Source organism: Filicampus tigris, chromosome 17 (genome assembly GCF_054856515.1).
Source record: "Filicampus tigris isolate MCC_2025a chromosome 17, RoL_Ftig_1.0, whole genome shotgun sequence".
Lineage (NCBI taxonomy): Eukaryota > Metazoa > Chordata > Actinopteri > Syngnathiformes > Syngnathidae > Filicampus > Filicampus tigris.
In genome coordinates this window covers 975,001-1,085,000 of record NC_141233.1, presented here as the reverse complement: position 1 = coordinate 1,085,000, position 110,000 = coordinate 975,001, and the positions used below count along the sequence as shown (strand labels likewise).

Genomic DNA, 110,000 nt, shown 5'->3' with positions numbered 1-110,000 from the left:
TCTCCCTTTGCACAAACTTGACACGATCTTGAACTGTCTCTTCACCAAAATTTCTGCACTTTGCAAGAACATGTCCCTTTCCTTCGCAGAAGATGCATAATGGATTGCTGCTTTGCGTTGTGGTTGTGGACAATGTCTTTGCTCGAACTGTTTAGCCTCGCGGGTGCCTTTGGTCCCACCTTCGATGCTCTTGAGTGCTTGAGCTGAAGATATCGGATCACAAGCAAGATCTGCTTCCTTTGACACAAAATCAACAAGCACTTTAAATGGTGGGTACTCAACATTAGCTTGCCTAGCCTCCATCACTTTGCGGTTCCAACCAGACACCAACCAATCTGGCAGTTTCAATAGAATTTTTGGGCTCTCGATGCAATCGTTGAGCACCTGCAATGACATTATGTGTGGAATTGCGGCTTCACAGCTCTTGAGGAAGTCTGCAAATTCTCTCAGTTCATAGCCATCTTTAGTTTATTTTGGGCCATGAATGCAATTTGTCATGAAATGCCTTCCCAATTATGAATGGGTCCCCGTAACGTTTTCCAACAGCTGCCATGCTGCGTCGTATGCCGCTTCGGTACCAAGAAGAAAATATCCTTCGACCGCTGTCTTTGCTGCGCCATCAAGGTACTTCCTCAAATAGTACAGTTTTTCATTCTTTGGAATGTTTTTCCTGTCAATTAGTGTCTCAAAGGATAATCGCCAGTCTTAGAATTTCAAAGGATCTCCTTTAAATAGCACAGGCTCAGGTGTTGGAAGACGATTGGCACTTATAGATTCTACCAAAGTATTGACCAAGTCTTAGCTGTTTTGCGCATAGTGGTGTTGATATTAAACCTGGAAAACTACAATCTTGACTTGTAACTGACAAGGGTTGAGGAATGAATGGTGGACTTGAAGCATGGCGGACTTGTGTTGTGACTGGTAGGGATTGCGGAATGAATGGGGGACTTAAAGCGCTGAGAACATGAGGTTCTCCTGTTTCCACATTATTTGTCAAGTTGATTGTGTCTCTGTTTTCTTCAACTTGGTCATAGACCTTCACTCGAGCTACTGCAGCATTCAGCCGTTTCACTTCAAGACGTTCGAGCCTTCTATGTTTTTCTTGCATTACTTGTTGTCTTGCTAGATTCTCAGTCTCTAGTCTCTGAAGTTCTATCATTTTTTCTCCTGTTCATCTAATACTGCCAAGACTTCTTTGGATGCTGCAGCTTCAGCTGCGGCAACATTTCTTCTGACTCAGCAGTCGCTGGAGCAAGTAGAACCATGTTTAGATTGCTGGGATGATGATTTTACGAAAGAGACTGTTGAGTCCAAGAGGGATCGAACATCAGGCCAATCCTCTTCATTTACTGTGTCGCCTTTAAGTCACATTTATGTCTTTTGGATAATGGCTCCAGAAAATGACATACACATGTCGATTTTTCGTCGCAGGTCTGGTTCAGGAGTTTGTATTTGACGCAAATCTTCATAAGTGGCCTTCAAATTAGAACAGGTGCTTTCCATGTTCTTGATTACATCGTGCAACTCATCTATGGACGCTTCATCACTCAATATTTCCTTACTTATTCTTGCATTTGACTTCCAATTTTCATAGTTGATTCTGTAACGGCATTGTATGTTCTTTAAATTTTCTTCTTGCAGTTGCTTTCCCTTCTCAGTTAGAGTTCGGGTTCTTCCACTTCTACGTAGCATCTCTGCTTCTTCAGGCTCAGGACTTGTAACTTTGAGCTGAGCATGTGATTCAGCATTTTTACTACTAATTTCTGTACTTTGTAAATAACTTGGCCACTCAAGTTATGTGTTAAATTGTGTGTAGATGTGTTTCGGCCTCTAGAATGTGTTAATGTATGACACTTTTAAACCCTTAATAGAAACCTGATTAAGTTACCGTACTTGTTTGCACCTAAGACATCAGATGTCAAACATCGTTAAGGTGACCCTTTAACTTACTTAATGGCCTCCTAAACTTGGTTATCTTTCTGTTATCCTTTACACTTCACCTTTACAAAATTCCAATCACAACAATTTCCTACTTTTCTTAAAACTTTCTAGAAAATTGTACACTTATTTGATCATGTGTTAAGTTGAACTGAGAAGCCTTATTGAAACTTTAAACGTTATAGCATGTAATGAGCAACAGCACACATACAAATACAGTATATCCCCAAACATATAGAATCACAATAAGCAAGGTTAATAGAGCTGAGTCCAGTTGCAACCTTCAAGTTGAGCCACTTCTCACATCGCTTTTAACTAATGGTCAAGCACTTCCTGGCTTTAGCTTGAAAATTTGCGCATTTGACACAGTCTAATTACCGGCGATTGTAGATGTTATGCCGACAGGGCGTCCGGGGCTTGCTTGATACGCTGTATTTTCGTTACGCCTTTTTTTTCGCGGAGGTCTCCTTCCTCCTCCTCACCCGTGTTGAGCAGGCGAGTTCTCACTGTAGCTCTCTCCACAACAAAAGTGACACAGGCGGTTCTTGGGAACGCGCGTTTATTGCTTTCGCATCCTCTGCCGTGGTCATGACTTGCACATTCCTTGTACACGCCATCACACGACTTGCACACGCAGTAAGAACTACATTTATAAACAATAAAACAGTACAAATGAGACGCACAGCGTCCACAAGGTAAACGAAAAGTACAACAAATGAATACCTCGGCCGCTTGCCGTGAAAAGAGGTGAATGTCCGGTAATCGACAAAGGAATTTCCTTTGTCCTTGTTAGTGTTCCTTTGACGTCATCTCAACTTTGGAGCACAAATGGTAGCATTAGCATTAACAGGTGGACATGCAGTTAATGTCCCTCACTCCAAACTTGCAGGAGTAGCAACACAAGAAATAAAGGTTACAGACATGAACACAATATGACATCATCAACAGGAGTAACATATTAACATGTTCTCTTTTTGTTACATCTAAGTAATACATTGTTTATATTTACATAAAATTAAGTATTCACAACAAAAATCATTGAATTTCTGACTACTGACAAACTATGAATTATTCAGAGCTGGGCACTTGACTCTTTTTTGCCCGTCCGGCTGCGACTCTCCACCCTTGACCTGGGTACCCTTCCGGCCGCGACCCCCCGGCCGTATTTGTAGACATTGTGGGCACCCGCCCCGTTCCGACACAACAACCCAGCTGCGTGTACTTACTTCCATTGCGAGCCATGGGGTTGGTTTCGTCGTATTGTATAATTATTTGGGTCCAACAGACAAGTCTGCAAGCAACAAGTTACCTATTTTCCTCACTCCCCTCCTTCACACTTCCCTGCCTTCAAAATAAAAGCCAGCAAACCACTACACAGCATACTTGCTACGGCGTTTTGTCACCAATCATAGCTCAGCTTCAGAAAACGGGTGAGCCGTGATTGGTCGTTATCTGAGCCCTGAGGGTCTGTGATGTCATTTTCAGTGGACAGAAGTGACAAAATGGCCAGGTGGATTTTGCTGCTTAACTATTTCCATCCATCCATCTATCCATCCATTATCTCCCGCTTGTCCGAAGTCGGGTCACGGAGGCAACAGCTTCAGCAGGGAAGCCCAGACTTCCCTCTCCCCAACAACATCTTCCAGCTCTTCCGGAAGGATCCCAAGGCGTTCCCAGGCAAGCCGGGAGACATAGTCTCTCCAGCGTGTTCTGGGTCGTCCTCAGGGTCTCCTGCCGGTGGGACATGCCCTCACCAGGGAGGTGTCCAGGAGGCATCCTAATCAGATGCCCGAGCCACCTCAACTGGCTCCTCTCAACGCGGAGGAGCAGCGGCTCGACTCTGAGTCCCTCCCGGATGGCCGAACTTCTCACCCTATCTCTAAGGGAGAGCCCGGACACCCTGCGAAGGAAACCCATTTCGGCCGCTTGTATCCGAGATCTTGTTCTTTCGGTCATGACCCACAGCTCATGACCATAGGTGAGAGTAGGAACGTAGATCGACCGGTAAATTGAGAGCTTCGCCTTTCGGCTGAGCTCCTTCTTCACCACGACAGACTGATACAGGGTCCGCATCACAGCAGACGCTCCACCGATCCGCCTGTCAATCTCCCGTTCCATCTTACCCTCACTCGTGAACAAGACTCCAAGATACTTGAACTCCTCCACTTGGGGCAGAACTATTTCATATTAATCATATTGCCTTGTTTCAACTAGTGGGCCTGCATAGAACATGTTCTTGAAAAAATATGTTTGGGTTGACTTCCACTTAAAGTACCCTCCCTGCTCCGTTGTTTGCCACTCACAGTGTGTGTTTGCTGTGATATGGAAGAAGACTCTTCTTCAATGGCAAAGTTGTTGTCCTCCTTCCCTTTTCCTCTCGGCTTACGAATGTTTCTGGTGTTGCAAACGGTGTTTGCAACCCAAGGTTCCACTGTATTTAATATAAACGACCTATTAAAGGAATCAACAATAAAGTACAATAAATAGAAATTCCATTCAAACTGTCTGATAGTACAAACAGTTTTCAAGGCATGTACAATGTTGTTGTGTACATTTTCATTCATGGTTGACGCTTGAACTCACGTTACCACTGTCACCAGGTTTTAAGTGGAGTGCGCTAACCTGACTAAGAGGCCAGGCTGCTAACCCACTCAGCCAGTTACGTCAGTAACTGACGTTACTCTTAAACTATTGAAGAGTGAGGTTTAACATACTTTTTCACAATGTGAGCAGGCACCTGTTACAATGACCAATGTTAACAGTAATAGTCGCCTCATTAGCACATCATCTCCACTGCCCTTTTCAAGACATGACTAATCAACCAATGTTTAATCCTAGAGTGTCAATCCTGGAAAATGAGGCACGATGAACTAATTAATAGAAAGGCAGCTGTTGTTGTTACTGTTCATTTGTCCATAATTGCCAACAACTGGGCTGAAGTGTGGAGCAGAACTTCATTGGCAGCAAAATAGATTTGATATGAAAGTCTTAAAAAAGATAAAAAGTCTTAAAGTTTAGGAGCAAGACACAATTATTTAGGGGCATTCTTGAGCCTTTCATACATCACGTAGTCTCTAAAGGCACGTTTTCCACCATCATGTCGTCTATGCTTTGTGTGCTCTGTAACATAGCATGTACATTCATTTTTGTTTGTTTGTATTTTTCTGTATTAGGACCATCTCCATCACAGAAAAAGACTTCATTCCACAAGATTGTTAGGAAGCACAAATACTTAGAGAAACCAGGTGCAGTAGAAACTTGTGATCTAGAATCTTGATAGCGGGGATATAAACATCAAGAAACTGACCAAATTTTAGTAGTATGTTCTTGATACATTTTCAAATGGTTAGTTAACATAAAATATTTTAAATATGACTAACAACAATCGTATATGTGACCTAATTAACAACATTAAAACACAGTGGTACAAATCTGATTACTTTGTGTAGGGTTAAATTTGTATAATGTTCTAATGAGACCATTTTCAACCGCAGTGGGACAGAGGGATTCCACCATGTTGTTTTCTGTTTCAAAAGCCAAATCATGTGCCACCATTTGCCCGGATGTGCAAGGCACCGCTAGTGTGGATATACTAGTTGGTAGCCAGAAGAGGAAGGCTAGGAAGACTAAGATCACACACTTGGTACGCACAGCTGATGGCAGTTCATCTCTGCTTGAGGGTGAGTATTATTGTCAGTCCTCTTACGCACATAGATTTACTGTACTGTATTGACTGTGTAATCTAACAAAGAATGCAGCTTCATAAAAACTAACACAGTTTTAACTGTGATGTGCGCAATAACTTTGTCTGCTGTGGACAAAATGATACTATAATCACAGAGCTGGTCATCGTCTACCCGTCTATACTGTCTGGGCAGTATTTCCATCCGACCCACGTGGTCCCAGTCCGTCCCTCGTCGGCGACAGCCAATCAGTGTCGAGAACATAATTTTCACGTCAGACGCAGGCGTCGCACAAGGATGACATGCCGCCAAATAAAGAAAACACATCAAATAAATACAACACATACGCACAGCGTGATGATCGGTGAAATAAAAACAAAATGGGGCACGTCATTGCATCTGTGGGACCGAAAGGTATACAATACAGTTTTATTTTGTATTTATTTGGCTGTGCGTCAGGAGTGGGGAACCAAAATGTGACGTGATACCGGTAAAGTCCGTTCTCGACGCCGTCTGGCTCACTCGGACCGATCGAGCGGGTCTGAAATATAGACAAGAACTCATAGACTGACTAAAGCATAGACAAATGCCCAGCTGTGTATAATCCTTTGGTAGTTAGACGCCATCGTGTGGATAGTAGCTCCAGCTGTATGGAATACAGTATTGTATTGAATACGCTGTCACTGTATGATACGGCACAAGTCTCCGGCGTTAGTGGCTAGCAGCTGTTATCATTAGCAACAAGTGCCCGGCTGGTGGTTCCAACAGCCCATCCTTGGCCTACTTTTTTTTTTTTTTTTTTTTTTTTTTTTTTTTTTCAATATTGTGGACCTAGATTACTTTGTAATATACTGTTCATGGTTAAAGGAAGGTGCCTTAATTGCACTTCAATGTGTTTTTCATTATAAAAAAAATAAAAATACAACTTTGCCTTCATTTATTTTATAAGAACACTTTTGCTCATTAAATAATTTTAAGAAAACATTCAACACAAAATGTCTGGAAGGATACCTTATTTTATACACTGTACCAAGTATAAAAGAATGTATCCTGTATTTCGTTAAGTTGAGTTCTTAAATCCTAAACGGCCATATTAGACAACAGTGAAAACTAATGCCATATTTACGTATGATATCACCAAGCATGTAGATGCTTAACAATAGAGGGCCAAGTACTGATCCCTGCGGGATTCCACATTTAACATTACAAAGCTCACAAGTCGCATTGCCATGAATTACACGGTGTGTCCTCTCTGAGAGGTTGGAACTAGGCTTGTCAAAAATATCGATACTTCGGTACTTGACATTAAACATTTTGAACGGATACAATACTAGCTTGCTGTGGCATCGATATTACCGATACCAAACCACTGACTTCGATACCAACAGCGCTTTGCCAACGTGTGCTCCTAATGGTCTGCTGCTCCCGCACACACTGCCGAAGCCTGCCCCGTGCGCCCCTCCCTCCCTGCTCTGCCGAGTGCAGACTGCTCGTCGACTCCCTAGTTAGCCGCGTGGAAAAGTTACGAAGTACGACCAATTTAAAAAAAAACAAACAAACAAAAAAACTGCATGCCGTGCGCGCAGCCCAGGGCTTCTGCCGCCGAAGCTGCGTTGCAATAGCACGGAAGCTCGCCCCCTCTCGAGCTGCCGTGGTCCTCTCGGTCAGCCCCCCCCCAGCAGCCGCCGCGGTGGCAGCGGTCGCTCTTTGCGGGGTCGCTGATCCTCCCAGGGCCGTGGCCCGGCTCGCTCATTCGGCCGACGTCTCGCCATGGAACTGACGCGATGCAGTTTATGACCCAGAAGTCAGAATCGGCGAAGTACGTCTAATGGCAACATTGAGCCAACAAGTTCAACACACAATTGCACCCATCCAGCTAATATTTAGCGTATAGCATACGCAGCTGCAGCCTTTATATAAACACTTAACATACATATGCATCATATGTTTACATAGACTGCAGAGATTAGATAGCCTTTCCTTGCTTGCCCATAAAATTCAGCGTTGTGTTTGTCATATATATTTTCTTTCTTAAAGCAAGACAAGGTTAGCCAATCAATTGGTGTTCAGTAGCATGTTTTCAGTGACAGTTGCATTATTGTATTGTCTTGAACTTCTCAAAAATAAAGTTCTTGTGGAAAATAATACAGAGATAATAATGCAAAAAAAATGTATTAAAATAAATACTGGTTGAAAACAGCCCTTTGAGTAATCCATGGTAAAGTTCACAAATACTAAAAAGTTTATGAAATTGAAGAACAGAGAAGTTCATGTGAATTGTCCAAAAATAATTCCTTCCATTTTTTTTTTTTGTTAAGAATCGGAATTGCGAATCATTAGGAACCAGTATCGAAACAAAACATCGGAACCGGAATCATCCAAATTCAAACTATGCCCAACCGTACCTGCTACTGTTCTGGATAGCCAATAACTGAAAGTATTTTAAATTATTTAATTTAATTTTTTAAATTATTACTATTGTTGTTTTTATCTGTGACTTGTTGGCTTGCCTTAATAGATAAACATGTGGGTCTAGATACTCAGACAACTTACAGATTTTGTTGTCAATTTATGTTACTGTAAGTGATGGGTGTTATTCTTTTTCACTACCTCAAACAACTTGAAAATGATGTGCCATTGGTGATGCACAGTCTGGTTATTTTTTTGCACTACCTCTTAAAAAAACTATAGTATTAATGATCATTTAAGTTTTGGGCGATAAAAAAAGTTTTACAATAAAAACAATTTTTTAAAAAAGCCTGTGCTTTAATTTGTTCCGTGTGGTATCGAAATGGTTTCGAGTATCGATACTGAACTGGGTATCGCGACAAGCCTAGTTGGAACTAAACCAAGAAATTCTGAGCCTGAAATACCAACTCACATTTCAAGGCGTTCTAGTAGTATGTTATGATGGATGGTGTCAAAAGCAGCACTAAGATCGTGTAATAGTAGTATTGATGAGGTGTCGGATTCCATAGCCAGGAGAAAATCATTAGTCACTTTAGTAAACTTCAGTAGAATGGTCAGCTCTAAATTCTGACTGAAGAAGTTCAAATCCATTTTTAGCGACCATGTAATTACTAAGCTGTTGCGCCACGACTTTTGCAAGATTTGCTGCAATAAATTGGACATTTGAAACCGGCCTACAATTATTGAGACTCTCTGGGTCGAGGTATGGTCATTTGAATTTGAATGATTTCGGTTCCGATTCCTTGTTTCGATTCCGTGTCCAAACTATTGCCATTCATCTTTTACCGGCTTGTAGGACAGACTAAAATAACATTTGACATGGGCCGTGTCATTTGCCTGCCTGTACTTACTGTCTACACTGAGTGGCAAGGCCGGTGAACAGAAACAATTTCATCTAATTTCTCACTTCCCTGTTGTTAATGAATCACTCATCATTTGATAAGGGCACCGGCCATGCCAACATCTTTAAAAAACATTGTTTTGCTTTCTTACCTAGATGGGTTTTTTTCCCACATATACAGTATATATAAAAATAAATATATTATAGCTTCACATGTATTTACCTACATTGATAAATTGTCTACAAATGTATTTCTATTAACTCATTCACTGCCATTGCCGAATTTACTTGTCTTTTTACAGTCCAGCCATTCAACCCCAGGAACTTGTTTTTGTTTTTTGAATTTTTTTTCAATCATTAGGTTAAGAGAAAATGTCGGGCAGTGAATGAGTTAATTTTTCAGTTTTCTATCACCTTTACTATGAATTTCTCACAGGGTTATTATTAACCAGTATTAATATCAAATTTATGAACTTGATTTTGTTATTCTTCAACTCAACTCAACTTGATTATATAGGTATGTCACAAGAGCTACAGCTGTAACAAATTATGTATTTTTTTTTTTTTACTTTCACTAGAGAGCTTTATTTTTTTTAAAACTTAATGAAAATAAATTCACACATGAGTGTAAATGAGTATACACTACACAGAGCTCCCACTGATGGGCTAATCTGCTCTGTAAACAGACAAAAGCAGAGAGATTTGGTAACCCAGTTCAGATTAGCATCAGGTACAATGTGTGTTGTGCAATGTGCAGATTGTGGACACACGCTCGCTTAGTATAGAAAATACTGCACAGTGCACATACTGTATGCTAATGTCAACTGGTTATTTGCATTTGAGTTGACCCATTGTTTAGTTGTTAGATGCGTCAATTTTGGCAATAGGCATATTGTTTAACTCGCCGGCCTATGACGCTGAAGTTCAGCGCGCTGTAAGATTTGGTTCAAAGCGGGAGGGAGCACCCCGCTCGTGACACAGTGCACCCCGTTAACTTATATACGTCATGCAACCTTCTTTGCACAATATCATCTTATTGTAAGTGTTGCACTGAGGCGATTCTTCATTTGGTTTAACGAAGTTAAGACACTCGAGCGTACCCGGCGCTTTGTTGGTCTCAGCAAGTTGTTCTTCCCGTTGGCAGACAAGGCACTGTAACGGGGAACCGGAAATTTAAAATGAACGATTCAGAGAGAATAGTCCCGGCTCCAATCAGTTCTTGAGACTTGACGCACAACCCATAGTGTGTCTGACTGACACAATTGCCTCATGCATCACTAGCCAAACTGGCTGGTAAGTTTTTAGCAACAACTGCCAAAATGTTAATGTTGGGTGTTAATTTAGAACCTTGATCGTGCTTAATGCTTCCACGATTGAATAATTGTGATTATCCTTTTGGCCAGAATTGTGCAGCCCTAGTAGGTTTTTCTAGCAGCCCTATAGTATTAGTAGTATTATTTAGATCAAGGCATTCTACGGCAGATGCCAAGAAAAACATTTTAAGAGCTGTTGCCATGGCGATGCGCTGTATACAATGAAACGTGTGCTCTAAACCTGGGTGAAATCTCATGAAACTCTGTTCATATATTAAACCTGCCACGGAAATATTTTAGCGATTTGTTGTGCTATTTTCAAAAAAATGAATCTATAGCGTCCCCTACAAATTTTTAACTAATCATTCTCTGTTGTATGATCTGTGAAAATAGGGAACATATGTAACAACCTGCAAAAAGTATTTTGGAGCCATATGCTAAACCGGAAGTCTGCCACTTTGACTTTATTTTGGAATTGGGCACCATTTTTGGTCTTTTATAGAGGTAATTTTTTAACAAACTCCTCCTAAATATTTTATCCGAGCATCTCCAAACTTCGGGAGTTTCACCTAATTATGTTTAAGATAAAAAGTTATTAAAAACTTATTTCGTCGCACGCCATTTGCAAAGAAAAATGTTGTTTTTGAGGGTCTAAACATAGAGGAAAACTCATGAAACTGTACACACATCAGGCCTGGCAAAAACATTTATATTTTAGAAGGTTATTGTTCAATTTCTTTAAATGGCTCAGTAGTGCCCCCGTTAAATTTTTAACAAAGCCCTGGTAGAAATTTTCATCCAGATCTACGAACATGGAAAGGGAAATGTAACTGCCCAAGACCTTTAAAAAAAAGTATTTAGAGTCATACCCTAAACCTAACAGTAAGCCCGCCATTTTGATTCTACTTTGAAATTTAATGCCAAAACAACACTTGGAAGAGGCCAGATCCTGATCTGAGGATATTTCATGCATTTCTTTTGACTGTTTTCTATGCTATTCAGGTGAAGACTTTACTGTCACAGCTGATATTCGCATACAATGAATGAAGAACCTCAGTGTTTTCTTGGAATTGTTCTATTTTTGCCTTGTCTTGCAGAGGACAAAATTAGCGATCTGACCCTGGTGCAGGAGAATATTCTATTACCCCAACTCACTTTATGCAATGAAAAAGGGTGCCGCAGTGATTCCAGACCAGTCGAGGGGAGCACTGGAACGGAGGAGCTACCTGCTTTCTTCAGTTTAGCTGCTCTTGCTGAAGTTGCGGCCATGGAAAACATTCACAGGTAGGGAGGATCAGCTCAATTTCAATCGCCGGTTTGTTCAAACCCCAAAGATTGGTGTCGCACAGCACTTGATTAAATCTAATGTGTGATGATTGTATTTGTTTGTTTTAAATACAAAAATACTCTGGCCTTTTGAATCACTCATGCTCAACAAAATAAAACAGACCTGTGTTTCAAAGCATTATTTGATGGTTGTCAAATAAATGCAATTAAAAAGAAATGTATAAGTAATGTACTACATTTTGTAAAAATAATACCAATAATCAGAAGCTCAACACATTGACTGCCAGCTGTTTTCAGAGCAGCCAACCCCATATTTCCAGCCATTTTATATACCGGAATTCTTTTCTTCTTCTTTTTCCTTTTTCTATTCTTTAAGGCTGTATCCCACTGAATGACGAAGGTTTGCAAGTGTTTTAAACATGTTCAAAAATTCTTGGCGACAAGAAAAACTGTTTGCAACTCTTAAAACTGTTGGTGAACGTCTTTGCGACCTTGATCGGTTACGAATAAAAAATCAACATTCCTTAGGTTCGCAAACACTTGCAAACCTCGGTGGGAAATAGACTTTAGTAATCAGCAGTAGATCATAGGTTGGTTCCACAAATTCTGTAGAAAATTAGCTTTTTGTAAAAAGACATCAAGCAGAACAAAACTGTGACTCTACTCTTTTATATATACATATCGTCACTGTCGGGCGGAATTCTCGCAGTGTCAAAATTGTTTGCTTTGCACAACAACAACGACAAGGGTTTAAAAGTGCCTTAATCCACCAAGATTGTACCTTTGACTAAAACGCACCATGGGATTCTAGTTAACCCATTAAGGACGGGAGCGCATAACCGCGTTTCTACCACGACAGCCGGGAGCGTTGTTGCGTCTTTCTACCCTTAAAGCCTGGAGAGCGTATACGTCATTATCTTTTTTTTTTTTTTATCCAATTTTCGGTCTTTTAACCAATGAAATGCATTTGAATCTACACGTGACTGTATCGCAAGCGCGCAGAGGATGTTCCGGAAATCTTTCGAGTCATAATGGCGGACTCCGCGGTCGCGGGAGCTCTTAAATGAGTAACGGCAGTAATATAGATGACGCGCTTGTGGACTTTAAACCAGTAGAACCAGTCGAACGTGATATATGGTTAAAATATATGTTTGTAGACAATGAAAATATCAACATCTTTGTAACAAAATAGAGCAGGGGTGCCCACACTTTTTCAGCCTGACAGCTGCTTATGACATGACAGAGTCAAAATGATTTACCACCTACTAAAAATGCAAAACACATTATTTATAAATATATTGAGAGTTTTTTATGCTGGTGTACCTTGCATGACTGCATCAACCTATATATCACAATACAACAAAAAATGTTTTGTAATTACCTTACTCTGATGACTTGCACTGAATAGAATCAGCCAGGGACGCATAGTCCGGACAGTAGCTGCTGATAGCCAGGCTCAAGCAGATTTGCAACAACAACAATCCGCCCATTTGCTCCATTCGGCACGTATAAAACAAGTCAACTTTTTGCACACTATGCTTAAGCTATCAATATTGCTGTCTTGGTAAAGTTCAAGAACTGGGATAAAAAAAAAAAAAAACACCACCGAGTGAATAGGATGCTGTGTAGCTGTGTGACGTACTATGCCTGATGCTAATTGGCTGAGGCAAAATGGCAAAAAAGTTTACTTGTTTTATATGCGCCGAATGGAGCGAATGGGCGGATTTCCGGTCCTTCGCTCTGTGCCCCACCGCTCCAAACGTATCACCAACCGCGCGAACTACATTGACTCCAATTGAAACGCGCCGCCAGAAACGCTCCCAATGCAGTTGGTGTGAACGTAGCAATACAGTTGTGAGGATTTTCATTTTTTTTGTTTTTTCTCTATGCTAGACTCTTTCTATGGTCATTGCACGTACAATTGTTTAATCTACCATCGAGAGTTTTGTATTATATTGTATTATGTGAATAAAAAAAAAAAAAAAAAACAGTAGTGATGATGGGCTGGCGATCTACCCACAATGCCTTTGTGTATATATATATATATATATACATATATATGTATACATGTATATATATATGTATGTATATATGTATGTATATGTGTATGTATATGTATATATGTATGTATATGTGTATGTATATGTATATGTATATATATATGTATGTATATATATGTATGTATATATGTATGTATATATATTTATATGTATATATATATGTATGTATGTATATATATGTATGTATATATGTATGTATATATATTTATATGTATATATATATGTATGTATGTATGTATATGTATGTATGTGTATATATATGTATGTATATATATATGTATATATGTATGTATATATATATGTATATATGTATGTATGTATGTATATGTATATGTATATATATATATATGTGTATATGTGTATATATGTATATATGTGTATATGTGTATATATATGTATATATGTGTATATGTGTATATATATATATGTGTATATGTATATATGTGTATATATATGTGTATATATGTGTATATATATATGTGTATATATATGTGTATATATATATATATATATGTGTGTATATATATGTATATATGTGTATATATGTATATATATGTATATATGTGTATATATATGTATATATATATATGTATGTGTATATGTATATATGTGTATATAAGATAAGAATGTCTTTATTGATCCCGCAGTGGGGAAATTTTCATTGTTACAGCAGCAAAGATATAGGTCACACAGGGACGGCGGCATAATGTGGCCATTAATGTATAACATTGACGGCAAACATTTAGGATCAAACCTATGTAAATATACGCAGTAACATGTGTATATACACATGTATATACACACCAACCTACATCTACATAAAAAGTATGAGGAACACTCATTTCGGCCTGTACATAGTACAGAGGAAAAAATACTCTAAGTAAGTGACAGTGCTGCAGTGCTGTAGTGAAATGTAAGGGACAGCATTGGATAAAAATAAAACTAGACTAACAGTAGTGGGGAATGTTGAGTATTGCACGGTATTACAGTAGTGGGGAATATTGGGTATTGCACGATATGAGCTCAGGTGCAGGACTGCACAATTGCACTAATGTCCGCCAGTTTGTAGAGACTACACAATGTTCTTGTTAAAGAGTCTGACAGCAGCAGGCAAGAAGGAACGGCGGAATCTCTCCTTTGCACAGCGAGGGTGTAACAGTCTGTCACTGAAGGTGCTGTGGAGTGCTGTTAGGGTGCCCTGGAGGGGGTGGTCCGGGTTGTCCAGCATTGATGACAGCTTGGCCAACATCCTCCTGTCCCCCACCGAGTCCACAGAGTCCAGGGACCAGCCCAGGACAGAGCCGGCCCTCCTGACCAGTTTGTCCAGCCGCTTCTTGTCCCGGGCCGAGACGCTGCCTGCCCAGGTGACCGCTCCCTGGAAGATGACCGATGCAACCACCGAGTCATGAAAGTTCCTGAGGAGTGTCCCTTGAACCCCAAAAGACCTCAGTCTCCTGAGTAGGAAGAGTCTGCTCTGACTCTTCCTATAGAGGGCGTCTGTGTTGTCGCACCAGTACAGTTTATTGTTCAGGTGAACACCCAGGAACTTGTAAGTTGAGACTCTCTCAACATCTGTTCCCCGGATATTCACTGGTGCAGGTGAAGAGTGCTGGCGCCTACCGAAATCCACCACCATTTCTTTGGATTTCCCCGCATTGATCAGGAGGCGGTTCTGCTGGCACCAGTCCACAAAACCCTGAGTAAGTTCTCTGTACTCCCGATCATCTCCGCCTGTGATGAGGCCGACAATCGCAGAGTCGTCAGAGAACTTCTGCAGGTGACAGGTAGGGGTGTTCTAGTTGAAGTCCGAGGTGTAGAGGGTGAACAGGAAGGGAGCCAAGACAGTTCCCTGTGGCGCCCCCGTGCTGCAGAGGAGCACGTCAGACACACAGTCCTGTGTCCTCACATACTGTGGCCGGTTTGTGAGGTAGTCCTGGATCCATGTGGTGAGGTGGTGGGCCACCCCCGCCCGCTCCAGCTTGTCTCCCAGTAGGGTGGGCTGGATGGTGTTGAAAGCACTGGAGAAATCAAAGAACATGATCCTCACAGTGCTCCCCGCCTTCTCCAGGTGGGAGAGTGAAGTGTGGAGGAGGTAGATGATGGCATCATCCACACTGATGCCAGGCTGATATGCAAACTGGAGTGGGTCCATTGAGGAGCTCACCAGAGGGCTCAGGTGGACAAGGACTAGTCTCTCCAGGGTCTTCATCAGGTGAGACATCAGCGCCACTGGTCTGAAGCTGTTGAGCTCCTTCGGGTGGGGGGTCTTTGGCACCGGGACCAGGCAGGATGTTTTCCATAGCTGGGGGACCCTGCCCAGCTTCAGGCTCAGGTTGAACATGTGCTGGACAATTCCACACAGCTGGTCTGCGCAGGATTTGAGGAGCTGGGGGCTGATGCCATCTGGACCCGCTGCCTTCCTCGCCTTCATTTTCTTCAGCTGGTTCCTCACCTGAGATGTTGTGAAGGCCAAGCCTGGGCAGGAGGGAGTGGTGGCTATCTGGTGTAGCTGGGAGCTGGAGACTGTGGAGAAAAGGGGGGAGGGGGTGACACGCCCAGCAGGAGGAGTAGGTGGAGGCTCCAGCAGGAGAGACTGAGTGGAGGCAGGCATCTGATCGAACCTATTGAAAAAGAGATTCAGCTCATTTGCCCACTGCAGGTCCCCCCCAGTCCGGGTCTTGGGTTGTCCGTGGCCTGAGATGGTCTTCAGGCCCCTCCAGACTCCCCTGGCGTTATTCTGCAGCAGCTGCTCCTCCATCCTCTTCCTGTAGGACCTTTTCCCCTCTCTGATCCTCCTCCTCAGCTGGCGATGCACAGTCCTCCTCTCCTCTATGTTGCCTGACGCAAAAGCCCTCCTCTTCTCCTTCAGGAGAGCTTTTATGTCTGGTGTGATCCAGGGTTTGTTGTTGGAGAAACACCTTACTGTCCTGGTGGGTATGGTGTTCTCCATGCAGAAATTTATATAGTCTGTAACAGTGTCCGTTAGACTACTAATGTCTTCCCCGTGAGCATCGCTGAATACTTCCCACACAGTTGTGCTGAAGCAGTCCTTTAAGGCCTCCTCGGCCTCTCCAGACCATCTCTGAACCGTGCGGGTCACAGCTGGCTGCCTGCGGACCAGAGGTTTGTACACAGACTGGAGACACCAGGTTGTGATCAGCTTTGCCCAGCGGGGTGAGGGGCAGTGATGTGTATGCCTCCTTGGTGTTGGCATAGAGAAGGTCCAGTGTTTTATTGTCTCTGGTGTGGCAGGTGACATACTGTGTGAATGAAGGCAGAGAGGAGGAAGGGGAGGCATGATTGAAGTCACCAGAGATGAGTACCAGGGCATTTGGGTGCTGTGTTTGTAGCCTGCTCACTGCTGCAGTCAAGACATCACAGGCTGTGTCGCTGCTGGCAGCTGGTGGGACGTAGACGGTCACCGCGATCACATGACTAAACTCTCGCAGGATGTAGAATGGCCTCATGCCAACAGCTAGCAGCTCAATATCCCTGCTGCAAAGCTGCTCCTTAATCGTAATGTGCCCAGGATTACACCATCTATCGTTCACAAACACAGCCAGCCCTCCTCCTTTCCTCTTTCCACTCTCCAGCGTCCTGTCCGCGCGTATGATTTGGAAGCCGTCCAATTCTACGACCGCGTTCGGCGTTAGCGCTGTTAGCCACGACTCCGTGAATAGCATCAGGCTAGCCTCCCGGAAGTCCCTCTCGTGCCGGGTAAGCGCCGCTAGCTCATCCATCTTGTTGGGGAGCGATCTAACATTCCCCATGATAACAGACGGGAGGACGGGATGGTATCGTCTCCTCCTTTCCCGGCGTTTAACCCCCGCACGAGATCCCCGTCTCTTCCTCCACAGCTCACGGGGGATATCGGGTCTCGCCCCGGGAGCCGGCGCATGGTTAGCACGGAGTGCTACCAGCTGATTCCGGCTGTAAACAATGGGGGCTCGGCTCCGAGCCAAGTCGCCGGACACGATCGCGCAAAAAATAGCCATCAGCAGCAGCAAGAATACCGCAGTTTGGGTGTCCATTGCTACGCAAGTTACGACTATCAACTATATGAAAAAGGTATGAGGTAGAGTAATATTAAAGAACAAAAACACAAGAAAAGGCTCACCGATGAGCCGGAGCTACTGTAGCGGGCTGCCACTCGCGCGGCGCCGGAAACGGAAAATATATTTATATATATATGTGTATATGTATATGTGTGTATATATATACATGTATAATATATGTATAATATATGTGTATATATATGTATAATATACGTGTATATATATATGTATAATATACGTGTATATATATATGTATAATATATGTGTATATATATATGTATAATATACGTGTATATATATGTATAATATATGTGTATATATGTATAATATACGTATATGTGTATGTATATGTATATGTGTATGTACATGTATATGTGTATGTATATATGTATATGTGTGTATATATATATATATATATGTATATGTATATGTACATATACATATGTATATGTATATGTATATATGTGTATTTATATATGTATTAGGGTGTAACGGTACACTCGGGTGTATTAATACGTTTCGGTATGGCATGTTCGGTTCGGTCCACTTGCGTTCGGTTTGGTCCACTTATTAGCGCGACCTTACGCACGGACGCTGACTGTTACGTGCGGGAGACAAGAGTGGTTGCACAAAACAGAGCCAGAGCTCGAAGGTCCCCGTGTACACTGCAGTCTCCTGTTTGGGAACATTCTGGCTTTCCTGTTCCCCATCGCCGATGGGCAAAGGTGCGTGGATAAGTCCGAAAGTTGTGTGCCGACATTTCTACATGAGATGGGCGGCTATGTTGCGGCTAGCACATCTAAAATGCATGGCATCATCCGACTGTGAATGTTTCTCAAACGAGTGAGCAAAAACGTTCAACTTAAACAGCGAGATTTATCATATTGTAGCATCTTCCAGGAACATGTCGTCAGATGTAGTTTAATAATCACGTTTTTATTAATCCAAGTACAACTGCTCGCACTCTTCTTTCTCCGCTGCCCCATTCGCTTGCCAAACGGTGCATTCATGAACATCCGAAACGTCACAACTCAGCAACACACAAATCCGACCACAACACAGATAACCCAATTCGTTAAAATATGCTGTTGAACATTCAAAGATTTCAATGCCTAAAAAGTGTATACAATTTCATAAAAACTTTAAATGTACTGTATTTTTTCATTATAAAAAGAGTTTTAATATACTTAGCAATAATTGTAACTGTTATTGTATGTATTTTTTCGCGTATATAAGTGTATACGTGTAGTATAATGACAACTTGTGTTTAACTTGAATACTTAGGTGTGTCATAGGCTATTGCTGCTGAGTGTTTAAAGATTTCATTGTCTTAATAATTTACAAAATTAAGAGATCTTTATTGTTAGTGTATTTTTTATTCTAGTGTAATTTCTTAGAATATTACCCGAATGGTTCGCTATTACTTATTTTTTCTAAAAAATGTACCATTTACTTGTCATCTTTTAAAAAAAAAAAATTTTTTTTGTACCGAAAATATACAGACTCAAAGTTTCCAAAAAACCGAACCAAACCGAAATGTGATTTAGCGTAGTTACACCCATGTGTGTATATATATATATATATATATATATATATATATATATATATATATATATATATATATATATATATATATATATATATATATATATATATGTATATATATGTATGTGTGTATATATATGTATGTGTATATATATATGTATGTGTATATATATATATAGATATATACATATATACATATATATATGTATATATATATGTATGTATATATACACATATACACACGCACACACACACATACACACATTAACAGAGCTGGGCATTCGTGAGCCCCTTACACACTGAATATCGAAGATGGCTTTTTATTTAACTGTTTGATACCCTGTGTGATTTACCAATTTGGGATGGTGTTAAATTTTGACCAATGAATGCAGTTTGAAAACATCTACTTTAAGTTTACTTTGTTTCGTTTCAGAGGCCAGAAAGACATGGCTGAGAGTTTGAAGAGAGAGCTCGCCCAGACTCCTGTCCTCATCTCTTGTGCTGATCAGTGAAAGTTTGCTGAAATGTATTTTATTTTTTTATGACAAGCGCTCTATAGAGGAAAACCCTGTCCTTACCTTGCTTGTCCTCCTTGCTCTCCACTATTTTTGTGGACCTGAACGCCTTCCTTTGGAGAAAATGCCTTTTCTGAAATTAACTTAACCCTTTAGATACTCTGTCCCTCAATCTGTTGCTAACATTGAGGTTGTCAGGGTTTTATTTTACATTGGCCTTTATCAGGGTCATATACTAAGCTTGCAATTTAAAACAAAACACAATGGGGGTGTGGCGGGATATGTAATTAAAAAAAAAAACATTATAAACAAAGTTGGTGTCACCTTTTTAACTTACCACTACACCTATAAGACCTTGTCCTCTGATAATGGGATGCCACCATCACTTTTCACTTTTAGTAGCTTTAACCTAAAATCCTGTTTACCAGGGTAAATGGTCACAAAGGGTATACAGTATGTTCCTTAGCTTTGGCCTATAATACATACATGATGTACGTTAAATATGAAGAAACCGTGGTTGAATATTTGAAATGGTACATTGTATATATGTCCTATAGTATGTCTACCAACTATACTATGCATACAAATATTGTATGTTGATGCTAAAAAAAGAAAAAACAAGAGTAAACCTGCACATACCCCTGTATTTGAACTAGAGTAAACTATAGTTGAAGATGTTTTCCCCTCCTTAATCTGTGGCTCATTGTCCCTGTCATTGAGACAGCAGGCCATCAAAATGAATTTGTTGTGAAAGTTATACTATAGTTCACACCCAATATGTTACTGCAAAGTCATTCACCAGTTGCTTGATCAGTGCATTGCAGTCTTTCATTTGGTCTTAAAATTTTGAATGCTAAAATGTAGATTTTTTTTTTCAATACTTAATATTACATTTTATATAGCACTTGGAGAGGCACTTGTGTGAATTGGAATAAGCATCATTGTTGTCATTAATCTTGAAAGTGTGTTAGAATGCCTATCAAACATTGTCTTCTGCTGTCTCAGTATCTTCTGTGTCTTTAATTGCCGCCTGCAGCCAAACACAAACACCAACAGTACTAGACCAGTACCTTTAACCTAAAGTCGATTCTTCTTTCAGGAATATTATAATAGTTACAGGAAAACGCATAGACCAGTTGCATCAAATGTTCAAATAAGTTCTAGCATATAGTACATTTATACTCAACTGTCATAGATGAAAAATGTTTTGTATGATGTCCATATTTATTACTGTCTTTTTGTCTGTTACTTATTGTCTTGTTTTATGTCCCTTCCATGATTTTTTTCATTACATTTTGCCCTGACATATAGGGCATATACATTGTATCATCTACATATAAATGAGACAAGTCAAGTAATGCAACTCAATGTTATGTTGTCAAGACTTGTTACAACCTTAGAGATTTCACTAGTTTATAGATTTCCTCACTTGCCTTTTTGTTCCTATGTTGAGAATATTTAATTGATCACATTTTTATTCAGGCACCTGCACAAGTTCAACGCTTCTTTTTACTATGTATTTGCATTTATAACAACTATAACGAATACATTATAATTATCTGTTGATTATTTGTCCCAAGGTCAACTATACTTGATTAAGATACAAAAGGTCAAACTCGGTGATGATAAATGTATGTCTACTTCTTTGCTTAACTGTCAGGCACAGAAACTACCACAGCTCTAGAAAATCCTGAAATCTTTGACTCTTGAGTATTTCAACTCCTTTTGCAAATGGGTGTCATTCTTTTGGATGTTTGACGAACTGAAAATGTCTTGGAGAAATTGTGATTCTTGGGTATTTTCTCCTAAATCAGGCTATTCAGGCTAATTCTACAAGGTAATATTTTTTTTCAAGTCAGCCCGAGACTAATGAGCATGTGCCCGAGCTGCAGTCCATAACGTCTTGGATTCATTCTACGAACAAGGTTCCCCATGGGTTACATGTAATTTGTTTGTTTTCGCTATTTTGACAAATGAAGCTATTCAATTTTATTCTGTATTTTTGCAAATATGGATGTTACGTTTGTAATGCATTTGAACAGTAAACTCATTTGTCATCAGTAGTTCTTTGCACAGGTAAACAAAATGTCTTCCGCAAAAATAGACAATACTTGCATGAAGTAAGTGCATTTATCGACAAATTTCCAAAGAAGAGGGATGGAATATTACTTTTTTTTTTTTTTGTATAACAAGCCAAGCAGTTGCATTGTTGTTTTTCTTCCCCTAAAATCATCAGGTCTGCGCAACTGTCCAATTTGAATGGGATTTTAAAAAATTGGGTGGGGGGACCACTGAATGCTTATTCTAATGGAATATTTGCACATGACGACTCAAACCAAAATTACTAATTGTTTTTGAAGAAGGTCTATACTTTTACCTACCCTGTAGCAAATATGCACACTGTACTTGAGAAAAATAAGTTGACTTCCAGAAAATAGCCATAAACTGACTAAACTACCTAACAAGGTTCTATAAAATTTCTTATATTAAGGATATGAATTTCTAGATCCCCTTTTGTGCTAATACTGTCGTTTTGAATGTAATGATTTTATACCTGTATTTTTCTAATTCAGTATTGATTGTACTGTAAACTATGAAGGTATACAATTTGGTGGTGCATAGTTTGACAATAGATATTGCGGTGAGAAAGCTGCAGAGCTAAGCAACGATGAAAGTCCACCAAATTCATTGTATCATGTAAATTTATTCGAGTTTTTCCCATTTTGATGTTTTCCTTGCAGTACACATTAAGTTGGTCCAGGTTGGTTCATATGACAGGGACTTGGCTGCAATTAGAATAAGTATATCCTTGAGTTTAAATGTATTTATTGTTGTTTTTGTAAGGTTTAGCAAAATAAACACATTGGATCTGTGGTAGAATATGCATTACAAATCTAGTGTATGGTCACATACATATATACACTCACTATAAATACTGTAGATTGTGACTTCATTTTCCTTTATATATAGGTAAGTGTGTGTATTTTATATATGTATATGTATATACATATATATATATATATACGTGTATATATACGTATATATATACATATATATATATATATACATACATATATATACATATACATATGTATATACATATACACACACACACACACACCAGATCTTTACATTTTCACCTTTACCTTGAAAATATGTTGTTTCCTCTACTTCATTGGTTGTCATCCTGACTAAAATAGTTCTTAAGATCTGCTGACAAAGCCTTACCAGCCCTCCTTGGTGAGGATTCTCTCAGCCCATCGTCTCGTAGTACGCCATCTTACAACTCACATCATAACACTGCTGATGCAATTAGTAGTCTTTTTACATTTTCTGCTGGGGAAAAAAATATTTGCTTGCTGAACACTTAATAAAATGGTATTACACCTGCGCAAAGAGTTTCTTGTTTTTCTCAATATGAATACATAACATGTTATACCATACATAAGCTTGGAGAGTAGTGAAATACATTCTAAATAGTATTCTAAATAATAATAATAATAATGAACTAATGAAAAACACTAAGTTTACAGGTACACTTCTTAAAAGTTTTGATTCTTTTGCAGGATTACATTTTTATGCGGGGAGAGAATCCCTGGCAGTTGATTAGAGTCCTCTCTCCTGGCAATTAGCCAGATTGATACGTGACTCACTCAACAACAAAAAGAGAGGTCTATTCGGAAAATAAAATTATCATGCTATTTATTATTTTAACGGCCTGGTTGTTGTTTTTTGTCTCTTCAATGTCCTTATAAAACATTCAATTTCTATCAAAGTGTTGTTCATTACCTGTTTCCTATTTGCTTTCACTGTCCTATATTTAATGTCTCTGTACTCCAAATGGGGTGACTCATGATGATCCTTCTCAGATATCAACTTCTGAAACAGCTCCCATAACCTTCTGGTGTATATACACTCAAAATATAAATGTTCTAAAGTCTCAATATCAGAGTTACTGCTACTAATACTACTACTACTACTACTACTAATAATAACTTAAACACATTAAATCTCTGGTTGAGGATAGATATAATTTAACATCCTAAAAGGTGATTTGATTCTCTACCTTTGAGTGAGTTACGAATTTCGTTATAAATTTAAATTACCGGTAATTTCTTGAGTGGACTCAGTCATTAGAACTTCTTTTCAAAAATATACTAGACGGGAGGGCACTTCTTAAAAATCTATTAGTACGTAATATCCATCCGTCCATCCATTATCTATACGGCTTGCCGCTTAATCCTCACGAGGGTCGCGGGGGTGCTGGAACCTATCCCAGCTGTCTTCGGGCAGCAGGCGGGGTACACCCTGAACTGGTTAAGAATAAGAAGCCCTTTATTGATCCCACAGTGGGGAAATTTTCAGTGTTACAGCAGCAAAGATATAGGTCACACAGGGACGGCGGCATAATGTAGCCATTAATATATAACATTAACGGCAAACATTCAGGCTCACCCTATGTAAATATATGCAGTAACTATGTGTATATACACATGTACACACCACCATACATCTACATAAAAAGTATGAGGAACACTCATTTTAGCCTGTACATAGTACAGAGGAAAAATAATCTTAAGTAAGTGACAGTGTTGCAGTGAAATGTAAGGAACAGCATTGGATAAAAATAAAACTAGACTAACAGTAGTGGGGAATATTGAGTATTGCACGATATAAGCTCAGGTGCAGGACTGCACAATTGCACAAATGTCCGCCAGTTTGTAGAGACTACACAATGTTCTTGTTAAAGAGTCTGACAGCAGCAGGCAGGAAGGAGCGGCGGAATCTCTCCTTTGCACAGCGAGGGTGTAACAGTCTATCACTGAAGGAGCTGTGGAGTGCTGTTCGGGTGCTCTGGAGGGGGTGGGCCGGGTTGTCCAGCATTGATGACAGCTTGGCCATCATCCTCCTGTCCCCCACTGAGTCCTCCAGCCAGCCAATTGCAGGGCACACAGAGACAAACAAACATACACACTCACAATCATACCTAGGGGCAATTTAGAGTGATCAATTAACCTACCATGCATGTTTTTGGAATGTGGGATGAAACTCAAGTACCAGGAGAAAACCCACTGCAGGCACGGGGAGGACATGCAAACTTCACACAGGAAGACCGGAGCCAGAATCGAACCCACGACCTCTCAACTGTGAGGCAGACATGCTAACCAGTCGACCACCATGCCCGCTAGTACGTAATATGTATTATATTTCTTTTTTTTAGTTATTTTATTTTATTTTTTTACAAAACTTTGCTGCTTATTGTGCAGGCATATGGGTACTTAGTCTTAGTGTGGTAGCCGTAGTTAGTGATCAAAGATCATAACTTCACCCCGCATAATACACCAATTTGGAACAACAGATACATCACTAGTAAGGACAAATCGTTGTTTGACAAGGTTTGGTTGGAAAGGGGGATTTTGTCAGTGCTGCATTTAGCTGATAGTGTGGCGGAGCCATTGGTGGGACTGTGCACACCCAGGCCCACCCAGATTGACAGACTGCCTACCCGGTGAGATTCATGAAAAAAAACCCCAATACTTTTGAATTTGTGTTTCGTTGTTTTTTTATTTTATTGAACATTAAGATCGACTGGTTAGCACGTCCGTCTCACAGTTCAGAGGTAGTGGGTTCGATCCCGGCTCCGGCCTCCCTGTGTGGAGTTTGCATGTTCACCCCGTGCCTGCGTGGGTTTTCTCCAGGTACTCCGGTTTCCTCCCACATTCCAAAAACATGTATGGCAGGTTAATTGAACACTCTAAATTGACCCAAGGTGTGATTGTGAGTGCGAATGTTTGTTTGTCTCTGTGTGCCCTGCGATTGGCTGGCAACCAATTCAGGGTGCCCCCTGCCTCCTGCCCGAAGACAGCTGGGATAGGCTCCAGCACTCCCCGCGACCCTAGTGAGGATAAACGGTATAGATAATGGATGGATTTCATATCACTCATGTCCAATAGAAATTATCTTACAATTATTTCCTAAAAATGCCATTTACCAGTTAAGAACTAAATATTTGAAATTACAAACCATTCCCAAAGACAAGCATTTTAAAGTTATGAATGGGGTCTATCTAGGGCTGTTCGATTTTGCCTAATAAGAAAATCACAATTATTTTCTCTCAAACCCGATTTTATGATTACAATTTCTTTGTAAAATAAAAATAATTAAGTATTTTGAATGTCTTTTATTTAAACTTAATTTTTCTTTCTTTGAACTCAAAATACCAGTCAATTTAACTTAATACACACAGAACGATCCATTAGGATTAACAGAATTTTACTTGGTTCAGTTCTATTCCAGGTAATTTCCATGTTTCAATCCTGGGCTCCTAGCTCACCATCGACCTGGCCAATTGAGCATACGCTCCACTTCACTTCCTCACTCACTCGGCTGTCGGCTCAGATAGTCGGCTCCTGCAGCAAACAATCCCCCACATGTGTCACTTTCTCCTCGGCCAGTGGACAATCGCTTCCGCATTTAAGCATTAATAAGCAATTGGATTAAACGCGCTACTCACGTGAGCGCATGACAAACACAGAAGTAACCACCGGAAAACAGATATCTTAATACGAAGAGAAGAGTAACAGAAAGTACAAATCCGAAGAGAATATACAAACAGAACGCACAGAAAGTACAACTGGGCTACACTTATACACCAAAAATAACAAAACCGAACGTGCCGATTTGAACGTTTTTAACATCGGTTTATCCAGAAAATTCGGTTACGGTTCAAAATCGTTTAATCGAGCAGCCCTAGGTGTACCCATCCAATGACTTTGTTCAACAACAATTTGGCATTGAAACAAGTAACTGTGTTATTTGTAGTGAAGTGGAAACGACTACATTTGTTTTTTAATTGTATGTGGTCACAGCCATTATGGATTGATATACATGACTGGCTTCAACCGAACGTTTTTCAATTGAGAGAATTTTCTCTAGAAGATGTTTCCTTTGGTGTTGTTTAAAAGATACAAATAATGACTATTTAGTCAACACTATTCTTATGCTTGGATTTTTTTCACCACAAATGTAAAATTTTAAAGGTGAAATCAAATTTCTTCTATTTTCACGACGAGTTTGTTTCTTTTTTGAAGACCCTGTGTAATCATAACCGCTTGCAAAAAAAAAAAAACACCTGTTCGTCATCAAAAGAAAATGGCAACACGAAAAATAGCTGTAACAAGTCAGTTGTCACATGAGCACAAGCCGGAAAGAATATAAGATGCTTTTGCAGTCTTTAAGGGACATAGGTAAACTTAGTAGGATACAGTTGTTTATTTTTGTTTTTATTTTATCCCTTCCCAGTTAGGATTAGCTAATTTGGGAGTCACACTCCATATCAGTTGGTGGCGGTAATGAAATTGTTTGCCTAACCACCATGACAAAACAAAAAAAGAACATTTGTCAGATACGTACTTCATACTAGGCCCAATCCCAATACCCACAATTGCACCCTTGTGCCCCTCAATTTTGCGTGTTCCCGTCGAGGCAGCGAGTGTGTAGGGTGTCCCAAATCTCAGAAGTGCTCCGTCGCCCCGCCCCTTTTAGCGCCCTTGTTCCAAACTTCAGCTGCGCCCGTATCCACGGCCCCTCAGCCGAAGCATATTACCCACAATTCATCAACTAAAATAGCGTGACATTGACTACATTCGGTGGAATTCCTGTAACAATATTTTTTATTAAGTGCAAACATTGAATTATTGCAATTTCTGCACGTCTGTCAATCGATGTGTTAAAGTTACCTACGTCTTTTGTCCTAGTGCAGCTGCCGTTCTGGCGACCTTCCGGGCATGCGCCGCATATTGTACAGAGCCCAAATAAATACAAATAATGTAGCCATAGCGCCCATCGACTGGAAGACGGAGCCCGAGTTTTACTTAACTACTAGTTGACATAAGTTGTAATATAATTTTAAACAGCAAATTACCAAAACAACCCGTGTCGCCATGCTCGCTGATGCAGCAGCCTAGTCCATCACGTCACAGGCAGTGTCCCAATTCTTAAATCTGTGTACACTTGTAGAATTGCGCTCTCGAACAGTACGTCCATTTCGACTAAGTGTACACTTTGAAGAGGACCGTAGGGTGCAAGTGTGGGTATTGGGATTCGGGCCATAGTAGTAAAAATTAGAGTTGCAGTCACTGAACTGCACGCACAACTGTTAGATTCATATTCATACTCGCATTGAAACAATTCTAATCCAAACATTTTTGGTTCACACTCACAAAAAACAATTCTAAATCAAACAATGTGCAACAAACTCCATATTGACCACAGTACCGGTTTAACTCACGTGAACGAGCTGTCACGTGATGTACTGTTCTGGAGAGCGTTAGCGCGACCACTAACACGATGGCCGCATTCTTACAGTGGAGAAAGTTTGTATTTTTTGACAAAGACACAGTTAAGGATCCTTTGGATGATGGGAAAACCTTTATTCTTCCAAATGGAATATCGGCCTGCGACTCTGGACGTGGTCACATTGTTCTTGGAGATATCCTTCAGTAATTAGCCCGCTCTGCGTCTAGCTAAACTGCGTCTAGCCGCTAAACGCAGTTTAATCGTAAAGCGGCAGCAAAAATTAAGAGTTGTCATGCATGTTCCACGATGCATATTGTTATCGCTATCTAAGCAAGGTGACAAGCGGCTATCCGATGACAAAATCTGACGAACTGCTTGACTTGTTTGGGCTTTCCATTTCTACACAGAAAATCGTTAAGCAGCTCATCACCCTAACTCATACCTTTCAATTTGTACACTTTCCGTGTAATTTGCACAGGTGGAAACACCTCTTCAATCATGTAGATCGTTGATCTCCGTTCACGTGACAGCAGCCGTTCGAAAATAATGTGTAATGTTTAAGATTATGTACAGATATGTAAGGGCAAATTACAACTTTCGTCAGATTCTTTGACTGGTATTCTAACCTAAATTTACTTAATAATACACATATTTTGTTGTAAATGGGCTGTTACTTGTATAGCGCTTTTCTACCTTTGATACTCAAAGTCTACATATAGTGCACTTGTACAGTTGTTTTGCATTCAAAATGCATACTCACTGGATGTATTATAAGTCGTCAACATGATTTATATATCACTGTGAGGTTATTTTGGACTACTGTAGTTGTATAGCTGCTGCTGTGGCACAATTATATATACTTATATTATTACTTGGCACCAACTGATCAGGCAACCTTAAATCTGTCTCTCATTTTCTTCCTGCTTAAATTTAGGGGTTTCGAACTCTGGTCCTCGAGTGCCGCTTTCCTGCATGTTTTAGATGTTTACCTCCTCCAACACACCTGATTCAAATATCAGGATCATTATCAGGCTCTTGCAGAGCTTGCTGTTGAGCTGATCAAGGGCCGGCGTTTGAGACCGATGGATTAGATGTCGATTGCTCCTTATTTGGTGAATATTGCTGCTGTGACAATATAATTTCCCTCATAGTGAATAAAGTATCCATTAGAGGGGCGGTTGCGGGGGAACACTCCCCACACAAATTCGATACGATTCTCGATAAATGGGGTATGATACGATTCAAAATGTAATGATTTGATTCAGTTGGATTTAGAAGCTCTCCAAATCCCAAACTACGCGGGTAACTTGAAAGAAACAGTAAATCATCTGCAATGTCAAACCAATTTATGTACATCCCTTATAAGACTATTCGATATTATTCTCAAAACATGGGATGTGATACAATTCAAGGGTGCAGTGATTTTAAAATGATGCGATTCAATTCATCAAAACAGAATTTCTGATTTGAACCGTTTTGTTTAACCCCTGGTATCCATCATCTATTAGGATTGCATGAGAATACACAAAATTCATGGTTCGGTTCGATACTGTAGTAAAGAGGGAAAAATAAAATCATGCCGATTTTAACTTTAATCTACATTCTTTTTGACAAAAGACACAACCGAGGTTTGACTTATATGGCCTTCTCAAACTACACAACTTTAGTTTCCGTTATGACAATCGCGCTGTCAGACTAACAGATTGATAACATTGTTGTGTGTCTTAGACCGGGCGAGATGTCACACTACAAGTCTGTCACCGACTAGACCCCGCCCAATCATTGTGTGCTGACATCAAAATTCAGTCCATTGCCGCAGGTCTGTCGGGGAGGCGGGACGAGCAGCTGTCAAAGTCATGTCAAAACGGAGGAATTATGTGCATTTGCGTTTGTTCTCTGCTCAGAAAAAATGAAAAAGAAAAAGAGGGACTATGGATCCCGTTCCTGTATGGTGGGTAGAGGGCAATATGGACTTTCTATTCTCCTAGAACTTGAGGTAACAAATTTGTTTAATGACGTCACATTTGCTAATCATATACTAGCTTTGCAGTTTGCAAACGTAGCACAGGTTGAAATGCTACATATACTTTCCAATAGTTCCACTTTTGTTCACGTCACTTTTTAAATACTGTACACCACATTGTGATTTACCCGTTTGTGCGCCACGTCCAGTTGGCTGTCACTATCTTCCTATTGGTCAATGCCAAAGAACCAATCGAAGGACGACGTAGGACATGTCATATGCGGAAAGACGAACAAAAATTCGGATATGCCAAACTTTCGTCGTCGTGTTCGTGAAGCATCCCAGATGCCAGTCCAGCAATTGTCGACTATGTCGCGTACACGGGCTACCATGCGTCAAGACAACTCAAAAATGGGCTACGAGACACTACGTTTGCCTGCGACACGACACGTATGTCGGCTCGAAAGCGGGCCACATTCGTGCAGTCTGACGTCGACATTAATCTCCTCCTTGCTCAACACTCCGGCCCGGCTCTTCATCCTCAGCTCACATGGCAATGTTCCGTCCTTCTGCTAATATTCTGCGTTTGTGGAATATGAGTTAAGCAACAAAATCTAGTCATTTCACGGGGTGGCCATTTTGTCACTCCTGTCGACTGAAAATGACATCACAGTTGCTCAGGGCTCAGATAACGACTAATCATAGCTCAGGCCTTGTCTACACGTAGGCGGGGTTTTTGCAAACGGCGGATATTAGCCTGCCGTTAGCCCTATCATCCACACGTCCCCGGAGTTTTTTCATTGAAAAAGCAAAACTCCAGCCACAATGGAGATTTGCTGATATCTCCGGATCCGTGTTTGGCTGTGGACAGTCAGACCCGGAGATTTACGTCATCACTATGCGACAACAATGCTCTGATGTCACTTGCACGACTTGTGTTTTCGTGCGAGTCAACATGGATTCCCGCAACGCTGCGTTGGTTATAGCCATTCTCGAGGCACGTTTTGCTTACTTATTTGTCCGCAACCAACCGCTGTTTCTCTGTGAAAGGTCTAAAAGTAATTCTGACCTCTTGTCGGTCCTCCCGAACGCGTTTGGCACTGTGTTTTTGGTTTCGCAGAAGTGACGTCAAAGGACAGAAGTTCCTTCTGAATGGACAGTATTTGGCTAACTACTGCCGCCTAGAGGCTTGGCATGCATTTGAAAATGCACTTCCGCGGTTTCGTGTGGATGCGTTTTTTCTATGTGTATTCCAACGCAGGCGGGGGGAGGATATACGGTTGTTGAAAAACCCCGGCTACGTGTAGACAAGGCCTCAGTTTCAGAAAATAGGTGAGTTGTATTTGGTCGTTAGCAGCAACTGAGCAACTGTGATGTCATTTTCAGTCGTCAGAAGTAGAGATAGACCGATATGCTTTTTTTCAGGCCCGATACCGATTATTAGTAGTCAAGGGGGCCGATAACCGATATTTGGAGTTGAGATTCATTTTCAGTAAAGAGGAAAATATTGGCATCAAAATCGAAAGAAAAATGTATTCTTAACTTTGTTGCAACGTCTTTAAGCATGTTTATTGAACAATGTTTCAGGTTTGCATGATGTTGTTTTTTAAAAATTTTTTATTATTACAATAATTTTTGGACAATATACATCTGTTATAAAATTGTAACAAAAAGTTCATTGAACACCCAGGGTTATCAGCATGTCTTAAAAAGGATGAATGAAAACTTAAACAACAGTTCCATGTCGTTTTCTACAGTAAATGAAAATTTCAAAATGACAGAAATGGTCAACTTTCACATATCTTTGTTTTTAATTCCCACAGTTTTAAATTGATTTATTATCGGCCAGCGGAGCTTTAAAAAAGGCAGATGGCGATATTCGTCAGAAAGCCAAATATCTGTGCCTATAATCGGTCTATCCCTAGTCAGAAGTGACAAAATGGCCGCCGCCTGAGATGGCTAAAAACGGGTGGATTAACTTTTATTCCACAAACCCAGTATTACTCAGAATGCCTTGTTTCAACTAGTGGGCCTGCATAAAACATATTCTTGAAAAAATGTTTGGGTTAACTTTCCCTTTGACAAGCTAATTGCATGCACTGCAATTGTTTCTTATTTCCTTATCCATATTACATATGGATGGCAACATCTGGCTTTTGATGCGGCTCTTGCAGCTGACAACCTTTCAGGCTTATAAATTACGAGTAACACATATCTACCAACTGAAACAACACAGTATTCTTGTAACAGTGGGACAGGACGAACATGGAATAAACCCTCTTGTAAGTCAAATGAGGCCTTTTACTCTGAATGTTTGGGCCAGAGATGGACAACCACTAAATTTAATTGTTTCTCAGGTAAAGGTCTGGAACTTAGACAAAAGAGACAGTGGCAGTCCCCTCTGCACAAGAATTTTCCCTGCAATTCCAGGCAACAAACCAACAGAAGTTTCTTGCCTCAGTGTACATGAGAACCTCAACTATATGGCCATTGGTACGTGGCTCAAAAATGTTTTCTGCTTTCTGGTGTTTGACTGTATATGTCACTCACTGTTGTGTCTCTTGACAGGCTTCACAGATGGCAGTGCGGTTCTTACCAAAGGTGACATAACTCGAGATCGTCACAGTAAAAGCCTGACTCTGCATGAGGGAACTATCCCAGTCACGGGCCTTGCCTTCCGTCAAGTTGCTAAAGTCACACATCTGTATGTTGCCACTCTTGAGAAAGTCCATGTAAGTCTGAGAATTACCAGAATATAACAATATAGGCTTTTGTTGTGCTATTATTTATCAACTTTAAATGGACAGTGTGTCAAATGTTTAGATTTTTTCAATGTTCATTCATTGTAAAAAAAAAACTATTACTACTATCAATTTCAATAATATGCCTAAAAAAAATCCTACCACATCATCAAAGTACATTTAAAAAAATATAATTGTGGGTCTAGTAATCGTATATATTACATAGGGCAGTGGTTCTCAAACGGGGGTACTAGGACCCCTGGAGGTACTTGAAGGCACTTCAGGGGGTACTTGAGATTATAAAATATGTTTTAAAGTGAAAATCAACCCAAATTATTTTTTTTCAAGAATATGTTCCCAGCAGGCTCACTAGTTGAAACACGGCATTCTGATTAATATTGCGTTTGTGGAATATGTGTTAAGCAGCAAAATCCACCCGTTTTTAGCCATTTTGTCATTTCTGTCGACTGAAAATGACCTTACAACTAACCAGGGCTCAGGTAACGACCAATCACAGATCGCCTGTTTTCTAAAGCTTAGCCCAGAGATGGCTGAAAATGGATGGATTAACTCTTATTCCACAAATGCAATATTTATCAGAATGCTTTGTTTCATCTAGTGGGCTTCCATAGAACATATTCTTGAAAAAAAAAATTGGTTTGGGTTGACTTACCCTTTAAAGTTTCTTTTGGAGAACAGATTCTTACTGTGATCACAAAAGAGGACACTAATTATTCTTGTGCACAAATCTTAATTAAGTTATCACAAAAGAGGACACTAATTATTCTTGTGCACAAATCTTAATTAAGTTAGTTCTCTGTTTGTATCTTTTCATTTCTAAATAGTTTTAGAGATATGACTCCAAATGGAGTTCAAAAGTTTAATAAATCAGACAATGATGGCACAGCATGCTGTTTTAAGTCTTTTTGCTTTGTCAACCAAAACTTATTGCGATAATTCAAGGGGACTCGGCTGAAAATCGTTGAGAACCACTGACATAGGGCATGCCTACCCTACAGGAAGCTGCCATGTTTCGCCACCGTATTTCTGCTACGGATACCCGAAGGAGACAAATCATCCGATCACAAATTTGCTGGATCACTGACTACATCATGGGTAACAAATGCAATGCACTTACTTCGTCACTTGAGGGAATACTAGAAGTTGTTTGGGATAACATTTTGCTTGCACCTATGCTGAAGAAATTGTTGGTAGGCTTGCAAAGTGTGTTCTCTCTACGGCACCGTAGTGCACGTGCTTCAAAAGGCACCAGTTTGGAGCTTAGGTTATTGCATTCTATTAGGTCACCATAAGATGGCACTAAATTCTACACACTGTCCCATTAAAAACGCTGTTGATGGCAATATTCTAATGTGGGAGTAATCTCTAAATCAATGGCTTTCTCTCCCTCCTTTAGTGCTACACCCTGACTGTCAAAGAGTATCCAAAAGTAGAGCTGGATACCCATGGGTGTGCTCTCCGCTGCTCATCACTCACAGATCCTTCGCAGGATTCGCAGTTTATTGTGGCTGGTGATGAATGTGTGTATCTGTACCAGCCTGATGAACGTGGGCCCTGCTTTGCCTTTGATGGAACCAAGCTTTTGGCCCGCTGGCATCGTGGATATCTATTCTTAATTATTAGGAATACAAAGTAAGGACACTAAACATTAATACACGGTCACCCATCAAGTACTAATACAAATGGTAAAAAGAAGAAGAATTAGTGCCATGATTAATGCTGAGCTTCCTGAAATGATTTGCTTTGTCCTCATAAGCTCTTAAACTCATTCACTGCCATTGACAAATTTACCTTTGTCTGTCTTTTCATAGTCCATCTGTTCAATCCCAGGAATTTATTTATATTTTTTTCAAACGTTATTTTTTTTCATCCATCCATCCATCCATTACCTCCCGCTTATCCGAAGTCGGGTCGCGGAGGCAGCAGCTTCAGCAGGGAAGCCCGGACTTCCCTCTCCTCAGCAACATCTTCCAGCTCTTCCGGAGGGATCCCAAGGCATTCTCAGGCAAGCCGGGAGACATAGTCTCTCCAGCGTGTTCTGGGTCGTCCTCGGGGTCTCCTGCCGGTGGGACATGCCCGGTAACATATTCATCATGCAAAAAGCAGAGATGCAATACTGAGGCCACCAAACCGGACCCCCTCGACACCTCGGCTGCGCCTAGAAATTCTCTCCATAAAAGTCCAACCCTCACTGGTAACGAATCCGACTTACTGCCGGCAATGTGGACCAAACTCTGACATCGGTGTTACAGGGGATGGACATCCCTTATCAGGGGGCTTGGTACTCCGTACTCTCGAAGCACCCCCCACAGAACTCCCCGAGGGACACGGTCGAACGCCTTCTCCAAGTCCACAAAACACATGTAGACCGGTCGGGCGAACTCCCATGCACCCTCGAGGACCCTGCTGAGGGTGTAGAGCTGGTCCACTGTTCCATGGCCGGGGCGAAAACCACATTGCTCCTCCTGAATCCGAGATTCGACCTTCCGACGGACCCTCCTCTCCAGCACCCCTGAATAGACCTTGCCGGGGAGGCTGAGGAGTGTGATCCCTCTGTAATTGGAGCACACCAACCCGGTCTGCCAATCCAGAGGCACTGTCCCCGATGTCCACGCGATGTTGTAGAGACGTGTCAACCATGACAGCCCCTCAACATCCAGAGCCTTTATGAACTCCGGGCGTATCTCATCCACCCCAGGGGCTTTGCCACCGAGGAGCTTTTTGACTACCTCGGTTACTTCAACCCCAGAGATAGGAGAGCCCACCTCAGAGTCTCCAGGCTCTGCTTTCTCAGTGGAAGGCGTGTCGGTGGAATTGAGGAGGTCTTCGAAGTATTCTCCCCACCGACCCACAACGTCCCGAGTTTAGATCAGCAGCACCCCATCTCCACTATAAACAGTGTTAATGGTGCACTGCTTCCCTCTCCTGAGACGTCGGATAGTGGACCAGAATTTCCTCGAATCCGTCCGGAAGTCATTTTCCATGACCTCCCCGAACTCCTCCCACACCTGAGTTTTTGCCTCAGCAACCGCCAGAGCTGCATTCCGCTTGGCCAGCCGGTACCTGTCAGCTGCCTCCGGAGTCCCGCAGGCCAAAAAGGCCCGATAGGACTCCTTCTTCAGCTGGACAGCATCCCTTACCGCTGGTGTCCACCAGCGGGTTCGGGGATTGCCGCCACGACAGGCACCGACCACCTTGCGGCCACAGCTCAGATCGGCCGCCTCAACAATGGAGGCACGAAACATGGTCCACTCGGACTCGATGTCCCCCGCCTCCCCCGGGACGTGGGAAAAGTTCTGCCGGAGGTGGGAGTTGAAACTCCTTCTGACAGGGGATTCTGCCAGACGTTCCCAGAAAACCTTCACAATACGTTTGGGTCTGCCAGGTTGGACCGGCATCTTCCCCCACCACCGGAGCCAACTCACCACCAGATGGTGATCACTTGACAGCTCCGCCCCTCTCTTCACCCGAGTGTCCAAAACATGCGGCCGCAAATCCGATGATACGACTACAAAGTCGATTATCAAACTGCGGCCTAGGGTATCCTGGTGCCAAGTGCACATATGGACACCCTTATGTTTGAACATGGTGTTCGTTATGGACAATCCGTGATGAGCACTGAAGTCCAGTAACCGAACACCGCTCGGGTTCAGATCAGGGGGGCCGTTCCTCCCAATCACACCTCTCCAGGTCTCACTGTCATTGCCCACGTAAGCTTTGAAGTCCCCCAGCAGAACGATGGAGTCCCCAGGTGGAGCGCCCTCCAGCACACCCTCCAAGGACTCCAAAAAGGATGGGTATTCTGCACTGATGTTTGGTGCATAAGCACCGGGGTAAACCCCAATGTACAGGCGCCAAGCCGGGGGGCAATAAGTATGCCCACACCTGCTCGGCGCCTCTCACCCTGGACAATTCCAGAGTGGAAGAGTGTCCAACCCCTCTCGAGAGGACTGGTACCAGAACCCAAGCTGTGCTATTTTTTTTCATAGGTCTGAAAATGTCTGGCAGTGAATGAGTTCAACTCTCATTAACATTTCAAATTTTTTGAAACTAACAATTTCGGGCTTAAAGCGGAAGTCAACCAAAAAATGTTTTTTTTCAAGAATATGTTCCCAGCAGGCCCACTAGTTGAAACAAGAAATTCTGATAAATATTGCGTTTGTGGAATATAAGTTAAGCAGCAAAATGCACTCGTTTTTAGCCATCGCTGGGGGCGGCCATTTTGTCATCTGTCAACTGTAAATGACATCACAACTGCTCACAACGACCAATCACGGCTGACCTGTTTTCTGAATCTGAGCCGTGATTGGTCGTTGTGAGCAGTTGTGATGTCATTTTCAGTCGACAGAAGACAAAATGGCCGCCCCAACGATGGCTAAAAACAAGTGGATTAACACTTATTCCACAAAGGCATTATTTATCAGAATGCCCTGTTTCAACTAGTGGGCTTGCATAGAACAAATTCTTGAAAAATATGTTTGGGTTGACTTCTTCTTTAAAGTTTTTCTAAAATGCATTATTATGTGACCTTATTCTCATATCACATTTTTTTCACAATTTTGATTCTTCCTGACCTACAAGGTGTATTTTAAATGTTTCTTATTAGTTTAAGGTTTCCTTCCATTTTGGACAGTACAACTGGCATCTGTTCAATGTTTTTCCAGTTTTATTAAATACCATCTTTTTTTACTTCCATGAAGGTAAAAATGTTTAAAAAACGTTAATGCCTACACAGGACAAGGTTTGGTAGCTCTCCGTCAGATAAACAGCTTCTGACCATCTACGACTTGGACAACAAGTTCATTGCCTATAGTGCCTTATTTGATGATGTCATTGATGTGGTGGCTGAGTGGGGCTCCTTCTACGTCCTCACCAGAGATGGTAAAATGCACATTCTTCAGGAGAAGGACACACAGACCAAGCTGGAAGTAAGTCTAAATACCTCAGGGTACATACTTTAAAGCTAGTCAAGCGTCTTCATGTTAATAGCAGTGATGGAGGAGGAGAAGTTTCATTGAAGGATTGTGTCAACGTTCTCATTTAGTCTTTGTCATACTACTGATTTTTGAGTGTCTTAACATCTTTTTCTTGTTTTTATAGATGCTGTTTAAGAAGAACTTATTTGTGATGGCCATAAATTTGGCTAAAAGCCAGCATCTAGACAGTGACGGATTGTCAGAGATCTTCAGACAGTATGGCGACCACCTCTACCTGAAGGGAGACCATGATGGTGCCATTCAGCAGTACATTCGGTAATTAGCTTACACTTAGCGAGCTTGACCCAAGAAAAAGCTTTTCTCATTTCCAGAGGAAATAAAAACAAATCCTATTGGTGGAAATGCCACATTTGTGTACCCCGTTCTATGGAATGCATTAACGTCATAACTGTTAATATTAGGGATGTAACGAGTCATTCAAACCCCGACCAATCACGGCTCACCTGTTTTCTGAAGCTGAGCTTTCATTGGTGATTACCTGAGCCCTAGGTAGCTGTGATGTCATTCTCAGTTAACAGAAATGACAAAATGGCCGCCCCCTGAGATTGCTAAAAATGGGTGGATTTTACGGCTTAACTTATATTCAACAAACACAATATTAATCAGAATGCCGTGTTTGAACTAGTGGGCCTGCTGGGAACATATTCTTGACAAAAATATGTTTGGGTTGATTTCCACTTCACCTTCATTGCAACTCACTTTTGCATTTCGACGGAGATGCTAGCTTGTGCATTTAATATTAGCGTTATGCGACGGAGATGCTAGCACAGAGATGCTAGCTTGTGCATTCAATAATTGCGTTACACGACAGAGATGCTAGCTTGTGCATTTAATATTTGCGTTACGCGACGGGATGGGGTCCGGGTTGCCACGGCCAGGTACCAGTCCGCGGCTCGGTGGTTGGGGACCCCTGACTTACAGTATTGTGTTGCGTTGACATTCCGGCAGTTTATTGGTAACAACTGTTTTTGAAGCTGATGCATTTTAAGTGTATCTTAAAATGTGTGTGGCTCTTAATTACATGGGTGTACTTAAAATACATTCACACACAAACGACAGCACAAATCTCAGACAATTTTTATATTTTATTTCTGCAGTATGTCTGCAATATTATAAGCAGTGACATCTGGTAATTAATTATAAAGGGAAGAAAATCTGACTCTTGAAGTGGGTTAGGTTAGCATTTGAGCATCCTGTTGGACCACACTTTCTGAGCACCACCCATATATGTTTGAAATTGACCCGCTGAAAATGTTTCAAAAACAATAAAATATAGTCTGCGGTATGCACAATGTGAATTTAGCGATAAAAACTATTGATTATTAGGGATGTAATGACTCACCCAAGCCCGATTCGATTCGATTTTCAGTTCCCTATATTCGATTTGATTTTTTTAAAAATTGCTACCCTGCTTGTCTCTGTGCACTAGTGTGGTTCTGCAGCTATCCACAAACGCAATACGCAATGATCTTTGCCTCAAAAGCATAATTTGATCTACACATTCAAAATGTGCTATGTGTCCGGAATAAAAAAAAGTTTCGAGAGATCATTTTCTAGATAAATTCAAGCAACTCGATTTTCGATTAATCGACTCTATTAATCTGGGAAAGTCGATTTTAAGTCGATTTTCGATTAGCAAAATGTGACATTTTCATTGTTTCACTTGAAAGTTAGACATTAAACAACATTTTTTAAATGTTTCCCACAGCACGATTGGAAAACTAGAGCCATCTTATGTTATTCGGAAATTTCTGGATGCACAGAGGATCCATAACCTGACGTCTTATCTACAAGCATTGCACAGGCAGTCACTGGCCAATGCAGACCACACCACACTGCTGCTCAACTGTTATACAAAACTGAAGGACAGTTTGAAGCTGGAAGAGTTTATTAAGGTGACTAGGAGTGATGTGAGAAATAAATAAAAGTCTCCATCTGCAATGTTATTGTTGTATTGTTCCATTACAGAAAAATGACTTCAGTTTTCGTCTATTTGTATTCCCGTGTGCTGTACAGAGCAGTGAAAGCGAGGTTCACTTTGATGTTGAGATCGCCATTAAGGTTCTTCGACAGGCCGGCTACCACAGTCACGCTGTTTTTTTGGCAGAAAAACACATGCACCATGAGTGGTATTTAAAGATTCAACTGGAAGATCTCAAGGTAAATTACGAAAAAATGGAGTAAAATGCAGGCAACTGTGAAGATATGCTGTATGTGTTAAGATTTTTGTCTGTTGACCTGATATCACTGGTACACCAGCTAACAGTGCATGATGATGCTGCTCGTCTGATGACAGGGACACGCATTTTCCGCCTGTTCATTTTACTTGACCTGCGTGCCAGTGCATTTTAGAAATAACTGCAGGAAACTAGAGATAGACAGATATGTTTTTTTCAGGGCCGATACCGATACTGATTATTAGTAATAGGGATGGACCGATTATCGGCACCGATATTTGGCTTTTTGACGAATATGGGCATCGTCCTTTTTTAAAACTCTGCTCCCCGATAACGATAAGTCCATTTAAAACTGTGGAAATCAAAACAAAGAGAATGTGAAAGTTTAACATTTTGAAATTCTCATTTACTGTAAAAAACTACATAGAGCTATTGTTTAAGTTTTCTTTATCATTTTTAAGACATGCTGACAATCCTGGGTGCTCCTTGAACTTGTTAGAATTTTATAACAGAGATGTATACTGTCAAAAATTTCTTGTAATATTGATTTTTTTTTAAAATGAAAATTACGCAAACCTGAAACATTGTTCATTAAACATGCTTAAAGACATTGCAACAAAGTTAAGAGTAATTTTTTTTTTTGATTTTGATGCCACTATTTCCCTTTTTACTGAAAATGAATATCGGCTCCAAATATCGGTTATCGGCCTCCTTGACTACTAATAATCGGTATCGGGCCTGAAAAAAAGCATATCGGTCAATCTCCAATTAGTAGTCAAGGAGGCCGATAACCGATATTTGGAGCCGATATTCATTTTCAGTAAAAAGGAAAATATTGGCATAAAAAAATAAAACAAATTACAATTCTTAACTTTGTTGAAATGCCTTTATGCATGTTTGTTGAACATTTGTTCAGATTTGCATTATGTTGATGGTTTTTATTAATATACATTTTTGACACTATGCATCTTTGTTGTAAAATTCTAACAAAGTTCAGGGAGCTCCCAGGGTCATCAGCATGTCTTCAAAAGTGACATGAAAACTTAAACAATTGCTCACTGTAGTTTTCCACAGTAAATAAACTTCCCCAAAATTTCAAAATGACAGAAATGTTAACATTGTACTTATCTTTGTTTTGATTTCAAACAATACCAAAAGGTGCAAGAGTGTTCCCAGGGTCAGTTAGAATCTCTAATAAACTTAACTGAAATTTCAAACCAATAGTCCCTTGAAGTTAACACAGTTTGAAGTTGATTCATTATCGGCCGTCAGATTTTAAAAAAAAAAGGCCGATAACGATATTCATCAAAATACCGAATATCGGCGCCAATTAATCGGTCTATTCCTACAGGAAACCAAGACTAAACATGATGTTTGAAAGGCAACAGGTAGATACTTGGGTTCATTGTGTCTTCTTTCATCTCATGAAAGAGAATTTTATTATTCTGCCTCTCAATATGCATCCCTGGCATAGATAGATGAACATAGACTACGTTTACATGCAGTTAATAACCCTTTTAAAACCAGAATATTGGCAGTATTCAGGTTTTTAAAAGCCGTGTAAACGAGTGCAATTAACCCGAACGTATATATGTCTGTCCCTATATACGTATACGCAGAGCTGGTCATTCCGTCTATGTGACGGACCGGTCCGTATATCACGATAAAAAATGGCCTATATCGTGATAGATTTTTTTCCATATCGTCCAGCACTAGGCTATAATCCGGCAATGTCTCCAGTGCGCACCGATTACAGTATGTCCACCCCTGTATATACAGTATACGTGTATGTGTGGTTATGTACATGTGTAATTTTCTCACGTACATATTGTTTTCTCCCAAAATCCAGAACTATGAGGAAGGGTTGCGCTACATCGGACGCCTACCTTTTGAACAAGCTGAAAGCAACATGAAGCGTTATGGCAAGACATTAATGCATCATATTCCTGAAGGTACAACATTGCTTCTGAAGGGCTTATGCACCAACTATCACCCAAGTGGGGACACTGCTGAAATTGACAGCCACTTGGAAAGGAACCCGTTCAACAAGGTGGGTGGGCAGTGTCCATGTTCTTCAGATTATTGGGTAATTAAGGGTACAAAATAACACTCTACGACCATTTTAGTGAGTTTAAAGTTATCTTACCGTAACTTTCTTGTAATGCTACATGTGTGAATGTTAGCTAAATGTTACCATCGTAGCTTGGTGGAAATGATGTGTACTAAGCGCACAATTTTATTGTTTTGATTTATATGGACACATTTATTAGCGTTACGCGACGGAGACAACTTGGCTTCCTCCTTTTGGGGGGCTTAATGTAATGTAAGCATACCGTTCAGCCTGTTGTTGCCTCTATTCTATTTATATTTTAAATTGTTCGTGTTAAATTTTAAATGACATGTCTGTTCTTGGTGTTGGATTTTATCAAATAAATTTCCTCCAAAAATGCGATATATACTCTAGCGCGATTTGTATATGTTTTTTTCTTTATTATGCATGTTATGGCTGGTGCGACTTGTACTCCGGAGCAACTTATAGTCTGGAAAATACGGTAATAGGGATGCAGGATAATGTCGACAATTTAAAATAAGACTGTGTCCAACTGCTTAACAAAGCGTGACCAACTATATCAGGGGTGCCCACACTTTTTCAGCCTGAGAACTATTAATGACATGACCGAGTCAAAATGATCTACCACCTACTAAAAATGCAAAACACGTTATTTATAAATATATTGAGAATACTTTTTATATGTACCGTATATGCCGGTGTACCTTGCATAACTGCATAAACCTATATAGCACAATACAACAAAAAAATAATGTTTTGTAATTTCCTTACTCTGATGACTTGCACTGAATGGAATCAGGCAGTTACGCATAGTCCGGACAGTAGCTTTTGATAGCCAGCCTCAAGCAGATTTGCAGCAACAACCATCCGCCCATTCGCTCCATTCGGCGCGTATAAAACAAGTCTACATTTTTGCACACTATGCTAATGCTAACAATATTGCTGGCCGCCGAGTGAACAATACGCTGTGTGGCTGTATGACTTAGTATACCCGTTGCTGATTGGCTGCCGCGAGGCGAAATGGCAAAAAAGTTGACTTGTTTTATACAGCCAAATAGAGCGAATGGGCGGGTTTCCGGTGCTTCCCTCCGCACCCCACCGCTCCAAACGCATCATTCGCGCCGCCCCGCACGCAACCGCGCCCGCCCGCGCAAACTACATTGACTCCAATTCAAACGCGCCGTCAGAAATGCTCCCAACGCAGTTGGTGTGAACGTAGCATGAACATAGCAATACGTAGTAGTGAGGACGGATGATAGGCTGGCGATCTACCCACAAATGCCTTTACGATCGACCAGTCGATCGCGATCGATGTAATAGGCGCACCCCTGAACTATATTATTATTATGTAGGCACTGATACACCTCAGAGCTTTTGAGAGTGCTCACTGCCTTAATATGAGGCTGCAAGCTGCCGAGATGAATAAAGGTGACTCCGACTGGCGAAGACGATAAGCTCAGATATTAACGTCTTTCAAGGGACACTTGATATGGGCTCAACAATGGCACTCATATAATAGGTCTGTATGTAAAAATGATGACTGCACTAAAAGTCACAATTCAACAGGATCACAGAGCACAAAATGGGAAAAATATTGAAAATTTGATGACAGAGGCAGGTATAAAATCCCCGCTGCTCCTGGCTGCCTGACCGGTGGTTTGCGAACGTGGCCAAAGGCGGACACGAAGCTTCTTGGCTGCCTGGACAGAGGATCTCCACGACAATCAATCCCAAATATTGTGCAGCTCACGTTTATATTTTCACAGGTTGAAATGGGCAAAATGTGCATATGAATTTTGGTGGCAATTAATCACAGTTTCAGACACTAGATGACAACAGAACATGACAAACATGCCGGGAAACAACACGTATTACAATGCTTGCCACCCTGCTATGCTGTGCTAATCTGCGGCTTTAGTCATCACAAAAAAGCCCATAAATCACTACAGTGGTACCTCTACTTACGAACGTCACTTCATACGAAATTTTCAAGTTACGAAACGCCTCAACAGGGAAATATCGGCTCTTGTTACGAAAGAAATTTCAGGATACGAAAGGTAAAAATACAGTATGGGCTGCTAGTCGCAGATCCAGAGTTTCCTGAACGCAAGATACTCATAGCTGTTCTGCCATTGGCTAGCCTAGCATCTTTCTGGCATCCCATTGGCAAACAGGGACCTCTACTGTATGTGTCTGTGTGTAGATAGATGTATATGTGATAGATATGTCTGTGCAGCGTCCTCGTCATACGCCCCTCAGGCCATGAGGTGTTCCAATAGTTTGTCGTGAATTAGAAACGAGGAAAAGAAAAAAAAAGGAGAAAATCGTTTTTATTGTCCATACAAACAAAGCAAGAGATAATAGAAAAGTATGTAAAAGGGATGCATTTGGTTGATCTCGCCAAAGAATATGACCGTAATGTATCTACAGTCGCCACGTTATTAAATCAGTCCTTTACAAAACAACAGGCTAAAACCACTTCTGAGAGAGAACATGAACCAAAGAGGGCAAAAAGCGATGAGGACAGCAATTAAAAGGTAAACGACCATCATTTTTATTCTTTACTCTATTCTTTGTTTTTTACATTATGCACAACTCTCTCATTGCACTTTATTGTGCAATAATCTAATTGTAACATGTATTTGTTACATGTTTTGATGCATTTTTATGCTTTATAAAACATTTATGTCTGAATATTGGGGGGCTTGGAACGAATTAGGGCATTTACATGGAAAACGTGTCTACTTACAAAATTTTCTACTTAAGAAATTTATTCCAGAACCAATTAATTTCGTAAGTAGAGGTGCCACTGTACAGATTCTTTTTGGGGGGTGATTTTTAGAGCTGACATATTTTTTTCATAAAGAAGTGCCAAGGTTGAGCCTGATCAAGTGTCCCAATGGTATCAAAGTATCAAAAACAAGGCCCGGGGGCCAGATCTGGCCCGCGACATCATTTTATGTGGCCGTGAAGGCAAATATGCGTCGACTTCATGACTCTTGCAAATAATCTTCACTTTTTACACTACATATGAGATATTGCAAGCATTTGTTACCAATCCCTCCACAAAATAAATAGAAAAATATTTGACCAAACTATTTACTGGCTTTTGATTTCAAAACCAGTTAGCGATCAATTTGTTGTATTGAAGGATCTAAATCTATATGAATGGCTTTATATATTATATTAATTTTTTATATTAATTTCCCCACTGTGGGATCAATAAAGGCATTCTTATCTTAGCCAACAGGTTAACCAAAAACCAAAATGGGAATCACACATCGCATAATCAGTTCAAAGTCTCAGTCAGCGGGACCAGCTTGAGAAGATCAGCCCCATAGGCAGAGCCAGCCAGGGAGGAGACCAGCCCACATTAAGTCAAACTCAAACCAAGTCAAATTTATTTCTCTAGCCCTTAATCACAGGAAAGTCTCAAAGGGCTTCACATGCCGACAGGATATACAAGACATTCCCTGATCTTAACCCCCAGGAGGGCAAGGAAAAACTAAAAAAAACTCCATCTGGGGAAAAGTGAGAAACCTTGGGAAGGGACCACAGATGGGGGAATACCCCTTCCAGGATGATCAGGCTGCAATGGATGCCGAGTGGGCAACATTTAACACACATTATGGTACTATACAGTGTTTGTTAAAATAATGTGAACGTTAATCAAATGAAGTGCTGCAGGAAGATGACATCGATGAAGTGAGCAGGGGCCCAATGGTCATCAATGTAGAAATCTCCAAAGCAGCGCCAGCGAGGATGTGGTCAGCCTACAATCTTGCAGCGGTCAGTTGCTGTGGGATCGAAACAGCAACCTCAAATTCGGTCATCATCACCTAATTCACAAGCCTGGGGAAAAGGGGGCAGAGAAAAGAACAGAAGCGTCAGTAAAGAGGCCAAAACAAACAGTTCAACTAAATGCAGACGTGCACAAATAGTCGTGTTTTAAACATTTCTACTGAGGTAGAGCCTCTAATATCCGCGGGTAGGGCATTCCAAAGCACTGGTGCCCGAATAGCAAACGCTTTAGAACCTGCAGACTTCTTTTTGGCTCTCGGGATCACTAAAAGCCCGGCATTTTGTGACCGAAGGTTTCGGACATTATGTTTAGATTTTGAAGCCGGTATAAATGTGAGGGCTGAATGTTAGGCCGCGCCCCTTTTCTGCCCTAGCCCGTCTCGGGTGAGAGCATTCGTTAGGATGGAAAAGTGCCCAGATCTGAATATTGTATGATTCCTGAACTTCAGAGATGGTAAAGAAAACTGACAAGAAAATTCAATCGACTTGTGTGACTCTTTATTTACATGGGATACCTTCTTGAAAGATAAAACGAACACGCATTGAGTAAGTAGTTGTTTTGTAAGTTGCTAATTGGGCTTATGGACTCCAGACCTACAAAACATTCCAACAGTGTATATGTGTTAATATAACGTAATCATACATTTCTATGGACGGTTCACAGTTGTAACGGCCCTCCGAGGCACAATAAACTATGATGTGGCCCGCCACAAAAATGAGTTTGACACTCCTGAAGACTGGGAATGCATAACCACATTTCTACCACTAGAGCCCGGAGCACTGTTGCGTCTTTCTACCTTTAAAGCCTATCATGTCAATGTCCAGCCCAAACAAGCGTCCCTTTAATCATAGGTATGGGAAAACAGCAGAACCATTTGCACGTCATTGGTAACTTTTGAATCTTTATTCATTCATATTATTCACTCGAGTAACACTGGCCAAGAAAGTTCAATGCTTTTAGGGTATTTCGATGTCGCTGAATCCAGAAATGACATTGTTTTTTTCCAAATTGCCTCTAGTTTTTGAGAGACTCCATATTTTTGTTGAACAAGAGTGTGAAAAATTTTTACATTGGTATTCTGTTTTTGCTCCAACTTTGCGGCTGTATCTCTCTTTTCAAGCATGTCCATACAGCATTCTTTCATTTTTGATGCAATATCATGAAAATCAAGAAAAGATTCTTAAGTTTAGACAATACTAGCAATAAGCAACAAGCTTGTTTCACTTTTATTCGAGAATAAACGATAGGGATGGACCGATTATCGTCCGGGCCCATTATCGGCATCGATATATAGCTTTTTGCAAATACCGACATCGGCCTTTTTTAAAAATCTGCTGGCCGATAATAAATTAATTTAAAACTGTGGAAATCAAAACAAATATATGTGAAAGTTTAACATTTCTGCCATTAGGGATAGACCGATTATCGGCCGGGCCAATTATCGGCACCGATATTTGGCTTTTTGACGAATATCGGCATCTGCCTTTTTTTAAACTGCTGGCCGATAATAAATTAATTTAAAACTGTGGAAATCAAAACAAAGATATGTGAAAGTTTAGCATTTCTGCCATTTTGAAATTTTGATTTACTGTACTGTACTGTAAGTTTTCCTTTATCCTTTTTAAGACATGCTGACAATCCTGGGTGCTCCTTGAACTTTTTGTTAGAATTTTATAACAGAGATGTATACTGTCAAAACGTCCTTGTAATTTAAAAAAAATGAAAATTACGCAAACGTGAAACATTGTTCATTAAACATCCTTAAAGACAATGCAACAAAGTTAAGAGTAATTTTTTATTTCGATTTTGATGCCAATATTTCCCTTTTTACTGAAAATGAGTATCGGCTCCAAATATCGGTTATCGGCCTCCTTGACTACTAATAATCGGTATCGGCCCTGAAAAAAGCATATCAGTCTAGCTCTAATAAACGATGAGCATTTTTTATATCTCCAAATGAATTGCCAGCAAATCGGGGGGAACCAAATACAGAGAAAAAAAAAATCTTTTAAAGGGCGATTTTGGGGCGCCGTATTATACTGGGGTGCATGTTCACAGGATTTTACGTTACTACTTTTATTATTTTATTTCTTGTCTTATTTTTTCCCCCCTTTCATTAACTGAGGGATACCAACAATTTTGCCCACTTGTGTATTTTAATTTCAGGCCAACTCTGAGGAATTCATTCCAGTTTTTGCAAACAACCCCCGGGAACTCAAAGCCTACCTAGAACACATGATTGAGGTGGATCCAAAATCTTCTCAAGGTGTTTATGACACATTGCTTGAGCTGCGACTGCAAGACTGGGCACATGAACAGGACACTGAGGTCAGATCAATACAACCAAAGATGAACAATTTTTGTTTTAGGTATCCCTTTTATGCACATATACAGTACACATGTACTGTATATGTACACATGTACACATATACAGTACACATGTACTGTATATGTTGTCAGGGTTTGTTGTGGAGAAATGCGTTTTATTGATTTTAAAAATATATTTGAGTTGGAATGCAGTTGATAATGATCTTGTTTTGATTTTTGTTAACATTATTGTTTGCAGAGAAAAAAGATCTTGCAGGGTGAAGCCTTGTCACTCCTCAGGAGTGACAATACTGTGTTTGATAAAGCCCTGGTCCTCTGTCAGATGCACAATTTTAAAGAGGGGGTCCTTTACCTGTATGAGAAGGGCAAACTGTAAGTAAACGTCTGCACACACAGTACATGCATGCAATTCATGTTGCAAAACTGCCATAACAAATGTTACCTCTAAGTATCAAACCAGCATCATACATGTCCAAACCCTGAGATCAGAACAAGTTACATGATGTCAGTACTTAGGAAAAATTCAAACCACCTATATATATCAAGACAGAGCATATCAAAGGATAGAGATTTGTACCACAAATTAACCGAGCCCTGGTTTGTAATAATTGGTTCCAGATTTAGCATTTAATGTCACTGTTTCTGTAGAAAATGCAGGCATGAAAATCACTCACCTTTCAGCGAAATTCACCGTTTTGAAACCGAAATAGGTGACCTACGTGAATCGTGGAGATCGGATGAAGAAAGGGATTTGGGGGCTGGGCGGTATAGGGGTGGCCATCGAATCTCAAGAATCAATTGCAACCAGGACTAACATTCCGATTAGCCCAAAATTGTTTGCATTTTCGTTTGCAAAATCGTTTGCCCAAAAAGGGGCGTGGCTTATGTTATGTTTTCGGCCTCAGCGGTCTGCGTCACGCGAGGATGCGTGGTAATATTGCTCGCTTTGTCATTTCTGTTGTCTAAAACGGTGACCGATTGTCACCAAAATGCAAATGCACATTACTACCCTTGTCCACTTCAAACTGTGAAAGTATAAAAGTGTTCTGCCCAATAGTTTGGATTTATTGACTAAATTGATTAAAACGTGATCTCATCATGATCACCTCCACAAAATAAAAAATACCGTGGCGATTGCTCCTCCACTTTCACAAGCTGAAGCGGACAAGAGCATGAATGCGCACACGAACTCCGACTGGTTATATTTCGGACATTTAGCGACGCTAAACTCGTGTCTCAGGAGGGAGAGAGATGCGGCTTGCAGCAGCAGCAGGCAGATTGGAGCCCCCCGCTTCCCTCCCCAGTTAAAGGTAGGATTGGGACAGCGGAAGTTTAGCAACAACTAGCTTCAGGCCGTTAAAACAAAAGGCGTTAGCGCAACAACATTAGCTCCTTACTGTCCGCCCAGCGTGTGGAGGTGAAGATGAGCCTGTGTCTTCATGTCGCCTCGCAAGCAGTCGTGTTGCTGCTTTTTGCTTGCAGCCCCCTTCTGCCCAAGTGAAGCGGCTTGAGAATGACAAAAGCCCTCATCGAACAGCGAACGAAAAGTTCCAGCGAGGCTAACTGCACAGCCGAGAGCGTGGCCGCATTGGAACGTGCCATTTCGGCTGTTACCTTCCAAATTGGACGGCGCGTTGTAAACCGAAAATCTGGGGCACTCCTCATCCAAATTCATGTGCACGTCTCATTTCCACTTCAGTCTCTGTAAATATCCTGACTGGTGTTTAATGCCTCGCCCGTCCTAACCGTGATCAGCAAAGAAGCAGTGTGCGCTAGTTCCAGCCTATGTAGCTCTGCTGACTTCCACATTTCCCCATATAAATCAGCCACGGAGAGGTTAATCCTTTTGATATGTTGAAGTGGGCATTAGTAGGGATGTCCACATAAATTTTGGTGCCAATGATCGTCGTTTTTGGACGTTGTAAGCAATGAAAGTACAATGCTTTCCAATGGAGAATTTGGAATCGGTCCCTCGCGTGACTCTGGCCGAACAAGGATAGAGCGGTAGGGGGCGCGGCCATTCTGCTCATTAACAAGGGGCGTTATTCATAGTCACTTATTTCCTAATGTCTCCCAAATTTATTGATAAAATAGAAAATGACAACTTTTTTCATTTTCCTGATCAAAAAATATATAAAATGAACTTGTTAGTGAAAACGTGGCCATCCCGGCCCCACCGTCCCTTTAATGTTGTGAAACTAAATGAAGAATCGCCCCAGTGCAACACTTAAAATAAGATTATATTGTGCAACGGCAGTCACATGACGTGTGTAAAATGTCTATTGCCATCATTGACGTATCTAAGATTCAGATTCAGTTTGATTGTCATTACAACAAGTGCAACAAAAAGTAAAGTGCAGGCCATTGAGTGCAAAGGCGAATATAAAAATATATAAAAGTATTGTAATAAAAATTTGAAAAAGGATCAAGTTCAAAATTAAAATAAATTGGCACGTTACGGAACGCAAATTGAGCAGATTCTGCAAATGAGTTGATTGCATATTGTGAGCTTCCTGCAGGATAAATATGTATATTGAATACTGGAGTTTGTTGCATTAGTACATTTCACGTGTTGCACTCCTTTTCGCCTTTGACCCAAAGCTGTGGCTAGGTATGCAAAGAACATAATTCAGCTGGGTACAATGGGCATGAAGATGCTTAAGTCCCCAAATCATCCAAGCACATAACCTTGATGAGAGATAAGCAACAAACGTACTCCATCGCTGGCGTTTTTCAATCTGCCTGTTGTCAGCTCTGTGGTGCTGTCGTGTGAGTGGCCTTCTCAATATACTGCATTCTTACATCCTCCACACATTCCACATGTCCACGTTGGAGAAGTACATGAACACAAATTCCCTTTTTTTTTCCCGATGTGGCTGTGTTATAGGTATTAAGTAAAATAAAAATAAAAGGTCTTAAGGAAGTCTTAAAATGTCTTCCATTTAAGTTGGAAGATACCCGTAGGAAGCCTGATCTCCACATGACCATCGTCTGCTTTTTTTCCTTACAGGTACCAACAGATTATGCACTACCACATGCAGAATGAGGTGTATGATAAAGTGGTTGAAGCTTGTAAACGTTATGGGGACCAGGAAGGTTGCTTGTGGGAACAAGCCTTGGGCTACTTTGCCAGAAAAGAAGAAGACTGCAAGGCCTACATCAGTGAGGTCTTGGGTCACATTGACCAAAATAATCTGATGCCTCCTTTGCTTGGTAATTTTCAAAATGTTATGATTTTTTTCCCCATTGGAAAAAAAGAAATGTAGAGCTTTATATCTGTGTGGTTGTAGTAGTGCAGACACTGGCACACAACTCGACAGCAACGCTATCCGTTATCAAAGACTACCTGATCAAAAAGTTGCAGAGGGAGAGCCAACAGATTGAGGATGACGAACGTAAAATATGCCAATATCGTGAAGAAACTGCTCATCTACGCTCTGAGATCCAGGAGCTAAAGACAAGGTGGGTTTATGGAAGTTTATTTTAGCTTTAGTTCTCACCTCACTTTACGGTGGTAACCCAAAGATCGTCCAAAATCAGTTCCGCGACACTGGTCAAACGTTGATTTAGTGGGATTTCAAAACAAATGTTCCTTTTCAAATCAATTATACCTGAAATAGTTTTCTGTAAAATCGAAACTGTTGTTCATGAAAACTGTGTCATCTCTGGTGTCGCATTCACATTATTTGTAACTATTGCATGCAACACGACTAACATGCAACATAACAGGTTGTGTCCTCTGTTAGCAGTGCCATTCTGGCCGCTTATCTAAGATGAGCGATCAAGGACGAAAGGCCTTAAGGCCTTTTCACATAGCACTTAGCATGGCGCAACACGCCGTCTATCAACCTATTGGTTGTATATGCGAGTGGGAATGAGCTGCCATGCTATTGTGACGGAAGTTTGGCTGCAGGATGGGCTGCGCGCCGTGCGCACACGTTTTTTAACGCTCCTACTTCATTTGTGCTTCTTCCGCGTGGCCAACTAGGAATCGAAACTTGGCGCCGAACATTCTAAAATTTGAACGGTTCCGGTAGATCACGAATGATTGTCCCGATGCCACTCGATTCCGATTTATTGGTGCCCAACTCTACCGGGGTAGCATCATTCATGCGCAGTGTGAAAAGGCCTTTCGTCAGGGAGGTGAAAAAGAACCCGACAGTCACACTGTCAGACCTTCAAGTGTTCGTCAGTAGGAGAAACTTCCAGAACAATTTCTGTGGAAATCCACTAATCAATCCTTTATGGTAGTGTGGCCACTCTTCAGTTAACCCATTAAGGCCTAAAGAGCCTGGCTCAACATCTCCCCAAAACCTAAGGACGACTAGGCGACTATAGAATCACCCACTTAACCCTGAGACTCTACCAGAAATTCAACACCTACAAAATAATTTATATCTCAGCTAGGGATGTAACTATTCACTCAAGCCCCGATTCGATTTTCGATTCACAATTTCCTATTCGATTCGAACTTTTAAAAATTGCTACCATGCTTGTCTCTGTGCACTAGTGTGATTCTGCAGCCATCCACAAACGCAATGCGCAATGATGTTTGGCGCAAGCACATAATTTGAGCTACACATTCAAAATGTGCTATGCATCTGGAATGGAAAAACGTTTCAAGACATCATTTTCTAGATGAATGTAATCAACTATTTTAATCGATTCGATTAATCGGGGCGAATCGATTTAAATTCGTTTTTCAATTGTTACATCCCTAATCTCAGCCCCTGTATCAGATAGAGACACATAATTCCGAAATCATTTGAGAGTTTAGACGTGGCTTTCACGCAGGCTTGAGTTTATTTTTACATGTTCAATTGAAACAGTAAATAATAATAAAGTGTCAGTGTAAGAGAAGTACTATCTTTAACTTTGTTTAATTTTAATTCTGTTCCAAAGACGTCAATATCGTCATTGCCTACAAACATATATCTTAACCATATATCACGTACAACTGGTTCCACTGGTTCAAAGTCCACAAGCGCGTCGTCTATATCACTGCCGGTGCTTATTCCAGAGCTCCCGAGATTGTCTGCACGTCCGCCATTATGCTCAATAAAATTCTGCGACATCCTCCGAGGGGTCACGACACCGTCACGTGTATATTCTGATGCATTTCATCGGCTAAGAGACCAAGAATTGGATTAAGAAAAGATAATGACGTAAATGCTTTCCTGGTTTTAAGGGTAGAAAGACGCAACAGCGCTCCCGGCTTGAGTGGTAGAAACCCAGTTATGCGCTCTTAGCCTTAAATTCTTAAAGGGGAAGTCAACCCAAACATATTTATTTCAAGAGTTGGTTCTATGCAAGCCCACTAGGTGAAACAGGGCCTTCTGATAAATATTACGTTTGTGGAATAATTGTCAATCCACCCATTTTTTAGCAAACGGCTGAAATGGTGCACGTGTGGTGCCCAATATGCCTATTCGTTTTACTCGTTTGCTAGCTTGTGCATTTAATATTAGCGTTACGCGATGGAGCCAGGTTAGGTTCCGGTAGGGGGTGGGGGGTGGGGGGGGGGCGGTTTACCCGGAGGCGGGGGCGTTGTTCAATCTAACGTAAGCATATCGTTCAGCCTGTTGTTGCCTCTATTCAATTTTTTATTTTAAATAATTCTTCATTTAAATTTTAAATGACGTGTCTGTTCTTGGTGTTGGATTTTATCAAATAAATTTCCCCCAAAAATGCGACTTATACTCTAGTGCGACTTATATATTTTTTTACTTCTTTATTATGCATTTTATGGCTGGTGGGACTTGTACTCTGGAGAGACTTGTAGTCCGGAAAATACGGTAGTCCAAATCAATCCACACAATCGACATTAACTTGGCAAAGTCAATAAATAAACTCTGTGTTGTATTTTGGAGGTCTGTAAATATTGGTAGCTACAAATTTTGCGCAATGTGAGAATTTGGACTGAAGAACAACATATTCAAAAGAGTCAAACTTCCCATGGGATATTTTCTTACATTGGAGGTTGTTACTGAACAAAATGGCTACCGCTCCTCCTTTCTTAGGCATTCTGGCTTCACTCAAGACACTGAAGTTTGGAGGGGTTGACTCAATAAGAACTGCTGTACTTTTTATCTTGTCCTAACCAAGTTTCAGTTAAAAACATATCAACCTTGTGCTTGGTAATAAAATCAGACTGGGGCGATGGTTTATATTTCAACAGGGCAACAACACCTAAAAACGCAGCTAATATATAAAAAGAGTGGCGTCAGGAATCAGGATCTGTCAATGTCCTTCAGTGGCCCAGCTCGAGTAAAGCTGGTTTTAACATCTCTGGAGAGATCTGAAAATGTATTTGCACCGACTCTCCATCCATTCATCTATCAGTACTGAGCAATGGCTATTGATACTTATATAAAAGGTGATGTCCTCATTTTTTTTCAATCCTCAATGAATTTGCCGAAAACACAAACACGTTGCCATGAGAAGATACTGTGTATAGAATTTTAAAGAAATAATGAATTTAATTCTACAATAAAACTAACAGACCAATACATGGAATAGTGGAGGGCTGGATGCATTTACCTTTACGTTTTAGTACGTATGAAGCGCAAGTAATAGTTCTAGTGTGGTGTGGTAGGCACAACAATCATAGTTATAATTCTGCAAGTCTTCCTAGCAACCTGTGCATGATACCCATAAAAGTCAGAAACTTACTAACTGTAACTCAAAATCAATATCTACTCACAGTGCTAAAATCTTCCAGAAGACCAAGTGTAACATGTGCAACAGTCCCCTGGAGCTGCCGTCCGTTCATTTCCTGTGCAGCCACTCCTTTCACCAACACTGCTTCGAAAGTTATGCTGACAACGAGGCTGAGTGCCCAACGTGTGCTCCAGAAAACCGCAAAGTAATGGACATGTTACGTGCCCAGGACCAGAAGCGTGACCTGCATGACCGCTTCAATAGACAGGTAGTCACACCACTGCAATAGACTTCAGATAATTTTTTTTTTTTTTTAAAGTGGCGATACCTACATTATACACAAAGTGAGACTATATACTCTCTCTCTCTCTCTCTCTCTCTCTCTCTCTCTCTCTCTGTCTCTATCTATATATCTCCTCTCTCTCTGTCTCTATCTATTCTATCTATCCATCTATATCGCTATATATATATATATATATATATATATATATATATATATATATATATATATATATATATATATATATATATATATATATATATATATATATATATATATATTAGATAGACCAATATGCTTTTTTCAGGGCCGATTATTAGTAGTCAAGGAGGCCGATAACCAATATTTGGAGCCGATACTCATTTTCAGTAAAAAGGGAAATATTGGCATCAAAATCTAAAGAAAAAATTACTCTTAACTTTGTTGTCACCTCTTTAAGCATGTTTATTGAACAATGTTTCAGGTTTGCATAAATACTTTTTCAAATTCGAACTACATTGTGTGTTGGGGTGTGTGTGTGGGGGCGGGGGGGTTGCGTGTGTGTCGGGGTGTGTGGGTGTGTGTTTTTAAGTGCTTTTAACTGTGTGCTACTACCTGAATGTTATGGGGAAATTGTGAGCTCTTAAGCTTTTTCCTTTGGGTTTTCAGTTACAGAGCTCTCATGATGGATTCTCTGTCGTGGCTGACTACTTTGGCCGAGGAGTTTTTAACAAACTCACTCTTCTTACGGACCCACCTGGCAACAAACCTGTTGGGAATCTTGAAGTAAATTTGCAAAGAGACCTTCTCATCCGCACCAAGAGGAACTGCTAAAAAAAAAAAAAAAGCATACCTATTTGTGATTTGAATCATGTCTGTGGTTAACTGTATTAGGTTTCATCTGCAATATTTCTCAACCATGTCTTGCTAGAACACAATTTTGTATCAAGCCCTTCTACTTCTGTTTAGTAGTTGATACTGATGTCCTTCGTCTGGTTTGTGATTCAATAAATACATGAGCTTAACTATGGAGTCTGTCAGAATTAGATGGAATATAAGGAAAAAAACAGGGTCGTGGTTTTGGACTGGTTTCCCAGTTCTGACAAGATTTACCACTGATCTCGAAGTTTAGCCTCATCTCGTTTTATGGCTGACAAAAGGACAATAACACACATCAGTGTTAAAGTTTAAAATGCTCCTTGTTTCCTCAATCCCACTGTGTCCAGGGATGGAATTTTCCAAAACCAAACTGGTCATTGTGGTCAAATATTGTAAACCAAATCAATACATAAGGGTTTTGGTTGAAATGCCATGTCTGATTCTGGCAAATTACCAAAATCCACGTTCTCTATTTAAAACAATTGACTCTGAACTGAAGCCCCGTCAACCGACTTGCACGGAATCGTCCCCTGAAATGTGCGATAAATTCTTGCAGTTTTTCATTGACAAGGTTGCTACAGCTAGGGCTCTTGTTTCAAACGCTACATTTGACCCCTCTGTCCAAGCTCCTTGTTCAGCAGTGTTCGATTCCTTTGAGCCAGTTTCTTTGACATTTTTGGAGGAAGTAGTTTGCCATATGAAACCATCGGGCTCCCCTTATGACTTCATTCCTCCACACTTCTTTAAGAAGATTGTCCCATCAATTGGAAAATTGGTTTTGGCCATTATAAACAGCAGCCTGTCTTCTGGTGTGCCCCCCCCCAACATTTTAAGCATGCTGTAGTGCAACCCCTGCTGAAAAAAATGGCCTTGATCAAGCTGTGTTATCAAATTTTAGAGCCATTTCCAAGCTGCCTTTTATGTCTAAAATTCTGGAAAAAGTGGTGCACTCACAGCTAAGATCTTACTTGGATAATACAATAAAATACGATTTTATTGATAGAGAGCATTTCATAACAGCTAACACAATGTCATGGAAGTGTTCCAGTCAGGCTTCAAGAAGATGCATAGCACAGACTCAGCCCTGCTACGTGTTTTCAATGACATCCTCCTGGCAAATGACACTGGAGACCACATATGTCTCATTTTGTTGGATTTCGATACGGTAGACCACAGTATTCTTTTGACTCGCTTGCAACACCAAGTAGGCATTAGTGGATGCGCTCTAGAGTGGTTTAGATCCTATTTTGCTGGCAGGACTTGTTTGTACTATGTTAGCCTAGGTTCCTCTGAGTCCCGCTTTGCCCCCCATCGTATGGTGTTCCACAGGGTTCTATTTTGGGGCCATTGCTGTTCTCATTGTATTGTGCCCCTGGGTTCCATCCTTAGAAAACACAGTATTTCCTTCCACTGCTACGCGGACGACTGTCAAATTTATATCCCGCTAAGCAAAAAAAGAGGCTATCTCCTTAAGACCACTTTTGTCCTGCCTAGAGGACATCAAAGGCTGGATGTCTCTGAATTTCAACAAAAAGAAAACAGAAGTTATGGTGTTCGGTCCCAGTGGCTCGTCTCCACCCCACCCTGATGACCCGGGCCCCCTGGCTTCATATCTAAAGCCAACAGTCTTAAACTTGGGTTTCAAAATAGACATTGATCTTACATTGGACCAGCAAATCGCCGCAGAAGTCGAGCTTCTTTCACCTTAGACAGCTGGCTAAGGTAAAGCCCCTCCTTTTTCACCGGCACTTAGAAACAGTCATCCATGCCTTTGTTACATCTCGGCTAGATTATTGCAATGCACTTTATTTTGGAGTCAGCCAGTCCTCCCTCAAACGTCTCCAGTTGGTCCAAAATGCTGCTGCCTGCCTACTCACTGGAGCTCGGAAGATCGAGCACATAACACCAATTCTGGCCTCCCTTCACTGGCTCCCAGTGCATTTCAGGGTCCAATTTAAGATTCTCCTATTTGTCTTTGAATCATTAAATAGCCTCGCCCCAGCATACCTCTCCGAGCTCCTCCACTCCTACGCACATTCCTGCAGCCTCAGGTCTGCAGACCAGGCGCTGCTCGAGGTGCCGAGGACCAAGCGGAGCCTCAGAGGGGATCGAGCCTTTTCTGTTACTGGTCCTTCCCTCTGGAATGACCTCCCATTGGTTGGTCCCATTTTTAAAACCCTGTTGAAGACACATTTCTTTTCTCTGGCCTTTCATCAGACCTGAAATTTTCGGCTCTTTTCCGGTGTCGATTGTATGTAGTGTTTTATGTCAATTTATTGGCTTTATTTATTTATATGTTTATTCATATTTTATATATTATTTATATCTATATTTATTAATACATGTATCACAGACTTTTATTGTTTTTATTGTAAACCAATAAGGCACATCTAGAAATTTGAACAGTTGAAACGGCAAATAAGAACAAAATATTAAAAAATACAATTAAACAAGATAAATAAAAAATGTGAGGGTCTCAATCAAGAAGAGCAAAAAGGTCCATCAAAGAAAATAGTCTCTGGGTATTTTTTGTAAAGTATGAGATAAATCCTCCAACTGTTGATGTGAGGCTTCGCTTTGAAGAAATTACACCTATGGTCTTCGGGCAGTAGGCGGGGGACACCCTGAATTGGTTGCCAGCCAATCGCAGGGCGCACAGAGACAAACATCCGCACTCACAATCACACCTAGGGGCAATTTAGAGTGTCCAATCAACTTACCATGTATGTTTTTGGAATGTGGGAGGAAACCGTAGTACGCGGAGGAAACCCACGCAGGCACGGGGAGAACATGCAAACTCCACACAGGGAGGCCGGAGCCGGGATCGAACCCACGACCTCTGAACTGTGAGGCGGACGTGCTAACCAGTCGACCACCGTGCCGCCCTTCGGAGCACGTAAACCTGCGAATTCAAACACATCCTCAATCACTGGTACAGCGATGAGTCTGTATATCCAGGCTAGGAACATCGGGCCTTGGACTCCCAGTTCAAGATGGCGGTTAGATGTGCACATTGTCAATCAGCCAAGGCTCTATCGAGGATACACGGACTTGCTAGGATGCCGTTAACCTGTGTTCATGATATTGCTGCTGCTGCTGCTGCTGCTTTTTGGCATCAGTTATATTAAAATGCAATTGAAAGTGATTGTTACAATATTTGTTTTGTTTGGTCAAAGTTTTAATTTAAGATTTTTTTTTAATTACGGGTCGCTGTCTAAACATTGAGGAGCGAGAAATTGAGATGTATAACCTTGATATAGTGAGAAAGCGAGGAACGTCATTAAAAGAAATTAGATTTTTTTTCTTAATTATAGAACTTTATTTTGAAATACAACTTATACAAAAAAACAACAGCCAGGGGGAGACAAACAAGGTAACCAAGATAACATTGTGTAAACATTATAAAGAGCACATACATACAGAGTCTTCTGTCCTTTTATATTTGTGGATTGTTCAATAGTTTTAATATATTGTTTGACTTCATTTACAAACAAATGAATGAAATGAAAATTTGGTTTCTGATTATTATATTCACGTTTAGTATATGCCATTTATACAACAGTATGTTAAGATTAATAATGTAAAATATTTCTTTTTTCACAGATGGGTAATCATTGAAGCCAAACAATATATTTTCAAAACAAAGAGAAAGACTTGGTTCTAAAATAGTGAAAATAGAATTATAAATATCTTTCCTAAATTTAACAGAAAATGGGCAATCCCAAAATAAATGAAACACATCCTTAGGAGATTCATCACAGAAAGAGCAACTAGTGTCAATGTCTCTTTTAAATCGCTGTAAGAAAACCTTGCATGGATAACATCTGTGAAGAGAAATTAGATGGCGTGTTCATTTTGTCTTGAACAACCTTTTTTGAATACAAAACAGCAAACAATATCAATCAATCAATCACATTTTATTTATATAGCACTTTTCATACATAAAAATGCAACTCAAAAGTGTAAAACATCCAAAGCAAAACATAAAAAAATAAAATAAAAAAAAATATATAAAAAATCCGTTCACGCCCTCCCTCCCAACAAACCCAAGACAGATATCCATTAGTACATCAGCACTCATTCACACCCACCCACACAAAGTGCACAACCTGATAAAATGTGTTAAAAAGACATGACAAGGCACAGAGAAACCATATGAGGAAAGGGTACCCAAGGGGAGCTCTCCGCGCCGAGGGGAATGACAGCCCACGGCCACAGGGGCGCCACCACCATAGAGACCCCAGCCCGGATTATACAGGCGGACCCCACACAAAGTGTAGAGGCCGCCGGCCACCCAGACCCAAGGAGTCCCTGCGATGACAGCCCCCGCGGGAAGGGCAACCACCCCTCCCTCAACGCGGAGGCCCCCCCCATGAGGAAACACTGGAGCTAAAAGCTGACAACGGCAGAGAGCAACAAAACTAAAAGACAGAACATTAGTGTAGTCCAAGAACTAAAATCAGTAAGATAAGATAAACATAATCTTCAATCAAAAGAAAAGACAAATTATTTAAAAGTTGTTAAAAGCCAAATTAAAAGGTGTGTCTTGAGCTTCCTCTTAAAAATATCAACAGTCTCTGCAGACCTGACGTCCTCTGGCAGGCTATTCCAAAGGTGAGGACCAAAATGGCTGAATGCAGCCTCGCCATGCATTTTGGTCCTCACCCTTGGAATAAATAAAAGGCCGGCGCCAGAGGACTCCAGGATCCGCGAGGGTTGGTATGATGAAAGCAAATCAGATAAATAAGATGGCCCAAGACCATTAACACATTTATAAACTAATAAAAGTACCTTAAAATCGATCCTGAAACACACGGGGAGCCAATGCAGCAATTTCAAAACTGGCGTAATGTGCTCCCGCCCTCTGGTTCTCGTCAGCACCCGAGCGGCTGAATTCTGCAGTAGTTGCAATGGTGAAATGCTCTTTTTCGGGAGGCCAGAGAGCAGGGCATTACAGTAATCTAAACGACAGGAAATAAAAGCATGCTTCAGCACTTCCGTGTTAGCCTGAGAGAGATTGGGCGGACTCTGGCGATATTCTTAAGGGGATAAAAACCAATCTTGGTTACATTTTTAATATGAGGAATAAAACTGAGCTTAGAGTCAAAAATGACGCCAAGGTTCTTCACACAATGTGAGGGATTAAAAACTTGTAGTGTTGGTAAAAGCTTCACTTTCTGACCTTCAGGACCGATAACTAAAACTTCAGTTTTGTCCTGATTGAGCTGTAGGAAATTATCTGCCATCCATGACTTGATATCTAAGATACAATTTAAAAGGTTATCAATGGGTCCTGTGTCATCAGGAGACATGGCAATATACAGCTGTGTGTCATCAGCATAGCTGTGAAAGCTGATGCCGTGTCCCCTGATGACATCCCGAAGGGGAAGCATATAAAGATTAAAAAGTAGGGGGCCTAAAATCGAACCTTGGGGAACCCCACATTTAATTTCATGGGTTTTGGAGGAACAAGTATCCATACTTACAAAGAAATATCGATCTGTGAGATAGGAATAAAACCAGTTTAAAACAGTACCGGAGATGCCCACTAGATTTTTAAGTCTATTTAATAAAATTTGGTGATCTACTGTAACAAAAGCAGCGCTTAGATCCAGTAGCACCAAGACTGTGAGTTTTCTCACGTCCGCAGTGCACCTAATATCATTTAAAATCCTTAAAAGAGCAGTCTCCACACTGTGGTTCATCCTAACACCAGATTGATATTCCTCCAAAATATCATTTGCATTTAAAAAATGATTCAACTGGATGAAAACTAGTTTTTCTAAAATCTTACTTAAGAACGGTAAGTTGGATACAGGTCTGTAATTATTAAAAACGCTCGGGTCAGAATTGCTCTTCTTCAGAAGGGGCTTCACCACCACCGTTTTAAAGGCAGCGGGGAAGATGCCCGTCTGAAGAGAGCAATTGACTATATTTAAAATTTGTTCCTCAAAAAATCCATAAAATGGGTTAAAAAGAAATGTGGGAATTGGATCCAAAAGGCAGGTTGTTGGGTTTACCTGGGAGAAAACTCGACCAAGTGTCCTTGTATCAACCAGGGCAAAACTTTCCAGTGTTTCCTCATGTAAATATGATTGTCCATATATAACAATGTCCCATATTCAGTTCCAAAACAGAATGAAACAGATTCAAAGATATATTATATTGGAAAATGGTCTGGACAAACTGGTCAGGACTCTGTCCTGGGCTGCTCCCTGGACTCTGTGGACTCGGTGGGGGACAGGAGGATGTTGGCCAAGCTATCATCAATGCTGGACAACCCGGACCACCCCCTCCAGGGCACCCTAACAGCACTCCACAGCTCCTTCAGTGACAAACTGTTACACCCTTGCTGTGCAAAGGAGAGATTCCACCGCTCCTTCTTGCCTGTTGCTGTCAGACTCTTTAACAAGAACATTGTGTAATTTCTACAAACTGGCGGACATTAGTGCAATTGTGCAGTCCTGCACCTGAGCTCATATCGTGCAATACCCAACATTCCCCACTACTGTAATACCGTGCAATACTCAACATTCCCCACTACTGTTAGTCTAGTTTCATTTTTATCCAATGCTGTTCCTTACATTTCACTACAGCACTGCAGCACTGTCACTTACTTAGAGTATTTTTCCTCTGTACTATGTACAGGCTAAAATGAGTGGTCGTCATACTTTTTATGTAGATGTATGTTGGTGTGTATATACATGTGTATATACACATGTTACTGCGTATATTTACATAGGTTTGATCCTGAATGTTTGCCGCTAATGTTATACATTAGTGGCTACATTATGCCGCCGTCGCTGTGTGACCTATATCTTTGCTGCTGTAACACTGAAAATTTCCCCACTGTGGGATCAATAAAGGCCTTCTTATCTTATCTTATCTTAATTCAATTAGTCGTTACATTGTGATATCACTATTAAACAAAATACTCTCAACAAAAAGACAATAAATGGAAAAAAATAAAGCACAGTAAAACAAGAATACAATCTCTGGGTATTTGTAACGAAGGTTTTAGAGGAAAAAAATCATTCAAAAATTTCAGTATCTTACTGCTCTTCTTAGTGTTAATTAATTTCATAGAGTAAAATACAGAATTCAACTCTAATAGGAAAGGTATAAATATGGAAAGAGAGCTTGAAAATCTCTGTGAAGAAAAACATTTGCATAAAGAATGATAAAATTAATTAAATGTTCACAATTATTATTACTTTGGTTACTGTAATAGCAAATAACATCCTTCGGATTAAGAATGTGGGGGTGTCAGAGGCTTTAAAGAAATAAACCATTGAAGCAGACCAAAATTGCTTTGTAGTCAAACAGTCAAGATCGCGTGTTCATAGCTAGGTACCGTATCATATCCAGGAACGTTGTAATTAGGAGACTACCTGCCGGTGACTTGTTTCCAGGTACGCCCTCTGGACGTGGACCAACTGGTTGTGTTTACGTTTGTATTCACAGCACGTGGACCAATCACCAACTTGTGCGTAGACCAGGGGTTGGGTCTTAAATGCAGAGTTGTTGCTCATTGATGTGCCTGTCTTCTATGGCATCAAGTTACTTGTCGGATGGTAAGAACTTTTCTTCCAAATTAAGACTGTAAAAGGTTGCCAACAAACGAAATGTAAGGCTTTCATTTAAGAACGGCTATTCATTCTTAATCTTATTCGTAACATAAATGAATTGCATATACAACTGAATTGATCATTGCATTGCTATATGGTGATTCAGTCACAACTTTTTCAGTTTTAGGGTCAAAATTATTGTTAGTAGAAATGTCTATAGTTTTTTGTAAAGATTGAATGTTTTATTCGTCGCAATAAACTCATATACTTTAATAAACATTTGAACAGCATCCACTACATTGCACGACTGGATTTGGTAGTACAACACCGGAAATAGTATATCCTAACGTGCGGCTTGACTTTTTTTTGTGCCCTGGCCAGAAGCGACTTCGGTAGATCCAATGAGGTGACGCCGCGTTCTGGGCCCGTTTGATGAAGTCAAGCCGGTGATAAGCTGGGCTAAAACTGTCGACTGTTAAAAGCCAGAGCCTCTAAATTGCCTCAAAAGTAGCTATCTAATATCCGAAGAAACACGGAAGAGGGTAGTGTGTTGATAGTTCTGTCCTCGGTTGTATAACCTGAAGAAAGGTAAGTGCACGTCAGTGCTACAGTCATGCTGTTCTGTCCATGCTCTATTGCTAGCTAACAGAATGTTGTCAATTTCCTAGCTAACAGAATGTTGTCAATTTCCAATAGTGGCTACGATTTACTTTACTTTGCTTAGTAGTTGCAGTCGACATTTGTTCCTGCCGCGGCTATGTTTTGTACGTTATTCAATGGAAAGGTTAACGTGTGTACTGTAAGTAAGTTCTACACACCATCCCGCCACTGACAAGTGTATCTCTTGGTATCCACTCTGATGTAATTCGTACACATCAAAGCAAACATAAAAGGCCGATGAAACCATAAAGGGCACGATATTTCTTTGTCCACGCTTACATTTTATATTTATATAATTAACCATTAATGAAATCTTGGATTAGGTGATTTGGTTTAGTCCAGTTAAAACTGAAGTCAACGATACCCAAACTTTTCTTTTCAATAATGTGCTCTATTCAAACCCACTAGTTGAAACAAGGCATTCTTATTAATATTGCGTTTGTGGAATATACGTTGAGCAGCAGAAGCCACCCGTTTTTAGCTATCTTGCGGTTGCAGTTTTACTTCTGTCGACTAAAAATGACATCACAGTTGCGCAGTGCTCAGATAACGACCAATCATGGCTCAGCTTTAGAAAACCGCTGAGCTGAGATTGGTCGTTAGCTGAGCCTTGAGCAACTGTGATGTAATTTTCAAACGACAAAGTGACAAAAACAGATGGATTTTGCTGCTTAACTCATATTCCACGAACGCAATGTTAATCAGAATGCCATGTTTAGACTAGTGAAGATGCATAGAACATATTATTCCCAAGAATTTTTTTTTTGGGGGGGAGGGGTTGGTTGACTTCCACTTTAAAAATAAACTGATTGATTCCATTTTTTATCTCATCATTTCAGCTCATCATGGCGTGGAGAAAGCTTCCATTGGCTGCTTTGTTCTGCTTTGTTCTAGCAATGTTGTCTTCTCACGCAGGTATGAGCTGCACATAGTTTTGTCTTGTATATATTCACTGCTACACAGCATAATATCAGTGTGGGGAAATATAAGCAGGAAATGAAATTATGGAGTGTTCTGTGGTATATTTTTGCAGATGCTGTGGCTGTCATGTCTATAGATGTAGGGAGTGAATGGATAAAGATGGCAATCGTTAAACCTGGTGTGCCAATGGAGATTGTTCTAAACAAGTGGGTACCAATAAGTATCAACACAGTACACAAAGCATCCATATCTGGTTCACATCGCTAAGTGGCAGGTAAAGGGAATATGGGTGGATATTACATGGTATTATCACTTTTGGATTATTTTTAGAGAGTCGAGGAGGAAAACACCTGCAGTTGTATGTCTCAAGGAAAATGAAAGGCTTTTCGGCGACAATGCTTTAGGAGTGGTAAGATGCACTCAATTGTAATTTGTTGTGATGATTTACCATCTTTAATCACATTTATACTGCCTATTCCGTTGTATGTTATGCATGCAATCTTACGTTATTCATCATGGTTTCCTGTTTCATTCTCAGTCTGTGAAGAACCCTAAAACTGTCTATCGACACCTGCAAAATCTCATGGGCAAGAAGCACAACAACCCTCTTCTGGCACTTTACCAGAAACAGTTTCCTGAGCACCAATTGCAAGTTGACCCAGTTCGAGAGACGGTTTACTTCAAAGACTCAGAGTAAGAGTGTCTGTCTTCTGTCTGTGGTTTTTGCTCCTTAGCCTCAGCGTACAATGTCTGCACAAAAGCAGAATAGACTGCGAGTGATGTTTATTTTAAATAGTTCATGTAGGGCGTAGCATTGAAAGTTCTGTATTCTTCAGAAACTTAGATGTATCCATGGTTTTTGTCCTCCAGCATATCAGAATTTATTTTTTTCTTTTGGCCAGGTGGTGTGCATTGTGACATTTGTGGTAAACCTTTTTATTTTGATGTTACAAGACCACCATTATCTTCAAATTTAGAACTATAATTGACCAAAGGTTTTTTTTTTTTTTGGGTCCAAAGTCAGAGAGAGCCACAGCAGATGGTTGAAAGAGCCACATGGCTCTTGAGGTTGAAGACACCTCTTGATATTTAAAGCTGCATATTTGTGGTCATTATCATGTGCAAGCTTTCTGAAACTGGGCAGCACATTTCTCTCTAGAATATCTTGATACTCTTGATATTTCATTGTACCCTGCAAAGAGTCAAGACACCCTGTGCCAGATGAAGCAAAGCAGCCCCAGAACACAAGTCTCTGTTTCACAATGGGAACAATGCTCTTTTCTTGGTATGTTTCATTTTTGTGTCTGTGGACATATGGACATCTCTACAGCCGAGTGTGGCCCTTTCTTCATGTTCAAATAAACTTTTTTTTTTTTTTTTATGGAACTGAAACTACATTGTTTATCGTTTTATAAAATGACAAGTATCGTGATGGAAGAGTTTTCCCATATGTTCAAATAAACCTTTTTTTTATGGAACTGAAAATACAATATTGTTTTCCAAAATGACAAATACCGTGATGGAAGAGTTTTTCCATATCGACCAGGTGACACAAATTAAGTTGAGAGAAGGGTAGTGCTAGTTTGTAGTGGCTAGAGGGAGACAAAGTCAAAGTTGATGCCCACTGCCCCAATACCATGAGGGCCTCTTGGGAGTCATTAGCCGACCCGTCCCCTTGCAATAAGAAACACCTCTCACCCTCCAGGTATTTTTGTCTGGAAATTTGGGGTGACCTGCCAAATCTTTAAGGTTTAAACCGTGAGATTCGATTTTCCAATACAAAATGTTGTCCATTAATAATAAACAGAAAACATCTTTGTCCCTTGTCAGGAAACTGCAGTACACACCAGAAGAGCTTCTTGGGATGATGCTCAATTATTCCCGTGGACTAGCTCAGGACTTCGCAGGTCAGTTTTCATTTTGAACAAAATTCACATTTTGTCATTTGTATTCATTTGCCAACTTTTCCTATTTCTTTCCACAACGTGTAGAACAGCCAATCAAAGATGCAGTTATCACTGTTCCAGCCTTTTTTAATCAGGCAGAGCGTAGGTCATTCCTGCAGGCGGCACATATTGCAGGTCTGAAGCTCCTACAGCTCATCAATGACAACACAGCTGTGGCCTTGAATTATGGGGTCTTTAGAAGGAAAGATATTGACAGTACAGGCAAGGTAAAATTCAGCATTACTCCATAAAGCTCATTCGTGAATACTTTACCATGCCATTATTTACAAATATTGGGAATGTCTATGAGCCATTGAGATCCTTGTAAAAAGACTAACAATGTAATTCAGCTGCCTTGATCATCTGTTGTCGGTGGCATTTTAAGTAATATTTTGAAGTAACGGAGTGCCAGCAAATTGTTAAAACATCTAATATTGTTTTCTTTCAGAATGTGATGTTTTATGATATGGGCTCAGGCAGCACAACTGCCACCATTGTCACGTATCAGACCGTGAAAACAAAGGAATCTGGCACCCAGCCACAGTTGCAGATTCGAGGCGTCGGGTAAGTCTGTGAAAAGTTAATTGCGGGCCATATTATCACTGTTGTCTTATAATTGCAAATCATACAAAAGTACAAGCCCTATAATAAACATTGTTAAATGAATATTTCTCTGACTACTCAAAATTGATGATTAAAGACAGCATGTTTTAATTTAATGTGTTAAAGACAGCATGTTTTAATTTAATGTGTTGGGTGCTATTGTCTTGTGCAGGTGTACTAAATTTGGTCCCCACTGTATAAGTACAAAATAGTAATGGATTGATGTCATAAAGCATTGTGGCATATTACGGAAAATGTATTGATGCTGTGATGGTACTGTGTTGCGCAATGCTGACACCTGCTGGATCTGTGGAGACTTGCTGGAAAGTGGCAGACAACCTAGTTGAGAGACTTAATTTATCTACACAATAATTTTAATTAAATTGTATTTTATATTGTATCCATTGGGCCATCCTCTGTACCGTTATCCTCGCTCGAGTTGAGGGTGCGCTGGAGCCCATCCCAGATAACTTTAGGCAAGATCAGGGTAAATTCTGCAATGGATGCCAACCAGCCGCAGGGCATGTTTCGATAAACAACATTCACACCTATGGACAGTTTAGAGGCCTGACCAACATGTGTCTCTTTACTCTCTTTCTCGTGGCTCTTAAAGCCTTTTGACACAGCATAGAGCAGGGCAGAATGCACCATCGTCAACATTGTTTTTTTTTTTTGGTAGAAACTGAGACCACGAAATTTAGTGAGGCTGGTGGAGCAATTTACTGATATTTTGGCGGACTTATTTACAGGAAACAGCATGAGGACAATGGAAGAAGCCTTGATAAATACAGTGCATTTATCAACAGCTTGTCTCCTCCTCCTTAAAATGAGCAAATACAGGGCTTTCTTTTGCAACAGTGATAGAAAAGATATATTTTGTCGAGGTGCAGTCTACTTAATAGTCTAAGCCACAGTTGTCATAGTCAAGGCCCGGGAGCTAGGTCCTGCTCGCCACCTCATTTTATGTGGCCCACGAAGGCAAATCGTTTGCGTTTAAAGCCACGTTTCTTGCAAATTGTTTTCATTTTTAATAACACTGTGGTATGAGATACTGCAATTTGTTACCAATCCTCTCCTTTAAAATAAATTGAAAAATAATTGAACAAACAATTTCTGACCGGCTTCTAATTTCAAACTAGGTATCTATCAATTTGTTGTGTATACGTGATAGTAAGAGGCGCTCATAGATTTATATGGGTTCCTAGTCATAACAGCCCTCCAAGGGACATCATAACTACAATGTGGCCCCCAACAAAAAATGAGTTTGACACCCCTGGTGTAAACCATTGGAAAAGGAAAAGCCGTCGTAGTTACTTCCTGGTAGGCTGCTATGTCAGATGTCAGCATTTCCAAATATGGGCAGGCTGTTGCACTACCTTTCACGCTGAATGAGCAAGTGCAGTGTGTGTGTGTGAGATCGACTCATTCGAACACGGCGATGGAACGGATTACATTCGTCAAACGAGCTACCAGATTTGTGTATCCAACGCACATGCGCTTTGACGCAAATGACTGAAAGACATATATTAAAACCCATTGAGTTGTGTTGGCCTCCCAAGTTTGCTCTCAAACGGGAGGGAAAAATGCACAGTAAAGCAAAAATATTGTTGAACATAATGGCAAGCCATTCTATCAGGGTTCCCGCGGGGTCTTAAAAAAAAAAATCTTAAAAGCAATGGATTTATGAATTTTGAAATACCGTATTTTCCGGACTATAACGTGCAACTTTTTATAAAAGCCGCACCCACTCTATTTAAAGGAAAAAAACAATGGGGAAAAAAATTGTATAAGCTGCACCTATGTATGTTGAAAAATAGGGCCCATGCACGGCGTGTCATCGCTGACGTCGCTACCAGGGTAGTATACTGGGAGCGCACTGGAGGCGACGTGACTACTGTTGTTACACGCAAGATGAACTCGCTGTGTTTCTCGCTTGATTTAGATGGCCGAAATATGTAAGCATAGTGAACCGTTGCTGTGTTAGGGGGCGGCAGGGGTGGACACCGTCTGCCCACCCAAAGAAAACTGGATGTAGTTCTGATGGCAGAACCCCAAAACAAAAAAAAAAACAGTCACCTGCATGCCCATACTGTTCAGTTATAGTTGTGTTCGAAATTTTAACCTTTATAGTGTTACATCCTCTTTCACCTAAGAAAAAAAAAAAAATGTCACCTTAACATTGTCCATACTATTCAGTTATGGATGTCTTCTAAGTCAACTAAAATCCAAACAACTTTTATTTGTTTAGCCTAAATACAACAACAGTTATCTCAATTGAGGAGAAAACAAAACATGTTTTAAGGTGCAGTAGCCCTACGCTGGATTTCGACCTACTTGAGCATTGTAGCACTTTTTGTCCCCCCCAGGTAAGACTAATGCCCACCCAGAATTGGTATCCTGGTAACACCACTGGTACTTACTAGTGGTCCACCGGATCACATGAGTCACTGTTCGGATCGGTCATGGATTTTGAGTCACGGATCGGATCGTTTTTTTGTATGAGCAAAAAAAAGCTAAATATAACTTTGTCTTCATTTATTTTATAAAACGCTTTTGCATATAAAAAAACAAACAAAAAAAATCCTAATGTCTAATATGGCCGTTTAGGATTTAAGAACACAATTTAGTAAGTGATACATTTCAAAGTATCCTGACAGACATTTTGAGCTGAATGCTTTCTTACAATTATTAGGCAAACGTGTTATAAATTAAATGAAGAATGAATTTTTACTTTTTTTTTTTTTCATAATGAAAAAGACTTAAGTGCTATTTAAGGCACCTTTCTGAAAACATGGACAGCAGAACAAAGTAATATAGGTCCAAAATATAGAAAAAGTGTTTAAAAAAAAAAAAAAGTAAGGAACAGCTATTGAACTATTAGCTAATGATAACAGCTGCTAGCCACGACCGCCGGACATGTTTGCCGTATCATATAATGACAGCGTAATTAACCAGCAGTTTGTTCGTGTCCTAAAATAGCGACTGAATATGACTTCGAGACAGCGTTCTGTTGGTGTTGGTAGCAAGCGTTAAAACTGTTGATACGTCGAGTACTGTGTCCTATAATAGTAATTACACTTTTTGGAATACAAACAGCTACAGCTCGTTGAAGTGTAGCTATGGTGAGTGATATTTATAATTGTTTTTATTTGGGTCCTTGAAAATGTCTTCACATGAAAATGGCCATTGGGGTCCTGCCTTTATTTAAAAATTTGTGTACAATGTGCATTGTTGAAACATCACTGCTAAGTAAATTTTGTGAGTTATTTATTCTTTGAAGCATTAATATTAAATATACAGTTGAGTGGTGGAGGGAAAAAATGCCTCCAACCTTTAATGATAGTACAGATGGCCCAGGGTTTGTCCCGTCAATCCCCGTTTAAAAAAAACGGTTTGACGAATACATTCGTCAAATGCAGTAGGTGTGACTTTTTTGTCTGATAAATTTATTCGTAACAGGCAGTGAATGAGTTAAAGCAGCACTGGGCAAGAAATCGACTGTAATAAAAAATTTTCACAACTCTTTTCATGAAACATTGATTGGTCTGTATCATTGTTACTGGCACTAAGCATCTTTGAGGAGGATGGGATCAGCCCCGGCACACAAAAAAAATACAAACGTCTACGCGCTATTACTGGTGTCATGACAGAAGCCCCAATACAAACAAAGAAAAAAAAGTATTGGCTCAACAAAATTAGATTCATTACCTCATCGCTATTCATCTGTCACACAGCCACCTGGAAATAAGAAATGTAATTCAGTCCAACTTGCAGGCCAGCGAGAGCTCGGGATTTCATGACACTACGCGCTGGCACGCATGGGAAATGTGGTTGAGTTTTGTCCAAACACTACCGCTTTTGTCCACGTGGCGCGCCATAATCAACAAAAACTGACATAATGACACAGTGTTGCTTTAAAGAGGCCACATTTTATTGAACTCCCCCACAAGATTTAATCTGATGTACCTTTGGCTGGTTCATATCCAGATATTGAAAGGAAATATACCTAAAGCGATTCATTTAATCAAACGCTGCTGTCGTTGCAACACAGTTTGTCAAGATAACAAAATAGTTTTTCAAGCTCGAAAAATGCACATAACTCATGAAACGTCGAAGATGTTTTCTCCTAAGAAATGTGTGGTGTTTCTTCACAAGCGGTGAATGGAGGACAAGGCATTTTGTTTTCAAACTTTGTTCATACACAAATATATGCATATGCACAGCCGCAGATATTGTGCATGCGGGATTATTTCCTAAGGGTTTATGTCTATCACCAACCAAAACTAAATAGGAGTTAAAACGTACAGCAAATGCAACAATTAAGGTAATTCAAGTTATTTTGTTTAGCCCTAACTCACCAAATAGACTCAAAGGGCTTCTGCGAGGGCCTTCCATAGCTGCTCTCAGCTCTAGTTACATTTGTTTTAGCAATGATAAACATTTTATTAATTTCATGTTTTCCAGATTTGATCGTGGGTTAGGTGGGTTTGAGATGGATTTGCGCCTTCGGGATCATTTGGCTGGACTGTTCAACAAACTGAAAAAGACCACGAAAGATGTGAGGGAGAACCACCGTGCCATGGCCAAGCTACTCAAGGAGGCCCAGAGGCTAAAAACAGTGCTCAGTGCAAATGCAGAATTCACAGCCCAGGTGAGTCCAGCTACTAACTACCACTCATTCTGTCAAGAATATCATTATTATGTTGTTATTCTGACTAGGGATAGACCGATTATCTGCATCGGCCTTTTTGAAAACTCTGCTGGCTGATAATAAATCAATTTAAAATGTGGAAATCAAAACAAAGATGCGTGAAAGATGAACATTTCTGTCATTTTAAAATTGTCATTTACTGTAGAAACCTATATGGAGCTATTTAAGTTTTCATTTAACTTTTTAAGACATGCTGACAACCCGGGTGCTCCCTGAACCTTTTGTTTGAATTTTATAACAGATGTATAGTCAAAAGATTTGTGTAATACTATTTTTTTTTTTTTTAAATCAACATTATGCAAACCTGAAACATTGTTCAATAAACATGCTTAAAGACGTGGCAACAAAGTTAAGAGTAAATTTAATATTACTTATGATTTTGATGCCAATATTTTCCTTTTTACTGAAAATGAATATCGGCTCCAAATATCGGTTATCGGCCCCCTTGACTACTAATCGATATCGACCCTGAAAAAAGTATATCGGCCCATCTCTAATTGTGAATATAGTTTTTTAATTTTTTCCAAACTTAACTCGCTGGTGCGTTTGGGAGGGGTCAAAAATGTCAGCCTCTAGCCTGCTCAATCCTCTGAGTAGCACCTCAATTTATTTGTGAACATTACAAAAATAACTCTACTGCTTCACTTTCAATTAGTGGATCTTCTATAAATCCATTTGTGCATGAAAAATATTAAGATACTTTATGTACATTGCATCAATTAAAAAAAAATACAATTATTTACAATATGTTCTGTGCATTCCCATAGCCTAAACAAGACATTCTGATTGATATTGTGTTTCTGGAATATTTGTTAAAAGGGAAGTCAACACAAACTTTTTTTTTTTTTTTTTTTTTAAATATGTTCTATGCAAGCCCACTAGTTGAAACAGGGCCTTCTGATGAATATTGCGTTGCAATAAGTGTTAATCCACTCGTTTTCGGCCATCTCTATCACGGCTCAGCTTTAGAAAACAGGCAAGCTGAGATTGGTCACCCACCACCTGTTTTGTTCATCTCAGGGGGTGGCCATTTTGTCACCTGCTGTCAACTGACATCACAGTTGCTCAGGGATCAGGTAACAACCAATCAGAAAACAGGTGAGCCGTGATTGGTCGCTACCTGATACCTGAGCAACTATGATGTCATTTTCAGTTGACAGCAAGTGACAAAATGGCCGCCCCCTTAGATGGACAAAAACCGGCGGCTTTTGCTGCTTAACTCATATTCAACAAATGCAATTGTAATCAGAATGCCGTGCTTAGAATAGTGGAGGCACATATAAAATAATATTGTCAAGAAAACTTTGGGTTTGACGTCTTCTTTTAAATCAATAAAAAAATTCAAGGGCATTTTTTTCATACGTCTGGTTAGAAAGTGTGCAGTCTTATGTGGCCTCCTAGTAGTACTAAAAAAATTGTGCCGCCCTCCATCAAGTTGTTCATCCTTGCTATACTGTATACAGTATTTGTGACAACGGCAACGTGGACCAGTCTCTTCATTGTATAAAATGGCGTTGTATGAGTGGACTGGAGACAATTTTCTGTCGGTCAAAACTGATTAAATTTGGATTTGTTAAATCGAGTTCCACTGTAGTGTTGTGCAAAAAAAAACATTTCCATAAAACTTGGTGGATGTGTTATAGATTTGGTCAAAGATTAGGATAAAGGTGAAGATAATTCAATGTATCTGTATCTCTTCTCTGTGGCATGAATGGAAATGTGCACCACCCAGGGTTACCGTGGAATCCTGTATTTGTTGATCATCCTCCATGAACCAGGAAGTAGTCTGCTAAAACTAACAAACTCAAATTTGAAACTCTAAATGTTTTATTGCTTGTTAAGAGTTCAGCCTGGGCGTCAGCCAATGATTTCTTTGTATCGACAATCGGTGAGCCAATAAATCGAGAACCCAATATGTCACTTTTGGAAGGCTACTGTAGATATTCAGCGGACTCTTTAGCATCATCCATATGTTTTTAATACTGTGCTATTGATCTAGAGTAGACCATTAATCAACAGATCATCACACTGTCCTGATGTTTTTTTCAGGTCGAAGGTTTAATAGATGAAATTGACTTCAAGGCTAAGGTCACCAGAGCAGAGTTTGAAGAGCTGTGTGCTGATCTCTTCGAAAGAGTGCCTCACCCGGTGCAGGATGCCCTCACTGCCGCAGAAATGAATCTGGTCTGTATTCAGTTTTCACACTATATGAACTATTTGAGTGGCAGTAATTTCTAATTCCGATCCTTACTCAGCAACATTATTAACACGACGTGAAACCCAGTATCAATGTTTCTTAAACCTGTCAAAGAAAAAGAATGAATATTGTTAATAGTTGTGAAGACAAAACATTTTCTGATGTCAGGTAAATCTCTAAACCACTTGTGTACATGGCCAACATCAAGTTTTCTGAACAAAATGCCAACTGCAAAAATAATTCAGATCTACAACACCGGTCACAGACAACTTCACAAACTGTCTCACTTTTACCACCATTCTCCAAAATTCTAAAAAAAACAAAAAACATATCCAATAATAGATCAGATACATTCATAGAAAAACAAAACTACCCTTTGACAGGCAGTATGTATTTAGAGCAAATCAGTCAACTGCATTAGCTTAAACAGAAGATAGCGAATGCATTTTGATTGTATAGATGAACTCAAAATAGGATTTGATGCCATAAGTTTTGATATTGATCCATAAATTGGAGTGTTATGTTCTTGGATACAGCATTGAACTGGCTTAAGGCCTCTTTATACGCACGCGTGGCCGACACCTGCCGCATTGCATCACGTGACTGACGCGTTGTGCTGTGCAGCATGTCTGACATGTCTGCAACACATGCACGTCAGACATTTTTGCTGCGTGTAGGATCTCTCATGATTGGTCCGTTATGTCACATGCTGCAATGGCGTACAATTTTCCCCGCCTTGGTTCTTTAGGGATAATTTGTTACAACAGAGCAGAGGGTCCGCGCCAGACAGCTGTTTTCCACTGCGAAGGAAACTAGTTTGGCAGCGGCGTGGATGTTGTCACACACTTGTGTGTGTAAAGAAGCCTACACACGCACTTACCACTTTTTGACGCCACCTTCCTTATTGATTTCACAATACAATTAAATGCATCGTCTAGTCGTGCAGGTCCATTTGTACTAGCAGGCACGATATCTAGTCTTGTCGCTGTCGCTTTGTTCATTGTTGAAACGCAGACCGGAATTGGCCAGAAAAGACAGAGGAAATCCCACCTGTCCTAGCTAATATCAGCTGTAGCATCACCCTCTAACTAGGCGTGAAACTGCAACACATTTTCAAAACAACGGGTGGGGGGCGGTTCATCCTAATGTGGCATTATTTAAAGCTCATTAGCTGGCTAATTTCTTATTCACATCCACTTAGCAGCTGGGAGTATCATGAGTGGATTGAATTGTTTACAACTGTTTGTCACCCAAGATAGCATTTAGCCAGGGGACAACACAAGAATATTTAAGACTGCGTTATAATGCAATACTATTGTGACGTAAAAGTATAAGTATACACTGTATACATACGGTATAACATATAATAGCTGTTGATATTAATAATTTGTTTAATGTGGGTGTAGTTTGCGAGTCCCATAGGCTCTTTGGCATGTTTCAGAGGTCAGGTGTTTTTTTATTAAATGATGTGGTGTGTGTGTTTAAATGTTAATTTTTTTGTCTTATTTTAAAGGGAAGTCAACCCAACCAAATTTAATTTAAGAATATGTTCCCAGCAGGCCCACTAGTTGAAACACGGCATTATGATTAATTTTGCATATGTGGAATATAGTAGCAAAATGCACTCGTTTTTAGCCATCTGTGGGGGCGGCCATTTTGTCTTCTGTCGCCTGAAAATGACATCACAACGACCAATCACGGCTGACCTGTTTTCTGAATCTGAGCCGTGATTGGTCGTTGTGAGGAGTTGTGATGTCATTTTCAGTCAACAGAAGACAAAATGTCCGCCCCCAGAGATGGCTGAAAATAAGTGGATTAACACTTATTCCACAAACGCAATATTTATCAGAATGCCCTGTTTCAACTTGTGGGCTCAGAACGTATTCTTGAAAAAAAAAAAATGTTTGCGTTGACTTTAAGTATAGCCTTGCCATTAGACACTTTTATAAATGTTATCTGTTGAAAAGGTTGTGAAATAATGAATATTAAATAAAGTACGGAATGTAATCTGAACTCCTCTTTTTGACATAGGATGAAATTGAACAGGTGATTTTAGTTGGTGGCTCTACCCGTGTCCCTAAGGTTCAGGAAGTGCTGCTCAAAGCAGTTGGGAAGTAAGTGTCAAGTTGAAGTAACCTCTTATTTTATTGACATTTCCAGTTATGTAAGGACTTGATAATTCTGTTTACTTGAATTTAGGGAGGAGTTGGGGAAAAACATAAATGCCGATGAGGCGGCAGCCATGGGAGCAGTGTATCAGGCTGCTGCTCTCAGTAAGGCCTTCAAAGTCACACCATTTCTGGTCCGAGAGGCGGCCGTCTATCCCATTCAGGTCAGTTCAATTTATCAATCTATGAAAATATTTGGCACACAACTTTTTACTTATTCCAGATATTACTACTCATTATTACTAAAAAATACAAGTACATTTTTTTTTACATCCTTGTCACTGTTCTTTGTTACCTTTTGTTCTTGTGACTATACTTTTACTAGGAATTTGAGTATAATAATTCACCTGTTCTTCTGTCACATACATCACTTCCTATTTCCATAACAATACGCAGTTTAATCAGTACTAAGTACTGATTTTGGATTATTGTCATGTGTTGATATCCTCTGTTTGACTACTGCCTGATTTTTGGTGTTTTCGGAATATGGACTAAAACAGCTATTTGGCTGGTTGGGAAACTAGCTAGCAGATGGCTAGGTGAAAAGCACGCCTCGCAACATAGGTCCAAAGAAGGCTCTGACAGACAAGTAAGGCGATGATATTAAGACGTCTTTGTCCAGTCAAACTACAGCAGGGGAGCCCAATGCGCTGTTCCGGATCATGAACGGAATGTAGGTCGATCGCATGGCATTAACTCAAATCACTCCCAGCCCTCCCAGCTTTATGCTATTGATATAATTCTGTAGCTGCCTGTCAATGGCAGTGAATCAGTTTAAAAAAAAAAATAAAAAAATAAAAAAATAAAAAATCCCTATCATCCCTTGTAAAATTTGTCACTTGATTGACATAAAGGGCAGCCAGTCATATGCTTGTTGCATGTGCATAAAAGGACGCTAACTGGCAAAACTAGCAGTTTCCATATTGTTCAGTCTACTCTAAACTTAATCAAGTGTAAAAATGATTTGGGGACCAAATAAACCAAGTATTTTCATGTCGAATGAGAATAGGATTTTTGTTTTGCGGTGGGCTACGTAGTGGGGTGTCTCGGACTTGCTGCAGAGCAGGTGGGCCAGAGGGAAACGGGTAATGCGCTCTGGCGCATACTCAAGGTTTCCCCGGCGCTGGTGAATGATCCCGTGGGATGGAGGAGCTGTCCACCCGAACACCGGCGCGAGGCCAGGTGCCCTTCAGTGGTGCGTGTCGCGGCTGCCGGTTGGTGCGGGGGTGGCGACTGGGACGTCTGGCTGATGGTGCGTCACGCTGGTCACGCTGGTCGGTCTGCCCTGGGTGCTTGCTGGCCGGCTGAATGAGGGAAGATGGCTGGGATAGGCTTCAGGATGCCCACAACCCTCATGAGGATAAGCGGCTCAGATAATCAATGGACGGATAGGTCCCTATCTTTTTGTATTTAGTAGTTTTGTGTCTGTTTACATCCTCCATAGATAAGGCAATAAATGTTGCACAAATAAAGAATTGGATTGTGTAATAGGAAAATTAACTTACTTTGAGAATCAGGTAGCAGCTATGTGGACAATATGCACTGTTTTATGCCAAGTTGTTTTTTTTAGTAGGATACCACTGTAACTCTAAACACTTGTGATTACATTTTGTTAGGTGGATTTCACTCGTGAGGTTGAGGAAGAAGATGCCAAAACCTTGAAACAAAGCAAACGCATTCTCTTTCAGAGAATGGCACCTTATCCCCAGCGAAAGGTCATCACATTCAACCGCTACAATGATGACTTTGATTTCAACATAAACTATGGAGATCTTAGCTTCCTGCCACAGGAAGACCTCAGGTATCTGCTAGCTTTAGTATATAGTTTGTGTTCCGGAATTCCCATTAAAATTCACGTTTCTAAATGGTATTAATTGTTGAACTGAATGAATACCCGGTCCATTAATGCTAACCACGTTGTTTTCGCATCTATCTTCTCAATTGCAGTGTGTTTGGCTCTCTCAATCTCACAACAGTCAAATTGTCTGGAGTGGGCAGCACCTTTCAGAAGCACACACAGGCAGAGTCCAAGGGAATTAAGGCCCACTTCAACATGGATGAAAGTGGAGTTCTCCTACTGGATCGGGTAAGTATGTCATTTTGAAAATGTTCCTGTGGCTAAGTAATACCACATTATATGTGTTATATGAAGGCAAAATTGTTCATGCCACGTATTGCATAATCAGTTACGTGATTTTCTAAATCGTGTAGTAAGTATATAGGAAATAACTTTTTTTTTCTCCCCCCCCACAGGTAGAGTCTGTTTTTGAAACCATTGTTGAGGAGGAGGAAGAATCCACATTAACCAGTATGTTTTTCAGTTCATTTTGGGCACTTTTTCCATATTTTGTTTTGATGGCCTCATACCAAATGGAATTTGAAAAATTCTCCACACACCATTCCATAATGGCGTGAAATTGAATTTTTTTTTTAATTTGTTAAAATTTTTGATGGCCTCATACCAAATGGAATTTGAAAAATTCTCCACATACCATTCCATAATGGCGTGAAATTGAATTTTTTTTTAAATTTGTTAAAATTGCATACATAATCATAGATTTTGCTCAAAACTTATAATATACCGTCGCTGTCCTGTGAAAAACACTGATCTCCTATTTTGGAAATTTTTTCACATTCACAATTTTCACTTTAATGCGATGTCTGTAACGCGGAAACATGATTTATGTAAAAATAAGAAAATGAAAAAAATGGAGATAAGTGGTGTGAGAGTTGGAAGGGGTAAATGAAAAGTGCAGTAACACAAAACCTGGCCATTGAAACAACAAAAATAGAGTGATCACCTGCATCTAGACTGCCCAAGTGCACACACGAACGAATAGAACGACTGAGTAATGAATGGTCAAATTTATGGCGAAAACGAATGGTTAATGTGGATAAAAGGATAAATGAGGTTTGTCGAATTAGGTTCACGAAACCAGAAGACAGCGGTACTAATACAAAATATAGGGACTGACTGCATCACCCACAGCCAGCCCTGAATACCAGCAACCCAGTCCCTCTTAAACTGATGTCACACCTGAAGCAATTTGACTAATTTGTTCACTCTCCCCCGCACTGATTGGCTCGAGACATAATGGACCAATCAGAGCAGCAACAATTCCTGATGGGTGCGTGGCATGTGTTGCAGACCTGTCGCCAACAGCACAATGCGTAGGTCATGTGAATCAATGCGGCAGTTGTCGCTCTCGCAGTTGCGGGAGTAGAAAGAAGCCTAAAAAGAAGCCTTTCACAGAATAGGCTGAGATGAAATTTGGCCGCCTCGCGAGCACGTCACACGCATGAGGGCCGATTCGTGGGCCAGACTAAAATCTACTTCCGGCCATGCTTAGCCCAGCCCTTTTTAAAAATTTGGCCCCACCCCCACCCCAAAAATGGGCATCCGGCCGGGCCGGAGGGTCAGACCGATCCGGCCCAGGGACGGACTGCCCAGCTCTGCTAATTTGTTCACTCTCCCCGAACGTATTGGCTGACTGAGTTGGTGACGAGAGCCACCAATCAGGAAGAGGCAGGGGGAGAAATCCCGCACTCAACTTAAACGGCCACGACTCAACGTGGGCCGTAACAATATATAATACACTTTGGCCACAGTAATTAGCCCAAAGTCTTTGTGAAAATGATGCTACAATCTTGCACACTACAATCTTGGCACACTTATCTTAGGGCATTTTTGCAGCACCTCTAAAGCTCCATCAGGTTGGATGGGGTGCGTTGGTGCACAGCCATTTTCAGATCTCTGGGCTCTGGCTGGGCCACTCAAGGACAATCCTTGGTTGCCTTGGCTCTGTGCTTAGGGTCGTTGTCCTGTTAGAAGGTAAACGTTTCTCAGTCTGATGTCCTGAGCACTCAGGTTTTCATCCTGCATGTCTCAGTACATTGTTGCATTCATCTTTCACCCAATCCTGGCTAGTCTTTCAGTTCCTACCACTAAAAAACATCTCAGCATCAAGCTGCCACAACCATGCTTTACTGTAGTAGTGTCGTATTGGTCAAGGGCCGAGCGGTGCCTGGTTTCATCCAAGCATGACGCCTGTCAGTCTCTCCTTAGGGTGCAATCTTTGTCTCATGAGACCCGATCATTTTCTTTCTGATGGTCTGAGAGTCCCTCAGGTGCGTTTTTGGCAAACTCCAGACAGGCTGCCATGTGCATTTTACAAAGCAGTGGCTTCTGTCTGGCCACTCTACCATACAGGCCACAAGATGGTTACCCTTCTGGAAGGTTTTCCTTGCTCTACAGGGAAGTCCTGTAGCTCGGACAGAGTGATCATCAGGTTCTTGGGGTTCCTGACTAAGGCCATTCTCCCCTGATTGCTCAGTTTAGATGGGCTGCTAGTCCTATTCCTGGAGGCCTGGTGATTCGGAACATAGACATTTACAGATGATAGAGGCCACTGTACTCATTGGAACCTCACAAACAACAACAACAACTGAACAAAACTGAATCTGCAGTTTTCTATTTTTCAGAGCTGGGTAACACAATTTCCACTTTGTTTGGAGGAGGATCCCCAGAACTTACCCCAAATGTGACTGAGCCTGTCCAGGTAATTATAGCACAGTGGATATGATATGTTAACACCTGTAAAATGCCATGTTTTTTTTTTTAGGATGTTTACAGCATTTTTTCGCCCCATTGGCTGTATCGCTTATCTTCACTAGGGTCACAGGCGTGCTTGAGCCTATCGCAGCTGTCTTTTGACAAGAGGAGTGTTACAAACATGTAAATTCAAGAAAGAAATTACCCAGTGCTGAGTAATATTTTACACAAATTTAATAGTTTGACAAATTTCACCACAATGACGCCTAGGCGTGCAAATCAATGGGTACCTCACGATTTGATCCGATTCTTAGATCACGATTCGATTAGATTCCGATGAATCACTACATTGGTTTACATTTCATAGTCCATCTATAAAACATTGGTACCTTTTTTTAAAACAAAAAACTCAAGGAAGAGCAAGGATTTATATTTCACACTTTGACTTGGCTCCGCTCGTATGAGGTTTTGCTTGTCCCGCCATCTTGTCACGTAATAGCTTAGCACAGATGTCTGACGTACAAACACATGTAATTGCTTGTGCATGCTTTGTTTTTTTTATTTAAACTTTAAATATCGATTATTAATACCTATGAATCAATTCAGAATCTTTTTAATACGCCGAACGATGCATCAAAAAAATGATTGTTAATCACCCCTAATCTCCCAATCTCAACCCCTGATTACTAATTTAATATGTTCCTTGACAGTTTGCAACATGAATAACAAATGTATACTTTTTGGGATAGTTCCTCCTCCTTGCTTTTGAGTACTGTATTTGGGTTTATAAAGGTGGAGAGTAAAACTGTTGAGTTGGCATCAGCCCTGTTATTGCTATAGGTAACTAAAAAAGTGCTGCTGATAATTGCTTCATGCCTTAGAAACAGCACATCCAGGATCCAGGAAGAGTTGGTTCGTTTCGTTTTACGCTTACGTACCTATTGACATCCAAACGCAAATGCTGTCCGTTCCAGCCCCAAAATAAAATATTTACCTTTTTTTTTTTAACCCAGTGTGTGGTTAAAAAAATATAATGCTATATGAACAAGTGAAAACACACGCTATTATAAAGCAATAAAACACTTAACCAAAATATTTATTGCTTATTAACTTCACCAGAGGAGGGGAAAAGGGGAAGAGCTCCTAATTGAAAAAGTCTTCTTTGATATAACATGGAAGAAAATCAAATTCACGTGTTTCTTATACATTTTCTTTTCTTTGATTTTAGCATACCAATTTGTAACTTATCTTTTTCTGTTAAAAAAAATCATTGTGAGATGACACTCCATTTAGCAGTCAGCGTTCTATTGACATGTTTGGGAAAAGTTGAACATATCTGTCAATACGGGACCGGCTTCTGCATTAATCCATCACGGCCACTTTTGGCATCTTATTGGGTGAATGTGTTGTATGTCGCTGGAAATAACGCCTCGCGACAACATGGGGACGGCTATACGACTTGATTACACTATTATCCGTTCGTTCCCTTAATTAAAAACAACGCTACAATTTAATAAATGACATACACACTTTTAATAGATTTTTCTTGGGCGAATCTGAAATGATTTTGTGACCGCACAAACGCAACAGCAATTTGTGATCGAATGATCATGAATGTGAAGGGGGAACTTCCGCATACATATACAACAGCTTCCGCCTTCAGCCGCCAAGGGATATCACTAGTTTTCAGATCATAACAATACGCTATGCACATTGCCAATGATGTTTATGCAGCGTGAGAATTACAACATAAATACATTCGCTCATTCATGCCAAGACCATTCATATATCAAAAATAGTACATTGAGGTAATATTTCTACGAAAATTTAGTACTTAACACAAATTGCACGTAAAAAGAAGCGTTCGTAACTCAAGGTTCCACTGCATCTGAAAAATACTGATTGTGATTGTGTATTCAGGATGATAAGGATGAATCTGGCAAAGCAGGCAAGCATGAGAAAAAGGAGGAGGACACCCAGAAGGTGGAGAGTACCAAGGAAGAATCAGAGAAAAGTGCTACAGAAGAGAAAAAACAAGTGAAGACAGAAGATGCTGGCACTTCGACTGACGAAAAGGTAAATATGAAAATTAATGGGTCAACATTGCTCTCTCCATTTATAGAAACAATAGTTTACCATGGACTGATGAATATCAAGACTGAGAGATACTGTTGTGACTCTTTCCAGCTTCATGCAAGTCAACAAAAAAGTGTTGGTATAAGACAGTGCTTCTCAATTATTTTCTGTTACGCCAACCCCCCCCCCGCAGCAAGAAGATAACAATTCTCGCTCCCCACCCCTCCACCCACTCTCCGCCGCAACTATAAATAATAGCATTGGTATATAAAATGGTTATAGGTACACCTCTGCATAACATCGTATCCTTGTTAGCATAAAGGAAACAAAAAGAGCTATAGCAACTTACAAGAATAAGATTATTAACATTGTCTATTAGTCTGTAAAAGAAAAGATTTGAAGTGCATCAATTTGCCTGAAATTCAAAAAATAATATTGTTTAAGATGTAAACATTTTTGACAGACTTACTGCACCATTTGCTGCTGAAAATAAAATTCAACAAAATCAATAAATAACAAATTCAAATTGACTTAAGCAACATTAACTCAGGAACATAATATATAAAACACTTTAACCTACAAAACAAAAATGAATAAAACAATTTGTGCTTTTTTTTTTAATCAAAATGAGGAAGCCAAGATTAATGGTTAATACTCGCTGCGCACAATGGGCAATTAGAGCGCCACTGCCAACTGCTGGAGTGGATGTGTAATTACACTTTATTGTAGTACGGCGGAAAAAAAGCATGTTCCCCTGGGCCACACGCGCCCCCTCCCCCTCCACACTATTTGAGAAGCACTGGTGTAAGGGCTCTTTAGTGTGAGGCATGGTTGCACATCGTCCAGGGCTTCTTGAGAACAGAAACCTCAGAACTGATGAGTTACTTTTACGTCAGGGCAGATTGTTAACTAACCTCCAATCTTGTCATATTGGCTACCATTGCATGCAGCCAATAAACCTTTTAAAGGTTTTTAAAAGCCATGTAAACGCATGCAACAAAGCAAATATGCCCTTTTTCGGGTTTTAAAAATTCAGAATATCAAGGGTTACTCCCTTGCCTACCCGAATATGCGTGCATGTATATGCCGATCACAATATCCAGAATGCACGGACAGTCTGCTCATGCTCAACCGCAAGGAATCTTCATCTTCATAGTACAGGAAGTACTTGCATGGAATGTTGGTCTTTGTAGTGTAGGAAGTGCTTGTGTGCGCGGCATCATCGCCGCAGCGAGCCTAACTTGAATGCAATTGTTTTCTCTGCGGCGTTGTCACATTATTTTCTATCTCTATGGTAAAAATGACGCAGTGTGTATATAGGCACATATCTGTGTATGATAAGGCCGTATGTCTGGCGTGCAACTCGCCGAAAATACACAAGCAGAGAGGTAAACAATCATGGCGAAACTCACTTGCATACTTTTGGAATGCGGAGGAAACAAGACTGCTTTATTCCTGTGGTGAGTGACTTGAATATGTTTTATTGAGTGTAGCAAGTAACAAGGGGAAATTACGTCTATGTGTGTCGCCCTTTCCATTGGTTTATTAAAACGTGGGCGTAGATCTGTCCAGTCACGCAAACAAACAGGTCTTTCTGAATGTTTCAGAAATTGGAATTTTGACCTTAACCCGAATATTGACTGCATGTAAATGTATTGATGACTGCACTCATCACGTTATATTGATGATTGCACTCATCACGTTATTCTAAATCATTTAACTGGATTAAGGCTTGAGCAGCGACTGCTGCAAGGTCTCAATTGCAATTGGAGAAATTACTCTTCTTCTTTATGAATAGCATTTTTGAGGGCCTAGTAATGCACGAAAACTCATGAAACATGGCATGCACATTGGGCCTGTTGAAAAATTTGATATGTTATAGTTGTCATACACTGTGATTGAACGATGGGACCTTGGCTATGAAAACTGTGAGGCACGTGTAGCACCTCGAGACGCACAAAAAAAGTCAGTTGGAAGCCATATCCTAAAATTAACAGGAGGTAAGATTTTTTTGAATATACAATTTTAACTTATTTTTGCGTTTTACAGACAGCGGTCAAACTTGTATCACTTTTAACTTCTGTACCATCGCAAGGCCTGGGAGATTGATTAACTCATTCAGTAACAGGCATTTACCCTCTTTTACCCTAACGATTGAAAAAAAATAAAATAAATACAAGTTCCTGGGATTGAATGGCTGGACTGTGAAAATACATAAATATGTGTTTGGGATTGAATGAGTTAAAAAGGATGCAAATATTTTCACTCTACTATATGATGGGGGTTGGGTTTAAATTTTGCGTTTCATAATTCCTTCACCACAAATCAGGAAATGTTTAACGCCTTTTTACAAGACCCAAAAACAACACAAAACTTAACGGACAATGCGGACCAAACTTTGACATCAGTGGTACAGGGACCGAGCAACCCCTATTCCACGTAGTGACACAGTCGAGCTTCTTCTCAAAGTCCACAAAACACATGTAGACTGGTTGTGCGAACTCCCATAACCCTTCGAGGACCTTGCAGAGGGTGTAAGGCTGGTCCACTGTTCCACGGCCGGAAAGAAAACCACATTGCTCCTCATGAATCCGAGATTTGACTTCCAGACGGACCCTCCTCTCCAGAACCCCAGAATAGACCTTAGGAGAGAGGCTGAGGGGTGTGATTCCTCTGTAGTTGGAACACACCCTCTGGTACCCCTTCTTTAAAAGGAGGACCACCACCTCGGTCTGCCAATACAGAGACTGTCATCAATGTCCATATAATGTTGTAGAGACGTGTCAACCAGGACAGCCTCACGACATCCAGAGGATTTATGAACACCGGGCTGATCTCATCCACCCCGGGCTTTGCCACCGATGAGCTTTTTAACCTCTCCGGTTACTTCAACCACAGAGATGGGAGAGCCCAGCTCAGAGTCTCCAGGCTCTGCTTCCTTCAAAGGCGTGTTGGTGGAATTGAGGAGGTCTTACGGCCACAGCTCTGATCGGCCGCCTCAACAATGGAGGCACAAAACATGACAACTCTGAAACTCTTTCTGACAGCATTCCTTAAAGTGGAAGTCAACCCAAACATATTTTTTTCCATATTTTCTATGCAGGTGCACTAGTTGAAACAAGGCATTCTGATATTGCATTTGTTGAATAAGAGTTTATCCACCCGTTTTTAGCCACCTCTGGGGGTGGCTATTTTGACACTTCTGTCGACTGAAAATGACATCACAATTGCTCAGGCAACAACCAATCACAGCTCACCTGTTTTCTGAAGCTGAGCCATGATTTGTTGTGATCTGAGCCCTGAGCATCCGGTTTGCCAGTCTTCATCATTTCAGCTGATAAGGCACAATTATGGTTACTAGCCTGGTAATTTAAACACGGCCGAAACTTTTTATTTTTTTTATTGAAAAGCACAATGCGCATTCAATTAGAAAAATATGAACAATTTCTTATTGCTTTTCCGTTTTACAAATATAATGAACTAAACAACAGAGGAGGAGCATGGTAACCTATCGCACTGCCATTGTTTTACAAAAGAAAAAAGTATGAGTTTAAACAAAATCACTTGTTATAGTTTTAACATATTCTGTCCACTTAGACCATGTTAGGTAGAAAGCGTCCAGTTGTAACTTAAGTGTAAAGGAAATCTTCTCCATAATGAAGATCTCACTAATAACATTAATCCAGTCATCTGTCCTCTTAGGTTTGAGCCACTTCCTTGTCAATGCTTTTTTACTTGCCGCCAGTAGAATGTAAATGAGTTTCTTGTCCTTATTACTCGTGTGTGGCAGATCCATTTTACACAGGTACATCAATTTAAAGGACAAGGGAAGAACAATATGGAATACATTTTGCAAATGATAATGAATGTCCAACCAATAGTTTTTTTATCACAGCACATTCCCAAAATGTGTGGAAATGGTTGGCCCCACCATCTCCACATCTCCAACACGTATCTCCTGTTCCTTGATATTTCTTCTGTGCTGGTGTTACAAAAAATCTCATTGTGTTCTTCCAGCAAAATTCACGCCAGATGTTTGATATATATATGTCCATTCCTCTCCTGTGATAGTAATCCTCCCTTCCCTTTCCCACTTCTCCTTCACATAGTGTGTGTGCCCCCCTCCTTACCCACCAGGATGCTATCGTACAATTTAGATAAATGATCTTGATTGGAGAAATTAATTTTATTAATGACATAAATGTTTGTAAAAAAACCTTCTTCAGTTTTCTTTTTAATAGTCTTATTAAAGTAGTGTCTGATCAGAATTCAACCCATAATATTGTTTCAAAATGTCAAATGGTTCCCTTGTGGACGAATGAGTTGTAATCTGTTAAACCTTTCAAGAACCAGGATTTGAATCTGTCATGGTATTTATTGGGGGTAAACTGAGTCGTAAGCACACCATCGATACAATTTTGTGTCCCCCCTCCCAAGTTGCATATTTTTATCATTTAATTTAAAGCTACAATCATCATACTGGACAATTTTTCTTTAAAATTAACTTCCTGTTGCAATTTGGTGTCAAATAATAACGCTCTCCAAGGAATATTCTTGTTTTCTCCTCTAAGTCTTTCCATCCTGCTGTGTAAATCGGAGAGCACATGCACACAAGTAGCCTCAGCTGGGCGGCATAGAAATATTCACGTAAACATGGAAGGTTTCTACCTCCCCTGTTTTTCTTCAACTGTAATGTATTGTACTTAATCCTCGGCTTTTTGCCCATACATATATATCTTGATATAATTCTGTCCCATTCTAAAAGTTGCTTTTGTGGTATTGAAAATGATAGATGTAATGGCAAAAATTCTGTTTTACCATTAGCTTCAATGTTGGTAGTCGAAGGTAGTTCTGACTCGTCCATAGTAGCACATCTTATCCATGCATGATTTGAATTTCTTTGAATTACTCACACAGACTCAAAGTTCCTTTTTTGTCTTCTTGTATTGAAGGTTTTGTAATCTTTGTAATCAAACTTTGTAAGTGAGCAATGTCATTCAGTACAGCAGGTGGATAACATGTAGTTAAGACTATAAGCATGGTCAAAAGCTGTTTGCTTCCGTCACTACCAGCACACTGTATACAGAAATTGTCTGCTATGCTACTACTACTGCAAGTGCATTAAATCTTTGTTGACAGAATTTGAGATATTACTTTATGATGACAAAATTGATGACATCCCATGACAAGGATTGGTTCTCACAGTAGACATTGGAATGAGTACAGCAATTGAGGGAGAACAGTCATTCGTATAGAATCAATTCTAGAGTTAAGATCCAGAAACGGTAAAGCATTCCATCTTTGTAAATCTGATTGTAATTTGGTATTTATAGGCCTGTAATTGACCTCATACATCTTTGAGAAATCTCTATGTAATACGATACTTAAGTACTTGACCATTTCTGCATCCCACTTCCATTTATATCTCTCTGTGATATGTAGGGGTGGGTCATAATTTAAAATTAACACTTGGGTCTTGTTTACATTAATTTTATAGCATGAAAAAGATCCATATTCAATTGTTCTTATTATCATGGGTACTGTCTGTTTAGGTTGGATTATGGTCAATAGTAAATCGTCAGCAAACAGAGCAAGTTTTTGCTCTTCACGAGCAGTCGTCATCACTTTAATATCTTTTCTTTGCTTTATCCACTGACCTAATGGTTCAATATACAAGGCAAAGAGAAGTGCAAAGAGATTACACCCCTGTCTATTTCCTCTTTGTAATTCTGTTGACTCCGTGAGGTCGCCATGGTTTATGATATAATCCTGAAATCACCTCAATTATTGATTTATGAAATCTAAATTTGTCGAGTACTTTGTATAGAAATGTCCACCCCATGGGGTCAAAAGCTTTCTCTGCATCCACACCAATAATCAAGGTCTCTTGTTTCTATTGAATGGCATGTCGCATTATACTTAAAACTCTTCTGACACTGTCTTGTGTCTGTCTATGCTTTATAAACCCTGTCTAGTCTTTATGTATCAGATCGGCAGAATCACTTCCAATCACTTCGACAAAATAGATGTAAATAGTTTGTAGTTGATATTTAAGACACTGATTGGACGGTAGTTACTACATGGTACTCTGTCCTTGCCTTCTTTCGGAATTATGGATATTATTGCTTCATTCCATGATTTTGGAGTCACCTTTTCGAGCACCCAATTAAATGTTTTAAGTAAAGTTGGAATCAATTGGGTCTCCATGGCAATGTACCATGCCGAACCGAATCAGTCTGCTCCTGCCATTTTCCCACTTTTTAGTCTCTTAAAAACCCAATGAATTTCCTCTTTTGTTCTTGTTGCAAGTAGTTTATCATTCTGCTCATCTGTCAAAATTGGTAAATCTAACTGAAAGCGTCTATGCGTTCATGATTGTCTATGCAGGTCAGAGAGTATAGGTTTCTGTAATAGTTTTGGAAACATTGTTTAATTTTCTCTTGTTCCACTTCCATTTTGTTATTTAAGGGATTCATAATTTTATATATTGTTCTCTCCGCTTGTTGTTTCGTTACTTTATAGGAAGGCAATTTTAAAGATCTCCCACCTGCATCATAATGTTTTTTTTAGAAAGATACGTTTTTTTCTGTACCTCCAATGTGTTAATATCATTTATTTCCTTCTTCAATTGTTGCATTTCAGTTCAGACTTTACTTCACTTTTCAAATTCCTAGAGTGTTCATGTTGAAGTTTCAACAATTTTTTCTTCAAGACATGCCAGTTTGTGTTGGTTAGCTTTCTTCTGGTGAGTAGATATACTTATAAATTTACCTCTCATAACTGCTTTAAATGTGTCCCAAAGGATTCCAGGGGAGACCTCATTGTTATTATATTTAATAGTCTTTAATGGCATCCATTAATTTACTTTTATTTTCTGGGTAATTCAAAATATTATTCATTTTCCAAAGAGTACATCTTCTATTACTTGTAAGGCAGACCTTAACAATGACAGGATTGTGGTCAGAAATCGTACAAGGCCCAATATCACAACCTTTCATCAAATGTAAGTCATTTTTAAACGTAAAGCTATAGTCCGATCGGGTATAAACATCATGTGGATGAGAGTAATGAGTATATTGTCTTTTTGTCGCATTACATTCTCTCCACACATCTACTACACCTATCTCTTCCATAAGGTGTAGGATATTTTTTCTGATCTTTTTAAAGCGACTTTTGCTATTCGAAGAGTCAAGTGCATAATTTGATGCTATGTTAAAATCACCACATATTAAGATCCCTTGACTTTTCGTTATTAACTCCAAGATATGTCTGTAAAAATACCAGTCACTGCCAGGAGGTGCATACACATTAAATAAAGTTGTGAGTTTACCTGAAATCTTCCCTATTGTCATGACATATCTGCCTTCTTTATCCTTATATTCTGAGAAATGCTCATAATTCAGTACCCCAGATATCTGCGTCGCCTCGCCTTCGTCCTGAGCTATCTGAAGAGTAAAATACTTGTTTAAAGCCTGACTTATTCAGCTTTAAGTGCTCCTCATCTGTAAGGTGTGTTTCTTGTATAAAAGCAATTTCTGCTTTTTCTTTTTTCAGTTTAGACAGCATTTTCCACCTTTTAACTGGACTTTGCAAACCATTAATATTAATAGTAACAAGTTTTAAATATCTGTCATACATTTGGTAATATTAGGAATATTATACATAGGTTCCCAGCTCCTCGACATCAGCGTCAAACTCTGAACAAAATATGAACTTAACAACCGAAAACATGAAAAAAAGAAATGAAATTATTTCTTCCAAGGTAGGATACCATGAAACAGACCCTGACAGCCGTGCCCTCTGGTCCCTGCGAACTGCTGTCTTCGAGGCGGTGCACAACCTCTCTCACCCCGGTAGGAAACAGTCTGTGAGGTTAGTTTCGCAGAGGTTCGTGTGGCAGGGGTTGAAGAAGGATGTGCGGGCCTGGGTGGATTATTGCATGGCCTGTCAGCAGTTCCCCTCACCTCCTCTGATGTGGCCTCCGCTTTCATCAACACGGGGGTGGCCCGTTTTGGTACCCCATCCGACCTCTCCTGATAGGGGGGCCACAGTTCACCTCTGAGCTATGGAACGCCGTTGCCGATGGTCTTGGGGTCAAGCTGCATCGCACCGCTGCCTATCATCCCCAGGCCAAAGGGTTGTGTGAAAGGTTCTACCGCTCGAAGGCAGCCCTGCGTGCAAGCTTGAAGGACAGTAACTAGTTGGACAGACTGCCTTAGGTCATTCTTGGCCTCAGATGCGCCTACAAGGAAGACCTACAGTCCTCTTCAGCCGAGCTCGTTTATGGCCAAGACCTCCACGTGCCTGGGGAGTTCATTCCGGATGCCAAGAGACCCTGGTCGCCAGTTGAGCAACGCTCCTCCCTGCTGGAGACTTTGGGCACGTTCGCTCCAGTTCCCACTTTGCAGCACGGCCCTCATGTTTTCCATTTTCCACCTGGAAAACTTTCCGCCTGCGCTCAGCAGACTTTGTTTTCGTTCGCCAGGGTGCACACCGCGGCCCGCTGCGCCCCCCATATGACGGGCCGTTCAGGGTCCTGCAACATGGTGATAAGGACCTCGTCATTGATTTTGGGGGTAAGCCTGAGACAGTCTCGGTAGACAGGGTTAAGCCGGCTCATGTGGACTTTTCCAGGCCTTTGGTGCTGGCTCGACCTCCTCCCCGAGGCCAGCCTCCCCGCCCCGCTGCTCCGGACTTGTGTTAGCCGCAATTGCTAGCGCTACTCGATATCGGCTTACTGAATTCAAAACTGCCTCCAGGTCGTTTTTTTTGGTGTATTTCTCTGCCACTCAATGTAATCTTCAATGGATGAAATCAAATGTCTCACAATCAGAAGGGGGGTCTCCCTCACGGCACAGCCATCACTGTGTGTTCCGACCGGAAGCACCGGCCGAAACTTAATTTATCTTCTGTAAAGGTTTCTACAACTGGTCTGGTCCTGTCCGTCTAGGCTAAAGTCTCTGGATGTTGTGGGGTTCTAATGGGTGACCCGCCTCTACAACATCGAATGGACATCGGGGACTGTGGGGAAAAAAAAGCAGTTTATCAGTTTATAAGTCTTCACAAGTGACATCTTAGGCATCTTATCTGATACACAAGGTTATCATTTACCTGAGCAATAGACAGCAGTCACTCTTGAGCCGAACATGTCTCATACCAGTCATACCAGAGTGGTTGCTGAATGCACTTGTCTACTGGGCCCAAGTTGAGCATTATTTGTTCAATATATGCAATCTCACACCATGCTTTTCATTAACATACAGTATTGCACATTTTTCACCAATACTATTCCACATCATGTTCCACATGATTTCATATTTTTTAATTCAACATTCCAGCATTCACATGTAATTTCTCCAGAAATTGCATTTTCTAGTTGTGTGTTGTATTAGTTTAAGAAGGCGCAATACAGTACATTTTATGACCAAGTCATGCAAAAACCTGAAATTGAAAAAGGCTACACATACTTATGACATAAGATATTATGAAAACAAATACATCATACATTATTGGTTAATACAAAAACAAGCACATTGTATATGCAAACTATTGTGATTATTAGTATGAATTTAAAATTCCTATTACAGTAAACGTTCCATTTATTCTGTAGGAGGAAAAGGATGATGAAAAGAGATCCAAGACAGAAAGGGATGATGAAAACGTAGCTAAACCTCTGAAAAAGGCAAAGATCTCAGAGGACATCGCAATTGAGCTCATCATCAACGATGTGATGGATCCCACTGATAATGACCTTAAAATTTCTATGAAGAAGTAAGGAATCCATTTTCATTACTGTTTTTGCACCCTGCTTCTGTTGCTCCGTGGTTTTATCAGGCAAAAACTTGTTTATCTTTTCAGGCTGCAAGACTTGACAGATCGAGACCTGGCCAAACAGGAAAGGGAAAAGATGCTCAACACCCTGGAAGCATATATCTTTGAAACTCAGGTAAGCGCAAGCATTCTTTTTAATAATACATTAGTTTTCCTCGAGTTTCTGTAATTGTTTTCACTAATATTGTAGGTGACTGTATATGGGTTGCTCTAAGTAAGCATTGCTTGGCCAGACGCTCAAATGCTAACACAGTTCAAGAAGCCAGTATGTTTTCCTCTTTAAAATCCATCACCAGATTTCGCTGTTTAGAATACTGCATATATACTATCTGCCATTTTGTCCGACTGGACCAAATAGTTATTGCCTACAAGCCGGTCCAACTACCATTTTAAATGGGTTTCCGTTGGCATTTCCGACTACCAACTTCGAACCAAAAAAAATGGGGCGATGTTTTCATACTACCGATCGCATTTTACAGTAATAGTCTGGCTGCCTGTGTTAATTCCAATGGGTTTAATATGTAAAGAAACCCCCCAAGAATTATCAGTTGCTAAAGTGTGTGTATACATTTTTTACGGGACACCCGTATGATCTTTGTGTTGGTCTCTGAGGGGAACTGGAAGCACCTTTTTGGGAGTGAATGAGATACTAACCAGTGAATAAAGGTGCAAGTTTTAATGTGTGTTAGGGAGACTGACGAGCTCTTTCAGCACTTCAAAGAGACCTAATCTAACAGCAGATAATGATAACAACTGTACCAATGCCCACCAAATGCAAATGCATGAAGGTTCACTTTCACATCATGAATACCGTATTTTCCAGTCTATAAATTGCTCCGTAGTACAAGTACCAGCCATAAAATGCATAATAAAGAAGGAAAAAACATAAGTTGCACTAGAGTGTTTTAAGCTTGAACACGTGGCTCCTACGCACTTGTGGCCACCTTGACTTTGCTTTTATTGACAATTTTAACCTATTCTGGAATCGCCCGTCTTTTTACCAGCCGGATGGTGTTCATCCGAACTCTCTTGGTAGCAAGATTTTAGCTGCTAACATCCACCATGTCGTAACCAATTCCACTCCCAGCTGACTCTTGTTTACCAATCATATTTCTTCTTCTACTCATAAACGCTGCAATGACAATGTCACTACCATCACTTACAGGCCAATACCAGCTGCTCACAGTACCACCACCCTCACTAGCTCCCCCTGCAGGCCCTCATTATCATTACCACTATCGGACAACTTTCCCATTGAAACCATCACCGGCAGACGCTTCCCTTGCACACACAAACAACGTGGTTTTAACAGTGGTAATCTAGTATATGTTAATACTGCTCATTCGTACCACCATGAGCGCACGTCCAACACAATAATTAATCCGGCCGTGCTGAACGTGCGCTCCCTTTTAAACAAAACTTTTATCATAAACGACCTGATTTTAGACAATAATTTACATGGTATACTTTTGTCTGAGACATGGCTTGGTACAGATGCTCCAGTTGCTCTCAACGAGGCTTGCCCACCGAATTTTAACTTTTTATTTTCTACAAGGGATGGCAAAAGAGGAGGCGGGACTGCATCAATTTTTATTAATACTCTTTTATCAAAGGAGATCATTTTTAGCAGCTATTTATCGTTTGAACACCATGCCTTTGTTTTTAGCAGTCCCCCTATTCTCTGCATTACCGTCTATAGACCTCCCCATCATTCCACTTCTTTTATTATAGAATTTTCAGAATTCTTATCCATTTTATATTCCAGTTATAACAGGATATTAATAACTGGCGATTTTAATATACACATGGACAACATCTCGGACCCACTATCCAGAGATTTTTCAAACCTTTTAAACTGCTTGGATTTTAAACAGCACGTCTTGCAGCCAACTCACAACAGAGGACACACCCTGGATTTGGTTATAACCTATGGCTTGTCTGCTGGTGTGTCCTCTGTTGTTGACTTGGCAGTGTCAGACCACTACTGTGTCTATTTTAACATCGCCAGTTTTAACCATCTAGCAGTCCCGGTCAGAACAGTGAAGAAACGCTACCTATCTTCTGAGGTGGCTGCAAATTTTATCGAGATCTTAAAAAACACTCCTGCTGACATTTTACCTGCACCCTGTGATCTTACTGTTGACAACTTTAACCTACATCTTAAATCATCATTAGATTCAGTAGCTCCACTTTTAATTAAAACAACAAAAACAAAGACTGTACCCCCGTGGAGAAACAATGCTATCAAAATATCAAAGAGAAAATGCAGGAGTGCAGAGAGGAGGTGGAGAAAAAGTAAACTTACAGTACACTATGAAATTTTATGCGAACAACTGAAATCCTACAATAAAACAGTAAAACTGGCAAGATCTTCCTATTTCTCAAACCTCATTACAGTCAATAAAAACAACCCCAGGGTTCTCTTCTCCACCTTTGAACTTTTAACTAGTTCTGATTTTAATAAGTCCCCACAGAGACCAACAGATGCTCTCTGTGAGGACTTTGCAGACCACTTCAGAAGTAAAATCGATGACATAAGATCCAGTCTTTTAGCCCGTCAAAACACAAGTTTTAATAAACCCGGACAATCATATTTACATGAGGAAACACTGGAAAGTTTTGCCCTGGTTGATGCAAGGACACTTGTTCGAGTTTTCTCCCAGGTAAACCCAACAACCTGCCTTTTGGATCCAATTCCCACATTTCTTTTTAAGACATTTTATGGATTTTTTGAGGAACAAATTTTAAATATAGTCAATTGCTCTCTTCAGACAGGCGTCTTCCCCGCTGCCTTTAAAACGGCAGTGGTGAAGCCCCTTCTGAAGAAGAGCGGTTCTGACCCGAGCGTTTTTAATAATTACAGACCCGTTTCCAACTTACCGTTTTTAAGTAAGATTTTAGAAAAACTGGTTTTCATCCAGTTGAATCATTTTTTAAATACAAATAATATTTTGGAGAAATATCAATCTGGTTTTAGGATGAACCACAGTACGGAGACTGCTCTTTTAAGGATTTTAAATGATATTAGGTGCACTGCAGACGTGAGAAAACTCACAGTCTTGGTGCTACTGGAACTAAGCGCTGCTTTTGATACAGTAGATCACCAAATTTTATTAAATAGACTTAAAAATCTAGTGGGCATCTCTGGTACTGTTTTTGACTGGTTTTATTCCTATCTCACAGACCGATATTTCTTTGTAAGTATGGATACTTGTTCCTCTAAAACTCATGAAATTAAATGTGGGGTTCCTCAAGGTTCGATTTTAGGCCCCCTACTTTTTAATCTTTATATGCTTCCCCTCGGGGATGTCATCAGGGGACACGGCATCAGCTTTCACAGCTATGCTGATGACACGCAGCTGTATATTGCCGTGTCTCCTGATGACACAGGACCCATTGATACCCTTTTAAATTGCATTTTAGATATCAAGTCATGGATGGCAGATAATTTCCTACAGCTCAATCAGGACAAGACTGAGGTTTTAGTTATCGGTCCCGAAGGTCAGAGAGAGAAGCTTTTACCAAAACTACACATTTTTAATCCCTCACACTGTGTGAAGAACCTTGGTGTCATTTTTGACTCTGAGCTCAGTTTTATTCCTCATATTAAAAATGTAACCAAGATTGGTTTTTATCACCTTAAGAATATCGCCAGAGTCCGCCCGTTTCTCTCTCAGGCTAACACGGAAGTGCTGATGCATGCCTTTATTTCCTGTCGTTTAGATTACTGTAATGCCCTGCTCTCTGGCCTCCCGAAAAATAGCATTTCACCACTGCAACTACTGCAGAATTCAGCCGCTCGGGTGCTGACGAGAACCAGAGAGCGGGAGCACATTACGCCAGTTTTGAAATTGCTGCATTGGCTCCCTGTGTGTTTCAGGATCGATTTTAAAGTACTTTTATTAGTTTATAAATGTGTTAATGGTCTTGGGCCATCTTATTTATCTGATTTGCTTTTATCATACCAGCCCTCGCGGATCCTGAGGTCCTCTGGCGCCGGCCTTTTATTTATTCCAAGGGTGAGGACCAAAATGCATGGCGAGGCTGCATTCAGCCGTTTTGGTCCTCACCTTTGGAATAGCCTGCCAGAGGATGTCAGGTCTGCAGAGACTGTTGATATTTTTAAGAGGAAGCTCAAGACACACCTTTTTAGTTTGGCTTTCAACAACTTTTAAATAATTTATCTTTTCTTTTGATTGAAGATAATTCTATGTTTTGCTTTGAATGTTTTAAAGCACTTTGAGTTGCATTTTTATGTATGAAAAGTGCTATATAAATAAAATGTGATTGATTGATAGAGTATAAGTCGTATTTTGGGGGGAAATTTATTTGATGAAATCCAACACCAAGAACAGACATGTCATTTAAAATTTAAATGACGAACTATTTAAAATAAAAATAGAGTAGAAGCAACAACACAGATAACGTACGCTTACGTTACATTACACAACGCCCCCCAAACCCCCGGAAGCCAACTCTCTTCGCGTAACGCTAATATTAAATGCACAAGCTAGCATCTCTGTCGCGTAACGCTAATATTAAATGCACAAGCTGGGCAATGAGTAAAACAAATACATTTAGACAATTAGACCGCTGACGGTGAATAGTTACAGGGCCGGGCAGCAAACGGTATAGACTTGTATAAACATGTCCGTGGCAGAAAAAAGGTTGGGGATCACTGCTCTAAAGAAGCCTTCGAGACGTTTGTGGTTTAGTGTGAAAATAACATGTGAAATGATATACTGGTAATAATGTGTTCATAATTTCACACATAAGTCGCTCCAGAGTATAAGTCCCACGCCCGGCCAAACTATGAAAAAAAACTTGACCTAGTACCATATTTTCCGGACTATATCTTTAAAACCAAAAGGGGCAAAAGTACGAAAGCATTTTAATTGAATTTTCAACACCCAAAACCCTGCAGAGAATATGTTTATGGAAATGCAAGATTGTAATAAAGCACAGCAGAAAAACAAACTCCACATGATATTTACATGCCTTTTCCAGGACAAATTATACCAGGAGGATTACCAGATGGTGGTGACAGAAGAGGAGAGGGAGCAGATATCCTCAAAGCTAAATGAAGCATCAGCTTGGATGGATGACGATGGCTACATTGCCACCATCAATCAACTCAAGGAAAAGCTTTCTCAGCTCAAGCATCTGTGCAAGGACATGTTTTTTAGGGTGGAAGAGCGACGCAAGAGGCCTGATCACCTCGCCACCCTGGACAGTATGCTCAACACCTCCAGCATCTTCCTGCGGTGAGCATTGTTGACATGGAAGTCTGAAGATGCTATGTTTATATTTCCTTTGTTCTGATTTGTTTTTTTTGTTTTTGTTTTCATTCTTTCAAAGGAGTGCAAAGCTAATTCCAGAAGAGGATCAAATATTTTCTGAAGTTGAACTGAATGTGTTAGAAAAAGTGATCAATGAGACAATGGTAGGTGAAGTTTACTTTTCTTATTCCCAATCACTCTACTGTTAAACCTAAGGCTAGGTTCACACCACAGGTCTTAATGCTCAATTGGATTTTTTTTAAAACTTTTTTTTTGTGTGTGTGTTAAAGGGCTTTTTTTGTGATTAGATTTACCACAAATTACCCCGCCCCTTTTCGGGGCTGGGCTTGTTATTTTTTCGTTCTCAGCGCTCTACGTCACGGGAGTGAGCCAAGCGTGGTAATATTGCTGGCGTTGTCAGTTCTGTTGTCTAAAATGGCGACTGATTGCCACCAAAATGCAAATGCACATTACTACTCTTGTCCACTTCAACTTGTGAAAGTATAAAAGTGTTCTGCACAATAGTTTGGATTTATTGACATAAAACGTGATCTCATCATGATCACCTCCACAAAATCAAAAATACCGTGGCGATCGCTTCTCCACTTACACATGTTGAAGTGGACAAGACAATTAATGCGCACACGAACCCCGACTGTTTATATTTCTGACATTTAGCGATGCTAAACTCGTGTCAACTCTCGGGAGGCAGACAGCAACTGGCAGTGGGCAAGCAATCCGGCAAGCATGGATCTTTATCCACATCCAATGTGCACATCAGACTCCACAACAGAGTGTGGCCGCATTGGAATGTACCTTTTCGGCCGTTTCAAATTGGACGGCGTGTTGTATGTCGAAAAACTGTGGCCATTCCTCATCCAAATAAATGTGCACGTCCACTCGCTCCCACTTCAGTCTCTGTAAATATGCTGACTGGTGTTAAATGCCTCGCCCGTCCTAACTGTGATCAGCAAAGAAGCAGTGTGTTTTTTTTTTTTTTTTTTGTTTTTTTTTTTTTTTTTGCAAAGAAGCAAATTTACGATTTATGCTCGTCCCAGCATAAATCTATGTAGCTCTGCTCACTTCCACATTTCTTCATTTTCATATAAATCAGCCAAGGAGAGGTTAATCCTTTTGATATGTTGACGTGGTCATCATTAGTAAGGATGTCCACATGAATTGTGGTGCCAATTGATCACCATTTTTGGACGTTATAAGCAATGAAAGTACAATGATTTCCAATGGAGAGTTTGTAATCGGTCCCTCCAGTGACTCTGACCGAACAAGGATAGAACGGTAGGGGGCGCGGCCATTCTCCTCATTAACAAGAGGTGTTATTCATGGAGCCACTTATTTCCTGATTTCTCCCAAATTTATTGATAAAATAGAAAATGACAATTATTTTCATTTTCCTGATCAAAAAAAATATAAAATGAACTTGTTAGTGAAAACATGGCTATCACGGCCCAACCATCCCTTTAAGCCACAGGTGTCAAAGGCCCGGGAGCCAGATCTGGCCCGCCACATCACTTTATGTGGCCGGCCAAAGCAAATTATGTGCATCAACTTCATTTCTTGCTAAAATAGCAAATTGCCTACACTTTTAAAAAAAGGCGAGATATTGCAACCATTTTTTTCCAGTTCCCTTTTTAAAATAAATGGAATAATATCTAAAAAGAAAAAAAAAAGTTTTTAATTGGCCTCTCATTTCAGAACTAGCTATTTGTTGTGTATGTAATAAGCGGCGATCATACATTTATTTGAAGTCACAGTCATAACGGCCCTCTGAACGAAATGATGTGGCCCGCAACAAAAATGAGTTTGACACCCCTGGTTTAAGCGTTCATATTACATTATAAATGCGAACGCTGACTGCTGTACGAACACATGCGTCTCCAAAGTGACCACCATGCGCAGAAGAAGAGATGACGTCGCACATGACGTATTGTTTACTGAAGTAAATGTGGTCCAGCGTGTCGGGGCAATTCTACAGTGAAGCAATTCGGTAGGAGGTAGAAATACAGTATTTGGGGGAAATTACGAGGCGAGGATCTCATTTCATGGAGACATCACTAATGATGACATCACGTCATAACCGTGCATAAAAAATGAATCTGAACCGTGGCTGAATTACTACGATAACCATAAATGTTCACTTTGTTTCATCTTTCAAGTGGGATTAAAGTAAAATATAAAGCCAATAGTGTTACACAAAACAACTTTGTCGATTCGATCCCCTGCTGCCAGCAGTTTCCCTCTGCCTGCGCGAGTGCACGGAGCGTATTTTGGGCTCCAGATGACGTCAATGTCGGATATATGCGACCTGGTCGTTAAGACCACGAACACATTGGAAAAAGATGGGATACGTATCCAATCTAGGTCCACATATGAAAGCGACTCAGGTTGCATTTGAAAAAATCGGAATTGAAACGTTCAGACTGTCATAAAAAAATTAGATATCAGATCAGCATGTGGGCAAAAAAATCCAATCTGGGTCGCAATTTACCTGCGGTGAGAACCTAGCTTTAGTCGCACCCAAACTGAAAAAAAACGCAACTTATAACCGGAAAATACGGTATGCCAGCACAAAGGTGGCTAAATGTTGGGTTATCTAGTACAGTAGTTTTGCATGCTGCAATTGAATTTTTAGTTTGAACCTCTGTCAGTAAATGTCCTACTTTTATTACTGTTTTTATTAACAAAGAAAACTCTGGTCACCTGTTGTATAGAACATGTCTTTTTGAAGTAATGAATGAACACCTCACCATCTGTCCAGACATGGAGGAACGAGACTGCTGCTGAGCAGGAGAAACGCTCTCCAAAAGAGCGTCCAATCATGCTCTCCAAAGACATTGAAGCAAAGCTTTCCCTGCTGGACAGAGAAGTCAACTATCTGCTCAACAAGGCAAAGTTTGCCAAACCCAAGTCGAAAGCCAAAGCCAAGAATAACACCAGCTCTGACAAAAGCAGCAAGGCTAACAGCACAGCTGAACAGATAGTCATCCTACCCACAGAGGAGAGCTCCGACAAAACAACCAGTGGGTGACGCATGCACACTGAAAACATAATGATGCACCGATAGGTGATAAGTAGAATTTCTTATATTTTCAAATCTAGAAAGCCTGGAAGACAAGCTGCCAGTTGATGCTACACCCACAGAGGAAAGCACTTCTCAGATAGAAACTGATACCAAATCACAGCTCACAGAAGAAACAAAAACAGGTTGGTTTGCTGTACAATTTTTTGATGACAAGATTTCCTGCAAACTGAGTTCAGAAACTCTCTTATTTTTTTTTTTTCTTTTGTCCTCATTTTCAGGAACTGAGAAAACCAAATCTGAGAACCATATAGATGATGAATTATAACAACTCGCCCTGGGAAAGTTATCACAATATTTATTGACGGTGTAAATGTTGAAGTTTTTCATTTTTGACCTGATGTCCATTTGTTTATGTTGATTTGGTTAAAAGACTGGTGATGACTTGTCCCTCCCTTTTCTTATGTTGGTCTCGGCAGCATACGCTTCACACTGTGATGAAGAACTTTAACACTTTTTTTTTGTTTTACTTAATGTTGGTTTTTCCTCCTCTGCACTGTATTTTTATCCATATTGTTGTTGTATGCTGACGCCGATGAAACCCTCCTGACAGCCCAACATCCACCCCCACTTCTCCCGTGCTCTTGGAAGGAACAAGAAAACAACACGCCGATGAAACCCTCCTGACAGCCCAACATCCACCCCCACTTCTCCCGTGCTCTTGGAAGGAACAAGAAAACAACTTTAAATATCTACGTAACACATTAGGTTGAAGATGCAAATTAGATTATTGGTTTATTAAGAGTACAGTAATATCGACCATCTTATTTTTTAGTTGTCTGGTTTTTTTGGGGTTTTTTTTTTTTTACAGAGGAAGAAAAAAAAAAAAAGAATCGTGATGGTGCGTTCTGTAGTGGAAGTATGTATTTGATGGACATTTCTGGAAGCCAGGGGAGATACTCGTGATGGCATAATTGACAAAAACATGGACAGGACAATATGGAGTTCCGTATTGATTATTAAAAAACATTTGTCTAAAGTCAAGAGACTGTTATGACAAGTATACAGTATGTCTGAATAACTGCACCATTACTATTGACAGCCTGTTAAGTGGCAGATGACAACTAGCTTCTGAATAAACACATACCTTGTTGCCTCTGGAGTTGGAGTGCTCACTGCCAGAAAGATTTTGTGTGTGCTATTCTAAATGGTAGAGATAGACCGATATGCTTTTTTCAGGGTCGATACGGATACTGATCATTGGTAGTCAGGGAGGCCGATAACCGATATTTTGAGCTGATATTCATTTTCAGTAAAGGAAAATATTGGCATCAAAATTGAAAGAAAAAAATACTCTTTGTTGCAACGCCTTTAAGAATGTTTATTGAACAATGCTTCAGGTTTGCATAATGGTTTTTTTTTTTTTAATTTCAATAAATTTTTGACAATTTTTGATGCATCTGTTATAAAATTCTAACAGAAAGTTCAGGGAGCACCCGGGGTTGTCAGTATGTCTTAAAAAGGATAAATGAAAACTTAAACAATAGCTCCATGTAGTTTTCTACAGTAAATGAACATTTCAAATTGACAAATGTTAAACATTCACATATCTTTGTTTTGATTTCCACAGTTTTAAATTGATTTATCAACCAGCAGAGTTTTATAAAAGGCCGATGCCGATATTCGTCATAAAGCCAAATATTGGCCCAGCCGATAATCGGTCTATCCCTACCAAATGGAACTCCGTTATCTTCAGTTTATTTGAATGGAATAGACTTCATTTATGTTCATTTAGTGTTTTTTGAAAAATTCCAAATTTAAAAAAATAAGTAAAGCTTCTTGTTCAAAATGGGATTGTAAAGGTCGTTAAATGTAATTTTCATTTGTGTTGCTTGTCAATGACTTGTGTGATAGTCTTTCTTCATGGGCATGAAGATCTTTAATCTTAATGCAGTGCCACCAGCATTTCATCTCATTGTTTTGAATTATTTGGTTAATAAAATTACAACTCCCTGTATTGCAAAACAGTTGTAACACTCATATGCTTCTGGAGTTAGTGCCCTGTTACACGAACATCTTTTTTGGAGTTCATTTGAATGGAAAGGACAGTTCAATGCATTACATTACACCTTTAGCGGGCTGGGACACTATGGAAGATTTTTTTTTTAAATTTTAGACTGTATGGAAAAAGGAAAAAAGTACAGATAATTAATTGTTCACTGCTGGTTTTCTTAAATGAAATTTTAATGACTTTTGTAATCTTCATGAGCGAGTTCACAAATCCATTGGGTTTTTTTTTCCATCAATATGGCTTGTTAGCCTTAGCGAGCTGTTAGCCACAAAGTCTGACACTGCGCGGGAATCACTTGTCGCCAGCGCTGGGCACTTGACCCTTTTTTGACGGTCTGGCCGCGACCCTCCACCCTTGACCTGGGAACCCTTCCGGCCGCGACCCTCTGGCGATATTCATAAACATTGTCGGCACCCGCCCCGTTCCGCCCAACGACCCCCAAAAAAAAAAAAAAAAGCGTCCGGGATTCACGTCGCCGCGGGAGAGGTGCTAAGATCTTTTTAAAGATCATTAGCTGGCTAATTTACAATTCGAATCTGCTGTCGACGCGCTTCAAATGCGCCAGTAGTACTTACCCAACTGTGTGTGCTTACTTGCATTGCGAGCCCCGGGGTTGGATTGTTGTATGTTTTGTATGTATGTATTCGTATGATTATCATATGTATAATTATTTGGCTGGCTGGCGACCAGCTCGGGGTGTAGTCTGCCTTCGCCCATTGACGGCTGGGATAGGCTCCAGCAAGTCCCCGCGACCCTTTATAGGATAAGCGGTTTGGAAGATGACATGACATAATTATTTGGGTCCAACAGACGGCCAAAAGTCGCAGTCAACAAGTTACTTATTTTCCACACTTCCCCTCCTTCACACTTCCCGGCCTTCAAAATAAAAGCGTACTAGCAAACCACTATACACAGCAGGTTTGCTACGGCGTTTCCAGACGTAGGGAAGACGAGACGAACAAGTGCATGAACTACAACTTGATGTGCCGGCGTAATCCTTGAGTGCCGCGCGCAGCTTGACTATACTCATGGACACAAGTTGTTTTGAAACAGGTACTTTCCAAGTCGGGGGGCGTTGCTTCAAAAAGACAGCGACAACAATGGTTATCGTGCCTGCTACAACCATAAAGGGACCAAGATGACTAGACGATGCATTTAAGTTTATTGCGAAAACGATCTGCAAGGTGGGGGCTAAGGGGAACGTGGGTGAGCAGCTTTTTACGCCGCTGCCAAACTAGTTTGCTTTGCAGCAGCAACGAGCTGCGTGGTGCATTCTCCGTCGTGAGGGAAACTGTATGTCATCGCAACATATGACATAATGGACAGATCAGAGCAGCAACATTTCCTGATGTGTGCGTGGCATGTGTTGCAGACCTGTCGCCAACAGCACAATGCGCCGGTCATGTGAATCAATGCGGCAGTTGTCACTCTCGCCGCTGCAGGAGTAGATAGAAGCCTAAAATGAAGCCTTTTCACCGAGTAGGCTAAGATGGAATTTGGCCGCCTCGCGAGCACGTCACACACTTGAGGGACGATTAGTGGGCCGGACTAAAATCCACTTCCGGCCATGCTTAGTCCAGCCATTTTTTAAAATTTGTTACCCACAAAAAATGGGCATCCGGCTGGGCCGCAGGGTCCGGTCCGGCCCAGCCCAGGGACGGAATGCTCAGCTCTGCTTGTTGCTATTTCAAGTCGGTCTTTCTGGCGTTGTCTGTGAAATTTACCCTTATTTTTCTTCATTGGCATAGGCCCTTGTGTTCTCAATGGCCTTTTCCCCATTGCTAAGAAATGTTCCAAATTCGCCTGTTTATTTTACTCATTTGCCAGCTTGTGCGTTTAAAGCGGAAGTCACCCCAAACATTTTTTTTTCAAGAATATGGTCGCAGCAGGTCCACTAGTTGAAACATGACATTCAGATTAATTTTGCGTTTGTGGAATATAAATTAAGCAGCAAAATGCACTTGTTTTTAGCCATCTCTGGGGGCGGCCAGTTTGTCTTCTGTCGACTGAAAATGACATCAAAACTGCTCACAATAACCAATCACGGCTGATCTGTTTTCTGAATCTGAGCCATGATTGGTGTTGTGACAGTTGTAATGTCCTGGCAAATGCGACCCAGATCGGATTTTTTTGCCCATATGCGATCTGTATCTGAATTTTTTATGACAGTCTGAACGGTTCAATCCCGATTTTTTTCCAATGCGACCTGGGTGCTTTCATATGTGGTCCTGGATCGGATACCTATCCAATCTTATCCAATGCGTTCACAGTCTGAACGGCCAGGTCGCATTTATCCGACATTGACGTCATCCGGAGCCCAAAATGTGCTCCCAGCAGGCAGAGGGAAACTGCTGGCAGCAGGGGATCCAATCTGCAAAGTTGTTTTGAGTAATAAAACTTAACAAAACTTTTTGACTTTATATTTTACTAATTTAATCCCACTTGAAAAATGAAGTATAAAAGTGGACATTTATGGCGATCGTAGTAATTCAGCCACAGCTCAGATAGATTCATTTTTTACGCACGGTTAAGACGTGACGTCATTGTTAGTGTCCATGAAATGAGATATTAAAGCGTCCCCTCATAATTTCCTCCAAATACTGTATTTATGTCTACCTGCTACCTAATCGCTTGACTGTATAAATGCCTTTTTTTATTTTTATTTTTTTAAATAAATCTTTTATTTATATACATTCTCGAACAGGAAACCATTTGGCATTCTTCAGAAAACATTGTCTTGATACATTAGAAACAGAAAAAGAACATTTGCAAGGCTTTTTCAAAAATGTCTTACAATAATTGCTTTGTTTAAAAACATAAAATGAAGTAAAAACGAAATTTAAAGGTAACAATCATTGAGACTCTTCACATTCAAACATATTATATTGTTTTGCAGTTTGCACCAAAACTTTTATCTTTTCACTTCTTTCTACCATTAGGATTAAAGATTGGAAATATTTGTTCAACTCATTTTGGAAACATTTTAGTGACAGGTACTTATTTCTCCATTTGCTGGAGTGAATATGGTTTTTACCTAGTATAATTATTATATTTATCAAATTTGACAACAGGGGGGGATTAACCTTTGAATAAAATAATTTGTTATTTATTAAAGGGAGTGATATCTACGATATTGTGTTTTAGCCAATCAAATAAATATTTCCAAAATAGTTTCAAAAAAGTCTCAGCAGCTGGATAGTAATTATGGATAATCTTGAATTGCAGCTCTTTAGCTTTTGGTTGAATTGGCCACTTCATACATTTAACATGTTTATTTGAAATTCTTGAAATTTATTTCACTAGTTCTTATGTTTGTAGCTAATAGATTAAAAAAGATTTCTTTGAATCTTGTTTGAATAAAGTTATCTTCACGTCTGAAAATGAAAGTGTGTTTTTAATTTGTTGAGCTAAGGGGGCTGGAATAGCACAACATATATTTCTGTATTCTCTAAGAACATTGTATTCCATACTTATCATTAAAAGAGTCAAGTGGCATAATTGATCCAGAGTTATCCGTAAGGTCAGCTACAAATATGATTCCCTTGTCACACCACCTTTGTTTGAATAGAGTTTTTTAAATGTATTTTTATTGTTTTGTTGTTGGCCGGCACGGTGATCGACTGGTTAGCACGTCCGCCTCACAGTTCAGAGGTCGTGGCCCCGGCCTCCTTGTGTGGAGTTTGCATGTTCTCCCCGTGCCTGCGTGGGTTTTCTCTGGGCACTCCGGTTTCCTCCCAAATTCCAAAAACATGCATGGTAAGTTGATTGGACTCTCTAAATTACCCCTAGATGTGATTGTGAGTGCGGATGTTTGTCTCTGTGTGCCCTGCGATTGACTGGCAACCAATTCAGGGTGTCCCCTGCCTACTGCCCGAAGACAGCTGGGATGGGCTCCAGCACGCCCCGCGACCCTTGTGAGGAGAAGCGGTATCGATAATGGATGGATGGATGGATGTTTTGTTGTTCAATAAGGTGGAACCATGTGGACTTGTGGGTAAATGCCATTTTCCAATTGTGTAACACTTGCTTATGAAAGTCAGATACTTTTATGGGCAATTTTGTGATTTCATAATCATGTTTCAACAAAAAGTCTAATCCTCCTATTAGGCTTTAATCCATCCATCCATCCATCCATTAACTATATCGATTATCCTCTCTAGGGTCACGGGGAGTGCTGGAGCCTATCCCAGCAGTCTTCGGGCTAGGCGGGGGACACCCTGAATTGGTTGCCAGCCAATCACAGGGCACACAGAGACAAACAAACATCCGCACTCACAATCACACCTAGGGGCAATTTAGAGTGTCTAATTAACCTACCAAGCATGTTTTTGGAATGTGGGAGGAAACCGGAGTACCCAGAGAAAACCCATGCAGGCACGGGGAGAACATGCAAACTCCACACAGGGAGCACGGGCTTAACTTTGGAGCTCTTTCAAAGCGATTAGGCAAAATTTTCTTTGGCCCAAAAAACGTGTTTTTAGTGGTCGGGTTCTATTCCGTATTTACCTTGTTGGTTGATATTTCTCATGTCAAGATTAGGACTGTAAATTTATATTCCTTATATATATATTCCGCCATCTTGACTTTCCTCACTGTATAAATGCCCCGACACGCTGGACCACATTTGCTTCCGCAAACACAATGTTGGGTGTGACGTCTTCTCTTCTTCTGCCGCATGCGGGCCACTTTGACGACGCATGTGTTCGTACAGCAGATAAGACCGAGGTTGCATTTATAATGTAATATGAACGCTTACACAAAAAAAATCTGATTTTTTTCAAAAAATCCGAATTGAGCATTAATACATAATAGTTAGTGTTTTCAGAGCAGACAGGAGAGTGAAGGGGGAGGGGCCGGTGACTGATTGGCAGAAAGGAGAGGGTGAGTGAGACAGGCAGAGCACGGAGAAGCTTGCTGCTTTTTTGAAGCAAAACTAAAGTTTGCGTGTTGTAAGAAAAAGAAAAGTTAAAACATCGCACGTCCTACGATGTGACTATCGGGTGTATATATATATATATATATATATATATATATATATGTGTGTATATATATATATATATATATATATATATATATATATATATATATATATATATATATATATATACTTTGGATATATATTACTCTCTTTTGCTCACACTTAAATTAACATTAGAGTTCCGAGTTCCAATCACAAAATCCTAAACAGTATATATATATATATACATATATATATATATATATATATATATATTGGGTGGGCCTGGGAAAATCAGGGTGGGCCTGAATATTTCTCTGTCGTATATTCAAATAAAATTACAAGCTCATATTTTCCTGTTATGCTATTCTTGACAACGAAACACAAATTCAAATTCAAAAATAATTTACAAAAAAATTTAAGTATATATATATATATATATATATATATACTGTTTAGGATTTTGTGATTGGAACTCTAATGTTAATTTAAGTGTGATCAAAAGAGAGTAATATATATCCAAAGTATGTAGAGTATGTCTTATGTGATGTGGGAATGTTAAACATGAGTGTTTGTAGTAGATTAAGATTGACGTATGGTTTGAGCACCAACCCAGAAACGGGCTTATCAACTGAGAGCAGGCAGAGAAGATGATGTTTATCTCCCATACACTGCAAAACATCCAGGCACATAAACTCAATATGTCACGTCTCAGTTACTGCCAAACTGCAAACTGTTGGGAAGGAAAATTGTGCCCTGTTTGGCTAATATTAACAAATCACAAATCCATCAGATGTCTTTCACATTTCATTTCCTGGATGTCTTGGACTTCCTACACAATTGAAGATGAAGTACATTTGAGGTTCGTATGCTGTCTGAAGTATTAGTTATATTGTCGATATATTCATTCTGATTTTACAACAACTTGTGATTCAGGAAAAATCAAGTGCAAATTACCTTTTTACCTCTATTTTGCCAGGACTTGTTACTTTTCTCATCAATATCAAAAACACTATTTATACCCATTTCATTTTTTGCTGTTTTTTGCAAGGGGTGCCAGAAAAATTTAACAATATTTGTATAAATGTAAGGTAAAAAAAACCACACGTATTTATTGCAATAGTGTTTGTTTGGACCTCATTTTTAGATTAATGGAACAGAACCTGAAGCTTTTGCCAAGATGAGAAAATACCTATGCTGACACATTTAACTGTTTAGGTTAAAAAATTGTGTTCCACAAGTGGTTTTATGTTATTCACAGTACATTATTTTACACAATTAAATTTTAAATTTGTTGCAAGGCTATTTAGTTCAGGTCGATGAAGAGATTGATGATAAAAGGAATATTTGGAGTCCACCTTTTTTTCAACCAGAAAACCAAATTGTGTTGTTTCTGTTTAGGTATTCACCAGAATTAGTCAAGCAATCTTTATCGATTCCAAGGAAACTGCACCAGGCGGAAACAACTGTTGACCTGGTAAGTGACGATCCTGAGAGTCCTGTCTGTCTGTTTCTGTTGCT

At 40.3% G+C, this 110,000-nt stretch overlaps 3 protein-coding genes across 13 annotated transcripts in view; all 3 read left to right on the top strand.

Annotated features, from left to right (window-relative positions):
- bbx (BBX high mobility group box domain containing) overlaps positions 1-21,769 on the top strand; it is a 53,775-nt gene extending 32,006 nt beyond the window's left edge. For 5 of the 8 annotated variants that reach the window (XM_086012555.1, XM_086012550.1, XM_086012554.1 and 2 more), the window contains 4 exons: positions 5,112-5,183; positions 5,433-5,618; positions 11,342-11,528; positions 19,625-21,769. In XM_086012555.1, the coding sequence (XP_085868681.1) occupies positions 5,112-5,183; positions 5,433-5,618; positions 11,342-11,528; positions 19,625-19,703 (524 nt within the window). In that variant the 3' untranslated portion in view covers positions 19,704-21,769. The remainder of the gene's footprint in view (positions 1-5,111; positions 5,184-5,432; positions 5,619-11,341; positions 11,529-19,624) is intronic. The other 3 variants (XM_086012556.1, XM_086012551.1, XM_086012552.1) reach the window with 2 other exon arrangements.
- A 6,215-nt stretch (positions 21,770-27,984) lies between these two features.
- Positions 27,985-56,048, top strand: vps11 (VPS11 core subunit of CORVET and HOPS complexes). Of its 2 annotated transcripts, none has more exons than XM_086012777.1 (16): positions 27,985-28,201; positions 32,105-32,249; positions 32,325-32,460; positions 32,536-32,699; positions 34,126-34,361; positions 37,465-37,657; positions 37,830-37,981; positions 39,435-39,621; positions 39,743-39,886; positions 41,753-41,953; positions 47,943-48,104; positions 48,343-48,476; positions 51,115-51,317; positions 51,398-51,566; positions 54,810-55,032; positions 55,693-56,048. In XM_086012777.1, exons 1-16 carry the CDS (start codon positions 28,056-28,058, stop codon positions 55,855-55,857), a joined length of 2,760 nt encoding a protein of 919 aa, XP_085868903.1. In that variant the 5' UTR covers positions 27,985-28,055; the 3' UTR covers positions 55,858-56,048. The 2 variants fall into 2 exon arrangements, with proteins under 2 accessions (XP_085868903.1, XP_085868902.1); XM_086012776.1 differs by having other exon boundaries at positions 27,986-28,201; positions 51,395-51,566.
- A 7,340-nt stretch (positions 56,049-63,388) lies between these two features.
- hyou1 (hypoxia up-regulated 1) lies at positions 63,389-102,613 on the top strand. 3 transcript variants are annotated; one of them, XM_086012101.1, is made up of 24 exons: positions 63,389-63,476; positions 64,970-65,045; positions 65,164-65,257; positions 65,382-65,460; positions 65,590-65,744; positions 66,882-66,958; positions 67,043-67,224; positions 67,446-67,561; positions 72,065-72,251; positions 74,361-74,495; positions 76,540-76,622; positions 76,708-76,840; positions 78,293-78,477; positions 78,624-78,762; positions 78,930-78,984; positions 81,159-81,235; positions 83,149-83,304; positions 92,915-93,075; positions 93,163-93,250; positions 98,143-98,399; positions 98,494-98,578; positions 101,191-101,452; positions 101,532-101,636; positions 101,733-102,613. In XM_086012101.1, exons 1-24 carry the CDS (start codon positions 63,474-63,476, stop codon positions 101,777-101,779), a joined length of 2,937 nt encoding a protein of 978 aa, XP_085868227.1. In that variant the 5' UTR covers positions 63,389-63,473; the 3' UTR covers positions 101,780-102,613. The 3 variants fall into 3 exon arrangements, with proteins under 3 accessions (XP_085868227.1, XP_085868229.1, XP_085868228.1); XM_086012103.1 differs by having other exon boundaries at positions 63,466-63,529; XM_086012102.1 differs by lacking the exon at positions 63,389-63,476 and adding an exon at positions 63,852-64,058.
- The last annotated feature ends 7,387 nt before the right edge of the window (positions 102,614-110,000 follow it).

What these genes read in the sequence shown, in the direction of transcription:
- vps11 (XM_086012776.1), top strand. Translation starts at nt 28,056, where the DNA reads ATGGCCGCATTCTTACAGTGGAGAAAGTTTGTATTTTTTGACAAAGAC. An exon ending in AACATGGAATAAACCCTCTT is followed by an intron (nt 32,250 to 32,324) that starts GTAAGTCAAATG and finishes ATTGTTTCTCAG; the next exon opens with GTAAAGGTCTGGAACTTAGA. An exon ending in CCTCAACTATATGGCCATTG is followed by an intron (nt 32,461 to 32,535) that starts GTACGTGGCTCA and finishes GTCTCTTGACAG; the next exon opens with GCTTCACAGATGGCAGTGCG.
- hyou1 (XM_086012101.1), top strand. An exon ending in ATATTGACAGTACAGGCAAG is followed by an intron (nt 67,225 to 67,445) that starts GTAAAATTCAGC and finishes GTTTTCTTTCAG; the next exon opens with AATGTGATGTTTTATGATAT. An exon ending in CTGCTCAAAGCAGTTGGGAA is followed by an intron (nt 76,623 to 76,707) that starts GTAAGTGTCAAG and finishes ACTTGAATTTAG; the next exon opens with GGAGGAGTTGGGGAAAAACA.